The following is a 136,492-nucleotide window of genomic DNA, read 5'->3' on the forward strand; positions in this document are numbered from 1 at the left end:
TAATTGTATTTTTTTTAATGATTTAACCTTTAACTAGGCAAGTCAGTTAAGAACAAATTCTTATTTACAATGACCCTAACCCGGACGACGCTGGGCCAATTGTGCACCGCTCTATGGGATTCCCAATCACGGCCGGTTGTGATACAGCCTGGAATCTAACCAGAGATAACACCCTTGATAGGCGCCCTGCTTCGAAGATTCACACACAACAAATTCAATCCCACAACTTCTTGAAACAAAATAAACCCACTTCTCTTTACTCTCATCGACGCCACCTCATCCACAATTTTAATATATACTTCAAATGGATCTCCCAGGTATCATCATCGATTCAAAACCCTTATTCCAACCAAAAACGACTAGTTTCCACTACCATTTTACTTCTCTTATTTCCTTTTGCATTCGCCACAGTAATACAATTCTTCTCATCTCCACTCGACACGCCATCTGATTCAAACAAAACATCCGCTTCCGCCATTTTCCCTGGTCCCCAAGTTGGCAAATTTAGTGCCAAAGTGTCTTAAAAAGATTAAATGTGGGCCTCCCGAGTGGCGCAGCGGTTTAAGGCACTGCATCGTGGTCTAAGGCACTGCAGTGCTAGAGGCATCAATACAGACCCGGGTTCTATCATGGCCGATTCCCGTATGGCGGTGCACAATTGGCCCAGCATCGTCCGGGTTTGGGGAGGATTTGGCCATGGGGCTTTACTTGGCTCATTGTGCTCTAGCGACTCCTTGTGGTGACCAAGGTTGACCGAGGTAGTCAGTTGAACAGTGTTTCCTCCAACACAGTGGTGCGGCTGGCGGGCAGGTGTTAAAAAGGGCGGTGTGGCGGATCGTATTTCGGGGGACGCGTGACTCGACCTTCGCCTCCCTATCCTGTTGGGGAGTTGCAGTGATGGGACAAGATCAAAATTGGGGAGAAAAACCTGGATTATGGTTGGAGTTAGCCTGGAAACCTGAAGTTAAATTTGATTAAATTCTACGATGACAGGCACAAATGAGCGTTTGGATCAGGAAAGTTTCCTCTCACCACCTCCACAAGCCAGAATGTTGAATAAAATCATATTTTAACTTACTTTACCGGTTGTCCATGCGGTTGGTCCTTTTGCAGGTAGGAATGTGAAACAATATATCCACAGGAAAGTATAATTACATGAATTTTTCAAAGTGCTGGTACATTCAGATTTCTCTCCTGAAGCATCTAATGCAATTCAACGTTGGTCTTCAGGCTAGGTTGGGGTAAGGCCTGGGCCTCCTTCCTCAGAGCCTTCATAGTGGTAATATCATCATTAGAACCTTCTTACGATGGATCTAGTAGCCAAGGTGTTTCCCATAGCCTTCGTTAGTAAAGTTGCTCTTTTTTTGCCCTTCAGCTTCATTTTATTCATAGAAGATCTCTGCTCAACATGGAATCAAGATGTTTAGGCTATCTGTCTGACTGTGACTGCTGATTGCTTCAGAATGAAGTTGACTACAAATACAAAGTTGCCAAAGGATTTATTTGCAATTGCTACAAACAAGTGAAGGATAAAATGATGCTTCAAATGAAAACCAAGATGACTGCATTAGGCTACATTGGTCTATCAAATCCTTTTATTTGTCACATGCGCTGAATACAACTGGTGTAGAATTTACCATGCAGAGTCATTGTAACACGAGGACACGAGGAATAAAATGAAATACACAAAAATAGAGCTATATACTGTACAGGGAGTACCAGTACCAGACCAATGTGTAGGGGTACAAGGTATTTGAGGTAGATATGTAAATGAAAGCAGGGTAAAGTGACTAGACTTCAGGATAGATTATAATAAGAGTAAGAATAAAGAACAGTGTAGCAGCAACAAATTCTGAGTGTAAAAATGTGTGCGTGTAATGTGTATGTGTGTTTGTTGTTGGTATGAGTGTCTGTGTTATGTGTGTGCGTATGTGAATGTGTATGGGTTTTGTGTGGGAGTGTCAATGTAGTGTGTGTGTGAGTGTGTATATGGTGTGTAAATATTGTTTAGTGAGTGTGCGTATGGTCAGTGCAAGATAGAGTCAGTGCAGATAGTTCGGGTACCACTAATTGATTATTTAACAGTCTGGCTTTTTAGCAGTCTTATGGCTTGGGGGTAGAAGCTGTCTCGGAGCCTGTTGGTCCGAGAGCCGATGCTCTGGTACCGTTTGCCGAACAGTAGCAGAGTGAACAGTCTATGACTTGGGTGGCTGGAGTCTTTGACAATTCTTCGGGCCTTCCTCTGACATCGCCTGATATAGAGGTCTTGGATGGCAGGGATCACGGCCCCAGTGATGTACTGGGCGGTCTGTAACACCATCTGTAGCGCTTTGCGGTCAATGGCAATGCATTTGCCATACCAAGCGGTGATGAAGCCAGTCAAGATATAGATAGATGCAGTTGTGGGTTAACAGGGAGTACAGGAGGGGACTAAGCACACACCCCTGAGGGGCCCCGTGTTGAGGGTCAGTGTGGGGGAGGTATTGTTGCCTACCCTCACCACCTGGGGCTGGCCTGTCAGAAAGTCCAGAATCCAGTTGCAGAGGGAGGGGTTCAGTCCGAATTGGAGTGGATCTAGGGTGTCTGGGATGATATAGGCCTTTTCAATCATATTGAAATCAATTTCATGTTCAATTAATTGAGTTCTATTTTGCAAATAGGATACTGTCTGTAATTTTTTGCCTCAATGTGTTTCATGATGTATGACAACATGTGCGCAATGATAGGACCAATCTGGGATTTAGTGCATTATTATTATTATTGGGTAATCACAATAAGCCCCCTCAATAGCCTATTTGCAGCCATAGGTGGAAATATGTTGCTAGGATCTAATCCATCGTTAGTATTGTGGAAGAATTCTAATGTTAAGGTAAGATTTGAATGGAGAAAGCTGACCCGAGAGGGGCGCTGCTTTTCTTTCGATACTAGCAGTATCGACACATGGTCTAACGACGCACTTAGCGAACCTTCTTCTCACTATGTGCTTGTTTGGGAAACACTTTTAAAAAGTTGGTTCGTAAATAGCGACGCATCTGGTACGATCATCGTAATGCTTAAGTTAGTTACATGGCAAGTGGGAAACGAGGCCCTGGACATTTCTGGTGATGGCTGGCTCTATTTTCACAGTTCTCTATTCTTCTTTTTTAGTGAAGGTCTCTATATGTCTTGTGTTCTACGTGGTGTGTGATATCTATTTACGGGTGAGAAATGACAGATCTCTTAATGTTGCCAGGGTGACCAATGCCATGGCAACACAGATGATATCAAGTGTGTGTGTTTCAACCACCTACGTCTCTGCTGGCTGCAACGCCCTCTTTTATTCTCCCTCTTGCTCTCTCTCTCCCCCATATTGCCCCAGGGTATTGGGGATCACTCATCTCTGTTACAGAGATGAGTGACGCAACACTCGCCTTTGTCTAACCAAGACAGAAGTGTGTGTGTGTGCTGGATGGTTGATGTCTGTCTATCATCACTAGACAGCCCAACAGACAGACACACACACACACACACACATTGACCAGACCTTTTCAAACCGTTTCTATTTCAAACCTCTTCACACTGTGTGCACAACACTTCATTCACTTTCACTCACAGCTAAGTTGTATCTGTATGTAAGGGGATTCTCAAAGTGTACACCCTGAGAAAGGCAGATAACAAGCCGAAACATGTTTTAAAATACAGTATTTCTACCTAAATAAATAAATAAAGGCATTTTAAATCAATTCGTTCATCCTTTTGTTTTTCCTCCAGAGTGCCTTGAAGGGAAAAGGCCCACAACAAAATGTTCTACATTTGTTTTACTAAGTGGTGGCCATTATCCCCTTTGTTTTTCTGAATTATATTTAAGTCAACGTTAAAGAACAGTGTGATTGTGCAATGGCATAGTCGTCGTGCAGATAACCTTTTTTAAAAAAAAGGGGCACAGGAACATTGTGGTCTTAGCCTACATTTGATACTATCACTGTAATAAGCAAGCATTGCTTTATCAATGTTCTAGAACATTGTGTCTATTTCCATAGATAACAAATATTTTATGTGTCTTTATTGCTGAGGGGAAATACAGGCAACATCGTGCAACAAAAAATTGGTTGTCGAAATCATCCCACCAGTCGATGAACCACTTCCCTTCACTTTTTCAACGTCATTCATCATTCAAAATAGCAGTCAGTTACCATTTTGTCAATACGCACTATGTGAGTACACTGCTGTTACACCTAAGATAACCCTTCATACAACGCAAGTGCTTAAGTCATCAAACATGACTCCAGAGCCTGATGACTATTCTACGACAATACAGTATCCTGCTTTGTTACTTTTGTGGACCCTCACACTGAATTGCAATACAACATCATTTCCTTTACCAGATTAGTGGGAAACTAAGTTGAACTGCAACGCGCACGCCGATGCCGGAGTTCTGACAAATATGCCGGTTCTGCTGTTGGATAGATGCCTGAAACTCACATGACGACAGCAAATGTGTTGATTACAACATAGCAGTGATTCACCTGAGAGGCTCAGGGTTTTTATTTATTTATTTATTTTACCAGGTAAGTTGACTGAGAACACATTCTCATTTACAGCAACAACCTGGGGAATAGTTACAGGGGAGAGGAGGGGGATGAATGAGCCAATTGTAAGCTGGGGATGATTAGACAGCCGTGATGGTATGAGTGCCAGATTGGGAATTTAGCCAGGACACCGGGGTTAACACCCCTACTCTTACAATAAGTGCAATGGGCTCTTTAATGATCTCAGAGAGTCAGGACACCCGTTTAACGTCCCATCCAAAAGGCGGCACCCTACACAGGGCAGTGTCACCAATCACTGCCCTGGGGCATTGGGATATTTTTTAGACCAGAGGAAAGAGTGCCTCCTACTGGCCCTCCAATACCACTTCCAGCAGCATCTGGTCTCCCATCCAGGGACTGACCAGTACCAACCCTGCTTAGCATCAGAAGCAAGCCAGCAGTTGGATGCAGGGTGGTATGCTGCTGGCATATGCAGGGTGACAGACTACAGTAGATTACTACTGCAGCATCACACATAAACACATATACACAAGCTCACACACACACACACGCTGACACACACGCACACACACACACTCAGACCTAGGATAACTGTAGTTTTAACTATGCTTTGTGGAAACTAACTATTTTTAGGGGCGAACAAATAGTTACTTTGGAGCTGACTACAACTATTTGAATACAGATCCCCAAAAAGCACTACTTTTTAAAACTATTTGAATACAGATCTGAGAGTGCAACTACTTTATTTTTGAAATATTTCAATACAGATCTCAGGAAGTGACTACTTTTCAGAAACTATTGGATTGGATACCTTCAACTCATGCCAGGGCTGTATCTGGAACTGCATGTTGAAAACAGAAATAAAATGAATAGAGTACCCACGATGTCCTATGCTATTCTAATCTATTTCACAGTAAATTTGATCTACACAATACGTTTCTATCTAAACATTCTGTAAATGCCCATTCTCCTTAAAACCGCTACAGGATTGGTGGGTCCCCTGTGGGACGGTTGAGATAACGTAGGCTAATGCGATTAGCATGAGGTTGTAAGTAAGAAGAAAATTTGGGCAGAAAGCTTAAATTCTTGCACTGTCCAATTTACAGTAGCTATTGCAGTGAAAGAATAACATGCTATTGTTTGAGGAATGTGCACAGTTATGAACTTGAAAAGTTATTAATAAACCAGTTAGGCACATTTGGGCAGTCTTGATACAACATTTTGAACAGAAATGCAATGGTTCATTGGATCAGTCTAAAACTTTGCACATACACTGCTGCCATCTACTGGCCAACGTCTAAATTGCGCTTTGGCTGGAATAATACATTATGGCCTTTCTCTTGCATTTCAATGATGATGGGACAAAAAATACAAAAAAGGCCATGTTTTTTTCATTGTATTATCGTTTACCAGATCTAATGTGTTATATTCTCCTACATTCTTTTCACATTTCCACAAACTTCAAAGGGTTTCCTTTCAAAATGGTATCAAGAATATGCATATCCTTGCTTCAGGTCCTGAGCTACAGGCAGTTAGAGTTGGGTATGTCAGTTTTGGTGAAAATTGAAAAAAAGGGGCAGATCCTTAATGTCCATTTCCCCAGGTAATCAAGTCAAACCAATTAACCAATGGTATTTTGTACAGATAATAAGTATAAATAAGTTGTGATGCTCAACTAATGTATTACTTTTTCAACATGCCACCGAAAAGGTCAAAAGCTGCAATTAAATGTATTATACCTGAAAATACTGCAGAGAAATTCAAAGTCATTTGCAAACATTTCAAACGGCAATTTGTTCCTAGAAAGATCTCAATTGCATACTTCTCGCACCCCCAGGGGTATGTGCAATGCCGTTGGGGTATTCCAAATAAAAATTTGATAATTTTTTTACAGTCCATTTATGAGGTTTTTTTGTTGCCTGAGTAGCCTCGTTTCACTGCCAAAAATCGAATTAATCTATCTCCTGTTCAGCGAAATAACAACACAATGTCAAATACAGGTAGCCTAGTCAAATAATTAACATCCAATCCCATTAACCGTTACTCTCTCGTGGGAATTACACTAACGGTCCGTATGTAGCCAAACGCAGCTGTTGCTCATGTTGGTATCTGTACTGATGGCGCAAAAGCCATGACAGGGAGACATAGTGGAGTGGTAACGTGCATGCAAGCAGTTGCTCCTGACGCCACTTGGGTACACTGCAGCATCCACCGAGAGGCTCTTGCTGCCAAGGGAATGCCTGACAGCTTGAAAGACTTCTTGGACACTACAGTGAAAATGGTGAACTTTGTTAAAGCAAGGCCCCTGAACTCTCGTGTATTTTCTGCACTATGCAATGATATGGGCAGCGACCATGTAACGCTTTTACAACAGGTAAACTGGTTATTTTTTGAATGGAGAGCTTAAAGTTTTCTTTACTGACAATAATTTTCACTTGTCTGATGCTTGCATGATGGCGAGTTTCTCACATGACTGGCCTATCTGAGTGATTTTATTTCTTGCCTGAATGATCTGAATCTAGGATTACATCTCCGCAACTATATTTTATGATTAAGAAGTTGGAGCTCCTCTCTGTCTGCATTAACAAGGACAACACACAGGTCTTTCCATCATCGTATGATTTTATTGTGTGCAAATGAACTCAATCTTACAGACAATGTCAAATGTGATATAGCAAAGCACCTGAGGGAGTTGGGTGCACAGTTACGCAGGTACTTTCCTGAAACGGACAACACAAACAACTGGATTTGTTATCCCTTTCATACCCTGCCTCCAGTCCACTTACCGATATCTGAAGAAGTGGTTCTGTGAAAACTGAATTTTGTCAGAAACCACTGCCAGATTTCTGGATTGGGCTGCGCTCAGAGTATCCTGCCTTGGCAAATCGTGCTGTTAAGCCACTGATGCCCTTTGCAACCACATACCGATGTGAGAGTGGATTATTGACCCTCACTAGTATGAAACCTAAATACAGGCACAGACTGTGTGTGGAAAATGATTTAAGACTGAGACTCTCTCCAATACAACCCAACATTGCAGAGTTATGTGCATCCTTTCAAGCACACCCTTCTCATTAACCTGTGGTGAGTTATTCACCATTTTCGATGAATAAATAAGGTTTTATATGTAAGATGGTGAAATAAAGAGCAAAATTATTGATTATTATTATATTATTATTTATGCCCTGGTCCTATAAGAGCTCTTTGTCACTTCCCACGAGCCGGGTTGTGAATGTCCATTGCCCCGGTAATCAAGTCAAACCAATTATATTTTGTATAGATAATTATAAATAAGTTGTGATGCGCAACTACTATACACACACACACACACAAAATAATGGTTATATATAGTGTCAAATAAGGGTTATTTGGCTTGTAACCATAGCAGATCCCTTTTTGGTAATATAAAAAAAAAATGTATAACCTTGCTGTTAATAGATCGTAAAGCATAATACAACTGAGCTAACGTTTGGAAATGACAAGCTCACTTTCTCATCCATAGCCTAAAAATGCATATCAAGGGCGTTGTTGGGCTCACATCTGAAGACTAGGGGGCATTTAGGACGTCTTCTATTGTGGATCGCTAAAATATCCGAATGATCACAATTCCTCAATTCAAATATTATGGCGACACTATCTATACCAACGATTGTTTGGTATGGCTTATAAACAACAACAAAAAAATAAAGAATTACATGGGGCAGTTTGGAAAAAGACGAATCCCCTCCGAATCGTCATCTGGAATAACAGACATTCTGGGATAATATAGTTACATAACCAACGTTCTGTACTAATACTTGTTCCGTGCGAATATGGGCTTATTATCTATAATCGATAATGACCGATGATCAAGTCATGACAATCCTTTATTTAATTCAATCAAATATTACAAACAATCAAACATTCAGTTAAAGAATTGATAACAACATAACAGACAAGCAAGCTTTTCCAGTCGTGACAATTCATACAAACTAACCCTTGGAGCGCAGGATGGCGTCAGCCGATGTTTTTCATTAGCGTGACGAAATGGGGAGCGAGGTTTGGTTTGGCACGGTGCGCACGCGGCTGCTGCAGGTCAGGTATATAAACGGAGCGCAGGTCAGGGCCATGGACAATCTGCTGCTGGGGACTGCTTGGCGGACAACAAAACGACAACTAGCTTTTACAATCAGCAACTTCTTGAGTTTGAAAGGCTGTATATTGTTTCTCCCTCTGTCAGATCGAATACCAAAAACCAGCGGCGATGAACAGCCATTGTAACGGGACCGGGAAGCAGCTGGTGACAGATTTCTACTATAATAACGGTTTCAGTGAGCTGAGCCTCGAGACCAAGAAGACCACCGTACAGCAGCGGAAACAGCATGAGACGTCCGGTAAAGATGCCGAGGATGAGTCCCGGTTACCGGCACTCGAAGCAGCGTACAGCAGCATCTTGCGGGGGCTCGGGGAGGACACGGACCGGCAGGGGCTCCTGAGGACGCCTCTAAGAGCCGCCAAAGCAATGCAGTTCCTTACCAAGGGATACCACGAGGACGTGTACGGTAAGACTGGGGACTCGGTATTTGGTCGATTAATAGTTGGGGGGAATATGCTAAAAGAAAAGGGCACATCCAATTTGAATATCAGCACCCTGTTTTTGTCATCCATTTCAAAAGCCTATGCTTTTGATGCAGAAACAAAATAATAATACATTTATCAAAGATGAGCAGCAGGAGAGTGCAAAACGTAATATAGAGAGAGAATAGAGAACTAGGAACACAGTCCTTCCTACACTGTAAATTGTAAAAATAAAAAAAAATAAAAACATATGTTGAAACCAAAAATATGATTCGCTGCCAACTGTTATTTGATTATTAACAAACCTATAGTTCAGCTGCCTATTTCTTTAAACACTCAATTTACTTTCCCCCTTTGGTTAAACCTAATAAATACAAACTTTTTATATATATATATATATATATATATATATTACAGTTGAAGTCAGAAGTTTACATATACTTAGTTTGGAGACATTAAAACGTGTTTTTCAACCACTCCACACATTTCTTGTTAACAAACTATAGTTTTGGCAAGTCGGTTAGAACATCTACTTTGTGCATGTCACAATACATTTTTCCAACAATTGTTTACAGACAGATTATTTCACATTCAATTCCAGTGGGTCAGAAATTTACATACACTAAGTTGACTGTGCCTTTAAACAGCTTGGAAAAATCCATAAAATTATGTCATGGCTTCAGAAGCTTCTGATAGGCTAATTGACATCATTTGAGTCAATTGGAGGTGTACCTGTTGAGGTATTTCAAGGCCTACCTTCAAACTCTGTGCCTCTTTGCTTGACATCATGGGAAAATCAAAAGAAATGGGCCAAGACCTCAGAAAAAAAATTGGAGACCTCCACAAGTCTTGTTCATCCTTGGGAGCAATTTCAAAACACCTGAAGGTACCACGTTCATCTGTACAAAATAGTACGCAAGTATAAACACCATGGGACCACGCAGCCGTCTCCTAGAGATGAATGTACTTTGGTGCGAAAAGTGCAAATAAATCCCAGAACAACTACAAAGGACCTTGTGAAGATGCTGGAGGAAACAGGTACAAAAGTATCTATATCCACTGTAAAACAAGTCCTATATTGACATAACCTGAAAGGCCGCTCAGCAAGGAAGAAGCCACTGCTCCAAAACCGCCATAAAAATAGCCAGACTATTGTTTGCAACTGCATTTTGGAGAAATGTCCTATGGTCTGAGGAAACTAAAATAGAACTGTTTGGCCATGATGACCATCGTTATGTTTGGAGGGAAAGGGGGAGGTTTGCAAGCCGAAGAACACCATCCCAACCATGAAGCACGGGGGTGGCAGCATCATGTTGTGGGGGTGCTTTGCTGCAGAAGGGACTGGTGCACTTCACAAAATAGATGGCATCATGAGGTAGGAAAATTATGTTGATATGTTGAAGCAACATCTCAAGACATCAGTCAGGAAGTTAAAGCTTGGTCGCAAATGGGTCTTCCAAATGGACAATGACCCCCAAACGTACTTCTAATGTTGTGGCAAAATGGCGTAAGGACAACAATGTCAAGGTATTGGAGTGGCCGTCACAAAGCCCTGACCTCAATTCTTTAGAAAATGTGTGGGCAGAACTAAAAAAGTGTGTGTGAGCAAGCAGGCCTACAAACCTGACTCAGTTACACCAGCTCTGTCAGGAGGAATGGGCTAAAATTCACCCAACTTATTGTGGAAAGCTTGTGGAAGGCTACCTGAAACGTTTGACCCAAGTTAAACAATTTAAAGGCAATCCTACCAAATACTAATTGAGTGTATGTAAACTTCTGACCCACTGGGAATGTGATGAAAGAAATAAAAGCTGAAATAAATAATTCTCTCTACTATTATTTTGACATTTCACATTCTTAAAAAAGTGGTAATCCTAACTGACCTAAGACAGGGAATTTTTACTCGGATTGAATGTCAGGAATTGTGAAAAACTGTGTTTAAATGTATTTTGCTAAGGTGTATGTAAACTTCTGACTTCAACTGTATATACACAACCGTGGGTCTAATCCTGAATGCTGATTGGTTAAAACCACATTCCAGCCTGTGTCTATTCCACAAGTTAACACACACTGCCTATTTACTCTGACTGAGCAATCCACTGTCTCATCAACCCACTATAAAAAACATCTAGAAATGATCTCACATTTCTTTTAGACTTACATTTAGATTTCAACAGCGGAGATTTGTATAAACCTTGTTGTCTGTCTCTCCGACATTTGCAACATTGTTTCCAATATTCAAATTTGATCTCCAGCTGTCCCATAGTAATGAACGTGTCGGGAAGAGACAGACAAGCAGGTAGGCAGGCAGCATTCCTCAGCCAGTCGAAATCGTAAATCAGCTGGCATCATTTTTATGGATATATACATAGAAATGTAAATTGAAAAAAGGAAGTGCAGCTAGTTTGCTGTCTTTCCTGCTTCAGTTTGAAGTGGTCGTGTTGTTGGCTAGCTCCTCTGAACAACAGTATCCTGATGAGAAAGCACATTTTCAATGCCAGGTGAAATCATGCCTCATTAGCTCATTGTTATGGACGTTTCCAAATAAATGTCTCTAGAAAATAGCTTATGCAAATGCAGCTACTTTGCTGTTATTCTGGCTGCACTTTTTGACATGACTAAATTAGCCGTAATTGGCTAGCTAGCAAGCAAGGGATAAGAATGCTGCCAGCCAGTATGGTAATGGAATATTTAGAACAAACAACTGGGTCGTGTCCATGGATACAGAACAAAAAGAATGAACGCAGGGTTCAAACGCATTAAGAAGGAAAGAAATTCGACAAATTCACTTTTAACAAAGCACACCTGTTAATTGAAATGCATTCCAGGTGACTACCTCATGAAGCTGGTTGAGAGAATGCCAAGAGTGTGCAAAGCTGTCATCAAGGCAAAGGGTGGCTACTTTGAAGACTCTAAAATAGATTTTGTTTTGTTTAACAATTATTTTGGTTACTATGTGATTTCATATGTGTTATTTCATAGTTTTGATGTCTTCACTATTATTCTACAATGTAGAAAAGTAAAAATAAAGAAAAACCCTTGAATGAGTAGGCGTGTCCAAATTTTGACTGGTACTGTATATATACACACACCAAGAAATATCAATAGAAAACAGGTAAAACTAAATGAAATGCAGCTAGTTTGCAGTCTTTCCAGCTTGACTTTGAAGTGATTGTGTGAGCTGTGTTGTTAGCTACTCTGAACAACAATGTCTGGTCGAGAGAACACATGTTCTATGCCAGGCGAAATAGTGCATCATTAGCTTATTGTTATGGATGTATCCAAATAAATGTCACTAGAAAACAGCTTAAACAAACGCAAATGCAGCTACTTTTCTGTAATTTTGGCTGCACTGTTTGACGAGACTAAGTTAGCCATAGTTGGCTAGCTAGCAATTAAGGGATAAGAACATTGCCAGCCAGTATGGCAATGCAACATTTAGAACGAACGACTAGGTCGCGTCCATAGATGTAGAACAATATCTTGTGGAAGGATGTAATAGTATGAATAAACATTTTTTTTTTTTAAAAGGAATGAAAATATGTCAATAATTATTTGAATATGTTGTATAAAAGTGATAATGCCCTCAAGCCGGTGTTTGGAAGATATATTGGCTGGCCCTGGCACTCAACAACACCCGTGCCAATATATCCTCCAAACTCCGGTTTCTCCAGCATTATCACTTAAATATTCATACAAAGCATTTTTTAATGTTGTACCAAGTTGATTTTTCGCTTTGGAATCACCTATACAAGTTTATTTAATTGGGTAATAAGCAATTCAACAATTTCCTGTTAATCAAGATATTACGTTAGAAAAACACTTTCTTTACATAAGACATTCACATTAACAGGCTACAATATCGTAACCAAATGGTGACCACCTCATCAATGAGCGATAGCAGCACTTAGGCAGATATCAGTGCTGGTAGTGAACATACAAAGTAGTCAATTTAAAAAAAAAAGATTACCTTGAATGACATTTACTCTCACGGGTGGACTAAAATAACAAACCAAAAGCCAGTCCCACAGTAGGCCACGCCTTCAACTCTTCTGATAGGCTGCCATTGCTAGATTGCACCCACCATCATGCAATGCGAATGTGCATGAGTTGTTGAAAGCACATTGATCTGTCAAATTCGTTATTTGATTTCTGACAAATTGAATAGAATAGGTTTAATGAACCAAAGCATAATTTTGGATCGTACCAATCAGAAAAAGCACTTCAGCTGAACGAAAGTGCTATCCCACTTTTTACAGTGTTTATGTTTCTCTCAAATCTTGAACAAAATATTTTTGGATCCAAATTACATAATTTAATTGGACTCAACAGCTATATGCCTACTGTGTTTTTTTTTTAAATCTCTGGCGTTATCAGGCAGTTGCGTGGGTTAATCGAAACCCAACTTTTAGTTATGGGTTAACACGATTACCCAATTCTCATAAAGACAGATGTTACTGTTAGCGCTAAAGCCGGTGACTCGTGCTTGTCGGTCCTGGCTGTAGGAGCTCGCCAAGCCCGCGTGCGTCGTCTTTATCCGCGTGTGGTGCGGTTATATAATCTGACAATTTTTTCCAAACACCACTCTAACCTGTAATCTAAGAATGTGTGTGTGTGTTGTTGTTATGTCATTGATAAATATTTTCGTTCACTATGAGTTTTTTTGTAATTACAATAGAGCAGTCTCTTGTTTGTATGGTCTAACTCAGGGGTGTCAAACATCCTGCCTTTTTCAGTGCGGCCCTCCAGACCTCGTTGAAGACCAAATGCTGCCTCCGAGGCAAAATGAGTTTGACACCCCTGGTCTAAGTCTTTTCCCCATCTCCAACCGCCTGTTACTCAACCTCTGGTCAGAGGTTGAACAATACTGATAGACTTTTAGAACAATTTGATGAACTTTCTCTCTTTCTCGCTCTCTCTACAGACATCCTGAATGATGCCATATTTGACGAGGACCATGATGAGATAGTGATAGTAAAAGACATTGAAATGTTCTCTCTTTGTGAACACCACCTTGTACCCTTTTTTGGCAGGGTAAGACTGGGGCTCTAAAGACAGAAAGTGGGGTGGGGAGTGGCTGACAGAGAGTAGCAGAGCAAAGAATGGTAGAGAGAGAGAGAGTGTGTTCTGTTGGAAAGAGAGTATGGGGGGGGTTATTGGGTTCTTTGTCCTGCATAGGGAGGAATGGGACACACACACGAACACACACACACACACACACACACACACACACACACACACACACAGTGAGTTGGCTTAGCACACAGTAGCTTTGATGCCAGTCTGGTGTTGTGTGTAGAGTTTACAAAGAGTATGAAGATGCTGTATGTGTGTTGAGCAGGTCACATGTGAAACTCTGCTCTGGTTGTTTGAACTCTGACCTGTATTTCTACTCTGTTGCATTGACCCAGGTACATATCGGATACCTGCCAAATAAGAAGGTGGTCGGGCTTAGCAAGCTGGCTAGGTGAGTGTACAGTACAAACACACACACACAACTGACACACAGTCCATACGTTGTGTGTATTGGAGAAGCTGGTTGGCTCATGACAGGGGCAGGGAATGGTCGGGCTACCCGAGTGTGTGTGTGTTAGTGCTGGGGGGCTGAGTTCTTCTGTTATTTCAGTTCTTTGACCTGGAGGCTTAAACTGTAAGCCCTACTGCTAATATCCTGTCTCACCCCAGACACACACACACACACACACACACACACACACACACACACACACACACACACACACACACACACACACACACACACACACACACACACACACACACACACACACACACACACTGAGAGACAATACCCAGACCTAGCCGCTCCCAGACCATGTGAAAATCCCTCCAGACCAGTGGGAATCATTCTTCTATGATCACAGGCTCTCTCTGTCTCTCTGTCTATCCCTTGTCCTCCCTCCCTGTCTCCATTTCTCTCCTCATACTTTATAGCCCTTCAACCCTTTTGTATATTTCACTCCAAACATGCACATTGATCAGATCTTGCCTAACAATTTCAGATAATGTTTTGGCAGGCAGTGAATGATTGACAGGTTGATAGAGTGATCGACAGGTTGATAGAATGATTGACAGATTGTGTATCGGGTCATCTCTCTATTTATGAAGACATGAATCATTATCAAACCTGATCACCAATTAGCTATATGTTTGATGGTCTTCTACTGTATTATATTATTGTTCTGTGTGTGTATGTGTGCGCGCGTCAATGGAGGCTGGTGGGAGGGGGTATAGGAAAACAAGCTCTGTGTAATGGCTGGAATAGATTAAATGTAAACGGGATCAAACATATGGAAACCACGTTTGACTCCGTTCCATTTTTTTTCTTTCTCCCAGCCGTTACACAGAGCACGTCCTCATTCCACCAGCCTCCACTGGTGCGTGTGTGTTCTTACTGTGATAGTAACTGTTTGTTGTGTGTGTCTGTAGGATTGTTGAGATGTACAGTCGGAGGCTCCAAGGTAAGAATGGCAGAGGGCTTACTCAAATATACATACACAGTACGTATACTGTAGTTCAAAGGACATATTCGTAAACATACTACCTTGAAACATTACTGTAAGAAATATGCAACATTCTGTGCATGTTCCCCTCCCCAGTCCAGGAGCGTCTGACCAAGCAGATTGCCATGGCGATATCAGAAGCTCTACAGCCAGCCGGAGTGGCTGTGGTTATAGAGGCAGCGTGAGTACTACACACTCTCACCAACTCTGAATGTTTATTAGGTGCTTGAAGTTCCAGACTTATAAATCACATGTTAATCATGAGAGTAAAGCGGGGCATTCTTGCGTTGGCTTGTATATGATATGTTCCAGGCACATGTGTATGGTGATGCGTGGGGTTCAGAAGATGAACAGTCGAACGGTGACCAGCTGCATGTTGGGGGTGTTCAGAGAAGATCCAAAGACTCGGGAAGAGTTCCTACGACTCACCAAGACTGCTTAGCAACCACCTCGGATCCCTGACCTCTAACCCCTGCCCTGACCCTGTAAAGCACATGTTCTTGGGTAGAGTTCCTAAGACTACTCCACACACCTCACAGAAGCCTTATATACACACAAGGCAATGCAAGCTCTCAAACCTGTGTGTGTGTGTGTGTGTGTGAATTTCTGTCAGAGTGAGAGGCTATAATTATGGTGCCTTCAGCTCACCTCAGCTAGAAAACCTGACAGTCTTAAAACATGATCTCTACTGTATAGAAAGGTGTATATAAACACTAGTTATAAGCACTAGATATGACTAGTTAAGACTGAGATTTGTGGTGATACTGGGAGCAGGAAAATGCCCTACCTCTTACCTTTTTAAATGCAACTCATGAACCAGGTTTCCATTCAACCTTTTTATGTGAGTAAAGTACATGTCGGATAGAAAATGTCACAACAGACCTGATGGAAATAGCAAATTTGTCGGTAAACTTCCCAAATGTCGACAAAACAAAATACGCTAGACAAGGTGGGATCTTTTTGTGGCTGTAAAAATAGTTATGTGAGGAATTGCGGTGGGAAACGCCTTTATGCGCAAATATTGATATAATAACCATCTTATCGAAAGTAAATTTGGAGTCACGCAATATGTTGTGTGGTACTCCCACTACAACTCAGGAAATCATGCCGTTTAGTAGGCTACAGATAAAATAAGTAATGAAATCCACTCTTATTCTTGTGATATGATGATCAGTGCTTGGCTGTCAAGACCAGAGTGGGCACATACCGGATATAACCTATCAGTTTTGTGACAAAAGCATCAGTAGAGTTGAAAATGCAACGGAAACCCATTTAACTTGTATTTTTTTACTTGTATATTTAACCGCAAAAGTTATTTTTATGTGCACTACGTCATCATGCACAGCCTTTTAGCCGCAACAAGTCAATTTGATGGAAATACATCTCTGGTGGGGAAAATGTGCATATTGTTTATATGCAGATTTTTGAATATTCACATGAAACTCTGTCACCGATTGGGTGGAACCTAGTTACTGTCATCAAGTTGCACTTTTTTAGGACCTCTCTTCTTATTTTACCTACAGAATGTAGAAACGAAGAAACGAGCCGTTTTCACATATGGTGCTGGAGATTTGTATTTTTTATTTTACTTAACCTTTCTTTTGACAGGAAGTCAATGTTAAGACCGAGGTCTCTTTTCCAGATGAGCCCTGTTCAGCACAACAATACACATTAAAATACAATAAACACATTAAACTACACAATTAAATACATGTTATTATACACAACAACAAAAAAACACAATCATAAAAAAGACATTCTTCAGTAAAAAGGTTGCGGAACAACCATCTGAAATGCTCTAGAGGTATCAATTCCAAGTTTGAAGTGGATCGTATGTAGATCATTCCACACTTAAGGTGCAAGGAAATTAAAGGCAGATTTACCTAACTCTAAAAGCCAAAAGAATCGCCAGAGTTAACCAACCCTGTGACTGGGTTTGATAACCTTTCATTTATAGACAATGACAGGTTGAAAAGTGGTGGAATGTCCCTTTTTAAAGGGACAATCTGCAGTCACTACATACATTTTTGGATTTATAAATTAATTATTTATACTCATTGATTCTTGAGGAATATAACTTATATGCCTAATGAGCTTAGTTCAACTGTTACACCCAATCAGAACCCAACATATATGCTTGTTTTACTCCAATGTTTGTAAATATAAACGAACACTGTATAGCCTCAAAACAACCTCTTAAGGATCGGTCCCTTTTTTTCTAATTTTCACCTAAAATGACATACCCAAATCTAACCGCCTGTAGCAAGGATATGCATATTCTTGGTTCCATTTGAAAGGAAACACTTTGAAGTTTGTGGAAATGTGAAAGGAATGTAGGAAAATATAACACATTAGAAATGGTAAAAGATAATACAAAGAAAGAAAACTACCGTTTTTTTTGTACCATCTTTGAAATACAAGAGAAAGGCCATAGTGTATTATTCCAGCCCAGGTGCAATTTAGATTTTTGGCCAGTAGATGGCAGCAGTGTATGTGCAGTTTTAGACTGAGCCAATGAACCATTGCATTCCTGTTCAAAATGTTGTGTCAAGATTGCCCAAATGTGCCTAATTTGTTTATTAATAACTTTTCATGTTCAAAACTGTGCACTCTCCTCAAACAATAACATGGTATTCTTTCACTATAAGAGCTACTGTAAATTGGACAGTGCAGTTAGATTAACAAGAACTGAAGCTTTCTGCCAATATCAGATATGTCTATGTCCTGGGATATTTTCTTGTTACTTACAACCTCATGCTAATCGCAATAGCCTACGTTAGCTCAACCGTCCCGCAGGGGACCCACCAATCCTGAAGAACTATAATTGTGATATCGTGGATGGTCAGCCCTTGCATACATAGCTCGGTCTATACATTTTAGAGCGGTTTGATTTATCCAGCCCCATCCCATCTTTTTACCGAAAGTTATTTTTCCAACAGCAGATTAGCCTGTTAAGACTCCATAATGTTTCATCTGTATGTGGTACAAAGGAAAATATTTGTAACTAACATTTGTAAAAAAAATAATTAAAAAAAGTGTATTTCAGCACTGGTCAGCAAAAGCATCTCTACAGTTTATAAGCCAACACGTGTTCTATATCTATATTTCCTGGTATTTGTCTAACAATGTTTTCCTCTGTCTATGTTGCCATTTGTTTTCATGAATCATCATTATGTCGTGTTCCCTCAATTAAACTAGATCACCACAATGGAGTGGCTCTTTGCTTCTGTGTAATGGGCTGGGTGTGTGTTTGCTGGGGTAGAGCCTGAGGGGAGACGGTGCCTTTAAATGTCAGTGGGCAGCTGCAATGACTCAGCCAACCTCTGTTCTCCTGCCACGTTCACATGCTAGTCAGAACTCTGACATTTCAGACTTGCTAACTGGTTGTAGTTGTACACGTGCCACGTTCAACCAGTTAGCAAGTCGAACATTTCAGAGTTTCCAAGTTCTGACTAGCACGTGAACACGGCATCTAACCTGACCCTGGGTCACACAGGAAGTTACAGCATGCCGTGTCACATCATGATGATGTCAGAGGTTCTAAACCAATCACTGTAGCATGTACAGATGACCGAGCGACACAGAGAACAGGGTCGTGACTTGTGTTCAAGCCTATTGAATAGGACCCTGTACACCAAACAGACATTTGTTGGAATGTTTTGGTCTGAGACAAAACAAAGTCGATGAATAATCATTTAATTGCCATTACATATTTAATATTTTAATGCACTCAAAAACATGACACTTGATATAATTCCCAATGAATTGATAAAAGGAAACACCTGTATCAGAGCAGGTTTGACACAACCGGAGAGAAACCATCAGTCCAGGTATTAAAACTAAAAGTAGTCTCGGATTTGGTGTGTGGAACAGTACTGGCCACTTATTGCTGCTAAAAGCTGAGGGTTATAGGAGCTGTACAATAGGGAGGGAAACACGGCTCCATCTCTCTCTCTCACACACACACACACACACACACACACACACACACACACACACACACACGAGAGAGAGAGCTGGAAAGAGTAAGAACCCTTTGACTGAATCCCTGCTATGAGAGTTTTAGACGGGGTTAAAACAAGCCTGCTACACAATAAAGCGGTCATTTCTCGTGCCCACCTTCCTTCCCCTCCTTTTCTTTCTCACTCCTCCCCTTCTTTCTCTGGTTATACTGGTGGCCTGTCAGAAGCCTATCAGACGGAGGTCTGCTTGTAGTTCTTGGTGTCCAGAACCTTCTTCCCACACATGGCACAGATCCCTAAGAGAGAGTGAGAGAAAAAGGGGGAGAGAAGGGAGATTGTGAACATTATTACATCTTCACTGAATGACAATTTGCTTCTTAGAGAGTGTTGTGGAAATCAAATATTTCTCACATACCGGAACTTGTAAATTCAAATAGACTTTATTACAAAGTAACAGAAGCCGAGCAATTCCATGGAACAAGTGAATTTTCTTGTTACATTCAAGCTTTATAGGTTTCCACCTTCAAATAACACACATGGTCATTCCCCTCTATGTAGATGATTAACTCCCCTTGGCCTTGAGCCACCATTATCTTCCTGTCCCAATAATTGCTTGTTAAAGCCCACATCTGCTCAGTTTAGATTATATTATATTGGTGGCGGCGCCATAGTGTTAATACAAAAAAATACATTTATTGCATATATACTTTCCTAATATAATTGCTTTTCTAATAATACTTGATTAGTACAAACATATGTTCTTATTACAAATACATGGCTTTTGGTGCCTATATCAATTAAGGTACACATTTTCTGCTTCCGTTCTGTTTTTACATATCTAGTGATTAACTCCATGTTGACCCGTAATCCCATGTGGCTCAGTTGGTAGAGCATGGGGTTTGTGGGTTCGATTCCCATGGGGGACCAGTACGGAGAAAAAAATAGAGCGTCTGGATAGAGCGTCTACTAAATGACTAAAATGTAAATGTAATGACCCAGTCTGTACACTCCCATGGATTATGCTTCTGTTCTGTTTTTATATGTCCAATGGTTAACTCTTTGTTTATCCAGCTCTGTCCATTCACCTGAGCTCAGCCTTTATTCTGCTTACACATGTCTATTAATTAACCCTATGTTTTCTGTCTCAATACTTCTGGGAAAACAGTCTAGATACTGGAAAATCAAACATTGTCATGAATTTTCACCTACAAGAGCAACCAAAATGGCAGAAAAGATGGGGTGTGTAGTAGTGATGCGCAGGTCAGCTGTTTGTTCATCCACACCGCTCGACTATATGTGATAAAGGTAAAATCGCCCCCGTCCGCCCCCGACCCTAACCCGCAAATATAGAAAATGCGCTGTACAGTCAGAGATGCGCTAACTATTTTTTGACAGGGAGTGCAGGTGTTGTTTTTTTAAGCCCAATTTAAATTAGGCACGATTCTGCTTATAATTTCCTACATTTTGGTAGGCTATTTGTTAGTCAACTTGTTTAGATACATGCAGCATCTCATCTCATGTCATTCGAAAACGTAATGTTAAATTTCGCTGCTATGCGAATGACACACAGCTGTACATTTCAATGAAACATGGTGAAGCCCCAAAATTGCCCTCGCTGGAAGCCTGTGTTTCAGACATAAGGAAGTGGATGGCTGCAAACTTTCTACTTTTAAACTCGGAAAAAACAGAGATGCTTGTTCTAGGTCCCAAGAAACAAAGAGATCTTCTGTTAAATCTGACAATTAATCTTGATGGTTGTACAGTCGTCTCAAATAAAACTGTGAAGGACCTCGGCGTTACTCTGGACCCTGATCTCTCTTTTGAAGAACATATCAAGACTGTTTCAAGGGCAGCTTTTTTCCATCTACGTAACATTGCATAAATCAGAAACTTTCTGTCCACAAATGATGCATACAAATTAATCCATGCTTTTGTTACTTCTAGGTTGGACTACTGCAATGCTCTACTTTCCGGCTACCCGGATAAAGCACTAAATAAACTTTAGTTAGTGCTAAATACGGCTGCTAGAATCCTGACTAGAACCAAAAAATTTGATCATATTACTCCAGTGCTAGCCTCCCTACACTGGCTTCCTGTTAAGGCAAGGGCTGATTTCAAGGTTTTACTGCTAACCTACAAAGCATTACATGGGCTTGCTCCTACCCATCTTTCCGATTTGGTCCTGCCGTACATACCTACATGTACGCTATGGTCACAAGACGCAGGCCTCCTAATTGTCCCTAGAATTTCTAAGCAAACAGCTGGAGGCAGGGCTTTCTCCTATAGAGCTCAATTTTTATGGAATGGTCTGCCTACCCATGTGAGAGATGCAGACTCGGTCTCAGCCTTTAAGTCTTTACTGAAGACTCATCTCTTCAGTGGGTCCTATGATTGAGTGTAGTCTGGCCCAGGAGTGTGAAGGTGAACGGAAAGGCTCTGGAGCAACGAACCGCCCTTGCTGTCTCTGCCTGGCTGGTTCCCCTCTCTCCACTGGGATTCTCTGCCTCTAACCCTATTACAGGGGCTGAGTCACTGGCTTATTGGTGTTCTTCCATCCCTAGGAGGGGTGCGTCACTTGAGTGGGTTGAGTCACTGACGTGGTCTTCCTGTCTGGGTTGGCGCCCCCCCTTGGGTTGTGGCGTGGCGGAGATCTTTGTGGGCCTTGTCTCAGGATGGTAAGTTGGTGGTTGAAGATATCCCTCTGATATCCCTCACCACCCTAGCCCCCCAACCACCCTAGCCCCCCCCCCCCATCACCCTAGCCCCCCAACAGTGGTGTGGGGGCTGTGCTTTGGCAAAGTGGGTGGGGTTATATCCTTCCTGTTTGGCCCTGTCCGGTGGTATCATCGGATGGGGCCACAGTGTCTCCTGACCCCTCCTGTCTCAGCCTCCAGTATTTATGCTGCAGTAGTTTGTGTGTCGGGGGGCTAGGGTCAGTCTGTTATATCTGGAGTATTTCTCCTGTCTTATCCGGTGTCCTGTGTGAATTTAAGTATGCTCTCTCTAATTCTCTGTTTCTCTCTCTCGAAGGACCTGAGCCCTAGGACCATGCTTCAGGACTACCTGACATGATGACTCCTTGCTGTCCCCAGTCCACCTGGCTGTGCTGCTGCTGCTCCTGCGGCTATGGAACCCTGACCTGTTCACCGGACGTGCTACCTGTCCCAGACCTGCTGTTTTCAACTCTCTAGAGACAGCAGGAGCAGTAGAGATACTCTCAATGATCGGCTATGAAAAGCCAACTGATATTTACGCTTGAGTTGCTGACTTGTTGCACCCTCGACAACTACTGTGATTATTATTATTTGACCATGCTGGTCATTTATGAACATCTTGGCCATGTTCTGTTATAATCTCCACCCGGCACAGCCAGAAGAGGACTGGCCACCCCTCATAGCCTGGTTCCTCTCTTGGTTTCTTCCTAGGTTTTGGCCTTTCTAGGGAGTTTTTCCTAGCCACCGTGCTTCTACACCTGCATTGCTTGCTGTTTGGGGTTTTAGGCTGGGTTTCTGTACAGCACTTTGAGATATCAGCTGATGTAAGAAGGGATATATAAATACATTTGATTTGATCTGTAATTACTTGTTTCCCTAGAAGACTAAATAAACCCTTGCTCACCAGAAAATGTCATTCATCGATAGAATGAATGCGTCAATCTAGTTTGATTTTTAATGCATCTAGTTGACACTGGTAACATTCTCTTTCATCTCTGCTTCTCTCCTGCACCAAAGGCATTTAGGGAACAGGGAGAAAATGCAAAAACGGGAATGATTTTGTGTGTAAAATTGACAAATGACATCAGTTTGACTGGTTTTAATAGAATTAAAAGCTGTGAAAACAACCCAACATGTTTCTGATAAGATTTCCGTTCAGGTTGGATGCATATTGTATCAGCTTTTACGATGCTGATAAAGATAGCACCTTTACAGACGGTCCCTAATCGCGCATTCATTCTCCCAAGATGCTGTAAGAAATATATAATAATTCTGCAGGAGTTAATATTATATTAGGCTATGTGAGAGGTTATAGACCTACAGTCAGTGTCCAGATTTCAGTTAGAACTACTATTCCATTTAACCCATCTGAACAGTACAGTTATATTGATGTGCCATATTTGAAGTCCCTGTCGAATTTGTATAGCGCCTCACAATCAACATGTTTCCCAAACATTAGGCTACTGTTCTGGCCCTCCCTTCTCTTTATTTTCAACTCTCCATTTTGTAGCTTTTCTCTTATTCAATTAAACTCCGACATTGTCCTTTTTGCCTCAATGGATCAACATGAACCTTTTCTGCCCAAGTTCCCAAAAGCATTTGGCAGTTGGTGTGTATTTGGCAAGCGTACAGTTAATGCATAAGCCTAATTTAGGGCCTAACGCCTGATAAATATAATTAGAATAAAAACCTAAATGTAGCCTATAGATATGAATTGTACAAGAAGTATACATTTCTGGATTTTTAATGCATTGTTTTCTCTTTATACATCCCGCCCACCCTTCATCCATACAATATTTTATGACCCCAAACCCGCTCATATAACCCTGGGGCCTGCAGGTTATGAGTCAACCCACGCATCACTAGTGCGTAGGCAGATATAGTACCTTTCTTGTAGGCACAGCCCTGGCAGTAGTGAGATCCTGATTGGTGAACAGAGCTCTTGCAGATTCGGCAGATGCCAAAGCCCGACTTGCCTGATTTTCCTGGCTTCCCATAAGGATCAAACCTGTTGACAGAATCATATTATTGTAACATAACCATAATCTGACCATATACAACATCAACAACAACTGTCTTACCTAGCCTTCTTAGATGTCAGAGCCTTGTTCTCATTAAGCTTCCGCCCACCGCTCTCTAAAAACATAATACAGTATACTGTTGTGAATACATAGTTTTGAATAGTTTGATACTATGTGTAATACACAATTCTGTATCTATAATACGAGTCCTATATCTACCTGTAGTGTTCCTTGCTCCGTCCTTCCAGGTGTCTGGAGTTATCACCCTGCCCAGCTTCTTCTCACCTGAGATAGAAAGGGAAGCGATAGAGACCGGGAAGCGATAGAGACCGAGGGTGATGAAAGAGAGGAAGAAAAGTTCAGAAATGGGAGTAGATGTTGAAAGGAGATGGGGAGAGATGAGAGATAGGAATTCATTGTTAGCTACAGGACTCACACAAACACTTCTCGTTCGGGTCTGTGATACACAATAGGGCATGTTAACTAGGTAACGTTAGACTAAACAACAAAACAAGCCTTCTACAACACAACAGTTAGCTGAGATAAACAAAATTAGACAGCTAGCCAGTTAACGTTAGTTATCTTCTTATAACTTCTAATTATCCAGAACTTACTTACAATTGTCGCAAACCATAGTTTCTTCGTTTTGTACAACACTTTTTGCTAACACCACTAATAAACTGGACCTAAATGTGTAGCTAGTCAGTTATAAACATCCTGTTTCCGTTTTCAACGTCTGGGACCTCAGAACCTGATTGGTTGGTCTCGCAGGAGTGGTAACCCGTTATTGGTTGTCAAATATGTCAGTCAATGTAAGCGTCTGACCTTGCGCTGCTTCATGTTTACGGAAGGGAGTCTGATGAATGACCACGACAATATCGGTGTGAAATATTGAAAAACAGCCACGTAGGCCTATAGTTAATTTGTCTCATTTAGAATAGTAAACTACTGTATTATGTCGAAGGATACAGCTAGCTAGGCTACAAAGGCAGTAGCTAGCTAGACAGCAAAAAACGTCAACTTGACTCAACTTCATATCTCAGTACGAGGAAGGAGTTCTCAAGGTAGGCCATTCAGTCTGTCCACCCGACAGGAGCTGCAGTAGTTAGTTTTGTGCTAACATTAACTGATGGGTTATTGCTAGGGGTTTTAGTGGTTCAGACTATTATGATGATGATGATTAACAATGCATCCAGCCTGGTCTGGGATATTTGTATATTTTAGTCATTTAGCAGACGCTCTTATTCAGAGCGACTTACAGAAGCAATTAGGGTTAAGTGCCTTGCTCAAGGGCACATCAACATATTTTTCACCTAGTTGTCTCGATGATTTAAACGAGAAACCTTTCGGTTACTGGCCCAAAGTGCTTAAGCGCTAGACTACCTGAGTGTCTGTATCTGCTAACCATGCCTTTGTAGCACAGTCAGGTGGTAGTGCACTCGCCCTGTAACTGGGGTTGCTGGTTCAAACCCTGCTACGGCTTTTCCTCTCAATAACTGCAACATGATACCATATTTCCAATTTCAGTACAGGTAGTCCTGACCAGACCTCTCTCCAGCACCATGTGGGACGAGGAGATCAGACATATGGCGTCCAGCCACGCCATCATGGCATCGGGGGTGTTTATGGCGACAGTGGTGCCGGCGGTGCTAGTGCCGGGTTTCTCTGTGTATGGAACACACCTGCTGTGGCAGTACTCTGTTGCCGGGGTTGTCGCTGTGGTCAACATCTCCCTGTTCTGGCTGCTGGGGGTCAGCCCCCCTACCAAGAAACACACTATCACCTACAAGGTACACACACAGTCACCTAAAGAAACAGAAACACTCACCTACAAGGCATACTCACTATGAAGATATGATCAGTTTTATACGAGAACTGAATGGTATGAGGTGATCATCTCTTTCTCTCTCCCCCCCAGATGTCTAGGTTGGTGCATTCCTGTCTCTACTTGCTCCTCTCCTGTCTGTTCTTCCACACTGTAGTGGTCCTGTATGGAGCACCGCTACTGGAGTGAGTTCTGCCAAGACAGTGTGTTTCCACCTGTCAATATTGAGTGTGTCAGATTGTGTTGTTAGTCTTTGTGTTGAAAGTCTTTGGGAGTCTGAGTCTTTCACTGTGTTTGCGTGTTAGGTCTGCGCTGGAGACGTTCTCTCTGGCGGTGTTGTTGACCAGTCTAACCACTCTGAGGTGTGTGTGTGTCCTCGGGCCCAACGTCCAAGCCTGGATAAGAGTCTTCAGCCGACATGGGTACTACCTCCTATCTACGTCTACCTCTGACTCTCTTGGTCTCTCTCTTTCAGTGTCGCATTTCCGTATTCTCTTATTCTCTCTCACATTCTAGTCAAACTCTCTCTCCAACTACTTCTTTATCTTCTCTCTCTCTCTCTTTCTCTGACAGAGACAGTATGTCTGTACTGTATGTCCACTGGGAGACAGTCTACCACTACGTCACAAGCTTCACAATGTCGATGCTTTGTGTGTGTAAAATGTGTATATGTATACTTGTGTGATTTGTTTTAGGGCCATGTCGGTGTGGGACACCTCTCTACAGATGGTGGTCGGCTGCAGTGTTGTGGGAGCCTGGCTGGGAGCCTTCCCTATCCCTTTGGACTGGGACCGACCCTGGCAGGTCAGATCACACACAGAGAAAGGCCATGAGTAGAGCTGACACGATTCCTTACTTTGTATATCAGCAAGCCGTGTTTGTTCTACACAATATATTTATATCACAACGTTGTTCCCTGTAGGTGTGGCCTGTGTCCTGCAGTCTGGGTGGAGTGATTGGTTACCTGACTGGGCTAGTCGTCGCCCCCGCCTGGATACACTGGCACCGGAAACACCTCACCTACAAGAGCAAGTGATGGACAGGACAGGGAGGGAGGGTGTGAGAGTGTATGTATGTGTATTGTATTTTTTTTTAAATTTAACTAGGCAAGTCAGTTAAGAACAAATTCTTATTTACAATGACGGCCTACAAAAAGGCAAAAGGCCTCCTGCGGGGACGGGGCCTGGAATTAAAAAAATAAAAATAAATACAGTATAAATAATAAAATGTAATAATAAATATAAACACAACACTACATAAAGAGAGACCTAAGACAACAACATAGCAAAGCAGCAACACATGACAACACAACATGGTAGCAACATAACAACAACATGGTAGCAACACAACATGGTAGCAGCACAAAACATGGTACAAACATTATTGGGCACAGACAACAGCACAAAGGTCAAGAAGGTAGAGACAACAATACATCACACAAAGCAGCCACAACTGTCAGTAAGAGTGTCTATGATTGAGTCTTTGAAGGAAGAGATTGAGACAAAACTGTCCAGTTTGATTGTTTGGTGCAGCTCGTTCCAGTCGCTCGCTGCAGCGAACTGAAAAGAGGAGCGACCCAGGGATGTGTGTGCTTTGGGGACTTTTAACAGAATGTGACTGGCAGAACGGGTATTGTATGTGGAGGATGAGGGCTGCAGCAGGTATCTCAGATAGGAGGGAGTGAGGTCTAAGAGGGTTTTATAAATTAGCATCAACCAGTGGGTCTTGCGACGGGTATACAGAGATGACCAGTTTACAGAGGAGTATAGATTGCAGTGATGTGTCCTATAAGGAGCATTGGTGGCAAATCTGATGGCCGAATGGGAAAGAATGTCTAGCCGCTCGAGAGCACCCTTACCTGTCGATCTATAAATGATGTCTCCGTAATCTGAATCAGGGTTAGTTTGGCAGCTGGGGTGAAAGAGGAGCGATTACAATAGAGGAAACCAAGTCTAGATTTAACTTTAGCCTGCAGCTTTGATATGTGCTGAGAGATGGACAGTGCACCGTCTATCCATACTCCCAAGTACTATGTATGTGTATTGTATGTATGTGCATTGTATGTTGGGGTGAAAGAGGAGTGATATTGTATGTGTGTGTGTGTATTGTATATATGTGCATGCTTGTTATGTCATTCCTCCAGGCTGCTGTTAAATTATCCCAGTAGTAATCCTGCTGTATTCCTTTGTCATCTGAATATTTATTGGGCTATTGGTGGACAGGCCCTCTCCTGTAAAATATGATGTTGCCATGTAAAAATATTCCCGACTTCCTCTTTTTTTGACAAATAAAGTCTTAGTTTCTTTTTATTCCTGTGATTTGTTTTTCCCTATAGGCTTCTAACAGGGTTTTTACAGACAGAAACCACAGAGCTGTACTGCCACAGCTGTGCATTTCACACACACACTGCCACTATACCAGGAAGTCCAAGGAACTGGCTGTAGATCTCTGAGATAGAAATTGTTTTATACCCTTCCCCAGATATATGCCTCATCACAATTCTAGAGTGTTGAAAGTTTCCAAGAGCACAGTGTTCTACATCATTGGGAAATGGAATGGCCCAGCCAAAGTTCAGACTTGAATCGCATTGAAAATCTGTGGAAAGATTGCTGTTCACCACCACTCCCCAGCTAACTTAAGAGTTTGAGACATTCTGCCGATACAGACAAATTCTGCCGATACAGATTGCTGCCAAAGGTGCTTCTATGATTCGTTTAGCACAGCAATGTTGAATGAATGTAATTATTATAATTAAAGACAAACATGAGAAATTAACTAACGACCAGCCCGCTTGGGTAGCAACTTCAGAACGCAAAAATCAATTTACTAATTTAAAATGTTTGGAAAACAGGACCTCCGATTTGACACACTGAACTCTATCTGAGAAGTAGTTGGTGAACCAGGCGAGGTCGTCATTTAAAAAAATAATAATAATATATATATATATATATTTTTTTTTAGTTAATTTGTTTTGGTTTTTAACCTTATGGTCCACTTAGGAGCCTACAACATGTCACAGTAAAACATGAACATTTTTAACCATAACATTTTTTACATTTTTTTGTATACAATCTACATTAACAATCTAAATGGACCAAAAAGAGACAATAGAAAAAACTGTCAATGGCAATGTGAGAAAATTATTGTAACTAGTCTGTCCCTAATTCAGGTTATTTAAATTTGTTTATGTAAGCCAGGGCGGGATCAGCCAGCGGCGGCTTCCCGCATGCTCGATTCATTTGCAGTCTGGATGTGGAGGGGTGAACATCTGCTCTGACTGCAGCTGGGAGGGACTGCTGCGCGAGGACTGGGCCGCCTGTGAGTGCTTTGGGATGGGGGTGGGGCCCACGGCCGCACCCGCTGCTTGTTGAGAAGAGTAAGAACGATACGTGCTTTCACGTCAGAGTCTCCAATAACACCAGAAAAAGTCGCTAGATTTGTTGCTAGTCGCTTTTTTGAAGATGTGTTGCTATTTCTGGGCGTGGTAGAATAGATTCAGGGCATAATGAACAGACAAGGGTATGGTAGGATGTGAGTATAGTGGAGGTAAACCTAGGCATTGAGTGATGATGAGAGAGGTTGTGTCTCTGGAGGCGCCAGTTAAGCCAGGTGAGGTCTCCGCATGTGTGGGACAAAAGAGCTATCTAAGGCATGTTGAGTGGGACTGAAATAAAACAATAAGAACTAACCGAAACAGCAGTAGACAAGGCATATTGACATTAGAGAGAGGCATAAAGTAATCACAGGTGTTGATCGGGAGAGTTAAGACAACAACGGGTAAATGGCGATGAATGGGCAGAGAGGGTCAGTTAGGTACACAGTTAGGGACCTGAGTTCCGGGCTGGGGCCAACAGATAAACAAAGTGAGGTACCGTTTAAGTGAACAGTCCAACAGGCATCAGCTGTGTAGCTGAGTGATCATAGGGTCCAATGAGCAGCAATAGGTGAGTCAGGGAGCCGTTCAGTAGTCGCTACTACGCTAGGCAAGCGGAAGACATGGTGATTCAGACAGCTAGCAGGCCAGGGCTAGCAGATGGGTCTTTGGCGACAACGCGACGGAAACGCCTGTTGCAACCACATCGGACGATAACATCAGCAGACCAGTCGTGATGGATCGGCGGGGCTCCGTATCGACAATAAAGGGTCCAGGCCAAATTGGCAAAAGAGGTATTGTAGCCCAAGAATTAGCTGGTATGCCTTCGTCGCCTAGCCGGGAGATGGGCCTAGCTCGAGGCTAGCTGAAGGCTAACTGGTGCTTGCTTCGGGACAGAGGTGTTAGCCAACAGTAGCCACTCGGATTGCAACTAGCTAGCTGTGATGATCCAGTGTAATGGTTCAGAGCTTGCGGCAGGAATCCGGTGATGTGGTAGAGAAAAGCAGTCCGATATGCTCTGGGTTGATATCGCGCTGTGCAGACTGGCAGGTATTGACTGAGCTAAAGCTGGCTGGTGTCCGAGTTAAAGGTGAAGACTGCTAGCAGTGGCTAACAATGAATACTAGCTAGTAGCTAGTTACTTGGCTAGCTTCTGATGGAGGTTCCAGTTATAAAGTATAAAAATAGCAGATCCGTACCACATTGGGTGAGGCGGGTTGCAGGAAAGTATATTTAGTTCGCAGATGGAAAGTGACATTAAAATATATACAAACAAAAACGAGGAAACAGACTATTTACACTGGACAAGACAAACACACGTCCGACTGCTACGCCATCTTGGACATGATCGTTTAAACTCATCATCAAGATATCGGTGTATCATCATGTGTGTTGGTGCTGGCCTGTAGATCTGAATGTACTGGATATATTTCCACCCATTCTATCTGAGGACAAGATGAAGCAGTTTTCTGCTTACAAATCCAATACAATCATCTTACCTAATGATTAGCCTATCACATCATGGTTTTGTTACATCTGTCCAATCACACACTTATCAACAGAACATCCCTGGTCATCCCTACTGCCTCTGATCTCGCGGACTCACGAAACACACATGCTTCGTTTGTAAATTATGTCTGAATGTTGGATTGTGCCCCTGGCTATCAGAAATGTAAAAAACAAGAACTATGGTGCTGTTTGGTTTGCTTAATATAAGGAATTTGAAATGGTTTATACTTTTACTTTACATTTTTGACTGAAGTATATTTTAGCAATTACATTTACTTTTGATACTTAAGTACATTTTAAACAAATACTTTTAGACTTTTACTCAAGTAGCAGTTTACTGGTTGACTTTTACTTTTACTTGAGAGATTTTCTATTAAGGTAGCTTTACTTTTACTCAAGTATGACAATCGGGTACTTTTTCCACCACTGGTTGAAGCCCCACCTCTGCTTCTACCATCTGTCGCTACACTAGTGGTCAGTCCAGTTTGTAGTGGCTTGTTCACTCACCATCATTAACATGGATTAGTCTTTAGACCAGGGGTTCTCAAACATTTTTGGCCAGCAACCACTTTTTGATATCAAACATTTTTCACGACCCCACCAGGTAAAAAAAAGTGATGCTTTTTTAAAAAATTGGGGCTATGACAGTCTATTACAAATCAGTCAGACAACACTTTTGACCAAACTTTTGACCAAACTAAAACATATTCAAAGATGACAAAAAATGTAATGTGATACAATTTTGTATCACTTATTTTCAATTTAAATCCGTATAATAAAATGATAGCAATACCAATGCTAAAACTTTGGTTTTAGAGGTGGGGGGGGGGACATAATTATATATATATTAAAATGACATCAAATTGATCAGAAATACAGTATAGACATTGTTAATGTTGTAAATAACTATTGTAGCTGGAAACGGCTGATTTTTAATGGAATAACTAAAGAGGCCCATTATCAGCAACCATCACTCCTGTGTTCCAATGGCACGTTGTGTTTTTTGTGGGGGGGTTTTAAGGGGTGGATGAGCTTAATATTGCGTAAAGAATGTTGCTTCCATCAATGTAATTGTCTGCATCATTTCCAATCCCCCATATATTTTTGGGGTAAATATATATATCCATATACCGTAATTTCCGGACTATTAAGCGCACCTGAATATAAGCCGCACCCACTGAATTTAAACAAATATATTATTTTGAACATAAATAAGCTGCACATGTCTATAAGCCGCAGGTGCCTACCGGTACATTGAAACAAATTAACTTTACACAGGCTTTAACGCTGCTGTTTCCAACGTCTTATCATCGACTCATTAAGACCAAGCTCCCGTGCAGCAGCTCTATTTCCTTTTCCAACAGCCAGATCAATCGCCTTCAACTTGAAAGCTGCATCATATACATTTCTCCGTGTCTTTGCCATGATGAGGGTGACAAAATGACTACCGTAATCAGAATGATGGGAAGTTTGAGAGCGCTCGATTTAATCTAAACAGTAAACAAAAAAGTTGTTTGACCTTAACCCGTTCGGCAATTTCATTGGTCTAATGAAAGCTTCATGCCGCCAAAAAACTGAGCACGTCACAGAATGTGTTTTTTTGGAGAAAAAAAATTGAAAGCGGGAAAAATCCATATATTAGCCGCGTCATTGTTTAAGCCGCGAGGTTCAAAGCTTGGGAAAAAAGTTGCGGCTTATAGTCCGGAATTTACGGTAGTTATATTTTGTTTGTTTTTAGTCCTTCCTCTATTTCTGATGTCCATCCAGTTTGATTTGTATTTGTAACTGTGCTATTTCAAAGGTTCTGAACCTATATACATTTTACAGACCCCGTATGTTTTACATTGGTTATCTTGTTATTAGTCCCACCCTTCAACTCCATTCAACCCCTCCCATCTATCTCTCAACATCATCCATTTTGGATTTCTATTTGCCATATATTTTTCAACTGTGCAGTGATGCTTCACAAAAGTATTGAACCTTTCTATTCTCATAGCTTCTACAGATTGTAAATTAAAAATAAAATTTTTTGCTAAAATAATTGTTATATTATTGATTGATTGACTATGGCTTTTCAAATCACCCAGTATTGCTATCTGCAGCGTTAGTTCTTGCCAAATGTTGCAATTCTTCAGCCATTCCTGGACCTGTGACCAAAAACGAGCTACATATGGACAATACCAAAATAAATGATCTAATGACTCTGCCTCCTCACAGCAGACTCTGCAGAGCTGGGAAGATTGTATCCCCCATATATATATATATATAACATTCTATTGGTTGCAAGAATTTTGTATAGTCATTTAAATTGAAAAATTCGAAGTTTTGAATCCGGTGTTGTTTTGCGTATCAATTCATAAACCATATGCCATGGAATGGGTACATCGAAAATCTCTTCCCAACTATTTTGCAATTTATATGGCACAGCCGGCAGTTTTTTGGTCCTTAAATGAAATTGGTATATGTTTTTATTTATCACACTTTTCTTTAACCACTTATGTTCTTTAATACAGGGCCTTACTTTTTTCCCCTTCTACTTGCCTCTTCCATTTTGTGGTAATGCTGCAATTAATTGGTTGTATTTTGGGTAGAGCAGACATTTCCATATGTCTGTGTTAGCTTTATGTGTGACATAACTCCACCAGTCCTATTTATGATATCATTCACAAAAATTATACCTTTTTTTATTTCTTTGAAAAATATGTTTTTTTTAATGAATTAGTATATTTGAGTTTAACCACAATATTTGTTGTATTATTTGTTCTGTCTTTTCAGGTGGATTAAACTGAAATTGCAACCAACTTTCTAAGGCTTTGTAACGCCCTGGCCATAGAGAGGGGTTTTTGTTCTTTATTTTGGTTAGGCCAGGGTGTTACATTGGGTGGGCGTTCTATGTGCATTTTTCTATGTTGGTTTGATTCATTGATTTTGGCCGTGTGGCTTCCAATCAGGCACAGCTGTAGAGTGTTGTTGCTGATTGGGAGTCACACATAAGGAGCATGTTTTTCCTTTGGGTTTTGTGGGTAATTGTTTCTGTTTAGTGTTTGCACCTGACAGGACTGTTTGGCTGTCGGTTTTCTTGTTTTGTATAGTGTTCTTTCTGTTATTAAATTCAATGATGAGCACTAACTCCGCTGCGCCTTGGTCTACTCTCTCTCCCGACAGCCGTTACAGGCTTGTTTAAAAAATAACAATATTTTGGAGATGATTTCCTTTTCAAACAACCGAAAGTGAGCAGGTGTAATCTGAATAAAGGGGAAAAGGCCCTTCATCAACATAGGATTAGACATTCTTACCAATTTACTAGAGAACCAGATTGGGTTTAAGTATAACTTTTGTATGACCGATGCCTTTAGTGAGAGGTTTAATGCTTTAATATTTAATCATTTCTCCGAATTCATATTCGTTATATAAATAGGCCCTTTTAATTATGTCTGGCTTGCCATTCCAAATAAAATATATTTTTTGTTCATATAATTTAAAACTTCTTGCAGATCAGTGGGACGCTAACGTCCCATTTCGACAACTTCTGGTGAAATTGCAGAGAGCGAAATTCAAATTACGGAAATAGTCATATTTAACATTCATGAAAATACAAGTGTCATACATCAGAAAAAGCTTAACTTCTCGTTAATCCAGCAGCTGTGTCAGATTTCAAAAAGGCTTTACGGCGAAAGCACACCATGCGATTATCTGAGGACAGCGCCAGCACACAAAAGCATTAAAAACATTTTCCAACCAGGCATGTGTGCCACGAAGTCAGAAATAGCGATAAAATAAATGCCTTACCTTTGAAGATCTTCTGTTGGCACTCCAAAAGGTCCCAGCTACATCACAAATGGTCCTTTTGTTCGATAAAGTCCTTCTTTATATCCCCAAAAACACAGTTTAGCTGGTGCGCTTCATTCAATAATCCACCTGTTTCCCTCCTTCAAAATGCATACAAAATTAATCCCAAACGTTACCAATAAACTTCTCCTTAAAGTCAAACAACGTTTATAATCAAACCTCAGGTACCCTAATACGTAAATAAATGATCAAATTTAAGACGGAGAATCGTTATTGTCTTTACCGGAGATAAACAACAAAGTACGTGCTCTCATCCACGTGCGTGAAAATACTACAGCCAAAATGGGAGCCACTTAGAAAAACTACAAATTCTAGCAAATTTTTCCAAAAACAAGCCTGAAACTCTTTCTAAAGACTGTTGCCATCTAGTTGAAGCCCTAGGAACTGCAATCTGGGAGGTTTTCCCTTCATTTTAAAATCACAGCCATTGGAATCAGTGGTGGGCTGAATTTTCTTTTCTTCTGGATGGTTTGTCCTCGGGTTCTTGCCTGCCATATCAGTTCTGTTATACTCACAGACATTATTTTAACAGTTTTAGAAACTTTAGAGTGTTTTCTATCCAAATCTACCAATTATATGGATATCCTAGCTTCTGGACCTGAGTAACAGGCAGTTTACTTTGGGCACGCTTGTCATCCAGACGTGAAAATACTGCCCCCTAGCCCAAAGAGGTTAAAAAGCAGGTCACTAGGTGTAGGCAAAACCAAAAGTGAATAGATCAACTGTGATATGACAAAAGAGTTAATCAGGGTGATTTTTCCACAAATAGACAGGTATTTTCCTTTCCATGGTAGCGAGATCTTATCTATTTTTGCTAACTTTCTATAAAAATGTATTGGAGTGAGATCATTTCTTTCTTTTGGGATTTGTATACAGAGTATGTCCACATCTCCGTCATACCATTTAATTGCTAAACTACATGGTAATGTAAAATTAGAATTTTTTTGTGATCCAATATGTAATTTGGTTTTCTTATCATAATTTGGTTTTAATCCAGAGAGGATAGCAAAAGTATCTAGATCCTCTATGAGGCCGTGGAGAGATTCTAATTGTGGTTTTTAAAGAAAACATGAATCATTAGCGTACAATGACACCTTAGTTTTTAAGCCACGGATTTCTAATCCCTTAATATTATTGTTTAATCTAATTTTAACAGCTAACGTTTCTTGGCAATAATAAATAGATATGCCGATAGTAGACAACCTTGTTTTACTCCTCTAGATAGTTTAAAACTTTGAGATGTAGCCATTATTTACTATTTTACACCTAGGGTTACTATACATAATTTAACCCATTTTATAAGAGATTCCCCAATATTGAAATATTCTAGGCATTTATATATAAACTCCAGTCATACTTTATCAAAAGCCTTTTCAAAATCAGCTATGAAAACCAGGCCTGGTGTCCCCGATAATTCATAGTATTCTATTGTTTCCAGTACTTGTCTTATATTATCTCCAATGTATCGTCCATGTAAAAAACCTGTCTAATTAGGATGAATAATATCTGACAATACTTTCTTAATTCTATGCACCAAGCATTTTGCTAGGATTTTTGCATCACAACACTGAAGCACGTTGTGCTAGCTAATCCAAGTTTATCATTTTAAAAGGCTACTTGTTCATTAGAAAACCCAGGCAATTATGTTAGCACAGCTGAAAACTGTTGTTACGATTAAAGAAGCAATACAACTGGCCTTCTTTAGACTAGTTGAGTATCTGGAGAATCAGCATTTGTGGGTTCGATTACAGGCTCAAAATGGCTAGAAACAAAGACATTTCTTCTGAAACTCATCAGTATATTCTTCTTTTGAAAAATGAAGGCTATTCCATGTGAGAAACTGCCAAGAAACTGAAGATCTTGTACAACGCTGTGTACTACTCCCTTCACAGAACAGAGCAAACTGGCTATAACCAGAATAAAGAGGAGTGGGAGGCCCCGGTGCACAACTGAGCAAGAGGAAAAGTACATTAGAGTGTATAGTTTGAGAAACAGACGCCTCACAATTCCTCAACTGGCAGCTTCATTAAATAGTGCCCGCAAAACACCAGTCTCAACATCAACAGTGAAGAGGCGACTCCGGGATGCTAGCCCTAACGAATACAGTCATGTGCGGTAACTATGCAATTCATTCGAAAGACACTCTGGTAAATATGCAAATAAGGCTTTACACTAAGCAGAGTGTTAATTTAACACTGAAAAGCGTGGACCCATACAGATACTGGACTAGTGTTAAATGTAACACTCTGTGTGGATTTAACACTCAGAATTTGCTGTGTGGCTCCCTGATGAAAAAATAACATTCATTACTGTAGTTAGGCTTAAGCCAACCTGTACTCTATGATTTAGAGGTGTGTTGAATAGATTCCACGACCTGGACTTGAGCGAGCGCTTGGCTTGTTCTCGACACTGTGTGCACGATTAAATTTATGCCCACTGTGATGTATAGGCCAGGCCCACCATGCAAAATGGTGATACAGCTACGACTGGAAGTGACTTTTTCATAGCAGGTTTGGAGAACATACAGTGAGGGAAAAAATGTATTTGATCCCCTGCTGATTTTGTACGTTTGCCCACTGACAAAGAAATGATCAGTCTATCATTTTAATGGTAGGTTTATTTGAACAGTGAGAGACAGAATAACAACAAAAAATCCAGAAAAACGCATGTCAAAAATGTTATAAAATGATTTGCATTTTAATGAGGGAAATAAGTATTTAACCCTTCTGCAAAACATGACTTAGTACTTGGTGGCAAAACCCTTGTTGGCAATCACAGAGGTCAGACGTTTCTTGTAGTTGGCCACCAGGTTTGCACACATCTCAGGAGGGATTTTGTCCCACTCCTCTTTGCAGATCTTCTCCAAGTCATTAAGGTTTCGAGGCTGACGTTTGGCAACTCGAACCTTCAGCTCCCTCTACAGATTTTCTATGGGATTAAGGTCTGGAGACTGGCTAGGCCACTCCAGGACCTTAATGTGCTTCTTCTTGAGCCACTCCTTTGTTGCCTTGGCCATGTGTTTTGGGTCCTTGTCATGCTAGAATACCCATCCATGACCCATTTTCAATGCCCTGGCTGAAGGAAGGAGGTTCTCACCCAAGATTTGACGGTACTTGGCCCCGTCCATTGTCCCTTTGATGTGTTGAAGTTGTCCTGTCCCCTTAGCAGAAAAACACCCCCAAAGCATAATGTTTCCACTTCCATGTTTGACGGTGGGGATGGTATTCTTGGGGTCATAGACATTATTCCTCCTCCTCCAAACACGGCGAGTTGAGTTGATGCCAAAGAGCTCCATTTTGGTCTCATCTGACCACAACACTTTCACCCAGTTGTCCTCTGAATCATTCAGATGTTCATTGGCAAACTTCAGACGGGCATATATATGTGCTTTCTTGAGCAGTGGGACCTTGCGGGCGCTGCAGGATTTCAGTCCTTCACGGCGTAGTGTGTTACCAATTGTTTTCTTGGTGACTATGGTCCCAGCTGCCTTGAGATCATTGACAAGATCCTCCCGTGTAGTTCTGGGCTGATTCCTCACCGTTCTCATGATCATTGCAACTCCACGAGGTGAGATCTTGCATGGAGCCCCAGGCCGAGGAAGATTGACAGTTCTTTTGTGTTTCTTCCATTTGCGAATAATCGCACCAACTGTTGTCACCTTCTCACCAAGCTGCTTGGCGATGGTCTTGTAGCCCATTCCAGCCTTGTGTAGGTCTACAATCTTGTCCCTGACATCCTTGGAGAGCTCTTTGGTCTTGGTCATGGTGGAGAGTTTGGAATCTGATTGATTGATTGCTTCTGTGGACAGGTGTCTTTTATACAGGTAACAAACTGAGATTAGGAGCACTCCCTTTAAGAGTGTGCTCCTAATCTCAGCTCGTTACCTGTATAAAAGACACCTGGGAGCCAGAAATCTTTCTGATTGAGAGGGGGTCAAATACTTATTTCCCTCATTAAAATGCAAATCAATTTAACATTTTTGACATGCGTTTTTCTGGATTTTTTGTTGTTGTTATTCTGTCCCTCACTGTTCAAATAAACCTACCATTAAAATTATAGACTGATCATTTCTTTGTCAGTGGGCAAACGTACAAAATCAGCAGGGGATCAAATACTTTTTCCCCTCACTGTAGGTAGCAGGTTAGGAGAATTAGCAGGTAAGGTTAAGGTTAGGAAAAGGGTTAGGGTTAGCGAAAATGCTCTCCTAACTTACTACGAAAAGTAACTTCCGGTCATAGCTGTCCCGTTAGCCAAACCAGAAAGGATTGACATGAGGTGCCGGTCTGTTGTTGCTATATTTGATAAATTATAGTCCTCACATGATTACGTGACTGAGTATTATCATGTTGATATATTTGATCACTTTTAGTCTTCATATGATTACATGAGACAGAGAGATTATTCATAAGGAGGGAGTGAATAGTAATAGAGAGATATATGGGTGGTGCTAATTGTTACAGCAGCTCTTACCTCCCCTAGTATCTAAGCCTGCTTCAGACTGGATGGGGACAGCAGTCGTTGACAGTTTAAACAGCTCAGTCTTACTACCACAGAGGAAGATACCTGGTCCTGCTCTTCTACCATCTGGACTTGTAAGTCTATCACTGGCCTGCTGGTTTCAGCTCATCTCCTCGAGATGAAGTAAAGCCAGAGTCCCAGACAACATTTATGAAAGTTGAGGTGTAATGGTGCTTCGATAATTCCCTGTCTCTATACTCTTTTTCAATTGTTTTTATTGAATCATGTCAAAGGCAGTACAATTAATAAGAAGCAATCGTTTTTGTTGTTGTTATGTCTCTGTTTATAAATCGTTCGGTTCCATTTTGTATAATAAAGCGTTTGCCTTTTTTCATAAAGTACTAAGTTTTTTTTGTGTGTGATAACAGAATTAACTGCAGATGTAATTATCTTGTTTTAAAGCACACAAACGGACAGGCAGGGTTTTTGTATTCTGTTTATTGAGATGGATATGTGCATGTCCCACAGACTATTCTACTATAAATGCTAACGGTATTCATAGAATAAAAACAAACGGAACATTCCACAAGGTCTAATGATATTGCTTTGGAAATCATCTAGACAGTTACAAAGTGAGAAAAGACGTTCTGTAAGATCGCTTTAAAAGTTACTCCAAAAGCTCATGTGGTATCCCTAAAGAGTGAGGTAACAAAATGTAAATAAAAAATGAGTATCGGGAGCCTGGGCTGTAATCATTAGCGCACTGCACACACCGTAGCAAACTGTAGCAAAACATTTGCAACGGAAACTGTTTACTCCAAACGCTTTACAACATGACACAATTCCATTGAAAAACTTTTCACTAGTCTGCACTAATGAATATATCCCTGGAGTAGCAAGTTTGTTTACAGCTCATGGGGGTATTGGTAACAGACAAAACAAATGCAGTGGTAAAGTAACCTTAATAAACTTGGGCCCTGGTCAAAAGTAATACATTTTTAATAGAGAATAGGGTGCCATTTTGGATACAGCCATAGCTTCATTCTAAGTGGTATGATAGTGTGGATATTGGAGTAGAGCCGATATGTGCATAGATGAAGGAATGAGAGGTAGAATGCCAACTCTGGTTCCTTGGCAGTGTCACATTGCAATGGTTGAAAGATGATTAGCTGCGATGTAATGATGAGAACAAAGAACGAGGCCAGGAATCTTTCTGGTCAGGTCACATGGTCTGGAAATGCTCGTCACCCGTTAGCGTAAATGTCATTGCTGTTCATCATGTTAAGTTTGTACACCGCAAATTAAAATGTTCCTTGAATATTTATACATACTACATATTTTAACATAATATGAATAATATTAACATTGCTGATTATATACAGTAATAAAGTGGTAACTATTCCAACTTTGTGATTTGCATAGGCTCTTGTGGAACTCATACACCTCTGTTAGCCTCGTTGACGCTACAAAACTGTCCGTGTTCAACCTAGCGTGATGACAATACAAGAGAACAGATGCACAGGAATGACATTTACTTGGGTCAAAAGTAGTGAACTATGTAAGGAATATTTGGGTCTAATAGAATAGCACCCGCCTCCCAATTGTTTTTTATCATAAGCTGCCAAAACAGTTAATTAACTCTGCATACCCTGTTGAAATGACAGTAGTTTCATATAAAGTACTAAAATGGTCCATCATGCATATAATGACAAACTAAACTTTGGAACATAAAGGCATTTGTGATTGTATTTACATGTATATACTTGTTTATAGAGAGCTTTGCTTGGTCTATCCAGGGTGATGAGTTTTCCTGGTACCATCTGATTGGATCATGACTGGGTGTGATGTAGGTTCTGAATGGTCTGGTTGGATAATGATCGTGTTTTTGTTTTTTTGCGAGATGGTTGGCAGTTGGAGTGTTTCATAGATACCATCTTTACTGTTGAGTTTAAAAAAAGACAAGTTAGAAAAATCTAAGGCTACACGTTTAAAACAATAGATGTAAAATAACCGACCTTTTCCACTGCCTCCCAACCCTCGACCCTACTCTGGCTACATTCCAATTTTCTACCCTTCTCCCGAAGTGTGCACTCGTACAATCCCCCTAGTATATTTCAAATAAATGGACTGGGAATATGGTGGTAACTACCTTCAGCCATTCTTGCACCAATCCCATGCTTCCATTGTCTGTTTCAGCCATTTTGACAGGCTCTGTATCACAGCTAATGGGCACTTCCTATCCCTATACAGAAAATAGGGGCATATTCCAATGACCTACTATCCTTATCTCCTTTCCTTCACTAATACCCCATTTACACAGAGACAAAACCCCTTATTTTTACATTTTGTTACCTTTGTTTATGTGAAAGGGGTAGGGGGGGAAAAAAACAGTAAATAAAAACACAGCTCGAGACATAGTTATGTCAGCTGTTTTTTGTTATTGTTGTGAGAATGGAGCTCTGCATTTTCGTTGGTAAATTCATTAGCACTTCTCTTGTTTAACACCTCCCTAAATTGAATCGCAAACAGCCCCCATGGTTTATACCTCCCATTAATATCAGTGGTCACACAGGGAAAGCGACGAGGAAAGGAGACGAGGAAAGGAAGCAATTGAGACGTATTGGGACGAGCCCCCCATTACGTTGAAAAGGCCGCTCCTGATTGGGCCATTGGGTGGTGTTCTACAGGAAGTTGGTGGTGTTGGTGGTGGTGTTCTTTCCTGTGTCGATGTTAAACTGGTAGGCTCCGTCCGAGGAGTGGAGGACGTCAGAGGCAGGCACGGGGGCGGAGGGCGATGACGCCTAGGGAGTGAAAGTTGAAAACCATGTATCCGTAAAGTAAGCAAGTGTGTGTTTGTGAGACGGAGATGGAGAGAGCAAGCAAGAAAAGACAGAGAGAGATGACTGACCTGGGGGGGTTGTGGGGGGTGGGTGAGGAGGGGATCAGCAGGAGACATGTTCTCCATCTTTATCTCCTCCTTCACTGGCTCACCTGGAGGCATGGCACTGTACATCACCGGAGCATACCCCTGAAAAACACACAATGAGTCACACAAATACAGGTCATGTACACACACACACACACACACACACACACACACACACTACACACTGAGATGAGAAGGATCCAAACCGGAGCAGCGTATGACAGATACAGATGTCAGTTCTTAACTTGATCACTCTTTTGTGTTAGGCTATGTATAGTTAGGCTATGTATAATTTGTCAGTATAGTTCTGGTCTTTGGTGTGGATTGAAAGCCTGTATTGTGTGGCTTTAATATTTAGTTTCGTAAAGCTGTCAAGATGTTTACGCATTTGAGCCTATCCAAAGATGATTTCGTTGAGCTGAGACACTTTTCTACAATATGTAAATGATTAGACTATTTGTTTTACTTATTGAAATAAATGCAATTCACTTGTGGGCCTAATGTAGGCTCAGGCTGGTCACTATATCACCCAGCACTGGGCACGAACTCACGAGGTTCAGAGTTGGCGCATGCTGCTTAGACCACTGCACTATGACAGTTCACTGTACTTTCACAAGCACTAAGAATACTATAAATACTGATGAAACATAGGCGCGTAGTTTTCCATTTTTGTTGTTTTAAGCCTTTCCCCAACCATAGCCCTAACCTTAACCACTTAGAATGAATGCCTGAACTGTTAACCTTTGAATTGTTTCTGTTTTAACCTTGTAACCTTGCGGAGTTAATTGTGTCAAAAATAGACATTCATCCATATGCAGTGGGCCGGATTCAAACCCATGCCGACTCTGTCATATGTGTGCTATGGTCAGTGGCTGTAACTTCTGGACCCCACAGTCACTGAGGAAATGTATAATTTATTCTGCCTATTGCTTGCCTTCAACATATAATAAAACAATAGATCTGAAAAAATGATTTTCCCGAACTAAAAATACATCTACCCCCTACAAATATGTCAATTTATTATAATTCACATAACAATTCACACGAGATGCGCTGTAGCCTGTATGTAGCCTACATAAGGTACAATGTAGGTACGGTGTGCATTGTACACAAACACCGCTTCCAGCTGCCCCCTGGTGGCCATTCTAAATATTTATTCAGATATTCAAAACCGACTGCTGGATTATTTCCTCCAGCGACGAATGGAGTCAAATTAAGATTTGACATCTGTTGACACAGAGGACAAGGGTGATGGGGAGGACTGGGAAGAGACACTAGACTATGGTTAAGTAGAGTAGATATATACCATCGGAGCCACCGGATACTGATACTGGTTAGGCGGCCCACTCCACTTAGGGGTCAGAAGGAAGGCAGAGTGAGATAGATTGTAGAATAGAGGGAATAGGAGTAGAGGCTGAGTAGAGTTTTCAATAATATAACCAAATATGGTAGAATAGGGTAGAGTAGAAAGTAAAGTAGAATAGAATAGAACAGAGTAGAGTAGAAGAGTAGAATGGAATATAGTAGGGTAGAGTAGAAAAGATTAAAGTAGAACATAACAGAGTAGACTAGTAGAATAGAATAGAACTGGGTAGAGTAGAAAAGATTAGAGTAAAGTAGAATATAATATAGCACGGTAGAGTAGAATATAACAGAGTAGAAAAGATTAGAGTAATGTAGAATATAACAGAGTAGAGTAGAATATAATATAGCACGGTAGAGTAGAATATAACAGAGTAGAAATGATTAGAGCAAAGTAGAATATAACAGAGTAGAAAGGATTAGAGTAGAGTAGAATATAACAGAGTAGAATATAGTACAATAGAACAGAGTAGAGTAGAATACAACAGAGTAGAGTAGAACAGAGTAGCATATGGTAGAGTAGAGAGACATACCATAGGAGGGGCACCAGGGTTGTACTGTGGCTGGTTGGGCGGCGGGCCGTTCCACTGCAGGGGCTGGGCGGGGGGGTACATAGGGTCCTGTGGGTGGTAGCCTGGGTTGAACCCCTGAAACAAACCACAGCAAAACAACACCGTCTCACACACACACATACACAGGCATATTGCTTGTTGATGAAGATTGGCCTACTGAGAGTATTAATCAACTAGGACAGACAGAACCTTACTCCTGGAAGGTTAGTGTAGCGTCACAGCCCCTAACTCAGCCCCAATCCTCCTGTACAGAGAGGGGATGTGTCCCAAATGGCACCCTATGGGTCCTGGTCAAAAGTAGCACACTAAAAAGGGAATGAGGTGCCATGAGGCCAGACATTTTCTCCCCAGCTCCTTTGTTTTCTGTGCTTTCAGACCTTACAGTTGTGCTGCTAAGTGATCAAATGAACAGATGGAGAGAGAGAAGGCGTGAAGGAGAGAGCGGAGAGATGAATGGATTGACTCACTGGTTGGAATGGGGGTCCGGCCCACTGAGGCTGGCCAGGCATCCCAGGGTTGGGGGGAGAGTAGACCTGGGGGTAACCTCCCTGTACATGGAGGAGCACCACAGTTCCTACAGTTAGACAGAGGGACTGAAATATACTTTTATATAATCATATTCAGGGATGGAATTTAACGATTTGGGGTCCAAATCTGTGCCATGCTACTAGCCCAGTCTGAAAAGTACTAGACTCGGGCTAGCTTCATTTCCATCCCTGCTTAGACTATATATCCATGACAGTATATACTCATACTGAACATACACAGATAGTGTACATAGATACCCACACATAGACATAGGGACTTCTACTCAATACACACATGCTACACGCACAGTGCTCATGACATGACTAAGACGAAAATAAGAAAATGATATACATATGGAAGGCATTATTGCTTGTCGTTCAGATCAGTGACACAAAGCCATTCACCAACCAACCAACCAACCACACACACACACACACACACACACACACACACACACACACACACACACACACACACACACACACACACACACACACAGTGTAGTTAATTGAGTAATAATAAATGCATCATGTACCATGTTAGGATCTGGGCCTGGGCCATGATAAAATACCTGCAACAATCACAACAAAAACACAATTTATGGTATTATCGACCGTTCATTCACAAAAGCTCACTGCGATGTCACTATGATAGTACATCAAGGAGTGAGAGGGGAGACGTGAGGAACATAAATCCAACGTGTGGTAGACCGTGGTGCTTGCAACGCCAGGATAGTGGTTCTGATTCACGGCACCCCCCATACCTTAAAATGCTTTGGATAAAAGTGTCGGGAACACTTGACACCCAGTGTCATAACGGTCATAACCATGTCATAAAATGTCATAACAGATTACATAACCTGTCATAATATGGTCATAACTGTCATGACGCATATTTACCTGTTCTGACAAATATTTATTCAAATAATTTTTTCCCTCTGCCAATAAGTTTCCCTTCGTTTGAAAGCTTGTTCCTTAAATCATTTGTTGTTGTTGTAATGAATTCTTTACAGTCGTGGTTTTTTTCAACATATTTTATATAACTAGATAATACACTTTATGACGCTGTCAAAAAGCATTATGACCATCCTGTGTCACTTTACTTGGACTAAGAAAATACACTTTATGGCACTGTCAAGGAGCATTATGACCATCATAATCATGATTAACCAGAGAGGCCTATCACGTACATGCCCTTATATTCATTAGTATTCAGTCAAAAAGAGGGTGTCTTGTCCTGCTCCTGAAATCTGCATTCATCCCAGTCATCATTCATGTGTGCGCAACAACAATGATAATTTAATATGGTCAATTAAAACAATATATATATAACATAAACAAACTGTTGACAGGTAGGCTATGGTGTAATGGAATGTTTTGCTTGTGTGGTAGGTTTTGTGGGTTTTGACACTCTTATATAGGTGTTATAACCAGCCATAAAATAATGTAATATATGTCACAACAGGTCTAAATATATGTATCATGACATACAAACAGTGTTCCATACATGACAGTGTTATGAGCATATTATAATGTGTTATGACAAATTATGTCAGTTGTTATGACATATTATGACCATAAAGTGTGACCAAAGTGTTTACTAAATGGCATGTAGTATTATGTACAGTGCCTTCAGAAAGTATACACAGCCCTTGACTTTTTCCACATTTTGTTGTGTTACAGCCTGAATTTAAAATGGATTCAATTGAGATTTTGTGTCACTGGCCTACATGTCAAAGTGGAATTATGTTTTTACACATTTTTACAAATTAATAAAAAATGTATTCAACCGATTTGTTATGACAAGCCTAAATAAGTAAAAAAAATGTGCTTAACAAGTCAAATAATAAATTGCACGGACTCTCAATAATTGTGTTCAACATACTTTTTAAATGAGTACCTCATCTCTGTACCCCACACCTACAATTATCTGTTTAGGTTCCTCATTCAAGCAGTGAATTTCAAACTCATATTCAACTACAAAGACCAGGGAAGTTTTCCAATGCCTCGCAAAGAAGGGCACCTATTGGTAGATGGGTAAAAAAAAAGCATACATTGAATGTCCCGTTGAGCATGGTGAAGTTATTAATTAGACTTTGGATGGTGTATCAATACACCCATTCACTTCCAACGGAATGGAGCTAAGCACAGGCAAAATCCTAGAGGAAAACCTGGTTCAGTCTGCTTTCCAATAGACACTGGGAGATGAATTCACCTTTCAGCAGGACAATAACCTAAAACACAAGGCCAAATATACACTGGAGATGTTTACGAAGATGACATTGAATGTTCCTTAATGGCAGTTACAGTTTTGACTTAAATGGGCTTGAAAATCTATGGCAAGACTTGAAAATGGCTGTCTAGCAATGATCAACAACCAACTTGACAGAGCTTGAAGAATTTTAAAAAGAATAATATGGTAATATTGTACAATCCAGGTGTTTAAAGATCTTAGAGACTTACCCAGAAAGACTCACAGCTGTAATCACAACCAAAGGAGATTCGAACATGTATTGACACAGGGGTGTGAATACATATGTAAATTATATATTTTTGTATTTCATTTTCAATAAATATGGAAAAATGTCTAAAAACATGTTTTCACTTTGCCATTATGGGGTATTGTGTGTAGATGGGTGAGAGGAAAAAAATATTGAATCCATTTGGAATTCAGGCTGTAACACAACAAAAGTCAAGGGGTATGAATACTTTCTAAAGGGGTATATAACAAGGGTTGTGTCCCAAACGACGCCATATTCCCTATAAAGTGAACTACTTTTGACCAGAGCCCATCGATGCAGTACTTTTGACCAGAGCCCACTAAATAGGGAATAGGGTACCATCGGCCCTGGTCAAAAGTAGCGCACTACAGTATATAGGGAATAGGGTAACATTTGGCACTATTCCTTACATAGTGTACTACTTTAGGGCAGAGCCCTATGGGGTGCTTAGTCAAAAGTAGTGCACTAAATAGGGAATAGGATGCCATTTGGGATTTCGCCAAGCCACCATCAAACTACCCCTTACCGGGCCACCAGGTCCAGGGGACACCCCTCCGGGGATATTGTAGCCGGGAGGAGGGTGCAGAGTCTCGGGGGTCCCCTGGAGAACGGCTGTGGGGTGGGGGGATTTCTTCTTGAAGATCTTCTTCTGGCAACAGCAGCAGATACCTGCGGGTATCCCCAGTAGGAGGAGCAGGGCCATGAGGGGGTTAGCTGCTTCATAGTCATGGTGGTCTGGAGGGAGAGAGAGGGGAGGGAGGGGGGAGAGAGGAAGGTGGGAGGAAATGAGAGAAGGAAAGCAGGAGAGGGGGAGGAGGACAGAGAAAGAGTGTGACAGAATAAGAGAGAGTCGGTGTGAAAGAGACAGGGAGAGAAAGGGGAGAAATCGGGATAGCAAAAAGAGAGAAAGAGTGGTAAATTGGGATGAGAGGGAAAGAGATCAGAGAGTCAGTTACTGTAGCTGCCTATGAGGTCTTTCTCAAATAGCCCCAAAAGCATACAACTATAATTCAGACCGTGATAATTTAGCACAAAGGACCCGAAGAGCATGTTTATTAGAAGACTATGCTTAGTACATGCTTGGGGGAGGCAGGTATCCTAGTGGTTAGAGCGTTGGGCCAGTAACCTAAAGGTTGCTAGGTCAAATCCCTGAGCTGACAAGGTAAAAATCTGTTGTTCTGAACAAGGCAGTTAACCCACTGTTCCTAGGCCATCATTGTAAATAAGAATTTGTTCTTAACTGACTTGCCTTGTTAAATAAAAGTAAAGAAACACAGTAGAGACCAGTAGAACTGAGACTGGTGGCCATTCCCTGTGGCTCAGTTGGTAGAGCATAGTGTGTGCAACACCAGGGTTGTGGGTTCAATTCCCAAGGGGGGCCAGTACAAAAAAATATATATATATATGAAATGTATGCATTCACTACTGTAAGTTGCTCTGGATAAGAGCGTCTGCTAAATTATTTAAATGTAAGTGTGTGTAGGCGCCTATCGGAAACAACCACTCTGGTCTACAGGGGCCTCTTTCTTACACTCTTAGAAAAAAGGGTTCCAAAAGGCTACTTCAGCTGTCCTCATAGGAGAACCCTTTTTGGTTCCAGTTAGAACTCTTTTGGGCTCCATGTAGAATCCTCTGTGGAAAGGATTTTACATGGAACCCAAAAGGGTTCTACCTGCAAACAAAAAGGTTTTTAAAAAGGGTTCTCCTATGAGGACAGCCGAAGAACCGTTTTAGGTTCTAGATAGCATTTTTTTCTCAGAGTAGGGTTGTAGGGCAGTTAAAATAGGTTGGAATTCCATATGTCACTCATGGCATGTTTCTGGTGTATGCATGGTTTCTTACATGACCAGCAAAACATAGAGATTAAACTGAGCAATACATAAACACTTGACTCTTTATATGCACATTGTTGAAGAAAGGTTTCAAATTAAATCGCGCTCATTGGTCCTGCTTCGTAGTATACCCTTCAGGGCCCATAGGGACGCAGACGAAGTGAAAAGTGATGACAGAATGAACAAGCACAACAGGAGAATAGGAGTGCTCAGTCAGAATGAATTCAGCTCTTTGCTATCCTTTTTGTATGCAGAGCAGACCTACTATAATTAAGCAATAAGGCACAAGGAGGTGTGGTATAGGCCAATATACCACGGCTAAGGGCTGTTCTTACGCACAATGCAATGCGGAGTGCCTAGATACAGCCCTTAGCCGTGGTATATTGGCCTATACCACACCTCCTCGTGCCTTATTGCTTAATTATACCAGACCTTTCAGCCTATCCTGTACGGCTCAGTTGGTACAGCATTGCGCTTGCCACGTCAGGGTTGTGGGTTTGATTCCCATGGGGGACCAGTATGGAAAAGTATGAATATGTATGTATTCACTACTGTAAGTCGCTCTGGATAAGAGCGTCTGCTAACCGACTAAAATGTATTCAGGGCTCCAACTACCCAGTTCATAATAACAAATAAACCCCTGCCCTTTGGCCTATCCCTTCTCTGGAAGTCAGCAGATGGAATATTCAAAAACATTTGGAGGCCTGCTGGTGGGCAGAAGGAGTGAAGATGGCAATTCTATGGAATTCTGATTCCTGTGAATGGACACAGTAGTTGTGTCAATTCCAGAATGGATTCCTTGTCCCTCTATTTCAGTTTGTACACTCATGGTATGTGTCCCAAATGTAACACAATTACCTATGTAAGCACTACATTTGACCAGTAGTGCACTTAATAGGGAGCCATTTGGGACACATATTGCAGTCTTAGTGGTGAAGACCATTGACAGGGTAATGCCATCTGGATAGCCACTTACAACCAGCCAGTGTCTATGGAGACCAAATGGCACCCTTTTTCGTATTTAGTGCACTCCTTTTGATCAGGGCCCATAGGGCTCTTTAGAGGAAATAGGGAGCCATTTGGGACATATCCAGCATATATGCAGACCAAGGTTTAGAGCAACTAACAATGCCATTAATTCATTCAGAACTATCCGTAATCATGGTAGCATCCACATTAATGTAGAAGTTTCATCATTGTATCATTTCAAATGCAAAGTGCTGGAGTATAGAGCCAGAACAACAGAAAATGTGTCGCTATCCCAATACTTTTGGAGCTCACTGTAAATAGCATCATTTATATTCTAGAATAGAATCCATTCTGTGTCTATGATGAGAACCATATATACACACACTCTACTCTTGCTGTTCCCAAGCAGGGTTGAGGTTAGGTAAGTGGGGCTAGGCCATTTGGGAAGCAGCCAGCATATATGCCGACCAAGGTTTGGAGCAACTAACAACGCATGGTGACACAGCAAAAAAACACACACACACACACACGCACTCTCCTTACACACACTCCCCCCAGACACACCCCCACCTGTGAGTTCCATCCTGATGATGGAGACCACCCTGTCTCTCCTGTCCCTCAGCGTGTAGTAACCCACGTCCGTGGTGTTGACGTTCTCGATGGTGATCTTGGTGGAGTAGGTCTTGACCCGGTTCCAGTAGTCCGGGTGGTCCTGGGCGACCACGGCCCCATCATGCACCAGGGTGACATTGGCGTCGGCGCCAGAGAAGGAGAGTTGGGCGTCGGCTAGGTCGATGCCCTCCAATGAGATGTAGAGGTCCTCGCCCACCACGCACTTCGGGTACTCACGCCTGGCTGGTGGGGCGAGAAAAGGTGTGAGAACGTGTTACGGGCGAGAGAGTAGTTGGAAACAGAGATGGGGCAGGCACATGAAGAGGTGAGAGAGAGTTAGAGGAAACTTAGCATTAGAGGAAGAGAGTGAAAGAAAGAGAGGGGGATGACAAGAGAGACAAGAGAGTGGGGTGGGTGAGAGACAAGAGAGTGGGGTGGGTGAGAGAGAGTAGGTGGAAAGAGAGAGAGAGAGAGTGAAGGAGCAAGCAAGAGTGAGAGCGAGAGAAAGGGAGAGACAAAAAGGATCTGTACACCAACTGACAACAACAAAGGACGATATTTCAATAACATGCAAAACAACAGCTCTCCCCACCACCCCACCGTGTACCCCCTCCTGCACTCACTGTTCACGGCCACTTTGAGCGAGGAGATCTCCTTGTTCCAGTGGTCTCTCTGGACGTAGGTTCCCTGGTCCTCGTACGTCACCTTCAGAGGGTAAAGATCAAATCTAAGTGCATTTAAAATTGCTTCACAATAAAAACAATACAATTCAATGAAAGAGATAGATAGATAGAGGATGGTGGTCACATTAGCGGAGGTGGTGCAAATGTATTACTAATGGTCAAAATAAAGTGGTCTTTTTTTGTTAAGCGGAGGACACCATCCCCCAACACCCCCCCTCGATTGGACATCTGGTGGTATGATATGATATACTTTATTGTCTCCTAAGGAAAATTTGACTTGGACAATTGAAGAGTCAGTCAGTCACCTTGTCCAGATACCAGCGCCTGTCAGTTCCTGTCCCAGACACCCGTCCCTTGTTGGTCCGGGCGCCACGGTCCCAGTACAGGTAGGTCTTCATGGGCTCTGCAGCAGGGGTGAACTCCAGCTTCGAAGAGCTCTTCGGGAGGTAGATCTTCAGCTGACGCCCGTGGGACAGACGCTCGTGCAGGTCTTGCATCGCATAGCCATCTGAGAGACAGAGAGAGAGATGGGGGGGGAGATAGGGAGGCAGAGAGAGATGGAGTGAGAAAGACAGGATTAAAACACTGTAAATTGAAACCCTTTTAATGATGTATTTTCTCTACAAATCTCTACAGCTGTTCCCTATATGGACCCTGGACAAAAGTAGTGCATTTTACAGGCCCTACGATGCTGACTAATGCCGAATGGGAGGTGAAAGTTAACAGGTACAATAATGGTGTAGTGTAATACGGTGTAATAATGGCCTTATGCACACAGTAGTTTACCTTTTAACATTGCATCCTATTCATCTTGAAATGTCAACAGCCCTCCTCCTTGGCTATGTACCACCCCCACACCCCCCCCCTGGGCTTTATTGCTTAAGGAATTTGTTCATCAAGGTGTTTTCTGGATGACATTTCATTGGAAGGTTAAGAGCTAATACAGTAAGCTAAAACTCCCACGTACTTCTTCAGGTTCGAAACTTGTACCACATTTTGTACTTCAAAAGTAAAACATTTCAATTATGGAAAATAAATGACTCACCCACACTGAGTGTTCCCAACAGGATCCACAGACTCCACATCATCTGTGTGGGAAATAGAGATTTTTTTGTGAACAAATGGCCAGAAATATAATTATAGTGTGAACAGGTTGTTGTGGGGGGTATAAGACAGACAGATGACGAATAAATAAAGAATGACCAAATGAAGAAATCAGGGAAAAGAACACCCTCCCTACAATCAAACATGGGAACGTTTACTGATGCTCTGAGGCTGTTTGCTGCCTCTGGTACTGGGGACCTTGAACATGCGCAACATTCAGCCCTTAGCCGTGGTATATTGGCACTATACCACAAACCTCCGAGGTGGCTTATTGCTATTATAAACTGGTTATAAACGTAATTAAAATAATCAATCAGCATTCAGGGCTCATACCACCCAGTTTATACAATATTTTATAAACAACTTTATAAACTGGGTGGTTCGAGCCCTGAATGCTGATTGGCTGACTGCCGTGGTATAGCAGACCGGAAACCAAGGGTATGACAAAACATGTGTTTACTGCTCTAATTATGTTGGCAACCAGTTTATAATAGCAACAAGGCACCTCGGGGTTTGTGGTATATGGCCAATAAGTATACCACGGCTATGTCATCATGAATTCAGCAGATTATCAGGTGTTTAGGACTCCAATGTTCAACACAGTGTCCAAAAACTGGGCCTCCATTGAACATTGTGGGTCCAAACACCCCAAACACATGACAAAAAAGAGCAACCAGGAATGGTACAAGATGAAACACTGGACTGTTCTGGAGAGGCCAGCATCTAGTTCAGATCAGAATCACATCCAAAACCTATGGCAAGATCTGAAAACAGCAGTAGGTGGAGGGCAGCCCTCAAACATTGAAGAATTCAAGCAGTTTGCTGCTTAAGAGTGGGCCAAATTGCCAGTAGAAAGGTGCAGCAAGCTCATCGATGGCAGCAACAAGCATCGACTGCAGTTATCTTGGCCAAAGGCTGTGCAAACAAGTGCTCCGGGTGGCAATCATTTTGTCCATGTCATTTGTCTTTATTTTCTAAATTCAAACGGAAGTTTACAGTAGTATATAGTGCAGTGCACTACTTTTGACCAGGACCCATAGGTCCAGGAGTTAGGCTACCAGGTTGACGTTGGCCAGTCAAACAACTACCTCCCCTCCCGTCTCAAACCAGACTTTACAGCCATTCATGTTATTGTAATGTTTATGGTCCTTTCTCTCACAATTTGGAGCGCATCCGTCAAGTCAAGGGCGGTGTGGGGTCGTGCGCGTTTCATAAATGTGTGGGCCACAACAATCCTTTAATAATTGTCACACAAGGCCCGCAATTCAATATTAGATTTTTTATTTAACTAGGCAAGTCAGTTAAGAACAAATTCTTATTTACAATGACGGCCTAGGAACAGTGGGTTAACTGCCTTGTTCAGGGGCATAAGGGCAGATTTTTGCCTTGTCAGCTCGAGATTTCGATCCAGCAACCTTTCGGTCACTGGCCCAACGCTCTAACCACTAGGCTACCTGCCGCCCCGATTAGAGATAATGAAACACATAATTTCCATGATTACATCAAATTCTACAATAGGCCTACAGGGCCACAACAGCCCATGCAATTTATAACGTGATGTTTTTTTTGGGACAATTATTATTATGTATTCATTTTTATTATTATTTTAAAGCCATATACATATAGCTATTCTTTGGCATCTCTCACGCCTGATAAGCCTATATGAAACATAGGGCTTCAACCTGTTGAGGAGCCAAAGAACATTAGGCTACTACAGTGAGGAGCCTAATGGCTATCTCTCCAGAGAGCTAGCGGTTCACATGGGGCAGTCAAATCTACGGAGGGTGCCGCGCCTTTCATTTGGGAAGGGGAGAACGACGGCAATAATTCTCAGGAAAAAACCCCAATAACAAACAACAACAAAAAACAAGGATGAACCATATCAAGACGATTTCTAGAAAATAAGAGCATCTACTATACGATGATCTTTTCATTAAAGAAAAACCAAACGTTATGATAGGGATAGATAGAATACGATTAAATCACATTATTACACCTAGTGCGGATCGCTGTGTGACTCGAGGCAACGGGTAGAAAACAATCCCAACACAAAACAATATGCACACGCATACGGTCTATGGCACACACCCACAACCACCTCTTCTCATCTCCTTGCTCGACAGAGGCTCGCACGCAAGCGCCCAGACCATAGCACACCATGCGACAAAAATAACAAACAATCACTAACCGAGGCAATGCAACAACAACAAAAATGATACAAGGAGGAGAGTTTATTGTTCGCCTATGTTGCAAAATAAAATAGACCAAATAAAACTAAACGCCGCTACTGCTGCATGGAGAAAGCAGACAGCAGCAATGAAAAATCGAATTATGAGCCATGAACATGGCCATCGCACAAACATTCGTATTGTGCATGCAGACGAAATGTAGTAGGCCTATAGGCTACATACCTTGATAGGAAAAAATCTAGTTGATTATTTCCCTGTTTTTCTCCTCCTAACAATGTATCTATGACGGGAGAGCGTCACGCGGTGACTCGATAGGCGGCGGATAGTAGTAGGCCAAGCGTACGATTGATGCCGGAGCTCTGATGCTCCGAAGCGGTTTTCAAAAGACTTCTGATCCGACCAACGAAACTATAAACCCTAGATGACAATCCACTGTTTTGAAGCAACGGCGCTGTCAGTAGGTTATATAGTGGGGTAGAATCTCGTCTAGGCAGTATTATATATTACACTTTTTTTAAACCACACAGCTGCACATTGGTGTTCAATTAATTTGTTTTATGTGCTATAATGTTAAGTTATTAGTCTTTATCATTTAATAGATCCACAGAAGCAAGGTGGTAGTTTAACTAAATTCAAATCTCCATAGTCTTTTCATTAGCTAATTACGTTTTTGCCATGTAGCATTGTAGCTAACTACTTGAACTACCCACACAATTGTTCACCCCCTCAAAAGAAAAAAAATATATAATCATAATTTAGCAAAAAAACGATCCCCTATTTTTCTCTCTCTCCCTGACAACTGGGCTAAGCCAATGCACTCACTCTATGGCTGTCACTGATACCTCACTACACTGTTAACATCTGACTCCAGAGTGATGTGTTCGGTTACACTTTATTGTAGGGTACACATATTAGCCACTAATTTGTAGTTTATGCCATGACTTTACTTTCATTAATCTGATGACAGTTAGTTCATTAGATAAATAACAATGTTTAATTGCTACCCAGTTAAATTAATCATGTAACAATTAACCAGGGTTGGGTGGGTTAATTTGGAAATGTAATCCATTACAGTTACTAGTTACCTGTCCAAAATTGTAGTCAGTAAAGTAACTTTGGGATTACCCAATCTCAGTAACGTAACATTCAGTTACTTTTAGACAAAAATGTATGTCACCAATTGAACGACATCTATTGCAGGATAAATCAATGTTCAAGTTTACATAGCTGACCATATATGGATGTTAAATTTTACTTTATGGGTTGGTTATGTAGGTTTCTTCCAACCCATCGCTTTCTACTACATATAATAAAACGATTCAATTCTTTCTTTACTTTAAAAACCAAAGTCTATCAGAATTCCAATACATTTTATACCCCTTGATCTTCAAGAATAGGACGTGGAAATATGGAAGTATAGATTAGCCAAATTGTTTTACCTGAGCATAACCTCAAAACTAAGGACTTAGTAGCTAGCCCTACTCTATAGTTTATGGTTTTGTAGTCATGGAGGACTGATTGGGCTCGTTGATTCGAGTTGAAAAATAAATGCTGTGCTTATGGAATGGCATGCTTTGAGCACTACTGAAAAGTTCTATTTACAGAGGGAAAAAAGTATTTGATCCCCTGCTGATTTTGTACATTTGCCCACTGACAAAGAAATCATCAGTCTATAATTTTAATGGATAACAACTCTGACACTCGTCGGATGTGGCAGGGCATGCAAACTATTATGGACTACAAAGGGAAACCCAGCCACAAGCTGCCCAGTGACGCGAGCCTACCAGACGGGCTAAATTCCTTTCATGCTCAATTCGCGGCAAACAACACTGAAGCATGCATGAGAGCACCAGCTGTTCCGGACGATTGTGTGATCACACTCTCCGTAGCCGATGTGAGCAAGACCTTTAAACAGGTCAACATTCACAAGGCCGCGGGGCCGGATGAATTACCAGGATGTGTACTCAGAGCATGCGCGGACCAATTGGCAAGTGTCTTCACTGAACACCTATGTGAGAATGCTGTTCATTGACTACCGCTCAACGTTCACCACCATACTGCCCACAAAGCTCATCACTAAGCTAAGGAACCTGGGACTAAACACCTCCCTCTGCAACTGGATCATGGACTTCCTGATGGGCTGACCCTGGGTAGTAAGGGTAGGCAACAACACATCTGCCACGCTGATCCTCAACACGGGGGCCCCTCAGGGGTGCGTGCTTAGTCTCCTCCTGTACTCCCCGTTCACCCACGACTGCGTGGCCAAGCATGACTAACACCACCATTAAGTTTTCTGGCAACACAACTGTGGTAGACCTGATCACCGACAATGATGTGGGGCCAAGCTTCCTGCCATCCACGACCTATATACTAGGCGGTGGAAGGCCCAAAAAATTGTCAAAGACTCCAGTCACCCAAGTCACTGGCTGTTCTCTCTGCTACCACACGACAAGCGGTACCGGAGCGCCAAGTCTAGGTCCAAAACGCTCCTTAACAGCTTCTACCCCCAAGCCATAAGACTGCTGAATAATTCATCAAATGGTCACCCGGACAAATTACATCGACTAACCTGTACCCCCGCACATGGACTCGGTACCGGTACTCCCTGTATATAGCCTCGTTATTGTTATTTGATTTTTTTTATTTTTTACTTTCATTTATTTAGTAAATGTTTTCTTAACTCTACTTTCTTAAAACTGCATTGTTGTTTAAGGGCTTATAAGTAAGCATTTTATGGTAAGGTCTACACCTGTTGTATTCGGCGCATGTGACAAATACAATTTAATTTGGATCATATTTCAACACCGTGTGCTCAGGCAAATTTGCTGAACTGCTAAACTCGGAACCAGTCAGAACTCCCATACATACCCCTGGTGGTGAAGGAAGCTAATGGCCTGCTTCTATATAGGATCGAAACACAGCCTCAAATGAAAACTGGAGCTTGTTTTTGTATCATGTGTGATGAGCTCCCAAAGACTGAAATAAGATACCTGTTTTTGAGTGCACTTGAAATATGCAGCATGTATTACCAATTGTCTTGATCATATGAAGAGGTAACTCTGTTAACATGATCATATGTCTCATTTCAAGTAAATTGCAGCAGGCTTAAAGAAACATTCAATCATATACTTTGTATATAAAACCAAATAAAAGCATGTAGATAGAAAGATGTGTGTGTCATGTAGGCTGGAATGGAGGTTTAAAAACTACAGCTGCATATGCATATTAGCCAACACAGCATATCCTACACATATAGCATACCTTGCAATACAATCTACTCTAAAAACAGCTCAGCAAAAATTATACAATGTGCCCTGCAATACGATGACCAGTTTCCTTTCCCTTTTAGTTTCTAGACCAGATGAGTTCTCAAATGTCAGAAGCTGCCCAATAGCATGGTTGGCATGCACAATGTTGGATGCATTGGAATATAAGGTATGGAGAATGATAAAGAGTCTTCAGGATTATAGAAAAAGCAGCTGAAAAATGAATGTTTGCGTTCCAAAATACTAAATGTTCAGTGAATGTGAATATATTTAGGTGGTTTAAATGATTAGCCTAACTTTCCTACTAACCTTCTAAAAGTTGCCCGTGTCAAATTCTTGCCAATCCATTATTCGACTACCAAATATGACTGAGTGTGAGGCGTGTCTTCCATAATGTACATTTAATGTATATACCGTACATTCAAACAAAGAACACCATCACATTTAGTGTTTCACCATTTATTGAGCAAGGGGACAAATAGCAAAGGTGTCTCAGGCAGTGTTTGTGTCTAAATATAGTGTAACCTTCAGAAATGATTCATACCCCTTGACTTATTCCACATGTTGTTGTGTTACAGCCTGAATTCAAAATGGATTACTTTTTTCTTCTCACCCATCTATACACAATAACCCACAATGACAATGTGAATTTTAGCAAATTTATTGAAAATTAAATAAATAAATATCTCATTTACATATGCATTCACACCCCTGAGTCAATACTTTGTAGAAGCCTCTTTAGCAGTGATTACAGCTGTGAGTCTTTCTGGGTAAGTCACTGAGAGCCTGCCACACCTGGATTGTTCAACATTTGTCCGTTACACTTTTCATAATTCTTCAAGCTTTGTCAAATTAGTTGTTGATCATTTCTAGACAACCATTTTCAGGTCTCCCCATAGATTTTCAAGTAGATTTAAGTCAAAACTATAACTCAGCCACACAGGAACATTCACTTCTTCATAAGCAATTCCGTAGATTTGGCTTTGTGTTTTAAGTTATTGTCCTGCTGAAAGGTGAATTCATCTCCAAGTGTCTAGTGGAAAGAAGACTGAACCAACTTTTCTTCTAGGACGGGTGTCAAACTTATTCCACGGAGGGCCGAGTGTCTGCAGGTTTTTGGATTTTCCTTTCAATTAAGACCTAAACAACCAGGTGAGGACAGTTACTAATTACTGACCTTAAATCTTAGTTGAAGAATCTATGGCAGGGTTTTGTATAGGCAAACCTGTAACGTCCCGTAATGGATAACAACAATCTTTGGTTATATCACATTATCGGGTGTAGCTACAATCTGTAGCTAACTCCAACTAGGCCTATTGACAGGGATAATGTGGCATTTCTTATTTGTCAGCATAAATACAATTTGTGAGTCCTGTCTTGATGACTGTATGAGCTATACAATACCTTTCCTATAGATTTTTGCAGTCTTAAATTATTACTTGGAATAATGATAGCTAAAGCTCCCTGTCCTGGAATGACATGCTAATGATAAAGCCAGATAGAACAATGAGTAAGATCCGCTCGGTGTTTCTACTCACTACTAAATATGGTAGTGAGAGGAAGCCCAGTGGCCGGTAGTGGGAAAAGATTGAAGGAGATGGATTTTGGCCGTCATTCTGCAACTTCTCATCGATGAAACATTGGATCTCAATATAGTTTTCTGTTCCCAATAGTAGAATCTGTTATATAAACATAGTGGACTAAGTTTTGTAGACTTTACCTATTGCTCTATATCTTTAATGACGTTGTACTCTTTAAACTAATTTCCTGCATTCCCTTCTCCCTCATACTTGATGTCAGCCTCTCTCTTTCCCTCTGATACTGCCCACACTGTAGCAGTACATGCTCCACTGTCTCTGTTCCCTGGCAATAATCACACTTTCCTGTTGGATGCTTTCCTAACACATTTAAAGTATTACTCAAACGGCTGTGTCTCACCCTCAACTTTGTAAAAATAGCCTCCTCTCTTCTGTCCCTTCCTGCCGTACTCCCCTCCCCGACTTTCCTCTGTACTTGAAATAAATGCCTGCCCTTGGTATCTCTATTCCACTGCTCCTGTCATCTCTGCGCCATCATGGATCACGTCAGGTGCCTTGCTCATTGAAACTACAACATCAACATCCCCACTACTAAGTGCTTGTTGAGCCAGTATATCAACTGCCTTGTTCCCCTCCACCCCCACATGGCCTGGGATCAAAGTCAATCTTATCTGTGTACCCATCGGTCTAATCCTGTCATGGGTTTGTAGCACATCATAAAGGAAGTCTTGTCTGCTACTTGAGCTAAAGGACTGGAGACTCATCAACACTGCACATGAATCAGAGCAAATAACTACTCTCTCTGGCTTCCTTCACCCACTGCAAGGCCAACAGTGTGGCCAGCAGCTCTGCCGTATATACAGTCAGATAATGTGTAAAACGGTTCCTGACTGACACCCCACATTCCTGCACTACAAATTCTGACCCAGTACTTCCTGTCCTTGGATCTTTTGAACCATCTGTGTAAATGGCCACAACATCCTGATGCACAGTATCCAGACGTCTCTTAAACAAATCAGATGGATCAACACCCTCCCTGTCTTTCCGTCGTCCCTCCAACACTTCTAGATCAACTAGGGTATTACCCACCCACCCAAAGCTCGTGTTCTGTTCTCGCTCATGTACCCAGCATGCCTGTAAATTTTTTTTCGCAGGATGAGACACCCCATGTCCCTGTAGGTTGACCCAATAATTCTTTGCCAGCTGCTGTCTCCTAATGTGCAATGGCATATCCCCCATCTCCACCTGTAGTGCAGCCACTGGGGAGGGCCGAAACGCCTCACTACATATTCTGAGTCCTTGCCTCTGCATGACATCTAGCCGTTCCAATAAGGTTGGGGCTGCGGAACCATACGCTATACTGCCATAGTCCATTACAGATCAGATCAATGCAACATACATGGTCCTCAATGAGGAACGCCCAGCCCCCCACTCCTGCCCCGCCAGACAGCCCATCACATTTAGCAACTTCTTACACTTTCCCATCACTCTCTCAATGTGTTCTGCCCAGGTCAGTCTAGTGTCAAAGTATACCCTAAGGAACCTGAAGTCCCCCAGGTTTCTCCCATATAACCTCAAGCGTACCTCATCTCCTACCTTACTCCTGGTAAAGAACACTGTCTGAGTTCTCTACAGAGACCTGAATCCCCACCGCTCTACCTCATCAATTGCTTCCTGTACCTTCCTGACTATATATGGCACATTTCTTCCCCTTTTCCCCTCCATTAGGCCCCATCATCTGCAAATAACGACCTTCCAATATCCGGCCGGACCTGAGAGTAAACATCAATGATCATGATTGAGAACAACAGAGGACTAATCACGCTCCCCTGCAGTGTACCGTTATCCACCAGGTAGCTGCCTGATAGAGACTTCCCCACACTCACCTGGATAGACCTTCCAAACAGGAAATCCTTTATCCAGTTGTACGTTCTTATTCCAACCACCATAATATCAAGCTTCATTAACAACCCCTCCTTCCATATCATACGCCTTCTCCACATCAAAAAAGACAGCTACAACAGTCTCCTTCCTGACCTCTGCTTCTGAGCAGAGTGCTGGGTCCATAGTTCCCCTCCCCTTTCTGAACCCACTCTGATGTGGCGATACTAGCCCTCTGCTCTCCAGGAAGCAAGCTAGCGTTTCATAATCTTACATATATGTGATATTAAAGCTATTGGCCGATAGCTTGTTAGCCTCGTTGAGTCCTTCCCTGGCGTTCGGATTGGTACCACTACTGCCTCCTTCCAACTGCCTGGTACTTTCCCCTCTTCCCACACTCTGTTGTACAACACCAATTCCTTATCTAGTGCCTCATCATTAAGATGGGCCAACATAACATCGCACACTTCATCTTTCCCAGGTGAAGTTAACCCAGCGTTACCTATTGCCCTTATCATCTATGCCATGGTAAATGGTGCATTCAATGCATCATTTACATCCTCCCTCCTATCCAGCACTCCAGGGTGCTCCTCTCATTCTCTCTCTCCCCCTCTGACAAATTTGCTGAGCTATGCACTTGGACAAATGCCTTGGCCATCATCTCTGCCTTATCATCTGTCACTGCCACATCCTAACCCACTCGTCAACACTGGATATTCCCACTCCCTTCTGACCCCACTCATCCTCTTAATCATCCCCCACACTTCTCCCACAGGTGTCGCACTTCCAATGGTGTCACAGAACCGACGCCAACATGACCTCTTTGCCTGATGGATAGTTCTCCACACCAGGGCCTGCTTGAACTGAATGAGATGTTGGAAGTTGTAAATGCCCTGTCCGTACTCCTCACCGATGCCCTGCATGCCTCCATCCACCACCGGACTGCTTTCCTCCTTCTCCTCCCTGGACTTTTAGGTAAAGCCTCAGTAGCTGCCCCCACTAAAGCTGTTCTCACCCAGTTATTCATACCATCCGCATCACCTGTCATATCCACCAGAGCCATCCATCACCTGCTCACCCAGCTCCTGAAACTGATCGCTCTTTGCCTGTCCAAACACCCACCTGTTCGCATTCGAAAGTGTCACACAAACTTAAAAATGTAATGCTCATGGGGGGCCGTTCATGCAGGAACTAATTGGGTGCTGGGAGGGAGGAAGAAGGGGGATGTTCCTGCAGATAAAATAATGCCCACATGCAGGAACGCCCCTAATTGCGGGCTGCAGTTGCACACTATTGGTCCAGCTAGCGAACATAAATGTATTTTGAAAAATTGGCAAGAATTGACATTGCCAAGAAACGGAAATGTGTTGAGAAGAAATACATATACACAATATTTAAAAGCCAGCTCCTCCCTCGCCAGGGACCGATCATCTCGAAAACTAAAGCAAATACGATGCGTCGGCCCACAAACAATGTGGTTTCGGGTTGATCCAAGTCTTTTGGCTGTGTGTCAGGCTGTCTGCCTACTGTATTGTACTGTGAGAAGGCAGGCAGATAGGGGGCACCTCACCAAAATCTCCCGCTCAACTCCACATTCAATCCCCCCACCAACTTACCTTCTAACTTCAACGCGTTTTAAAACCGACCACGGGATTTAAACATCTGATTGCTTTATTTATTGATTCTATTTTCGGTTAGTTTATGGTTTGTGTTTTTACACTCCGGGAGGGCAGAAATGGCCGCCAACATGTACCGGGTCGGAGGTATGTCACATTGTTTTTTTTTTTGATGAAGTCGAAACATGCAGATTTTCTATCAATGCGGCAAATGTGTTATTTTATCTTAAATATATACCTGTGGTGTCATTTCTGATATTATACATGCAAACGTGTGCTGTCCTTTCCCGGAGAAACGCATGGATTTCCCAATATTTGCGATTCTAATGGGTCAGGCCTCGCGACTATCGTGGCCATACCAGTTAGCCGTTAGCTCGCATGCTACACCATAAACATTCACTATTTTATTCTTTAGCTTTATGCACGTATCTTCACTTCATATCCCATTTAATCCACACATGCACGGCCATGCATTGCATGATTTGCTGTGTGCGTGTTTGATTGACTTTGTTGTTTGGAATAGGTGCCTTTTGTATTTGGCTCCTTTTTGGCACGCATCCATGTATTACGGCTCCTTATTGCGTTAGCTAGGAACTAGCCAACTACCCCCCTGGCTAGCAGTGCAGGCTTTGTTGCCAATGCAATCAATTATCTTAACCGTTACAAATAACGCTCTATTGTTTGACAGTGTGAAGGAAATGTCCCGTACATCTTTATTTGGTCGTTTTACTGTCGGTCATATTCAGATGGCTACATAACTAGCTATGTGGTTAGCCACCTAACAGTTAGATAGCTGTTGATGGCATCCGACATTGTCTCATGATGGCGTCGCGTGAATGAGTCTTTCACGTTTGCGAGGATAGCCAGTAGCCAGCTTCTGTTTTATGATACTTATCCCACAACATCTGGGCAACAAAGTCGGCGGTAAAGGAAGTTGTATTTCATGTATGATAACGTTACATATATATATATATATATATATATATACACGCGCTGCCGGGTGAAAAGATTTACTGGCAACAATGTAACGATTTTTTTTCTCCTACGAGGCTACAGAATATTGGAATGGGTCACGTGATGTCTAATTTGTTGTCATCTTGAAGCTAGTTCTTGGTGATGTGCTTTCCACCGGATGTCACTTGCTGTGTATTTGCATTGCATCAATATGATATACTGTATGATATTATTGCTATGATATTTTAATCAACTCTGTTAAATCTGGCTTTGGGTTGAGAGTGGTTGTCTGTGTATGGTCTGTCTTTCTGAGTAGAGGTGTGAACTGTGTGCGTGCAGTATGGTAGCAAGCCATTTTGATGACTGTTGACAGGCATCTGTAGGTAGAGGTGCCACTCAGATCTGCTTGACTTGTTTATCTCTGACCTGAACCACCAACTCTCGGAAGGAATTTGTGTGTGTGTGACTGTGTACCCTGGCTCCCAGCATTTGACTACTGCAGCCTCTGCCAAGGGTTCTGGATCTTTATGGCACAGACAGGATACGGTGGCCTGGCCGCTTAACTGCAGGGTCACTGGTTTAAGCCCCATTAGGGTTGTTCCACCCTGTTGTTGAATTAGGTGTTAGAACAGGGCTGGAATAAAAGCCTGCACACCCAGTAGTTGTAATGGATATATGTACTGGTTATATGGCAGGCCGCGTGTTAACGTGATGTTATTCTGTTCTCTTCCAGACTATGTATTCTTTGAGAATTCCTCCAGCAACCCTTACCTGATCCGCCGGATAGAAGAACTCAACAAGGTACTGCCCGCCCTGGAGTGTTTGTGTAATTCAAGTACTCTGGCCGATGTGCCTGAGGAGGGAATAGGTGGAATGCCTGTCTGTTTTGTGACTTTCCCTCTCCTCCCCTGCGCTTGTGTGTGTGTGTGTGTGTGTGTGTGTGTGTGTGTGTGTGTGTGTGTGTGTGTGTGTGTGTGTGTGTGTGTGTGTGTGTGTGTGCGCGCATGCGCGCGCGAGATTGTGTGTGTAATATGACGCGTAGCAACAGATGTTACCTGCCTACAATTGTCATTTTCAACCGGCAGGTGAGAATGGGCACACTTCCTCCCTTCCCCCTCGCTCTCCATCAGTATTAGAGATGTGACCTTGGGAAACATTTTATTAACATTTAAACCTCCATTTTTCTATCGTTTTTTCCCGCTGAAACGATAAAAATTCATAAAATTCCACGTGAATTCACAATGTAGATGGTCTACATCACGCTTCCCTTAGAGAGAGACAAATTTATAATTTATGCTGCTAGGGGGCTCTTGCTTTTAATGATTGGCCTTGCAGCTTGTTTGTAATCACAAGTCATCAAACCGGCACTAGGCTACGGTCATAGAGCCTCCCTGTGGCAAGTTATTAGGAGATATCTAGGCTAATAAATGGAAGATGGAATTATAATGACAGAACTAAAAGTTAAATGAGAAGGACAAGCTACAACACCAAGAGCCAACAGGTATGCTGCTATTTAATAATCTGAACTGAGTTATTTACTGTAGGATTAGGAAGGGGAGAAAGTGCACAGTTCAAGTTACATTATGTTGTCTCAATTAACCTAGCTAACGCTAGCTAGCTTAACAAGCGCCACTCCATTTGATGCCGTCAAGACAGGTACTATGTATTGAGATGATAAATAACTAGCGATGAATTAGTCTACCAGCATGAGTCAACCTTGTTGCAATCTCTCTCTCCCCTTCCCCGCTCCCCTCGTCACTCACAATTGAGCTGCTCCTCTGCTTCAAGCCTCTCACTCTACCTTGTGCATTACAGCTCCGGTTAGTAAAGTAGCTAAAAAAATATTTGTTTTTTTCCCTCCTACTAACGTCACAGCATTATTGCATTAGGTATTTGTCAAATTTTTATGTTCCCTCTGATGATGATTGGGACCTGTTAGTGGTAGTTTTGAGAACTGCACTGTGATTTTAATTTGTGAAAGGGGAAAAAAGTTTTTCATGTTAGGGAATTTTTTATCATGTTAAGACTCCCAATTTCATTTAAAGTTCACACCCCTAATCCGTTCCTCCCTCCCCTCTCTCCTCCTCCATGCTTTTCCTCCAGTGTGTTTAATCTCAGAGGAGACAAAACATCTGTCTGACCAATCAGGCAATCAATCAATGTATAGTATCTTTTTTGTATATAATGTATGTAAACCTTGTGTAAATTCCTCAGTCTGTTTCTGTCTCTGTTGTTTTTTGCTAGTAACACCATGTTACCGAGTAACATTCTGGGGATGCGGAAATGTACTTTGCAAATAAATTATCTTTCAGTCGGTGTCGTGGCTATTGGGCCAGGGAGCAGCGTCTCAAACTTGTCACTTAGTCCCAGCCCCTCTCTCTCAGTTCAAATCAAGACAGTGTTTTTAAAGTGTTTATACTCTCTCTCCCCGTCCCATAGACAGCCAGTGGTAATGTGGAGGAGTATTATTTGTGATAAATCTGTGTTTTAAGAGTTCACTTTACGTCTCTCTCTCTCTCCCTTCAGACGGCCAGTGGCAATGTGGAGGCCAAGGTGGTGTGTTTCTACAGAAGGAGAGACATCTCACACAGCCTCATACAGTTGGCTGACAAACATGCAAGTAAGTGGCTCTGTGTGTGGGTCGGTCCGTCCGTCCACATGTGTGCTTTTGTGTATTAGTGTAACAATAGGCGGTAGCTGAATGTCTGGAGAGTTTCCTGATCCTTACAGCAGGGGTCCAGGCTCAGACGGTCGTGTTTAGTGTGTGTGTGTGTATATGTGTGTGCGCAGAGGACTTAGAGGAGGAGAAAGAGGAGGAGAAAGAGAGTCCGTTGGAGGCAGAGCTGACAGACAAACAGAAGCATCAGTTACGCCACAGAGAACTGTTCCTCTCCCGTCAGTATGAGAGTCTACCAGCCACACACATCAGGTACACACACACACCCTGCTGTAACAGGCAGTACCCCTGCATACCCACTCATCCAGCCATAAAACCATGTTAACACAGACAACGGTGCTCGTTTTCTCTCCTTTCACTCCCCCATCTCTTTGTCTCGCTCCTCTTTCTGTCTCTCTTTTTTTCAGGGGGAAGTGTAGTGTGGCATTATTGAATGAGACTGAAGCTGTCCTCTCCTACCTGGACAAAGAGGTAAGGGGGCATGTGTTTGTGCACCATGCATCCACATCTGCCATTTAAAATGCCTCCCATACCATTCTAGTGTGTGTGTGTGTGTGTGTGTGTGTATAATGTAAAACGTGTGTGTGTTTTACGTAGGATACGTTCTTCTACTCGCTGGTCTACGACCCTACCCAGAAGACACTGTTGGCTGATAAAGGAGAGATCAGAGTGGGACCACGCTTTCAGGCCGATGTACCTGACATGCTACAGGAGGGTAGGCAGACAGACAGACAGACAGACAGACAGACAGACATACCATACGTTCTTTACACACACTCACACCCTCTGACTGTATGCATCTCTTTGTAGGGGAATCAGATGAGTGGGACCAGTCAAAGTTAGAGGAGAAGCTGTGGGATCCTGACTGTCCTCTCTCCAGCAAACAGATTGACCAGTTCCTGGTGGTCGCACGGTACGACATTTAACCTCTAACCCCTGACCTCTCAGTTCCTTGATCTCTAGCCCCTGACCTCAAAACTGTGTTTGTAGGGCGGTGGGGACGTTTGCCAGAGCGCTGGACTGTAGCAGCTCGGTCAGACAGCCCAGTCTACATACGAGTGCAGCTGCCGCCTCCCGAGACATCACACTGGTGAGACACACACACACACCATTTTTAATTGTCCTGAGTTTAGCTGGTTCATCTGCGGCTGTAACCTTCTCTAACGTCCACGGATAAACTCTATAACGTTCGATCTGCCTGTGTGTGTGTGTCTAGTTCCATGCGATGGACACGCTGCATCGTCATGGTTACGACCTGTCCAGTGCGTTGAGTGTGTTGGTGCCGTCCGGTGGGCCGGTGCTGTGTCGGGATGAGATGGAGGAGTGGAGCGCCTCGGAGGCAGCCATGTTTGAGGAGGCTCTGGAGAAATACGGAAAGGACTTCAACGACATAAGACAAGACTTTGTAAGTCTCAGTGTGTGTGGAGGTCAGGTGCTCATGAATAGCCATACATGTGAGATTGCCTGTATATATAGTCAAGTGTGTTTGCGTTTGACATGTTGGGTTCAGAATAACCCTGGTTAGCCTGCTCTTCAATATTCTTGAGGGATCTGACCCACAGACATCAAAAACATGAATTATTAATACTTTTCCCTCACTTTAGCTACCGTGGAAGTCTTTGACCAGTATAATAGAGTATTATTACATGTGGAAGACAACAGACAGATACGTACAGCAGGTAAGTCTCAGTATCTCTACACCACTCCTGCTAACTAGCTAGCTTGCTTAGCTGTTAGCCACAGCGTAGCATCCAGTGCCAAGCTATTCTCTGGTCTTCCCTTGGCTTGCAGTCTAACTCTCCTCTCTGTTTCTCTCTGAGCAGAAGAGACTGAAGGCAGCAGAGGCAGAAAGCAAACTGAAGCAGGTTTACATCCCCACATAGTAAGTCAATGTTTTAGAGGTCGACCGATTATGATTTTTCAATGCTGATACCGATTTATTGGAGGACCAAAAAAAGCCGATATCAATTTTGAGATATATTTGTAATAATGACAATTACAACAATACTGAATGAACACTTTTATTTTTACTTAATATAATACATAAATAAAATCAATTTAGTCTCAAATAAATAATAAAACATGTTCAATTTGGTTTAAATAATGCAAAAACAAAGTGTTGGAGAAGAAAGTAAAAGTGCAATATGTGCCATGTAAAAAAGCTAACGTTTAAGTTCCTTGCTCAGAACATGAGAACATATGAAAGCTGGTGTTTCCTTTTAACATGAGTCTTCAATATTCCCAGGTAAGAAGTTTTAGTTTGTGTAGTTATTATAGGACTATTTCGCTCTATACCATTTATATTTCATATACATTTGACTATTGGATGTTCTTATAGGCACTTTAGTATTGCCAGCCTAATTTCAGGAGTTGATAGGCTTGAAGTCATAAACAGCGCTGTGCCTCAAGCATTGCTAAGAGCGGCTGGCAAACGGAGGAAAGTGCAGTTTGAATGAATGCTTACGAGCTTGCTGCTGCCTACCACAGCTCAGTCAGACTGCTCTATCAAACATACATTTACATTTAAGTCATTTAGCAGACGCTCTTATCCAGAGCGACTTACAAATTGGTGCATTCACCTATAATATCCAGTAGAACAAACACTTTACAATAGTGCATCTAAATCTTTTAAAGGGGGGGGGGGGGTTAGAAGGATTACTTTATCCTATCCCAGGTATTCCTTAAAGAGGTGGGGTTTCAGGTGTCTCCGGAAGGTGGTGATTGACTCCGAGTAGAAGAACATCAAATCATAGACTTAATTATAATATAATAAACACACAGAAATACGAGCCTTAGGTCATTAATATGGTCAAATCTGGAAACTATAATTTCGAAAACAAAACATTTATTTTTCCAGTGAAATACGGAACCGTTCCGTATTTTATCAAACGGATGGCATCCCTAAGTCTAAATATTCCTGTTACATTGCACAACCTTCAATGTCATGTCATAATTATGTACATTTCTGGCAAATTAATTACGGTCTTTGTTAGGAAGAAATGGTCTTCACACAGTTCACAACGAGCCAGGCGACCCACACTGCTGCATATACCCTGACTCTGCCTGCACTGAACGCAAGAGAAGTGACACAATTTCAGGCACCGCGTTGATTATATGCAACGCAGGACACGCTAGTTAAACTAGTAATATCATCAACCATGTGTAGTTAACTAGTGATTATGTTAAGATTGATTGTTTTTTATAAGATAAGTTTAATGCTAGCCATCAACTTACCATGGCTCCTTGCTGCCTGCGCTCACGTAACAGGTGGTCAGCCTGCCACGCAGTTTCCTCTTGGAATGCAATGTAATCGGCGTCCAAAAATGCCGATTTCCGATTTGTTATGAAAACTTGAAATCGGCCCTAATTAATCAGCCATTCCGATTAATCGGTCGACCTCTGGTATGTATGTATGTTTGATTGAGTGTGTGTGGGTGTATAATGTCCATATACACTACATCACCAAAAGTATGTGGACACCTGCTCGTCAAACATCTCATGGGTATTAATATGGAGTTGTTCCCCTCCTTTGCTGCTATAACAGCCTCCACTCTTCTGGGAAGGCTTTCCACTAGATGTCGGGACATTGCTGTGGGGACTTGTATCCGTTCAGCCACAAGAGCATTAGTGAGGTCGGGCACTGATGTTGAGCGATTAGGCCTGGCTCGCAGTCGGTGTTCCTTTCATCCCAAAGGTTTTGGATGGGGTTGTGTCATGAGAATTTTGAATCCCAATGGTAAAAACTAACAATCAATAAGCTTAGACTAATCCCCAAGGTTTGTAAGACACTGGGTTAATAATAATTAGTCAAAGACTCAGCTTCTGCCAAAGGTTCGTACAGTTTATTCAGAGAACGAAAGTCCATAATACAAAGACATCCATTTTATAGTTCACTCCTTACTTACGCACATATATCCACACAAACAGTAGATATCCTACGCACATACATACACACGAACAGTAGGTTGGTTGTATCCCTCCCCAGAGTTCTCACCACTGTTTATCACTACCCAGCGCTGTCCGTTCCATTCCCCCGAGAATAGAGGAACCCAGAAAATGACTCCCTGTCCTATCATAAGTTTCTCAGAGTTCTAGCCAGGTCGGGTCAAACACAGTTGAATTGTTCTCGGTATTTTCTTAGACACACACGCATTTCTATCCCTCACGCATTTCTATCCCTCACATCTCTACCAAACCTTATTGGACTTACATTTAGTACTTTAATCATTCATTATACATGCTACATAAACTAATAATCACCAATAGTTAGGTTTCAGGGTGGAATTCTTTAATCATTACCTTTAAGCATATAATTCCCTTATCAATCCACCCTTAATGACTAAATAATACACACTGATACATCAAACGCCATATGGAATCATCAATGTCATACAAGAATAAACAAAACCAATACATGTATTTACATCCGATACCCATCAATGACTGTTCTTGGCCTATATCCAATTATAACTCCGTTTCCACTGCTCCAGAGTACAATTGCGGCGAGCGTTACACCACTTCAGCCGACACTTGGCATTGTGATCTTAGGCTTGTGTGCGGCTGCTCGGCCATGGAAACCCATTTCATGAAGCTCCGAACGAACAGTTATTGTGCTGACGTTGCTTCCAGAGGCAGTTTGGAACTCTGTAGTGGGTGTTGCAACTGACAACAGGCGCTTAAGCACTCGGCGGTCCCGTTCTGTGAGATTGTGTTTCCTACCACTTTGCGGCTGAGCTGTTGTCCCTCCTAGACGTTTCCACTTCACAATAACACTTACAGTTGACCGGTGGCAGCTCTAGCAGGGCAGACATGTTTGTCTATGGAGATTGCATGGCTGTGTGCTCGATTTTATACACCTGTCAGCAACGGGTGTGGCTGAAATAGCCAAATCCACTAATTCCAAGGGGTGTCCACATACTTTTGTGGATGCATATCTTTAGTCGTTACATAGGATTGAGATTGTAAGCTTTGTTGTGTTTCCACCTCCTCTCGTTTCGCAGCAATAAGCCCAACCCTAACCAGATCTCAGTGACCAATGGGAAGATGGCGACGGTGAATGGGGCGGGTCCTGGAGCCTATCATGCAGCGGGGGGAGGACGGGCCTGCGAGAGCTGCTACTGTAAGTACACTTTCCTCCCTTCATCCATCCAGCTCTCCATCCCTCAGAGACTGATGAACATTGTTTAAGAGGAAACCATATTGATGGACTGTTAGATATTGATCATGTTTATTGATTATGCATTGATGAGGTGTATCAGTCCTTATATATATATATGTGTGTGTGTGTGTGTGTGTGTGTGTGTGTGTGTGTGTGTGTGTGTGTGTGTGTACAGCAATGCAATCAGCCCAGTGGTACTCGTGGGGGCCACCCAACATGCAATGTCGCCTGTGTGTGTCGTGCTGGATGTACTGGAAGAAGTACGGTGGACTTAAGATGCCAAGCAGAGCGGAGGCGCCCGAGGAGAAGACCCCACCCAGCCCTGTGCCCAACGTAAGACTTCACCTTTAACTACCCCCACACGTCCTCTTTAACGTTGTACACCACTCAACATAAAACCAAATTCTGCTTATACAATGTCACTGAAAGTTCAGAACAGTTGATCTTCTTGGTCATGGGGAGCCGGTATTCATGTGAGCCTTCTCTCCTTCTCCAGGAGCCTCGGTCGCGCGGCCACGGCCCCCGCCAGTCCAGTCACATGGTGCCGGTACGTAACAGCGGCAGCCCCAAGTCCTCCACGAAGACCAAGCAGGCATTCCTGCTGCAGGCCACCCGCCTCACCAAGCTGGCACGCCACATGTGCCGCGACATCATCAGACTGCGACGCGCTGCGCGGCGCCCCTTTGTGCCCATTAACTGTGGCGCCATAAAGGCAGAGTGTAAGAGCTCCTTCAATTCCTAACTTCTGCCTCATGACACACACACGGACACACGCACGAACACACACACTCGTGTACACACACACACACACACACACACACACACCGCCCCCCTCCTTCACCTTGACACCCCCCTTTTCACCCCACCTTGCTGCCTCCGCCCCGCCCCCCCCTCCCTGTCTGTCTCTCTCTCTGTTTTTGTTATATTGTATTATATTATTATTATTTTGGTTTTTGTATTCTCCCCGGTTTCAATAAAGACTGCCTGTCCTCATGACTTTTGGGTTTCATCATCTGTTCGTTTGTCTGTTTTGTTTTTTTTTTTTTTTTTTTTTTTAGTCACTGTATCAACCGAACAGCCTTTATAGCCGTTTGGAATCCATACAAGCACACAATCTTCTCCACGCCTTTCTCAGAAGTCATTTTCTATACATGCATGCCACACACTATACATGTCGACCCATAGACAAACATGGATGCATATAATTGATGCTCTTCCTATTTTCCAGGCCGGAGTACATGATGGTTGTAGAATGTACGCGTATATTTAAGGTTGGTTAGAAGTAGAGGAGACGTATTTTACTAAGAGAAGCTCTATTTTGCACAGTGCGTGTTACATTTAATGAGCCTTTTGTATGTGTGCTTTTCTCCGTGTGCCGGTGCTTTTTCGGCCAGTAATTGTGTGTATGAGTGATTGCTGTGATTGCTTGAGAGCAGTTTGATTAGACAGAGCTCAACTGACGACCAGGAGGGTGTTTTAAAGAGGAATGGACATAAAGAAGGGAGAGAGGAGGTAGAGGGAGGGGGATTTCAGGCAGTAGTGGCTTCTATGAAGATGGTGGTGGTAATCAGATCTCCATTCTCTGCTTTTCTTTCTGAGTTTGAAGCTTGTTTTATTATTTCCTATTTCTGTGTTGCTCTGTCAACCCACTCCCATTCCGTCCTGTAAGCAACTCTCACATGCCCATATCGGGACTTTCCTCTGTCCCAGTCATATGGACTCATCTCTATTTCTCCTACCTTGTCTTCCTCTCTCTTGCTCTTCATCTGTCTCTCTCTCTTCCTCTCCAGCTCTCTCTCTCTCTGTCTCTTCCTCTCTCCATCTCCCTCTGTGAATGTGACGGTGGTAACTAATAAAGTCACAGCTGAAACCATCCTCTCTGAGTCCTTGTGCTTCATGTGTCTGTGTACCTGTCCATCACTACACCAAACATACCGATTGGCCAGAGGACCAGACAAGGCCTGCCCCTACAGCATAGACTCAGCCTCTCTGCCTGCTTCCATCACACCCTCAACATGCTGTGTGTGTGTGCATGTATGTGTTTTTTTTTTAGGTGTTTACACTTCTATTCAGTTTGTGTGTGAGAGAAAGCTCTGCTACTACGTCTCCCCATAACCATCTTATTCAGAAAGTCGTCTATAAAACACGTGTTTGTCTCAAACTGACTGCTTTCAACTCAGACTGAAGCTAGATAGTTATGTTAGCAGATTAGTAGTTGCACAGCTGTTATTAGTGGGTTAGTTAGTTTCGAAGCCTTTAGATGAATTCCGCCTTAAGAGATTAAACAATACAAGGAAACTACACCGCATGCAACAGGCACCGGTAAATAAACCAATGTTCATACCTTTAGTCTCTGAACATGTGTCCATATGCCTGACTGAATGACAGTACAGCTGCTTGCTTTGTCACTGGCGGTGTGGTTAGTCAGTAGATTGGTCAGTAGATGAGCTGCTGTTTGGTGATTGGTCTAGATATGTTGCGGGTGTCGGAGGGGCAAGTCGGGCGACCACCTAGAATCCGGACTGCCCAGAGGAGCACCCTGACCAGCGTCCTGCTGTTTCTGGGTAACACACACACACACCGACACACAATACCTAAATGATGGAGCGAATATGTCCCACGGCATGTTTCTATGACATGAAGTAATCCGTAAGGAATAACATACTCCTATGATAACAAAAACCTAAAACAATTAGTGATATGGGTGTCAAATGTGTGATGTAATGTGTTCCAGAGTCCCGCCCCGCGATACACGCCCCCCGTTCACACCGAACCCTCGGCTTGCAAGCCCCTCCCCCACGTCGCCTCCTCTCTTCTCTCCCTTACGGTCCCCATGGCCTTCTGGGTAAACGCAGCTTCCACCACCACACCAGAGCCGAGCCGGAGAAACGCCCAGGTACACACACACTTACACGCACACAAACAATCACACACACACTCCTATTCATCTCTATGGTGTTGTCTCCTGTGTCCTTCTGTAGAAAACCCAGGGCAGACAACAGGACCAGTGGTGAGTAACAGTCTTTCTTTTACTTAACACTTTACATACTGTAGGTGGCGCTCCTACTTGACTTCGTTGTAGACGCATCCCAGATCTCAAAACACCTAGAAAGGTTTTTCATTTATCTGCTCATCACATCATATGACATACCAATCTGCCCAATTGCTGCCAAGTTGATGACGTAGCACACAACCGTTGGTTGATGATGCAATGCAACGTCTGCAATGTAGTCGGGCAGCAAATCAACCATAGACTTCAAATACAGACATTTAAGGTTGACTCCGCACTATTACATCATTTAACATGCCCGTTTTTTCTTGGATGATTATGAGGTGCGTGTATTTGATTGGCTCATTCTAATTGTTTATGATTGGCTCTTCCCAGCACAACGGCCGTAGCAGTGGTGGCGGAGGGACCAGGGGCAGTGCTAGGGGCGGAGTCATGATTAGGAAGCGACGGCCAAACTTGATCGATGCCCCTGACGACAGCTTTTTCGTCGTCTCCCGGGAGACCAGGTAGGCATGGCCTCTGATTGGCTGCTGGGCTAATGATGCGTTCGACTGTCTTATATGTGTTTGGAGCGTGACGGCTGATTATGCCTGGGACTGACAACTGATTGGGTTGAAGAAGCCATGTCCTGACAAGCTTCGACAACCATGACTCACCGAGCACAGAAATAGAATAAGTTGACTCTGAGTCAAACTGGGTCAAATTGGTCTGTAGATGCACACTAAGAAATTAGGGTTCCTTAAGGGTTCTTTGGGAAGGGCGATGGTTCAGTGTGGAACCATACTGACCCAAAGCACCCTTTGAGGCCTTCAATGGTTCTTTGCAGTTCAGAAAAGGGTTCTTTCCTCTTTTAGTGATAATTCAAATGTAGGGGTGGCGGCTTATTCAGATATTTTGGGGCGTGGTTTGCGCACACAGCTCTTTTTGTGCAACCGTGAGTGAGTGTCATTACAGTTTATCTAATCTGCTGTGTTATGCTATTTCATTTTTATTTATGACTATGGCCAATGATGGTGTCGTGTGAAAGACTGACGTAAGACTCACGGTTGACTAAATCAGTAGTTCTCAATTCTTTCCTCAGGGACGCCCCAGCCATTCCAGAGCTAGCTCACCTAATTCAACTTGTTCATAAACACAATAATAAAATGTAAGGAATTTGAACAATTTAATATGGCTAATAAACCAGAATTAAAAACCCTGCATGGTTCTACAAAAAACGTTTTTATTGAGAAAGGTTCTTTATAGAACCATTCTCCATAGAGGTTTTATAAAGAACCATAAAAAAGGGTTCTTTTTAGCCCCCAAAAGGATTCTACCCATAGCGGAACCCTTTTTTGGTGCTATATAGAACCTTTTTCAATTGTTCTTTATAGAACCTTAGGAAAGGGTTCTTTATAGCACCATACAGGTTCCATTTAGAACCTTATGAGCGTGGTTCTTTATAGAACCTTCAAAAACCTTCCTTCCGCTATGGTTACAAGCCAAAAAACCCTTAGTTGGGACTATATAGAACCATTTGTTTTTAGTGTGTGGTCTATGGATATTGTTTTGCTATGCATCAACTTGCTAGGTGAAGGGATAGTTAGTTGAACATATTTTATAGGGGATCATAACTGTAGGGTACACAGGGCTGAGACTGAGGCCACTGCCAAGCTGACGAATGGGACTCCACAGGTAACCAAATAGGCTCATCTCATACAAAACACACTCACATAATGTTATGTATCTTAATGTACACACACACACACGCACACACACACACACACACACACACACACCTGGGCCCGTATGCAAAAAGTGTCTCAGAATAGAAGTGCTGAGCCAGGATCAGTTCCATAAAAACGTTATTACGACCTCAAATGCAAAATCATACTCTCTTAAGAAGAAAAGGGTTCCAAAAGGGTTATTCGGCTGTCCCCATAGCATAACCCTTTGGATTTCATGTAGAACCATCTGTGGAAAGGGTTCTACATCGAACCAAAAAGAGTTCTACCTGAAACCAAAAAGGGATCTTCAAAGGGTTCTCCTATGGGGACAGCCAAAGAACCCGTTTAGGTTGTAGATAGCACCTTTTTTCCTAAGATTGTACATTAGCACTCCTGCTCTGAGACTCTTTGGGAATACAGGCCCTGACCTCTCGTGCCCTGTTGCATCGTGGGTCGCCGTGTGTTTCCCTTCGTGTCAGTGACTGGCTGCTTGTTTCATTTCAGTGCTGCAGCCGTTACACACCTGCTCACGGTAAGCCCCCCACCCCGCACACACACACATGCACACTCACGTGCACACGCACATGCAAGCACACACACACACGTGAACTGGGTTACCTGTGGAGTCTGTTTCTCACTTGTGGATAGTACAGTCCAGTCAACGGGATAATGCACTCACACACACACACAGACAGACAGACACACACAAACACACTCACTGTGTCCATGAAAAATTGCCACCCGCATCACCCCCCTTGTTCCCTGGATGAAGGGTTATTTTAGTCTAACTGTCTGAAATTGACCAGGCTTCAGTGGAAATATCATTACTGCACCACTGAAGCATCCACTTACATGCCACTGTGTGTGTGTGTGTGTGTGTGTGTGTGTGTGTGTGTGTATGTGTGTGTGTGCCAGAATAATTCCTCTTCCCAGAATCACAGCTGGAATATGCTATTGAGTCTCATCTGATTGGCTGACACTAACGACAGATGATGGAGATGCTCTATGCTTTATTAGAACCAATTAGAGCTCAGATAGAGGTCAGGCTGGTGGTGTGTGTGTGCATTTGTGTGTGTATGTGTGTGTGTGTGAGAGATTACATATGCCCAATATTTCTTAACAGGTAGAGATTAGTCTCCCAAGGGCTGGCAGACAGCTTGTCTCCCACAATGACAATGTTCCAACTTACAGGTGTGCCAAGGTTCATGCGTAGGTTGGGCAAGGCAGGAATGGACGTGCAGGAAGTCCGTTCTGAGCCTTATGCCTTAAACATCCCCACCGGACACAACATTTGTAACTAGCTAGATGGAGCTTGCAGACAATATTTGTATTTTCCAAGTAACTAGTTTGCATGCACTGTGACAGCTAACGTTAGCGTAACTAGCTTACAACCACTATAATAAGCCTAACTACTGTATGTGCATCCGCATTGTGTCTACCTCTGTCATGTTTCTCCGAGATGATTATTGTTCAAGAGCACAATTACCATTCACATTTTAAGCCCCACCTACCCAAACTCGTGATTTGTTGGTAGAGTTGTCTGTCTGATTATTTTTTTCTTCTCCCCTTTCGAAGTTACCTAGAAAATCCCCCATGTTCCCCAGACCTAATGCTGTTGCTCTAGGTCTGGGATTTTCGAGACTATGGAAGAATATACTCAGTAAAAGACTGTGTGTGGCACACATACATTTTCCATGACTCTGTGACTGGTCCTGCCTCACTTGATGGAGTGATCGATATTACCGATTATATCACAGAGAAATTCTCTAATAAACACTCATACATTCACCAGACAGCCCTGCCCTCGGGACCCATATCTCTCTTCATCTCTCTCTCTCTTTCCTTGATGCAGTAAAACACAATGGCCTAAACAACACAATATGCACGCACACACTCACACACAGTGTCTATATTAGCCTAATTAAATCCCAGCGTGCGTTGTACTAGGGGTAATTGCTACATTTTTCTGTTCAGAGAAATGATAAACAACCCTTAGAGACCGAGAGAGATAGAGAGAAATGCTGTAGTAATAGACTCCCTGCAACAACAGCCCTTTACTTCATGTATCTTTCTCTCAGTCTCTCCCAATGTTTTAGCAGAATAAAAGGTTAGAGTGAGACGTGTGTTCTAACGTTGTGTTGAGTTCCCCTCTGATGTCATATCCTGTCCTCTCTGATGTCCTGTCCCCTCTGATGTCATGTCCTGTCTCTCCAGGAGGGCCAGGCGGCTGCTGTCACGGTCCCAGCTGAGGCGCGCCTGTCGGCAGCCCTGTGAGCAGATCACCCTGCGCAAGGCCTCCCAGGCACTATTGCAGGGGCCGCTCCTCGCCCCTCCACACCCCCACCCCAGCCTCAGGATGAGGGGACCCATCGTTATCCACGACTGACCACTGACCTCTGACCCTATCTCTCTGCCATGTTTGTCCCCTGCCTGTGCTCTACATGCAAGACCCCAACCCTAGTTTCACCTGGCACCCGACCCCCACCCTCCCCATCGCCCACTTTAAAAAAATGTTGTGAACCTTCCCACCCTACGGAGTCTGACCCTTCACCTCCGGAGGAAGTGATGTGCTGTGTTGCCGTGGGGACAGACAGAAAGTGGTTCCCACCTGTACAGATTAAACTTCCCTGGGACAGAAACCAGTGTGTGCGTGTGAGAATTTATGTGTTTAAGCACGAGTGTGCACGCGCAAGAGTATGAGCGTGTGCACGAGTGTGTGAACTTGATGTTTTTTCTTCTTCTGTACCTGCTACATGCCAGTGAGTGGGGGTTGTGAGCTATATATATATATATATATATATATATATATATATATACAGTATATATATACAGTGCATTCGGAAAGTATTCAGACCCCTCGAGTTTTTCCACATTTTGTTACGTTACAGCCTTATTCTAAAATAGATAATATAAATAAAAATCCTCATCAATCTACACACAATACCCCATAATGACACAGTGAAAACCTTTTTTTTTTGCACATTTATTACAAATAAAAAACAGAAATACCTTATTTATATAAGTACTCAGACCCTTTGCTATGAGAAACGAAATTGAGCTCAGGTGCATCCTGTTTCCATTGATCATCCTTGAGATGTTTCTACAACGTGATTGGAGTCCACCTGTGGTAAATTCAATTGATTGGACACGATTTGGCAAGGCACACACCTGTCTATATAAGGTATTTATAGTTGACAGTGCATGTCAGAGAAAAAACCAAGACATGAGGTCGAAGGAATTGTCCGTAGAGCTCCGAGACAGGATTGTGTCGAGGCACAGATCTTGGGAAGGGTGCAAAAACATTTCTGCAGCACTGAATGTCCTCAAGCACACAGTGGCCTCCATCATTCTTAAATGGAAGATGTTTGGAACCACCAAGACTCTACCTAAAGCTGGCTGCACGGCCAAACTTAACAATCGGGGTAAAAGGGCCTTGGTCAGGGAGGTGACCAAGAACCCGATGGTCACTCTGACAGAGCTCCAGAGTTCCTCTGTGGAGATGGGACAACCTTCCAGAAGGACAACCATATTTGCAGCACTCTACCAATCAGGCAAATTCACGAATTTGGCATAAGCCATTTCTCAGTAAATGGCACATGACAGCCCGCTCGGAGTTTGCCAAAAGGCATCTAAAGGACTCTCAGACCATGAGAAACAAGATTCTCTGGTCTGATTAAACTAAGATTGAACTCTGGCCTGAACCAACAGGACAACAACCCTAAGCACATAGGCAACGCAGTAGTGGCTTCTGGACAAGTCTCTGAATGTCCTTGAGTGGCCCATCCAGAGCACCGACTTGAACCAGATTGAACATCTCTGGAGAGACCTGAAAATAGCTGTGCAGCGACGCTCCCCATCCAACCTGACAGAGCTTGAGAAGATCTGCAGAGAAGAATGGGAGAAACTCCCCAAATACAGGTGTGCCAAGCTTGTAACGTCATACCCAAGAAGACTTGAGTCTGCAATCGCTGCCAGAGGTGCTTCAACAAAGTACTGAGTAAAGGGCCTGAATACTTATGTAAATGTAATATTTGCTAAAATATCTAAAAACCTGCTTTTGCTTTGTCATTATGGGGTATTGTGTGTTAATTGATGAGGGGTAAAAAGTATTTAATCAATTTTAGAATAAGGCTGTAACGTAACAAAATGTGGAAATAGTCAAGGGGTCTGAATACTTTCCGAATGCATGTATATAAAACAGTGCCCCCCGTAATTATTGGGAAAGTAAAGCATTTTTTCTTCTTGAAATCAAACAATGACTATGAGGTTAAAGTGCAGACTGTCAGCTTTAATTAGAGGGTATTTTCATCCATATCGGATGTAAATACCCTCAAAGAATTACAGCACTTTTTGTACATCCCCCATTTTAGGGGAGCAAAAGTATTGGGACAAATTCACTTATATGTGTATTAAAATATTCAAAAGATAAGTATTTGGTCCTATATTCATAGCACGCAATGACTATATGAAGCTTGTGACTCTACACATTTGTTGGATGCATTTTCTGTGTTTCAGATGATTTTGTTCCCAATATAAATGAATGGTAAATAATGTATTGTGTCCTTTTGGAGTCACTTTTATTATAAATAAGACTAGAATATGTATCAAAACATTTCTACATGAATGTGGATGCTACCATAAACTGACTTTCTCACTCATCATTATTCACGAATGTGTAGAGTCACAAACTAGGTGTAGTGCTATGAATATGGGACCAAATACTTAACTTTTTACTATTTTAATACAATAATTTGTCCCAATACTTTTGGTCCCCTAAAATGGGGGGACTAAGTACAAAAACTGCTTTAATTTCTAAAAAAGCACAAATATCACACCCCCAAGACATGCTTACCTCTCACCATTACAATAACAGGGGAGGCATTTTTGGGGGGGGGAGGAGGGGTATGATATTTGTGCGTCTGTAACTTTCTCACTCATCATTATTCATGATTCATTCAGGATTAACCGTAATCATGGTAGCATCCACATTCATATAGAAGTTTTTAGAAACATATTAAATTCTTATTTACATTAAAAGTAACTCCAAAATGACGCAATACATTATTTACCATTGGGAGCAAAATAATCTATAACACAACCAAAACAAACAGCAAATGCATCCAACAAATTTGTAGTCACATCTTGATGTAGTCATTGTGTGCTATGAGTATGGGACCAAATATTTAACTTTTTACTATTTTAATACACATGTAAGTGAATTTGTCCCAATACTTTTGGTCCCCTAAAATGGGTGGACTATGTACAAGAAGTGTTGTCATTTCTAAATGGTTAACACGATATGGATGAAAATACCCTCTAATTAAAGCTGACAGTCTGCAGTTTAACCTCATGGTCATTGTTTGATTTTTGAGTATAGAGCCAAAATAAGAAAAAAAATTCACTGTCCCAATAATTACGGAGGTCACTGTATATACTGTGTAGCTCTCCTCAGTGTGTCAGAGAGATCTAACCAGATATCAACTAAACAAATCGGATCAACTAGATTTAAAGGGATGGTTTGATCACAAACTAAATGGTTAAAGGGATCGTTATCATTTAAAAGGATAGCTGCATCATTCTGTAGCCTACAGTTCCATGACACTGCGAACCTCTGAGGCAACAACATAGATATACGCTCCTTTCCCTCAGAGTCATTGTATATTACTATACCCATTGCAACACTGTACAGTCTAGCCATTCTATTTCTATGCTCTACCTAGCCCTGCTCTAGGCAGAACGCTTCCTCTTTGCTCAACAGAACCTGGGACTGTCATGCCAGATCTAATCTGATTTGGCACCCTATTCTACTTTTGGCCAGAGCCGTCTGGTGCACTCGGGAATAGGGTGACTTTTAGGACATGTCTCCTGCAGCAGCATGCCTCTTGAGGTCAAACCTCCTGATCAGCTGATCTTTGATTACTTCTCCACTATGTTTATGTTGGTGTTCCTGTACGTCACGTGTTCCTGTACGTCACGTGATTAAAAACAAAACACATTACAGATTTTTCTCTACTCGCCTCCTTTATGTTTCCTCGTCTCCTTTCCATGTCTCCTTGTGTCCGTTCCTTCAGAGGGTCTGACGGTTGAATTAATTCAACTGTTCTATTCCCAGGGGTCAGTGTGTGTGTGTGTGACTGTTTGTTAATGAAGAATGGGACGGGTTCTCTGGTTTGGGTATTTGATATCTGAATGATGCTGTAAATATCCCATGGAAACACAGTGCTCCGGAATAATAACCACATCCAGAGAAGATTGACGACTCTGCTCAGAACACCAATCACACTGATGTTTACAGCACACCACAGCTGACTGGTCTCATAGACTAGACGTAACATTGTAAATGTAAATCCGGGCCACTCAAATGAGTAACTTTGCAACTACTTACTACTTTTTAGCTTCTTTGCAACTACTTACTGTAGCATGTTAGCTAATCCTTCCGCTAACCCTAACCTTAACCCTTTTAGCTAACACTAACCCCTAGAGCTACCTAACGTTAGCATTAGCCACCTAGCTAACGTTAGCCACAACAAATTGTAATTGGTAACATATCATATGTTTTGCCAATTTCGAAACATATTGTACAAATTGTAATTCGTAACATATAAAAAAATGATGATAAATGAATACATACTATAAGAAACGTAACATATACTATATAGACTGTCTCGGATTTACTACACAATAATACGAAATGCTCTGAGACCACATTTGCCACAGGGATGTGTGTGTGTGAGTGTTGGTCTGTGTCTACATCTGTGTGCTTGTGTGTGTAAGAGAGAGAGGGAGAGAGAGGCTGAGAGAGAGAGAAATGGGGGGAAGGGGGTGGGGAGAGAGTGTTTGTGTCTGTATGTAAAGAGGATGATATAAAACAAATATTTCTGTGAGTTATGGTTATGCTTGGGTTGCTTTGGTGAGACTATTACATCAAATAAATACACCACCTTCCTTTCTCCCTCCCCTCCTATTGTTTTATGTGTGTTGTTTCATAGTGTGACTTCTCATATTCTGCCTCCCAGCCTTCAAAAACACAGAATTAATGACAGACTGTTCCAGTCTCTTAGTCACAGATAAACTAACTCCATTGTGACGGCCAGTGAAAGCTATAGACTACACAATGGGACACAGACAGTAGGCCTACAATACAATATCTATTTTTCACAGAGGAATTTCAATAAGAACCCCACAACCACAGATGAATAAGGGAAATACGGTGAGCTATGAGAATAATCTTTGCCCCAGGACACTTGCAAATAAACAATAGCCTAATACAATACACAGAATTCACTCTGTCTCTACAGTCTGTTTAGTGTGTGTTGGCCTTGTGGTGATGGTTGGTCTCAGGGAGGAAGACCCAAGGATGGGAGCAATGAGGCCTGATCCAAGTCTGCGCCTCAGGTGTCAAGTTGGTCCTTGTTATTCCACAGATACTGAGATATTTAGGAAGAATATTTAGAATATTATTAGCTAATTGTTCATGTTTGTCACTTTTATTTCCCATTAGCCTCTTATCTTATCTGACCCAGCATTCTCCTGTATCCTCCTCTTTTTTCTTTTTTCCTATCCTCCCTTGTTCCTCCCTTCCAGTGATTTCACTGCATAACGTCGCAATCGGTTATTGTCAGCGACACAATTAGCTGCAAGCTACTCGGTTGGATGGAGAAAAGGAAAAAAGAAAAGAAAAAAATCGTCTACCTAATAAACAAACATGACATTCTTCAACGGAATTCCTAGTCGGCAACATCGGGGCTCCAGTGGCGCAATCGGTTAGCGCGCGGTACTTATACAGCAGTATTTCAGTTGAGCTATGCCGAGGTTGTGAGTTCGAGCCTCACCTGGAGCAGAGAATTTTTAACTGATCCCGCTTATCCAACGGCGGAGAAGAAAAGCACAACCAATGATTTATATATACACAGGATCAATAACAAGGAGTGCTGTTTTGAAGTCACCGAGACTCCATCTTGGAACTCCCCCACCGTTGAGAAAAATATATTGGGAACTATAGAAATGCATTTATTAATGTCTACATTCATTTTCCTTCAATTATAATTGTTCTAATGTTATTGTGGCCACTACAACAAAATAATACTTAATAATACCTAAATACATGTAATTTTGTAATACATGTAATTGAATTGCATATTTCACTTATATTTCTTGCGCAATGCTGTAGATTTCCATTCATTCCTATGGAGACTGCTTCTTCCGAGCAGGGCTGTCTGATCCTGTTCCCGGGCAGCTAAACACCCTCCTATATGTTTTCGCTCCACCCTCACCTGTAACTAACCTGGTACATTTTATCAACCAGCTAATTATTAGAATCAGTTGCACTAGATACGTTTTGGAATTAAAATCTGTTGGTAGCTCTCCAGGAAACGGGTTGGAGAGCCTGAGAAGTGCTAATATGGCCGACCAAGTGGCTTCAAAGTCTCTCATTGGCCAATACATAGCATCAGAAATTCAGGGTTTATTGGCGCTTTCACGACAACTGGAAACTCGGGAAAAAATCAAATCATGATGTCAGTGATCTTGAGGTCGGAAAGTCGGATCTGAGAAAGATGTTGTTTCCGACTTGAAATTCCGAGTTGGGTGACCGTTCAAAAATATTTTTCCCAGTCAGAACTATTTTTTCCTCCAGTTGTTTTGAACGAGGCATAATACATAATTGATAACAATGGTGTCATCTCTGTATTTATGTTGTTTTCAATGCCGAGTTCAAAACAACTTGGAACTCGGAAATCTCTGACCCCCGACTTCAGTGCACTCAAGACAACTGTGAACAAGCTGCGACGGTGAAAAATAGTTTTGAACGGTCATCCAAGTCGGAATTCTAACTCGAGAACTCGGGCCTCTAGAGCTCCGACTTTCCGACCTGAGGATAACTGACGTCATGACTTGACCTCGTATTTTTCCGAGTTCCCAGTTGTCTTGAACGCACCACAAGACAGCTGAGAACTTCGTAAAAAACGAGGTCAAATCATTCCGTCAGTGATCTTCAGGTCGGAAAATCGAAGCTCTAGAAAGATGCCCGAAATGTTGCGTTGTACGTGTTCAAGTAGTGCTTTAATAGCTGCTCAAGAGTACACCCTACTGGTAAACAAGCAACTGACTAGCAGAGGGTCTCTCTACCCGTTGGAAATATGTTAAAAGGTTTACTTAAAAGGTTAAAAGGAAACATTGTTTTGCTGTTGCAGATGTTAGTGATTTTTTCCATTGTGCATTTGTCGTAATGAAAGTACTGTATGAAACGACTGTTTCATAATCATAACAACGCAAACTGCGTGTGATCTGTACTTCTCCACCAGAGGGAAGCATATATCACAACCAGCCCCAACCCAGTCTTCCCAAATCTTTGTCTTTGTCCTATTGCCGCAGTATAGTAGCCTACACATCTTATTTTAAATCAAATCAAATTTTATTGGTCACATACACGTGATTAGCAGATGTTATTGCGGGTGTAGCGAAATGCTTGTGCTTCTAGCTCCGACAATGCAGTAATATCTAACAAGTAATATCTAACAAATTACACAACATATACCCAATACACACAAATCTAAGTAGGAATGAATTAAGACTATATACATATATGGACGAGACTACTCATTCAAGGGGTTTTCTTTATTTTGACTATTTTATACATTGTAGAATAATAGTGAAGACATCAACACTATGAAATGACACATATGGAATCACGTAGTAACCAAAAAAGTGTTAAACAAATCAAAATATACTTTAGATTTTAGATTCTTCAAAATAGCCACCCTTTGCCTTGATGACAGTTTGGCACACTCTTGGCATTCTCTCAACCAGCTTCATGAGGTAGTCACCTGTAATGCATTTCAATTAACAGGTGTGCCTTGTTAAAAGTTCATTTGTGGGATTTCTTTCCTTCTTAATGCGTTTGAGCCATCAGTTGTGTTGCGACAAGGTAGGGGTGGTGTACAGAAGATAGGCCTATGTGGTAAAAGACCAAGTCCATATTATGGCAAGAACAGCTCAAATAAGCAAAGAGAAACATCAGTCCATCATTATTTTAACACATGAAGGTCAGTCAATGCGGAACATTTCAAGAACTTCGAAAGTTTCTTCAAGTGCAGTCTCAAAAACCATCAACTTCTATGATGAAACTGGCTCTCATGAGGACCACCACAGGAAAGGAAGACGCAGAGTTACCTCTGCGGCAGAGGATAAGTTCATTAGAGTTATCTGCACCTCAGATTGCAGGCAAAATAAATGCTTCAAAGACTTAAAGGAGCAGACACATCTCAACATCAACCTTTCAGATTAGACTGCGTAAACCAGGCCTTCATTGTTGAATTACTGCAAAGAAACCACTACTAAAGGACACCAATATTAAGAAGAGACTTGCATGGGCCAAGAAACACGAGCAATGGACATTAGACTGGTGGAAATCAGTCCTTTGGTCTGATGAGTCCAAATAGGAGATTTTTGGTTCCAATGGCTGTGTCTAGGTGAGATGCAGAGTAGGTGAATGGATGATCGCCACGTGTGGTTCCCACCGTGAAGCATGGAAGAGGAGGTGGGATGGTGTGGGGGTGCTTTGCTAGTGACACTGTCTGTGATTTATTTAGAATTCAAGGCCACTTAACCAGCATGACTACCACAGTATTCTTAAGCGATATGCCATCTCATCAGGTTTGCGCTTACTGGGACTATCATTTGTTTTTCAACAGGACAATGACCCAAAACACACCTCCAGGCCATGTAAGGGCTATTTGACCAAGAAGGAGAGTGATGGAGTGCTGCATCTGATGACCTGGCCTCCATAATCACCCGACCTAAACCCAATTGAGATGGTTTGGGATGAGTTGGACCACAGAGTGAAGGAAAAGCAGCCAACAAGTGTTCCGCATATGTGGGAATTCCTTCAAGACTGTTGGAAAAGCATCCCAGGTGAAACTGGTTGAGAGAATGCCAAGAGTGTGCAAAGCTGTCATCAAGGCAAAGGGTGGCTACTTTGAAGAATCTCAAATCTCAAATATATTTTGATTTGATTAACACTTTATTTGTTACTACATGAGTCCATATGTGTTATTTCATAGTTTTGATGTTTTCACTGTCGTTCTACAATGTAGAAAATAGTAAAAATAAAGAAAAACCCTTGAATGAGTAAGTGTGTCCAAACTTTTGACTGGTACTGTATATATATTTTTTGTTGTTGTTGTAATTTAATCCCCTTTTTCTCCCCAATTTCATGATATGGTGCTCCAGAATGGCACAGCGGTCTAAGGCACTGCATCTCAGTGCTTAAAGCATCACTCCAGGCACATTAGTTCAGATCCAGGCTGTCACAACCGGCCGTGATTGGGAGTCCCATAGGGTGGCGCACAATTGGCCCAGCATCGTCCGGGTTTGGCTGGTGTAGGCTGTCATTGTAGATAAGAATTTGTTCTTAACTGACTTGCCTAGTTAAATGGTTAAAACAAAAGAAATATCCAACTGTGATCCAATTACAAGCTTGTCTCATCGCTGCAACTCCTCAACGGGCTAGGGAGAGGCAAAGGTTGAGTCATGCGTCCTCCGAAACATTACCTGCCAAGCCACGCGGCTTCTTAACACTCACTCGCTTAACCCGGAAGCCAGCTGCACCAATGTGTCAGCGTTAACACTGTTCAACTGACAACCGGAGTCAGCTTGCAGGCGCCTGGCCCGCCACAAGGATTCTCTTGAGCGCAATGAGCCAAGTAAAGCCCTCTGGCCAAACCCTCCCCTAAGTAAAGCCCCCTGGCCAAACCATCCCCTAATCTGGACGACGCTGAGCCAATTGTGCGCCACCTAATGGGACTTTCGGCCACTGATCAAATCAAATCAAATTTATTTATAAAGCCCTTCTTACGTCAGCTGATATCTCAAAGTGCTGTACAGAAACCCAGCCTAAAACCCCAAACAGCAAGCAATGCAGGTGTAGAAGCACAGTGGCTAGGAAAAACTCCCTAGAAAGGCCAGAACCTAGGAAGAAACCTAGAGAGGAACCAGGCTATGAGGGGTGACCAGTCCTCTTCTGGCTGTGTCGGGTGGAGATTATAACAGAACATGTTCAAATGTTCATAGATGACCAGCAGGGTGAAATAATAATAATCACAGTGGTTGTCGAGGGTGCAACAGGTCATTACCTCAGGAGTAAATGTCAGTTGGCTTTTCATAGCTGATCATTCAGATTATCTCTACCACTCCTGCTGTCTCTAGAGAGTTGAGAACAGCAGGTCTGGGACAGGTAGCACGTCCGGTGAACAGGCCAGGGTTCCATAGCCGCAGGCAGAACAGTTGAAACTGGAGCAGCAGCACGGCCAGGTGGACTGTGGACAGTAAGGAGTCATCAGGCCAGGTAGTCCTGAGGCATGGTCCTAGGGCTCAGGTCCTCCGAGAGAGAGAAGGAAAGAAAGCAAGAAAAAGAGAAAGAAAGAGAGAATTAGAGTGAGCATACTTAAATTCACACAGGACACCGGATAAGACAGGACAAATACTCCAGATATAACAGACTGACCCTAGCCCCCCGACACATAAACTACTGCAGCATAAATACTGGAGGCTGAGACAGGAGGGGTTGTGAGACACTGTGGCCCCACCCAACGATACCCCCAGACAGGGCCAAACAGGCAGGATATAACCCCACCCACTTTGCCAAAGCACAGCCACCACACCACTAGAGGGATAACCACCAACTTACCATCCTGAGACATGGCCGGGTATAGCCCACAAAGATCTCCACCACGGCACAACCCAAGGGGGGCGCCAACCCAGACGGATGTTTTTTTAATTCAGGAAGTTATTTGAAATTCAATTGATGAAATGAAAACTGACCAGTAATTTCTATGAATACATTTAAATTAATGAATTAAAGACTGGCTGAGTCCAGGGCCACCAAAAAAATATTGGAGCCAGGTGGGGGCAGGTTGCAATGTAAAGCTTACAGAACATTGTTTAAAGGGGCTAGCCACCAAGCAAATGTTAGAACTTTTACATATTTGTGACATTTCTATTACCAGTGTTTCATTGTGCAATCAAATATGTGTGTAAGAGTGTGTGTGTGTGTGTGTGTGTGTGTGTGTGTGTGTGTGTGTGTGTGTGTGTGTGTGTGTGTGTGTGTGTGTGTGTGTGTGTGTGTGTGTGTGTGTGTGTGTGTGTGTGTGTGTGTGTGTGTGTGTGTAAACTCTGTAAAATGTGTTTGCTGCGAATGAACAAGAATAATATTGTAGTAATGATGTGACATAGATATCTGATTTCTGGACTGAAAATGAGAGTGTAAATCTGTGTCCCTTACCTACCCTTCATTCTTCCCTCCCTCCCTCTCTTCCTCTTTCTTTCATCCGGCCAAGGACACAATCACTGATCACAGTTTATCAGTGCTCAAATTTCAGTGTGTGTGTGTGTGTCACACTATTTTCTCCCTGCAGATTAGACAGGACAGTTTTTAATTTAGGATTCTGATCCGCTGCTATAAGACTCTAAATCCCCTGAAGGGGCCAGAGCAACACAGCCCCTGACCCCCTACCCCCGGTTTCTTTCACACACACACACACACACACACACACACACACACACACACACACACACACACACACACACACACACACACACACACACACACACACACACACACACAACCTCCAAGCTGACCAGACAGAGCCTGTTTGTGTTTGTTCAGGGGGGTAAACTGAGATTGAACATCCTGAGATCAGAGAAAAATGATAAAATTCTACCCACGCTAATCCTGCATTTTAGCAAATGAAAATACCCACTCTACTCACTCTACTCACTCACTCACTCACTCAGGCCTGTGACTGTGTGTCATAACACTTGTTGGCCTCAGGGAAAGCTGCTGTGATATCTGATGAGTTGGCCATTAATAAGACTGAGATTAATACTGCTGAAAAACACAAAGAAACACTACATGAAAACAAGCTCCCCTGGTCTTACAGGGAGGAGTAATTGCTGATATTCACACTAAAGACCCCAGACTGTTTGTCTGCACTATCTATTGTTGACCTCCCGCATCCTACTCCCTATAACTCTTCTCTCTCACTCTCCTTTCTCTTTCTTTGGGGCTCCTGAGTGGCGCAGTGGTCTAAGGCACTGCATTCTGGTGTTAGAGACATCACTACAGACACCCTGGTTCAAATCCAGGCTGTATTACAACTCACTGTGATTGGGAGTCCCATAGAGCAGTGCACAATTGGCCCAGTGCTGTCTGGGTTTGGCTGGTGTAGGCTGTCATTGTAAATAAGATCTTGTTTCTAAACTGACTTTCCAAGATAAATGAAATGTTCTATATTTCTTTACCGTCACTCCCTCTCCTATGTGTGTCTTAGGTGTTTTGAATCATCTAGTTGTAAATCTTTTGAAGTATGGGAAGATCACATCTAAAACTAAAAACTAATTTTTTTGTTGTAACTGACTTTCAAACCCTGAGCTCATCTGCTGATGTCGGGACATGCCATTGGGGAAAATGAGCGCACCTTTGAGAAACGTTAGACGGTTACACATCAACCAATGAAACGGCAGATTTCAACGGGGGCAGAGCTGATTGAAAGCAATTTCAACCAATCAATGTTAGCACCCTCGATAATTATTGACCAATCACCGAACAAGTACCAAAAATAGCACCTCCTCTTGTTCAGCACCCAAAGGACGAAAGTGCGAGAATCGCCTGTGTTGTCTATTATAACCAATTCTTACTGTCCATATTTGTGTAGAAACGTACTGAACAGTTTTTTTTTGTTGATGTGAGAAACCTATTTGGTGTCAAACATGCGTAAAAGCCTACGCCATCCAAGCAGGGAACCGCCGAGAAAGGAATTATCGCCGCTCATCTGAGGCCAAACTCGCATATTTTGTTTTGTCAAGTAAGGAAACAAAACAATATATCACCACGACGATACCCATTACTCAGGGACCTAAAAAAACATCTACATTCGTTTTACAGTTGGAAACGTAAGTATAAATGAAGAGGTTTAGCTAGGGGGCAGTCGTTGTGTTGGCTAGCTTGCTAACGTTAGCCTAGCATGGCCTATTCGCATTTAACTAGCTTACAACTGTAGCTGACGTTATCGTCACCAGTGATTGATTCTCGCATGAACATGAATTTGTGTGACGTTATTTTGAATAGCAGCTAACGTTTCACGTTAGTTATATGCTTTTGACTGTCAACGTCGTCTAAAAGGTACATCACTTGTTTTCAAATACTGTGCGTGGGCAGGGAAATGTCATTATTTTGCCAACTATTTAGCTAAATAGATATACGCTTATTTTTTTTTAGGTGACACCTTTCCAACGTCAGCTATCTAGCTAAATGTGGCATTTGGTTTGTTGTCAGTTTTAACGCAACCAACAAACATCCGCTCGTGCCAGAAATAATCTAATCTGATCAATCGTAATATTAGCACAGTTAATTATATAATCCAGTGGTTCCTAACCTTTTTCGGTTACTGTAAATTTGCCACCAACTGAATTCTGCGCTACCCGAAGTCATGTTATTTTTACCCGTAGTAAGCATATTGTCTTAAGTACTCCCTGTGGCTAGGCTAAGTACCCCCAGGGGTCCTAGTAGCCGGCAATATTGTGGTAGGGTTATTTTTCGTCGCCACACACCAGAACGATGCACAACGCAGGGAGTCAAACCAACAGACTCCCGATGTTGTCCCATTCACCTTGCCAGAAGATACTGACCCTACCGGTATACATACATGTTTACACTGAGCTGCACTGAGGTCGGACACAATCATGGTTACATGACGTGGAACACACACACACAGAGTAGTGACACTAGGTGCAATATTGTTAACTTAGACAGAACCTTGTCATTTACACTATCTGTATTACTACTAGAAGACTGATAGGTATATTTCTTATTTAGAATATTCATGTTTAATTTTGTCAATATTCATAATGTACATAATGTTTTTTTTTTAAATTAACATTGAAATACTACTCATACTACATAGCAAGCGGACAAGCTTAATATGACAGCAATTTCTGCTTTGTAGCATCTACAAATGAAACATGGAGTCTTAAAGGAGGCCTGGGTAAGGCCAACTTTGATTCATTTTTTCTCAATTATGCTTTTAGATACAGTGCTTATATTGGCACCCTTGGTAAATATGAGCAAAACAAGCTGCAATTTTTTTTTTTTTGCTGTTTATCCTCTTGGTCTTTCATTCAAAATCTTCACAAAAAAATCAAACCTTTTAATTTGAAGTAAAACGATTGAAAAAAAATAAATGTGAAATAAATATTTTTCTCAAACGTGTGCCACAATTACTAGCACCCCTAGAAATTCTTATGAGTAAAATCTAACTGAAGTATATTCCCATTCATATTTTACATTTTTAAGGTCACCTGAGGGATTAGGAATACTTAAGTGGTATGCCTTGACTTCCTGTTTCACTGGGGTATAAATATGAGGTGACATACAGGCCAAGTTCATCCATCACTATGGGAAAGACCCGAGCATACAGTAATGATGTGCGACCAAAAGGTTGTTGAGTTGCACAAATCAGGAAATGGCTATGAAAAAATAGCTCAACATTTGAAAATGCCCATTTCCACTATCAGGGCAATAATTAAGAAGTTTAAAGCACCTGGAGATGTTAACAATCAGTCTGGAAGAGGACGTGTGTCTATATTGACCCCACGCACAGTGAGGAGGATAGTTAGTGGGCAAAAAATCTCCAAGGAACACAGCTGGAGAATTGCAGACGTTAGTTGGGTCTTGGGGTCAGAAAGTCTCCAAAACTACGGTCAGACGCCACCTACGTAACAACAAGTTGTTTGGGAGGGTTGCCATAAAAAAGCCTTGGCTGTCATCAAACAACACTCAAGCACCTACAGTTTGCTAAACATTACTGGAACTTTCAATGGGACCGGGTTCTATGGTCAGATGAGACCAAAATTGAGCTTTTTGGAGACAAACACAGTAGTGGGTTTGGCATAGACAGAAAGATATCCATGCAGAAAAGTACCTCATCCCCACTGAAGTATGGTGGTTTATCTTTGCTGTGGGCCTGTTTTTCTTCCAAAGGACCTGGACAACTTGTTAGGATACATAATATCATGGACTCCCAAGTACCAGCAGATATAAAACCAAAACCTGACTGCCTCTGCTAGGAAGCTTTAACTGGGCTTTGGTTGGATCTTCCAGCAGGACAATGAACCAAAGCACACCTCAACATAAACACAAAAATGGTTCACTGACCACAGAATCAATGTTTTGCCATGGCCATCCCAGTCCCCTGATCTAAACCCCATAGAAAACCTGTGGGATGAGCTGAAGAGGAGAGTCCACAAGCGTGGACCTCAGAATCTGGAGAGATTCTGTATGGAGGAATAGTCTCATCATAGTCTAACCTCCTTACCCATTACAGGAGAAAACAGCTCTGAGTTATCTTGGCAAAGGCAGGTTGCACAAAGTATTGAATGAAGGGATGCCAATAATTGTGGTGCACATATATTTGTTTTATGTTAATTTATTTGTTTCAATTATTTTACTTTAAAAATATTCACAAAAATCTAACTTTGAATTAATGAAAGATCAAGAGGATGAACAAAGATTTGTATTTTTTTTTTACAGCCTGTTGTGCTCATACAGTTGAAGTCGGATGTTTACATACACTTAGGTTCGAGTCAATAAACACATTTTTTAACCACTCCACAAATTTCTTGTTAACAAACTATAGTTTTGGCAAGTCGGTTAGGACATCTACTTTGCATGTCACAATACATTTTTCCAACAATTGTTTACAGACAGATTATTTCACTTATAATTCACTGTATCACAATTCCAGTGGGTCAGAAGTTTACATACACTAAGTTGACTGTGCCTTTAAACAGCAATGAAAATTCCAGAAAATTATGTCATGGCTTTAGAAGCTTCTGATAGGCTAATTGACATCATTTGTGTCAATTGGAGGTTTACCTGTGGATGTATTTCAAGGCCTACCTTCAAACTCAGTGCCTCTTTGCTTGACATCATGGGAAAATCAAAAGAAATCAGCCAAGGCCACAGAATTTTTTGGAGACCTCCACAAGTCTGGTTCATCCTTGGGAGCAATTTCCAAATGGCCGAAGGTACCACGTTCATCTGTACAAACAATAGTACGCAAGTATAAACACCATGAGACCACGCAGCCGTCATACCGCTCAGGAAGGAGATGCGTTTTGTCTCCTAGAGATGAACGTGCTTTGGTGTGAAAGGTGCAAATCAATTCCAGAACAACAGCAAAGGACCTTGTGAAGACGCTGGAGGAAAATGGGTACAAACGTATCTATATCCACAGTAAAATGAGTCCTATATCGACATAACCTGAAAGGCTGCTTCACAAGGAAGAAGCCACTGCTCCAAAACCTCCATAAAAAAGCCAGACTACGGTTTGCAACTGCACACGGGGACAAAGATTGTACTTTTTTGAGAAATGTCCTATGGTCTGATGAAACAACAAAAATATAACTATTTGGCCATAATGACCATCGTTATGTTTGGAGGAAAAAGGGGGAAGCTTGCAAGCCGAAGAACACCATTCCAACCATGATGCACGCGGGTGGCAACATCATGTTGTAGGGGTGCTTTGCTGCAGGAGGGACTGGAAAATTAAGGAACATATCAAAACATCAGTCATGAAGTTAAAGCTTGGCCACAAATGGGTCTTCCAAATGGGCAATGACCCCAAGCATACTTCCAAAGTTGTGACAAAATGGCTTAAGGACAACAAAGTCAAGGTATTGGAGTGGCCACCACAAACCCCTGACCTCAATCCTATAGACAATTTGTGGGCAGAACTGAAAAAGCGTGTGTGAGCAAGGAGGCCTAGAACCTGACTCAGTTACACCAGCTCTGTCAGGAGGAATGGGCCAAAATTCACCCAACTTATTGTGGGAAGCTTGTGGAAGGCTGCCAGAATCGTTTGACCCAAGTTAAGCAATTTGAAAGGCAATGCTACCAAATACTAATTGCGTGTATGTAAACTTCTGACCCACTGGGAATGTGATGAAAGAAAGAAAGAAAAGCTGAAATAAATCACTCTACTATTATTTGGACATTTCACATTCTTAAAATAAAGTGGTGATCCTATCTGACCTAAAACAGGGCATTTTTACTAGGATTAGATGTCAGAAATTGTGAAACTGAGTTTAAATTTATTTGCTTAAGGTGTATGCAAACTTCTGACTTCAACTGTATTTACCAAGGGTGCAAATATTAGTGGAGAGCACTGTACAGATGTCAAAATATGTCAACAATCCTTCCTCCAAAGGACTATTGTATGGATTACATTTTGTGGAAGTCCCCTAAATCATGGTATTTTGTTGTCTGGGTTTCATGAGGAATCACTCGTAGGGAGAAGACGGACCGAGAGAGTAGGGCTGTGAATTGCCAGGGACCTCATGATATGATCATGATACTTTAGTGCATTTTTTATTATTATTTTTTACATCTATTGCGATTCTCACGATTTTACACTGAACAAAACTATAAATGCAACATTTCTAAAAGTTACAGTTCATATAAGGAAATCAGTCATTTTAAATTAATTCAATATGCCCAATCTATGGATTTCACATGACTGGGAATACAGATATGCATGTGTTGGTCATAGAATACCTCAAAGTATGGGTGTGGATCAGAAAACCAGTCAGTGTCTTGTGTGACCACTGTTTGCCTCATGCCACGTGACGCATCTCATTTGCATAGAGTTGATCAGGCTGTTGATTGTGGCCTGTAGAAAGTCGTCCCACTCTTCAATGGCTGTGCAAAGTTGCTGGATATTGGCGGGAACAGGGACATGCTGTCGTACATGCCAATCCAGAGCACCCCAAACATTCTCAATGGGTGACATGTCTGGTGAGTATGCAGGCCATGGAAGAACTGGGACATTTTCACATTCCAGGAGTTGTGTTCAGATCCTTGTGACATGGTTGTGCATTATCATGCTGAAACATGAGGAGATGGTGGTGGATGAATTGCACGACAATGGGCCTCAGGTTTTCGTCATGGCATCTCTGTGGCCATCGACGGTGAGCATTTTCCCACTGATCCCGCAGGGGAAGAAGCTGGATGCGTTTCGCTACACCCGCAGTAACATCTGCTAAATATGTGGCCAATAAAATTAGATTTGATGTGGAGGACCTGGGCTGGCGTGGTGACACGTGGTCTGCGGTTGTGAGGCCGGTTGGACGTACTGCCCAATTCTCTAAACCGCGTGATCATTACACAGGTGCGCCTTGTGCTGGTGACCATAAAAGGCCACCAAAATGTGCAGTTGTGTCACAACATAATGCCACAGATGTCTCAAGTTGAGGGAGAGGGCATTTGACTGCAGGAATGTCCACCAGAGGTGTTGCCTGAGAATTTTGTTAATTTCTGTACCATAAGCTTAATCAGTTTCTTGATATGCCACACCTGTCAGGTTATTGGATTATCTTGGCAGAGGAGAAATGCTCACAGAGATGTAAACGAATTTGAGCAAAATAAGCTTTTTGTGCGTATGGAACACTTCTGGATCTTTTGTTTCAGCTCATGGAACATGGGAACAACACTACATGTTGCGATTCGATGTTCCTAAGATATTTCTGCTGCTGATGGATGAGGGAGCCATGAGAAAAATAGTTTTGATCAGTCATGGAAAAAAGTGCTAAAAACAAATTGGCTCCCTATTTAAAAAGATGGAGAACAAGCTATGACATTTGATGCAGTTAACTAGATTTCTTTCTCCCATCACTACGAGGGAAGTGGAGTGCGAGGTTCAGTACAGGATCGTGTTCAGATGGTGTGACAGGCTTGCTTCTGTCCCTCTCCTTGCCCCAGTAGTCACCCACGAAGCATCGTTACCTATTGCTTCACAAAAGCCACGGCCCTTGCATAGCAAAGGAAATTACCTCAAGTTTTCAGAGCGGGTGATGTCACAGATTTAAATGCTACTCGCGCGCACTGCTTACTTGTCAGCCATTTTACACCGGTTACATCTGCACCAAAATATTTTGGAACAAGACTTTGTATTTCTTATTGGACAGGTAACAATACTTGTTTCCTCCCCTGGTCCTGGAGAGCTACAGTTTCAGCAGGCTTTAGTTCCAGCCCAGCACTAACAGGCGTGATGTTAAACTAATCAATTCATCAAGATCTCTGTTAGCTATATCAGGTGTGCTGGGATGTAGATCTGAATGGACTGGATAGGTTTCCACCCATTCTGAGGGCAAGCTGAAGCAATTGTCTTAATGCTTACAAATCCAACCATCCTACCTAATGATTATCATACGTTTTTGTTACATTTATCCAATCTTTTTTGTTTAGGGGCTAGGTACTACGGTTTGAGGAGTTGATTTGGGACAGCCACGTCCGCTACTCTCATAGGATGCCACCTTTCCAACAAGTTAGTTAATCAAATGTCTGCACTGCTAGAGCTGCCCCGGTCAACTGTAAGTGCTGTTATTGTGAAGTGGAAACGTCTAGAAGCAAAAACGTCTCAGCCACGAAGTGGTAGGCCGCACAAGCTCACAGAACGGGACCGGTGAGTGCTGAAGCGCCTAGCTCATAAAAATCTCCTGTCCTCGGTTATAACACTCACTACCAAGTTCCAAACTGCTTCTGGAAGCAACGTCAGCTTAAGAACTGCCAAAGAACACAAGCCTAAGATCACCGTGCGCAGTGCCAAGTGTCAGCTGGGGTGGTGTAAAGCTCACCGCCATTGAACTCTGGAGCAGCGGGAACGCTTTCTCTGAAGTGATGAATCACGCTTCACCATCAGGTGGGGCTACCTGCCCCAATGCATAGTGACAACTGTAAAGTTTGGTAGAGGAGGAATAATGATCTGGGGCTGTTTTCATGGTTCGGGCTAGGCCCCTTAGTTCCAGTGAAGGGTAATCTTAACGCTACAGCATACAAAGACATTCTAGATGAATCTGTGCTTCAAACTTTGTTGCAACAGTTTGGGTTTCAGCATGACAATGCCTCTGTGCACAAAGCAAGCTCCATACAGAAATGGTTTGTTGAGAATGGTGTGGAAGAACTTGACTGGCCTGCACAGAGCCCTGACCTCAACCCCATCGAACACCTTTGGGATGAATCAGAATGCCGACTGCGAGCCAGGCCTAATAGCCCAACATCAGCGCCCGACCTCACTAATGCTCTTGTGTTTGAATTGAAGCAGGTCCCCGCAACAATGTTCCAACATCTAGTGGAAAGCCTTCCCAGAAGAGTGGAGGTTGTTATAGCAACAAACGGGGGGACCAACTCCATATTAATACCAATCATTTTGGAGTGAGATGTTCGACGAGCCGGTGTCCACATACTTTTGGTCATGTAGTGTAATTAGCACATGTTATCGCAGGTGCAGCGAAATGCTTATGTTTCTAGCGCCAACAGTGCAGTATATACCTACCAATACACACAAATCCCCCAAAATGCTTTAAGAAATATCAGAAAGAGCAATCTCCAGAAATGATCAAATGACAACCCTGTTTGTAAACTTTTAAATATCAATCTCAACTGTTTTTAATCTTTTCCAGTGATGAAGACATGACTTTCTCATGGTGGGGTATGCAAAAAGTCACTTTCTGAGCACTTATACAATGGGGAAATATTTATGGAAGGTTTTGATCAAATCAAAAGGGGTTCTGTCAAAAAATGATTGAATTCAAATAGGTTGTAATGTCACGTGCACAAGTACAGAGAAATTCCTTTCTTGCAAGCCTAATGGAATACTCTAAATGGATCTGTGAACAGTTGGAAAAGTGACGTATGTGTGTGACCACAGAGCTGTACTCTGCGCTCATTAGAGTTATGTAATCACTGGTCTCCACTTCCCTCTGCTGAGCCAGTGGTTCTTGACAACCATGTGTGGCTGTGGGAGATCTGAGACCTGGTTTCGGCTTGTGGTTTTAAGTTGGGCGACATCAGTTTCGAGGGTTGAGTGGTCGAGAGTCTGTGGTTTCGTCCCTGAGCTGGTGTGTATGTGTCGCAATAACACCTTTTTGTGTGTGTGTGTGTGTGTGTGTGGCACTCCATCCAAATGCCACAGGAGAATAAAGGGGATACTAAGAAGGAAGCTGGAGCTTTGTGATTCCCTGCCGTTTCAGGCTGGGCAATGTAACTAGTTCCTCCTCTCTAACGCATGCGCGCGCACACACTGCTCCCATTTTTTTGAGTGCCTGTGTGAGGTAGCTGAATGAAGCCTAGACTGCATGTTTGGTTGCTAGGCAACAGAAGTGAGTTTGTTTTATTTTAGAGTTGTACTGCCTAACATGACAGACCTTCTGTACAAACACACACACACACACACACATTGATATAGACCCAGTCGGTATTAGATAGAATATCGCTGCCTGCCTGTGGGGAAAACAAATCTGTGGTTACCTAGGTTACCCCATTGACTAGCAGCCAATTGAGTGAATGCTAGCTAGCTACCAACACGAACAAACAGACTGTACAGCTACAAGAAGTGAGTGGAGTTACAAACGGAATGTACTAAACAAGCTAAATGTCTTGCATGTGATGAAATGTTTTCCACACACATAGCTACGTGTAGCCTACTTGGACACCGTGTTCCCACGTTCCCACGCCTAATAGCCTGAAGCCACAGGGCTCTTCTCACAGGCTCTGTTTCCCTACCTGGGAGCATTATGAAGCAGAAGTCAGGATTTTTCACCTGGCTACATGTACAGTACCAGTCAAAAGTTTGGACACGCCTACTCATTCAAGGGTTTTTCTTTATTTTTACTATTCATTGTAGAATAATAGTGCAGACATCAAAACTATGAAATAATAACCATGAATAAAAAATAAAAAGGCTTGAATGAGTATGTGTCAACTTTTGACTGGCACTGTTCATTGAACAACACAGCAGCTTTTCGGCATGTTTTGTTGTTTCTCTATAACAAAACATGGACGTCGCAGTTGGCTCCTTTTTAAATGGGGCTCAATTGGAAATAATGTTTGTTTTATCCAATTTGTGGGCGTAGTTGGGGAATTCTTTATTACGTGGATATCGACTCTGAGTATAGGGACGAAGGGGTAGCCTAGTCTTAGAAGAGAGGGAGTGATGGGGGTACAGTAACCAATGTAGTGTTAGGGGGATTGTAGAGGATGAGAGGGCGTGATAGGGGGCTAGTAGAGGGACAGGGGGATAGTTGAGGGAGTGATGGGGAATAGGGGGCTAGTAGCGGGACAGGGGGATAGTTGAGGGAGTGATGGGGAATAGGGGGCTAGTAGAGGGACAGGGGGATAGTTGAGGGAGTGATGGGGAATAGGGGGCTAGTAGAGGGACAGGGGGATAGTTGAGGGAGTGATGGGGAATAGGGGGCTAGTAGAGGGACAGGGGGATAGTTGAGGGAGTGATGGGGAATAGGGGGCTAGTAGAGGGACAGGGGGATAGTTGAGGGAGTGATGGGGAATAGGGGGATAGTTGAGGGATAGAGGGAGTGGTAGGGGGCTAGTAGAGGGATAGGGGGCTAGTAGAAGGAGGGATAGGGGATAGTTGAGGGATAGAGGGAGTGATAGGGGGCTAGTAGAATGAGGGATAGGGGATAGAAGGAGGGATAGAGGGAGTGATAGGGGGCCAGTAGGAGTGATAGGGGGCCAGTAGCAGTGATAGGGGGCTAGTAGAAGGAGGAATAGGGGGATAGTTGAGGGCTAGTAGGAGTGATAGGGGGCTAGTAGAAGGAGTGATAGTTGAGGGCTAGAGGAGTGATGGGGGCTAGTAGAAGGAGTGATAGGGGTCTAGTAGAGGTATGAATGGGGTGTCTTCCCCACCTTGAGCCTGAAACCCAAACCACACACTATTAATAGACTGTGTTTTTACAGAGCATCATGGCTTGTGTGTTCCCCACTGGCTCTCACCCACCCACACACACACTCTCATTCTTCCGAGGCCAGCTGGGGAGTCATTCTTTGTGCCTACCAACCTTTTTTGGGCACATGCCTGTCGTGCCGGGTGTATATGTGCGCGCTCACGCGATTTAGGGCTGGTTGATTTGGCATAAATCATTATTATTATTTAAACTTAATATCTGTTTTATTTTTCTCTAAGCTTTGTTGCACCATTTTTAAAGGTCAATAGACTGCATTTTCAAGCAGCCAGCAATAATCTAATGAATTCAGGGCTTGTGTAATTATACCTAGGCTACATATAGGCCTTCCACAACCATAAGACCCACTAATAATTCTATCAAAATGGGTTTACCTGCATTTTTGTAATCACTGATCTGGCTTTCAAGTCTCTATGAAAATGCCCTTTTTGTTACATATTTAACCAGAACCATGCATAATTCACTAATAATGACCAACTTCTTATAGCAGGCATTATAGAAAATTAACACACATCTCATAAACAATCTCAAGCCCATGTTCTAGTGAGTAGCCAGCTAATCTTTATTTCAAGTTGAGTCAACTTGGATCTATATGCTAGCTAACAAGGCAAAACAGTTGAACTTTTATGAGCACACCCTCCTGTCTGACTCATGCTGTTTGAAATTTGAACAGCATGCTAGCCTGTCCACTTTGCTTAGATGTTGAAATCAATAAATGCATATTTTTATGTTCATTGCAAATGTATAAAACACAAACTAGAAAGCTAGCAAATAATGGCTATAATCCTGCTGGCGATACGTGGCACTGCACTGCCGCGCTCGACAAACTTACAATACTTTTTCCAGAATCGATGTTCATGGATACTCCAGTGTTAGTAGGGTCTGCTCTGCGCTAACATTCTCATCTATTACAATAAAATATCTCTGTTTCATGGTCCATATGACCTATTCTGTTGGACCAAACCTCAAATGCAAATACCGAGATGAAACGGCTTTTCAGAGAAGAAGTAGTGATCTTTTATCTCTGGTATGTGTGTGTATGTGTGTATGTATGTATGTGTGTATGTGTGTGTGTGTGTGTGAGAGTGTGTGAGAGTGTGTGAGAGTGTGTGAGAGTGTGTGAGAGTGTGTGAGAGTGTGTGAGAGTGTGTGAGAGTGTGTGAGAGTGTGTGAGAGTGTGTGAGAGTGTGTGAGAGTGTGAGAGAGTGTGAGAGAGTGTGAGAGAGTGTGAGAGAGTGTGAGAGAGTGTGAGAGAGTGAGAGAGAGTGAGAGAGAGTGAGAGAGAGTGAGAGAGAGTGAGAGAGAGTGAGAGAGAGTGAGAGAGAGTGAGAGAGAGTGAGAGAGAGAAGGAACAAACACACAGCACAGGACGAGCGAATGAGACGAGTCAAAAAATACATAAGTGCTCCATGAAAAACATATTTTTTTCTTGTGATACAGGCATTTGGAATTAGGTGCTGGAACATAAATTAGATTTAATGAAATTAATTCGATACAGTGCCTTCAGAAAGTGTTCATATCCACACATTTTGTTGTTACAGCCTGAATTTAAAATTAATGAAGTAGATTTTTTTTCTCACCCATCTATATACAATACCCAATAATGACAGTGAAAACATGTATTTTGTATATTTTGAAAATAAAATACTGAAATATCTATCTAATTTACAAGTATGCACACCCCTGAGTCAATACTTTGTAGAAGCATCTTTGGCAGCGATTTAGAGCTGTGAGTCTTTCTTGGTAAGTCTGTAAGAGCTTTCCACACCATGGATTGTGCATCATTTGCCCATTTTTATTATTTTCTAAATTCTTCACGTTCTGTGAAATTGGTTGTTGATCATTGCTAGACAACCATTTTCAGGTATTGCTATAGACTTTCAAGTAGATTTAAGTCAAAACTGTAACTCGGCCACTCTGGAACATTCACTGTCTTCTTGGTAAGTAACTCCAGTGTTGACTAGCTAGCGCCACATCTTTTTCTGTTGGGTTTTCGGCAGTTGGCATCCAACTTTCTGCTGTGTTACTACTGTACTAGAGTGCCCCTGCCTCCCACCTGTGTACAGGAGTCCTAGCATAAAAATTGACCATTGACCAGTATAAAGAGGGGTTCCTGCAGATGCAGGAATGCTCCGAATTGCAGTTCTCAGTTGCACCTTTCTCAAGCAGATCATGCAGGCCCAGTAGTGTGTAATTTAGGCCCGCAATTCCAGGTATTCAAGGCGTGTGGGCATTCCTGCTAGTACCCAGTGTTTGCTAATGCCTGCCGAACACCTGCCCTGGCCGTCGTTAACAGTACTACGGAAAAACAGTGCCCGGCAGGCAGGGGCAAAGTGCACGGTCTACCGGTGTGCTAGCTAGCTACGTGTCTTGCCTCCCGCCTGCTGTGTACCGGAGTTCTTGCACAGCGTGTACAAATGCCGCTCCACAGCCAGTGCTCTTCTTCCTTCGCTTGTAGTTGAGGTTTTCACTCTTAATCACACGTTTGTTTAAAAAAAAAAAAATATGTAAAACTACAAACATTTTATGTTTTTAAGTCTACAGCAATGCATAAACCATATCAGAAGACCACTCTTGAGGTCTCGGAACAATCAAACACATTTTGGGGGGAGTGTGTAGTTGCCCTTTCTATTCAATTGTGCCCCTACCAGGAGAATGTTAGGCTAGAGGTATTTTTGTACGATGTAGGCAACATGTAATGGCAGAATTCCCTGTGATTTGATACAAATCATGATATCATTCTGGGGGATAAAATGGCACCGGAAGAAATGGCAGCAGTTTTACGGGCGTCCAACCAATTGTGCTATTGTGGGGTTTTTTTCGCGTTATTTGTAACTTATTTTGTACATAATGTTTCTGCAACCGTATCTTATGTCAAAAAAGAGCTTCCGGATATCAGCACAGCGATCACTCACCTCGGATTAGACAAAGATTTTTTCTACAACAAAGACGACGCACAAGACATTCTCCAAACACCCCACAGGACCGACATCCCCGTTATTTGTGTGCCCCCCCAACCCCCCAAACCCTCTTTTCACGCTGCTGCTACTCTCTGTTTATAATATATGCATAGTCACTTAACTATACATTCATGTACATACTACCTCAATTGGGCCGGCCAACCAGTGCTCCTGCACATTGGCTAACCGGGCTATCTGCATTGTGTCCCACCACCCGCCAACCCCTCTTTTACGCTACTGCTACTCTCTGTTCATCATACATGCATAGTCACTTTAACCATATCTACATGTACATACTACCTCAATCAGCCTGACTAACCGGTGTCTGTATGTAGCCAAACTACTGTTATAGCCTCGCTACTGTATATAGCCTGTCTTTTTACTGTTTTATTTCTTTACCTACCTATTGTTCACCAAATACCTTTTTTGCACTATTGGTTAGGGCCTGTATGTAAGCATTTCACTTGTGTTCGGCGCACGTGACAAATAACCTTTGATTTGCCAGGTAGGGCCTACTTTGCAGTCGACATCTTAATTGGGAAGGTTTTGGGAAAGCAATTAGAAATTGTTATTCAAACAGCGCATAACTGAATTGTGTATTGCGAAGATTCAACCAAGACTTCAAACCCATTGTTGCATACCCAAATCGTGATGCTGATAATAATACAATAGTGAACCAAAAACTAACATGACCAGCTGAAAAACATTTGTGGCACCCTAGCCACCAATAAAACATTTGGCTTCACACTGCCAAGTCAAAGGGTTGCAAATGCGAGTGTTTTGATCAGTTTTGAGCCTGTAATACTGCAGCTTGTGAATTGCTTTGCCTACAATTGCTACCTAATGGACATGGTTAAAAGAGAAGTGTCAGGACCTCTTGAAGGGAACATTGGCCTATTGAAATAGGACTGCGTTGATAATGTAGCTTAATGTATGTTCTCTCTGTACTCCCCCTCTGTCAGCAGTTTGTAGGTATGGGGGCGTTCCTGGACAAACCTAAGACAGAGAAGCATACAGCCCATGGTGAGGGCAATGGGCTGCATTACGGCCTGAGCTCCATGCAGGGCTGGCGGGTGGAGATGGAGGATGCCCACACCGCCATGGTGGGCCTGCCCCACGGCCTCACCGACTGGTCCTTCTTCGCCGTCTACGACGGGCATGCCGGCTCCCGCGTTGCCAACTACTGCTCCGCCCACCTACTGGAGCACATCCTATCAGGGGGGGCGGAGTTCACCCCGGGGACTGGCTCAGTGGAAGGTGTAAAGGATGGGATCCGCACGGGCTTCCTGAAGATCGATGAATACATGCGCAGCTTCACGGACCTGCGACAAGGGCTGGACCGCAGCGGCTCCACGGCAGTGGGTGTGCTGCTAAGCCCCTTCCACCTCTACTTCATAAACTGTGGCGACTCCCGGGCCGTGTTGAGCCGAGATGGACGAGTTGGATTCTCTACACAGGTACAATATAATACACTAGATTAGGGATGCAAGCTATGATCCCTTACTGATGTCAGTCAGTCTAGATGAAGGGGAGGAGACTGGTTAAAGAAGGGCTTTTTAGCCTTGAGACAATTGAGACATGGATTGTGTATGCGTGCTATTAATGGGGAATGGGCGAAACAAAAGATTTGTGTCTTTGAACGGGGTATGGTAGTAGGTGCCAGGCGCACCGGTTTGTGTGTGTCAAGAATTGCAATGCTGTTGGTTTTTCATGCTCAACAGTTTCCCGTGTGTATGAAGAATGGTCCACCACCCAAAGGACATCCAGTCAACTTGACACAACTGCGGGAAGCATTGGAGTCAACATGGGCCGGCATCACTGTGGAATGCTTTTGACATCTTTTATAGTCCATTCCCTGATGAATTGAGGCTGTTCTGAGGGCCAAAGGGGATATAACTCAATATTAGGAAGGTGTTCCTACTGTTTTGTACACTCGGTGTATACATTTCCACACTGAGGTTGGAATAATACTGTGAAATTGTTAAAATTAGGATAATGCCTTTAGTGTGAGAGCTGTTTGAAAATACTGCCTGAAATTTCAGCCTGTTTTGGTGAGATGGAATGTGGAGTTTTGGCCTGCCTGGTGACATCACCAGCTGGTAAATTAGTTAACCTCTCTGGGGTATGTGGGACGCTAGCGTCCCACCCGCGGGACACACTATTCAACAGCCAGTGAAATAGCAGGGCGCCAAATTCAAAACAACAAAAATCTCATAATTCAAATTTCTCAAACATACAACTATTATATCCCATTTTAAAGATACCACTTCTCGTTAATCCAACCACATTGTCCGATTTCAAAAAGGCTTTACGGCGAAAGCATAACATTAGATTATGTTAGGACAGCGCCTAGACAAGAAAAACCACACAGCCATTTTCCAAGCAAGGAGAGGCGTCACAAAAACCAGAAATGCAGCTACAATTAATCACTAACCTTTGATGATCTTCATCAGATGGCACTCATAGGACTTCATGTTACACAATACATGTATGTTTTGCTCGATAAAGTTCATATTTATATCCAAAAACCCCATTTTACATTGGCGTGTAATGTTCAGAAATGTTTTGCCTCCCAAAACTTCCAGTGAATGAGCACATCAATTTACAGAAATATTCATCATAAACGTTGATAAAATATTCAACTGTTATTCAAAGAATTTTTGATGAACTTCTCCTTAATGCAACCGCTGTGTCAGATTTAAAAAAAGCTTTACAGCAAAAGCACACTTTGCAATAATCTGAGTACGGCGCTCAGTCACAAAACCAAACCCGCCATTTTGTGGAGTCAACAAAACTCAGAAATAGCATTATAAATATTCACTTACCTTTGATGATCTTCATCGGAATGCAGTCCCAGGAATCCCAGTTCCACAATAAATGTTCATTTGTTTCGGTAAAGTCCATCCTTTATGTCAAAATACCTCCATTTTGTTTGCGCGTTCAGTCGAGTAATCCAAATCCACTGTGCTCGCGCAGTGAGTTCAGACAAAGTCAAAAAAGTTATATTACAGTTCGTAGAAACATGTCAAACGATGTATAGAATCAACCTTTAGGATGTTTTTATCATAAATCTTCCATAATATTCCAACCGGACGATTCCTTTGTCTTCAAAAATGAAAAGGAACACACCTAACTCTCACGGGAGCGCGCGAGATTGAGCTCATGTCATTTTCTCAGTCATCTGACTCCATATGCTCTTATTCTCTCCCCATTCACAGTAGAATGTTCTAAAGACTGTTGTTCTAAAGACTGTTGACATCTAGTGGAAGCCTTAGGAAGTGCAAAATGACCCCACAGACACTGTATATTGGATAGGGAATCGCTTGAAAAACTACAAACCTCAGATTTCCACACCTCCTGGTTGGATTTTTTCTCAGGTTTTTGCCTGCCATATGAGTTCTGTTATACTCACAGACATCATTCAAACAGTTTTAGAAACTTCAGAGTGTTTTCTATCCAACTCTACTAATAATATGCATATCTTAGCTTCTGGTACTGAGTAGCAGGCCGTTTACTCTGGGCACCTTCTTCATCCGGACGTCAAAATACTGCCCCCTACCCAAGAGAGGTTAATTGACCAATAAGATCCCCAAACCTCTTCCAATGAAAGGTCATTTTCAGTTTCCCCTACCCACTCAGACCACTCCCACACAGTCCTAGCTAAGTTCTTGCTTGAAAAATTGCTCATGGCTAATAAGATTTTAACAATTTTAAGTGGAAACAGTCACAGTAATGTACTTCATCTGGGATCTTGGGACTACATAAGGTTCTATTTGTATGTTGGTCAAAATGTAGTTATTGACAATGACAGCCTTGTTCTGTTCAATCAGGGCATAACATTAACTTTTTTGGTCCACCAGACAGACAGATTTTTTTACCAGCCAAAAGTATTTTTTGACTAAAATGACACTAACAAAAGAGAAAAAAAATGGATGAGCATGCTTTGTAATGTTTCTAAAATAATACATGTTTTACAATTTTATTTCATTTCATTTTTTGTGACCTGAGTCTTTTAATCAAAATATCACAGATTAGACAAACGTTTTCACCTGCCCCTTTAAGTGTGGGAGGTTACCGAGGTTTCGCAACTCGTCATGTTTGTGCCTGTGGAATTGAGAATCTGACTAGTATCCGCGTTGCTTCTCTTCCCTAGCAGTTGAAACTCAAACGTAGAAAGACAACCCAGCTTGTGAAAAAAACAATTTAAATAGCCAAGGAACACAAGGACAAAGCCTCACTTCAGTAGACTTTAGTTTCAAGTAAATTAGACCAACTTTTATTCCTGTGCACAGCACTTTTAAAAAAAAATATATCTTTCACCCAGCTCTTCACATGCACACAGCCCCCAGCCAGGCAGTGTTGCAGCGCGAGGTGGAATAGTCTACATAGGATTCGTAGTTCTTTGACTTTGTGAGATTAATTTACTAGCTTATGAATCTAAACAGCATGAATAAATGCTAATGCAGCATTTATTTTACTTTAAATGGGATCATACTTTTTTTATTCAGAAATGTGAGTGAAATGATTGTACTGTGGCAATAGACATCTTACCCGCTAATGCATGTGGTGGCGGGTGTTAGGCCCTAAAATTATGTTCAATGTTCTCTGCCTATATAGTACTCTAAATATCCCAATTCATGTTATGTTCAAAAGAATGCAAGATAAAAAAAAATTGCTGACTTCATTCAAACAAATGGGGGTTCTCAACTTTAAAGCCAATTATCTCTGGATCATAAGGTCCCAAACTCATTGTTATCCGGAAATTATTTTGATATTGAGGTAAAAACGTCTGCATTGGACCTTTTTTTTAAAGAGTTTAATTGTAACGTGACAAGCCTATCGTCTCACAGCCAAGAGGCTATACATTGCCTTCAGAAAGTATTCATACTCCTTACTTATTCCAAATGTTACAGCTTGAATAAAACAACACAATACCCCATAATGACAAAGTGAAAACATGATTGAATTTTTTGAAAATGTATTGATAATGAAATACAGAAATGATCTAATTTACTTAAGTATTCTCACCCCCGAGTCAAGACTTTGTATTGACCAGGTTTTCCTCTAGGTTTTTGCCGGTGCTTAGCTCCATTACATTTCTTGTTTATCCTGAAAAACTGCCCAGTCCTTAACAATTACAAGCAAACATTGGGTTGCTATTTTAACTTGAAATGCACAAAGTCCTGTACTCTGACACTTAATCCACAGATAAAAGGGTAAACCCAGTTTGTTTCTAGTAATCTATCCTCCTTCAGGATTCTTCTTTGGAGTTTATTTGGCGGTTGGCAACCAACTTTAATGTGCATTACCACCACCAACTGGACTAGAGTGTGGCCCTCAGTTCATCTTTCAATCACCCCCGTGGGAATATTCTCCTCAAAACCAATGAGATGGGATAGATGGGAATTGCAGCGCGTCAAGCGTCCCAAATAGAACCAAGTTTAATTTTAGCGCCTGACTACACAGACACGCGCGAGCAGTGTGGGAGAAATGATTGAATAACATGTATGTGTACATTTATTTTGCAACACAAGCGGTGTGGCCAGCATCTTACTTTAGAGCCTTATTGCAAACAGGATGGATGTTTGGAATGTATTATGTACAGGCTTCCTTGTTTTCACTCTGTCAGTTAGGTTAGTATTGTGGAGTAACTACCATGTTGTTGATCCATCCTCAGTTTTCTCCTATCATGATTTTCATTGCCCTCATGGTGAAGTCGCTGAGTGGTTTTCCTTCCTTTCTGACAACTCAGTTAGAAGGACCCCTGTATCATTGTCGTGACTGGGTGTATTGATACACCATACAAAGTGTAATTAATAACTTCACCATGCTCAGAGGAATATTCAGTGTCTCCTTTAAAAATGTAAAATGCATTGATCTAGCAATAGGTGCTCTTTGCGAGGCATTGGAAAACCTCCCTGGTATCTGTTTGAAATGCATTGCTGGACAGAGGGACCTTAACAGATAAATGTGTGTGTGGGCTACAGAGATGATGCAGTCATGGTAAACACTATTATTAACTCCCCAGAGTCGATTGACGCACCGGTGCGTTCATCTAAGTTACATGACCAAAAAATCCCCATCAAAATCAGTTTAAGCTAGAGATCTGTTTTTTTGCATTGGATGCATCTCTATCTACTGCATCCGCCAGTGTCGCACTTCCGCATTTACGGTGGAAGGTGACAGAGCTAGAGCGGTGTTTGTCACACCATGAGACATCTGAAAATCGGTCTCCTAACCAAATTGTTTGTAGCGTCCTAAGGGGGAGCCTCTCACAAACACGATGGTGTTCTGCGTTTTGCTCCATGACCCCCACAAGTGTCACGTGACTCGTCTGAAGGTAACCGATACCAGTAAAAAAAGGGTTAAATATGTATTATTGTTTTTTTTTTTTTTATATCTCCTAGATTTAGGACAGACAAGTGTCTGTCAAACATTCAAACATTTGGCCAAAAGCAATTGGCTGGAAAACACTGTTCTCAAAAGCGCACCTGATGTGACTGAGATTAAAATCTCTGTTAGAAATGTAGAAAGAGGTGAGATCTAAAGATGCAACAATTAAGATTGGTTGCTAATATGATTATTATTGTGCCTTTAGCTTCTGGAAGAGAATTGAAAACCAGTAGAACAAGAGATAAGTGCTGGTTTCAATGGCATATGAGGAAGTATTTATAAAATAATTCCCTCAAAGTTTATATGGTTGGCTTTTGGTAGATTTACTTTGAAGCAAGGTTCATAAGGTCAAATTTACAGTTTAAAAAAACCCCGAGTACAGTGCATTTGGAAAGTATTCAGACCCTTTAACTTTTTCCACATTACGTTACAGCTAAAATTGATTAAATCGTTTTTTCCCCCTCATCAAGCTACACACGTATTACGAATAAAAAAATATCATATTTACATAAGTATTCAGACCTTTTACTCAGTACTTTGTTTACGCTACAAGCTTGGCACACCTGTAATTGGGGAGTTTCTATCATTCTCTTAAGATCCTCTCAAGCTCTGTCAGGTTGGATGGGGAGCGTCGCTGCACAGCTATTTTCACATCTCTCCAGAGACTTGATTCCAAGTCTCTGAATATCAAGGATATTCAGAGACTTGTCCCGAAGTCACTACTGTGTTGCCTTGGCTATGTGCTTTAGGGTCATTGTCCTGTTGGAAGGGGAACCTTCGCCGCAGTCTCAGGTCCTGCGCGCTCTGGAGCATGTTTTTCTTCAAGGATCTCTCTGTACTCCGGTCATCTTTCCCTCGATCCTGTCTCCCAGTCCCTGCCGCTGAAAAACATCCCCACAGCATGATTCTGCCACCACCATGCTTCACAATAGGGATGATACCAGGTTTCCTCCAGGTGTGACACTTGGCATTCAGGCCAAAGAGTTCAATCTTGGTTTCATCAGACCAGAAATCTTGTTTCTCATAGTCTGTGAGTTTTTCAGGTGCCTTTTGGTGGAGTGCTGCAGAGATGGTTGACCTTCTGGAAGGCTCTCCCATCTCCACAGAGGAACTCTGGAGCTTTGTCAGAGTGACCATCGGGTTCTTGGTCACCTCCATGACCAAGGCCCTTCTCCCCCGATTGCTCAGTTTGGCCGAGCAGTCAGCTCTAGGAAGTGTGTTGGTAGTTCCAAACTTCTTCCATTTAAGAATGATGGAGGCCACTGTGTTCTTGGGGACCTTTTAATGCTGCATAAATGTTCTTGTACCCTTCCCAAGATCTGTGCCTTGACACAATCCTGTCTCGGATCTCTACGGACAATTCCTTCGATCTCATGGCTTGGCTTTTGCTCTGACATGCACTGTCAACTGTGGGACCTTATGTGCCTTTCCAAATCATGTCCAATCAATTGAATTTACCACAGGTGGACTCGAATCAAGTTATAGAAACATCAAGGATGATCAATGGAAACAGGATGCACCTGAGTTCAATTTCAAGTCTCATAGCAAAGGGTCTGAATACTGATGTAAATAAGCTTTTTCTGTTTTTGTATTTTTAAAAGTTGTAAAAAATTTTTTTTAAAGTCTATACCTTTTTTCGCTTTGTCACTATGGGGTATTGTGTAGAAATTAGGAAAAAAAATGTATTTAATCAATTTTAGAATAAGGCTGTAACGTAACAAAATGTAGAAATAGCCGAGAGGTCTGAATACTTTCCGAATGCACTGTAAACTGCCTCCAGCGCAGATTGAAAGGGAGTGGGTGACTCACTGATCCTACCGTATCACGCAGTGCGGACTCAAATAGCGAGTTGAGGATGTTTCCAACGGTCCCTTTTTAACCATGGGCCACTCCGCTTGTAAAACAGTGCAGTTGCTTTAATATAAGGAGGGAAGAAAAATACGTGTAGCAATAGAAAGCTGTTTTAATAGGCTGGTGGCCAACATTATTTTCACTCAAATTGCATTTAGAATCGTTGTGCAACGACTGGGTTTATGAGATTACATGTTTCACTTCAAGCAGCAACCAGCTTGCCCGACAGGTGATATTCCGCTCAAACTAAGCTCTGTATACGTTGCTTGTGTGATAAATAAGATATATTATTTTGTTAATACACACCGGCCAATTTCATTCCACGAAATTGTGCTTATTGGTCTATAGGTGAATTTGCATAATCGGTCAACTGTGTTTTGGCGGCTAACCGAATTTAACGATTAACGTCTCTGCACTGGATATACACTGGTCAATATGCAGTGCCTTGCAGAAGTATTCATCAAGGCACTTTGTTCACATTTTATTGTGTTACAAAGTAGGATTACAATGGGTTTGTTTTTGTCAACAATATACACAAAATACTCTTGTCCAAGTGGAAGATTTTTTTTTTTTTTTATGAATAAAAAATGTCAACTAAAATAGTCATTTCATAAGTGTTCGGCCCCTTTGTTTAGACAAACCTAAATTAGTTCAGGAGTCAAATGACCAAATCACAAAAGTTACGTGTACTCTGGCAACGCTCTAACCACTAGGCTACCTGCCGCCCCGTATGGAACGAGGCACTAAAGTAATAATGCAACAAAACATGGCAAAGGAATAAACTTTTTGGCCTAAATGCAAAGCCCTACGTTTGGGTCAAATCCAATACAATACATTACTAAGCAACTGCCTCCTTATTTTCAAGCATGATGGTGGCTGCATCATGGAATCGGTATGCTTGACATCAGTAAATACTGGGGAGTTTTTCAGGACAGAAAGAAAGAAATGGGATAGGGCTAAGCACAGGCAAAATCCAAGAGCATAACCTGCCTCAGTCTGCTTTACACCAGACACTGGGAGAGGAATTCACCTTTCAGCATTACAATAACCTTCACAAGGCCAAATCTACAATGAAGTTGCTTCCCAAGAAGACAGTGAATATTCCTAAGTGGCCAAGTTACAGTTTTGACTTAAATCTGCTTGAAATACTATGGGAAGACTTGGAAATTGCTGTCTAGCCATGATCCCCAACATCTTGGCAGAGTTTGAAGACAGCTGTAATTGCTGCCCACAGTGTTTCTAACATGTATGAACTCAGGGAGCTGAATACTTATGCAACAACTATTTTATTTATTACATTTTTATTAATAATTTTTTATATATATATATATATAATATATATGAGTCAATAAAACTCGTTTTTCAACCACTCCACAAATTTCTTGTTAACAAACTATAGTTTTGGCAAGTCGGTTAGGACATCTAGTTTGTGCATGACACAAGTAATTTATCCATCAATTGTTTACAGACAGATTATTTCACTTATAATTCACTATCAAAATTCCACTTGGTCAGAAGTTTACATACACTTTAAACAGCTTGGAAAATTCCAGAAAATGATGTCATGGCTTTAGAAGCTTCTGATAGGCTAATTTACATAATTTGAGCCAATTGGAGGTGTACCTGTGGATGTATTTCAAGGCCTACCTTCAGGAAGAGTGTTGGTAGTTCCAAACTTCTTCCATTTAAGAATGATGGAGGCCACTGTGTTCTTGGGGACCTTTTTAATGCTGCATAAATGTTTTTGTTCTGCTTGACATCATGGGAAAAAAATTTGGAAATCAGCCAAGACCTCAGAAAAAATAATTGACCTTGTGAAGATGCTGGAGGAAACCGGTACAAAAGTATCCATATCCACAGTAAAACGAGTCCTATATCGACATAACCTGAAAGGCTGCTCAGCAAGGAAGAAGCCACTGCTCCAAACCTTCATTAAAAAAGCCAGACAACGGTCTGCAACTGCACATGGGGATAAAGATTGTACTTTTTGGAGAAATGTCCTCTGGTCTGATGAAAGAAAAATATTATTGTTTGGCCATAATGACCATCGTTATGTTTGGAGGAAAAAGGGGGAGGCTTGCAAGCCGAAGAACACCATCCCAACTGTGAAGCACAGGGTGACAGCATCGTTGTGGGGGTGCTTTGCTGCCGGAGTGACTGGTGCACTTCACAAAATAGATGGCATCGTGAGCAAGGAAAATTATGTGGATATATTGAAGCAACATCTCAAGACATCAGTCAGGAAGTTAAAGCTTGGTCGCAAATGGGTCTTCCAAATGGACAATGACCCCAAGCATACTTCCAAAGTTGTGGCAAAATGGCTTAAGGACAACAAAGTCAAGGTATTGGAGTGGCCATCACAAAGCCCTGACCTCAAGCCTATAGAAAATCTGTGAGCAGAACTGGAAAGGTGTGTGTGAGCAAGGAGGCCTACAAACCTGACTCAGTTACTCCAGCTCAGTCAGGAGGAATAGGCCAAAATTTACCCAACTTATTCTGGGAAGCCTGTTTGAAGGCTACCTGAAATGTTTGACCCAAGTGAAACAATTTAAAGGCAATGCTACCAAATACTAATTGAGTGTATGTAAACTTCTGACCCACTGGGAATGTGATGAAAGAAATAAAAGCTGAAATAAATCATTCTCTCTACTATTATTCTGACATTTCACATTCTTCAAATAAAGTGGTGATCCTAACTGACCTAAGACAGGGACTTTTTACTAGGATTAAATGTCAGGAATTGTGAAAGACTGAGTTTAAATGTATTTGGCTAAGGTGTATGTAAACTTCCGAATTCAACTGTATTATTTATATATATATATATATATCTTGTGTAGATTGATAAATCCACATTTATCCCACTTTGTAACTCAAAATGTTAAGTCCAGGGGGTCTGAAATACGTTTGCAAGGTGTTATTTTTGAAAGGGGGGATGGGGAGAGAGAGAGGGAGGGAGGAAGGAAGGTTGGGAGACTGGTGCATTCTACTCAGGTACAATATACTGAGTGAGAGGGAGGGAGTGATGGAGAGAGACAGCAGGGGATCAGTTTGAGCTTGGCAAGATGCATGATCTCTGACCCTGATCATGTAATGAGTAGTTATTTAGAATGCAAGGTCATTTTGTAGATCAGCAGCCTGTATCTCAAACGCTTTCTATTTCTCACTGCAGGACCACAAGCCGTGCAACCCCAGAGAGAAGGAGCGTATCCAGAATGCAGGGGGGTCAGTGATGATCCAGAGGGTCAACGGTTCCCTGGCTGTGTCCAGAGCCCTGGGGGACTATGACTACAAGTGTGTGGATGGGAAGGGTCCCACAGAACAACTGGTCAGCCCAGAGCCAGAGGTTTGTTTGTGTATTTAAAATGCCTTTATTACTGTGCACAGCTTATAGTAAACTCTAGGTCTTTCTCCTACTTGAGGCGTGTGTGATCTCTCCAGCTGAGGTGTGTGTGTGTTCCTCCCACAGGTGTGTGTGTTGGAGCGTGCTGCGGAGGGGGATGAGTTTGTGGTGCTGGCGTGCGACGGCATCTGGGACGTGATGTCCAACGAGGAGCTGTGCGACTTCGTCAGGTCCCGACTACAAGTGTTTGACGACCTGGAAAGAGTCTGTACTGCCGTGGTGGACACCTGTCTGCACAAGGTACATACACACTCTAACTAACCCACACTCTAACTAACCCACACTCTAACTAACCCACACTCTAACTAACCCACACTCTAACTAACCCACACTCTAACTAACCCACACTCTAACTAACCCACACTCTAACTAACCCACACTCTAACTAACCCACACTCTAACTAACCCACACTCTAACTAACCCACACTCTAACTAACCCACACTCTAACTAACCCACACTCTAACTAACCCACACTCTAAGCCTCGGTCTCTGTATGTGTGTCTTTCCAGGGCAGCAGAGACAACATGAGTGTGGTGTTGGTGACTTTACCGGGAGCTCCCAAGGTGTCTGAGGAAGCCCTGAAGAGAGAGGAGGACCTGGACAAATACCTGGAGACGCGTGTAGAGGGTGAGAGCACACACACATACACCCCTATCCTTTCTAAGAGCTTGGACACACTACGCCGACGAACGGCTAATAGCAGCGAGAAGCTGTCGCCGCTGTGCGTTACAGTGACCACCTGCTGGGTGTCGACAAGCAGTGGCTCTTTCAACGTGGATATGACGGCCAATATTCTGGTCAGAGGCAGCTGTCCATCTTTTATTCTGTTGCGTTTCCACTCCAACCCTGTGTCTGTCTCTAGATTTGCTGGGTGGCTGTGGAGAGGAGGGGGTTCCTGACCTGGTGTCTGTTCTGAGGAACATCGCCTCTGAGAACATCCCCAACCTTCCGCCTGGAGGAGGCCTGGCCTGCAAGTAAATACTACACACACTGAAGACAACTGCTTTATTGCCCATTTTCTTTTCAGATCACTAAAATGTCTCCCCCTTTCTTTCTTCATGAAAGTATGAGAGACTGTAATGATTTATTGATCCAACTTCTCAATCAAGCTTCACACAAGCTCACAAATAAGAATGTCTAATTGTGTGTGTGGGGGGGGTCAGGCGCAGTGTGATCGAGGCGGTGTACAGCAGGCTGAACCCACAAAGAGAAGAGGAAGGGGTGAGTAACTCTTCTTTGACCGCTCACCCCTGACCTCCCACTTCCACAATGACCCCACTCCAGCCCAGTCACAACAGCAGCACTCTTCTGGCGTGTGAATGGGCTTCGAGGACCGTCAAAATACCAAACATGATCAAAATTGAATATTTCATCTAGAGTCAAGACTTGGTTTCACATCACATGAATACTGCTCCCTGATGTTCCTTCCTACCGTGTCCCAACCTTTTATCACACAAAAGTCCGGGACGTCTTTTGAACATGAACTATTTGGCCTAGTCTAGTCTGTGTTTATTGTGTTGTGTTTGGGGTGTTGGGAGTTGTAGTGGGGAACGGGAAGGCACTGTTGTATTCTCCTCTCCCTCACTGGACAAAGACAATGTCACTACGGGTAGCTGGCCACAGGGGTAGGGGTAGTATGGTGTGAGACAGTGTGTGTGCCTGTGTGTGTGTGTTTGACGCTGGTGTGTGTCTGACACTAGCTTGTGTGTGTGTGTGTGTGTGTGGCGTGGTGTTGCCCCGGCCAGGCCTGTGCTGGAGGTGGAGGAGAGGAGGAGAGTGAGGAGGGAGGAGGCAGCAGTACGGCGACCAACCTCTTGGAGGCGCTGCGTCAGTTCCGCCTGCACCACCGGGGACAGTATCGCTCGGTGCTGGAGGAAGCCCTGGCAGTCTACCGTCTGCCTGGGGAGAACACAGCCGACACGGGGGAGGAATCCTCCTCCTTTACCGCTGACGACCTCCCTGATTCCCCCCGGCCCTCACCCCCCTCTCCCCCTCCCTCACCCGTCGTCATCGAGACGCCCTCATCCCCGGAGGCAGAGAAAAGCAAAGACACGCCCTCTCCAGACATCAACCAACAACCACCTCCGGCTGCAGACATCAACCAATCAGAACCTCCAGCGGTAGACACTGACCACCAACCTGAACCTCCGGCGGCAGACCTCGTCCCACTATATCCTCCAGCTGCTGAGCTTCGCCAACCAGATCCTCCCCCCTCCTAATTCACCTCTGATCTCTGTTGTTGTTGTTGACCCATCCCCCCCCTCCCCAATCGAGTCTAGTCCATGCGTGCTCTCACAGCGTCTAGTCCATCCGTGCTCTCACAGACGCCATAATGGGTAGATATATAAAGATGAGTGGTCTAAGTCAATGGGCCGATCATGTCTGGACCTCTACCTGACTGAGAGAGAGAAGACCTACTGGACTGTCCATATAAAAACACAAGTTCCCATAAACCACCTATACCTGTTCTCACAGTACCCACACACGCACAACACACTCACTCTCTGTGTGTCGGTCTTTGCCTGTCTGTCTGCCTGTCTGTCTGTCTGCCTGTTTCTGTCTGCCTGCGTGTCTCTCTGTCCGTCCGAGAGAGAGACTGGTCTTAGCAGCCAGCTGAGGTGTGTGTGTGTTTGGTAGAATTTGTTATGGTGTGTGTCCACTACAGTACTGTAACTACTTCAAAATTCTGGAACAGTATACAAAGTTCTAAAAAGTTCTAAATACCAAAGTAAAAAAGTGTGTGTGTGTCGTTGTATTTCTAAAGACTGAGTTGTATTTCTCTCTGATGAATGGTGGCACTTACTGTATGCAACAAGACACAATATGATAAAGGTGTGTGTGTGTGTGTGTGTGTGTGTGGGCTGAATCTGTTCCATACAGCAATATGTGAATGAATAAAATAATCAATAAAAGTTATTTGAATGAGTAATAATACTAAGATCTGTCCATCTCTGATTTGGTTTGTCTCTTGACTGTCAGATTTGGTCAGTGTCTGACTGTTATGGGGTATGATCACTGTTTCCTGTGAACATTACATTGTGGGCCTGATTGCTCTTCATGTCCTGTCAGTGCACAGTGAATTCCTACTACATGGCACCATGGCATATATAGCATCATCTGCAAATGTTTAATTCTTGACAAAAAGCCTATTACATAGGCTGTAGGCTAGTGTAAGTATTGGGACACAGCCGGTCTTTCAGTAGGACACCATCAGGTGAGTCCAAGATCGACTCATCCCACAGATTGACCCACATACCAACCCCTCACATTCTCAGCTCCTGATCCACTTGCACACCCGCTTTTTAACATCAATACGTTAATAACGTCAGTTTTATATTGTATGTACTATGGCGCCTCAAACTTTTCTCTCTCTCGTTCTCTCTATCTCAGTGTGATCTGGAGGACCCCTGGTAGTCGTGGTAACTGCGACCCTGGTCTCCTCCTGTGATTGGTCTAGCCACCCAGAGGGAGAGTTGCCTCCTCCCACGTGCCCAGTGGACGACGTGTGTGTGTGTGCGTGTGAGGATGAACACACCCACACACACATTCTGCTTTTCCTCGGGAGGAGTGTGTTTTTGGAGGTGTGGCGGTTGTTTTAAGGACTGCTGAAGCGTCTGGATGGTAGAAGTTTTTTACCATCCAGGTTTTCTGGTGTTTTATTTTTGTTGTTGTTGTTGACATTGATCACCTGACTACACATGGACATGAGGACCTGGGGTAGATTTATATATATATATATATGTGTGTGTGTGAGAGAGAGAGAGAGAAAGGATGTTTGGAGGTGGGGATTGGGACCCAGACTGGTTCAATCTGGTACTTGTCTTGGACTCTGTGCTGCCTGAAAACCCCAACCGCCCGAACACACACACACACACACACACACACACACACCCTAAAACCTTACACGCATTTGCAGGGCGTGGTGTGTATCTCTCTCTCTCTCTCTCTCTCTCTCTCTCTCTCTCACACACAGAGGGTCCATGTGCTACATGTTGCCGGTTATACAACCCCCCCATCCCTCACAACCCTCTCTGCTCCATGCCACAGCTACTGAACAGGTATTGGTTAAAACTAATCCCACCTGACCCCCTATGTGCCACGCCACAGCTACAGGGTGGGTATTGGTTCAAACTGATCCCACCTGACCGCCTCTGATTGGTTCCTCCTGATGGATGGAGATTTCTGATCATTTTTATTTTCTGTTTGCTGTCGGATAAACGGAGAAGAGCGGTAAAAAGGAGTGGGAGAGGAGTGCTGAATCCCAAACCAGTCCCTTCCACTCGCTCCAATGCCCTCGATTTGGGCATTCATGTGAGCCCGCGTCCCATAGCTGAGGCAGTGAAAATATTGAGGGGTTTAGGTCTAATTAGTCTCTCCGATAGACACTTCAACCTGGCTTCACAGCAAAGGGGTGTGTGTTGGAATACTACGAAGTGCAATGTCATAAATAACATTGAAAAGTCGTGTTTAATGATAAGGCACTTGCATTTATTTTGTGGAGCAGTGAAATACATCCCAAATGAAATGTTTAGCTGTTAGTGTGGTTTAAATCTCGTTAAACAATGGGGAATTTCTCAATTTTAATTACATGTCCATTTTTATTTAATTTATGAACTTTAAATGAATCGTTCAAGTCAAGACTTTGTCCCGAAGTTGGTCGGGGTTATTGATTTGACATACTGTAAATCAGTTTTGTCAGGAAGTGTGACAAAGGAGTGAGTACCGAGAGAGTTGCTAGAGGCGAGGGACTGGTTTGGGATTTGGCAGAGGACTACAGCGTTTTCTGTTCTCTCTGGTAGGGGTGGGCTCACAATGGTGGACTCTGGGCGTGGTGGGGTTCTGTGTGATGTCGTCGTTCTGTGTCACCAGCTGGACTGAGGGAGGGATCAGGGGTTAGGGTAGAGTTTCTCAAACTCTGTCCTGGGGACCCCAAGGAGTGCAAGTTTAAATGTTTTGCCCTAACACTACACAGCTGATTCAAGCAATCAAAGCTTGATGATGAGTTCATTATATAAACCAGTGGTGTATGGGCAAAAAAACGAAACGTGGACCGAGTTTGGAAAACACTGGGTTAGGGTGTCACGGTTGGGCCTGCTGCATCAAAAACAGACCGTTCCTGGACCTCACCTACTCCCCTCCGCTCTCCTGATCAAAGAGGATCAATAGTTAACCTGATCACTTTGATCAGAAACAGACATCTGGACCCCACTGTCTCACCTATTCCACTCTGCTCTACCCACCTGAGTAAAGCAGGATCAATAGTTAACCTTGGCCTGGTTTCCCAAAAGCATCTTAAGGCTAAGCTCATTAGAAACGTCGTAGGGAGCGTTGGTAAATCCCTGAGCCGTGTCCCAAAACCATTGTTATTAACGTTGCACTTGAAGATGCTCGTAATCTAACACCTGCATTAGATCACCTCAGAACAGCTGAGTTAGATGGGTTTTTTCCCTCCCACGTCACTTTATACACAGATCTCCGCTAAACATAATCACATGGTTTATCAGTCTCTGCGACCACCGACAACTTCAGAACAAAGTTGACTACAAATACAAAGTTGCCAATGTCTTTGCCATTGAAACAGTGGGAAGCGCCATATAAAAATATGCTTCTACTGTACTGTAGGATGCTGTCTGTAATTTGTATCAGTATATTTCATGACGTGTAGCCTAACAAATCAGTGATATAGTGCATTTGTTATTGGGTAAGCATTCAAAAATAAGCCGCCTCAATATTTGCAGCTGTAGGTGGTAATATCTCTAGTAGCTGATCCGTCGTCAGTTTTGTGAAATAATGATAATGTAAAGGAAAGATCTGAATGGAGGAAGCTGATCCGAGAGCAGCACTCCCTTTCGATCCTATCAGTATCAACACATGCTCCAACGAGGCACTCAGTTCTCTACGCGTGGTGTTTTTTGGAAACGCGTGTTATATCTTCGGCGGTTGTAGGAAATATGCATCGTTAAAACACTTGTAAGCCTAAGGTCCATCGCTATCGTGAAACCGGGCCCAGATCACATTGAGCAACATTCACGCATAGCTGTTGATTTTTTACCGAGTATTACGAAAGCTAAAGTTGAATTCAAACCAGTCTCCGTAAACTAGGAAATATGGAGTTGTTTTAAGAATATTTAGGAGCTTTAGCTAAGTCTTTGATCCTGCTTTGTGACATCACCCCTGGTTGGCTGCCAGAAGCTCTACTCCATAATGTGGTGTCATCATAGACTGCAGGGCAACTTCCTGGCTACGGAAAGCACCATCACAATTCAAATTTGCCAAAACTGACACTTGACTCTTCCCAATGTGATCAGTCTTCTTGGCAGATAAAAATGTTGCGGTTGTCTGTAAAGCAGAGTGCCGCTCCATTTGTGTATGATGTCATATTGTGGAGTGTACCTTTTTTTTTAACCCAGGTAGAGCCCCAGTGTTAATCCTGTGTACCTGGTTCAGACTACATCGGTAATGTTTGTATTTGCTGTTGTTTGATTGCACTCACATTTGATTACAGAAAGCGTCTATATATGAAATAAAATACCTGCCAAGGACCAGTGGTCAGTGTCTGGATTGTGTATACATGTTTCTGTGTCTGCCTTAGCGTATGAAAGTGGGCACCCTCTTTGCTTATTTCAAACACAAGTCCATTCCATTTAAATCCACGAGGGACGGTGAATGAGTGTACACTTCAGGGAGAATCAGACTGCAGCCCCTCTCCCTCTTTCCCCTCATACCGTTGTCTAATCCCCCTCTATCGGTCTCTCATCACGTCATCATAATGTCCAATCACAATCATTTTCTCAATCTGAGCTTGATTAAGACGTGAGTGTTAGGGGTCATAGGTGTGTGTTTTAATTTGGTGATGGGTTACTTCTATTGATGACTGCTTTTATACATCCTCCTTTCAATGTATCTGCTTCTCATGAACACAGGTACAGTGCATTCGGAAAGTATTCAGACCACTTGACTATTTCCATATTTTTTTATGTTACATCCTTATTCTAAAATGGATTAAAACAATATATCCTCATCAGTCTACACACAATACCCCACAATGACAAAGCTAAAACAGGTTTTTAGAAATGTTAGCAAACTGAAATATCACATTTACATAAGTATTCAGACCCTTTACTCAATACTTTGTTGAAGCACCTTTGGCAGTGATTATAGCCTCGAGTCTTCTTGGATATGACGCTACAAGCTTGGCACACCTGTATTTGGGGAGTTTCTCCCATTCTTCTCTGCAGATCCTCTCAAGCTCTGTCAGGTTGGATGGGGAGCGTCACTGCACATACATTTTCAGGTCTCTCCAGAGATGTTCCAACGGGTTCAAGTCAGGGCTCTGGCTGGGCCACTCGACATTCAGAGACTTGTCCCAAAGCCACTCCTGTGTTGTCTTGGCTGTGTGCTTTAGGGTCATGCTTCACCGTAGGGTTGATGCCAGGTTTCCTCCAGATGTAACACGTAGCATTCAGGCCAAAGAGTTCCATCTTGGTTTCATCAGACCAGAGAATCTTGTTTCTCATGGTCAGAGTCCTTTAGGTGCCTTTTGGCAAACTCCAAGTGGGCTGTGATATGCCTTTTATTGAGGAGTGGTTTCCGTCTGGCCACTCTACCATAAAGGCCTGATTTGGTGGAGTGCAGCAGCGATTGTTGTCCTTCTGGAAGGTTCTCCCATATCTACAGTGGAACTCTGGAGCTCTGTCAGAGTGACCATCGGGTTCATGGTCACCTCCCTGACCAAGGCCCTTCTCCCCCGATTACTCCAGGCAACCAGCTCTAGGAAGAGTCTTGGTGGTTCTAAACTTCTTCCATTTCAGAATGATGGAGGCCACTGTGTTCTTGATGTCCTTCAATGCTATCATTTTTTTTTTGTACCCTTCCGTAGATCTGTGCCTCGACACAATCCTGCCTCGGAACTCTCCTGACAATTCCTTTGACCTCATGGCTTGGTTTTTCTCTGACATGTACTGTCAACGGTGGGATCTTATATAAACAGGTGTGTACCTTTCCAAATCATATCCAATCATTTGAATTTACCACTGTTGGCAGTGCATGTCAGAGCAAAAACCAAGCCATGAGGTCGAAGGAATTGTGAAGTTGTAGAAACATCTCAAGGATGATCAATGTAAACAGGCTGCACCTGAGCTCAATGTCGAGTCTCATGGCAAAGGGTCTGAATACTTATGTAAATAAGGTATTTACTGGTATTAACTGACTAGGCAAGTCAGTTTAATTAAGAACAAATTCTTATTTACAATGACGGCCTGTCCCGGCCAAACCCGGATGACGCTGGGCCAGTTGTGCGCTGCCCTATGGGACTCCCAATCACGGCCGGATGTGATTATTATAAAAAAAATATTTAGGGCCTGACTCCAGCCACCCTAGTCATAGACTGTTCTCTCTGCTACCGCACGGCAAGCGGTACCGGAGCACTAAGTCTAGGTCCAAAAGGCTTCTCAACAGCTTCTACCTCAAGCCGTAAGACTCCTTAACAGCTAACCAGACTGTTTTACGCTGCTACTATTCTCTGTTTATTATCTATTGTAATGGAAATTATATGATTTAAAGGTTTGACTAAATGATTTCACTCAGAAACCATATAACCTGTTGAAATGTATTAGGTAATTATAAGGCTATAATATGTTAAACTATAATCGAATACTGTGTGTGAGTAGATGGTTTAAGACAAAGACACTTATCACTTCAAAATGAACAGGGCAGAGTTGATAAGACGACCTTGGGAAAGGAACAGGAGAAGAGGCCTCCCTAAGTTGGGAAGAGAAACAACGGCCTGGGAACGGCTTAGTTGGCAGGAGATTAGAAGACAGGTGGCAAGGTTTATAAGGAATGTATGTGTACTGTGGAAAAATACAGCCGCCTAAAGCGGGGTGGAGTTCTCTACTGATGTAAGTTTATTTGTGTGTGTGTGTGTGTGGTAATATAAAAGGCTGTGTGCATTGTAAGGATTTCAGAGCTCTCACAAATAAACGTTTTGACCATTGTAGGCTGGTTCTCCGTCTGCTTCATTCAACCAGAATCTTACACACTCTGGGGGGGCAGACTGAGTAGTTTAATTGGTGTTCGGTTTAAGAACATTTAACTTAATTCCCGTAACAATTATGCATAGTCACTAACTCTACCTACGTGTACATTTTACCTCGACTAACCGGTGCCCCTGCACATTGACTCTGTATCGGTACCCCTGTATGTAGCCTCGCTATTGTTATTTTACTGCTACTCTTTAATTGTTACTTTTATTTCTTATTTTTTACTTAACACGTCTTAACTGCATTGTTGGTTAAGGGCTTGTAAGTAAGCATTTCACTGTAAGGTCTACACCTGTTGTATTTGGCGCATTTGATAAATACAATTTCATTGAGGGGAATAAACAATTTTAATCCGTTTTAGAAGGCTGTAATGTAACAAAATGTGGAATAAATCAAGGTCTGAATACTTTCCGAATGCACTGTATTAGGTGACATTGTCCTGCAGTTCTTTGTGTTCTGGAGGGTCCTTCTACGTATAGATGGTGTTTGTCACTGACAGCATGTGATTTCGAGTGGGGTCATTTAGGAGATGAGGGCAGGCCATTGTTAGAGGGATAATCTGCTCTGACTGCTCAGATGGGTTAACACGCTCCTGATTAGTGCAGATTATTATACACACACACACCCCATGCCCCCATCTGGCCTCTCTCCTCTCTCTAACCCTAGTCCCCTCCCTCCAAAGCTCCCTTTTCCTGTGCGTCTCTCGGTCCCTTCCTCCTCTTCCTGTCTCACTCCTTTTGTATAGGTCCTGTACTTTTCCCCCTGTACATTTCTCTCCTCTCTCTCTCCTTCCCTTTCTCCTTTCCTCTGTGGCAAAAGCAAGAGAAAATTTGTGAATACTGAAAACAGACAGCTGTAGACCGCTGTGTGTGTGTGTGTGTGTCCCTCCGACTGTTTGTGTTTTTGGCTGCTGGTGTCTTTGTCAGGGCAGTTGAATGTGTTTGTCTCCACATACACCTACACCCACTACACCTACACAAACAACCTGGTTAATGTGATGTCACCACATTCGCTGGATAACGATTTAAATACAGAGCCGACATCTGCCCAGCTCATCCTACCCTATCTCTCTCAGGCACAAACACTGAGTTTGGATCAGAGACGAGGGCTTGTTCGGGAGGAATTATTATCTTATAATAATCTTGTGATTTTGTTTATAGGTGAGTGTTTTGTGCTTTTGGGTGTGTGACGGGTGTTTGTGTGTAATTGAGTGGTAACACCTTTCCTCCGCTCTTTTTCCTCTTCATATTTATGTATTTTAACCCTTTAATTTACCAGGTAAGTTGACTGAGAACACGTTCTTATTTACAGCAATGACCCGGGGAATAGTTACAGGGAAGAAGAGACGGAGGGAAAGATAAGGTGACCATGATGGTATGAGGGCCCAGATTGGACATGTAGTCAGGACACCCGTTTAACGTCCCATCCGAAAGACGGCGCCTTACACAGGGCAATGTCTCCAATCACTGCCCCGGGGCATTGGGTGCTTTGTTTTTTTCACCAGAGGAAAGTGTGCCTCTTTTTGCACCTCCAACACCACTTCCAGCAGCATCTGGTCTCCCCTCTAGGGACTGACCCCGCTTAGCTTCTGAGGCAAGCCAGGAGTGGGATTCAGGGTGGTATGCTATATTGTTCTGTAATAATGTGCTGTATGTTGGATTTCCTGATAACCATGGAACAAATGCATACGAGTGTTTTTAAAAGATAACTTGCACCTTTGATATCTTTCTGGGCATCCGTGGCTTCACATACTAAGTAGGAGCCAAGTGCAATCCCAGAGTATATTGGGCTTAAAGAAGAGCACATGCCTTGACAGCTTTCTCCTCTGAAAGATGTTCCTGCCAAAGGTCCAATGGGAGACCTTGCACATCCTGTAACACTGGTGTTTCAAAATGGGGGCATATGACATAACAGGACAAGCATTTTACAAACAAGGAAATGGTTGAGCTGTTTTGCTATCAAAATGACGTGCAGTGAGCTGGTAGCTTACACTATCAAATAGTGTTCATTCTAATCAAGAATTTAATGAAACCATAATTGTACAAGAATGCCCAGTTTGTAAGAGATGCACAAAACACCAATCTAGCCAAGACTTAACATCTCAAACTTAAGGTTTTGTCATTTAGCACAGTGATTCACAAACTGCATGTGATCGGCATTACAACGTGTAGAATTGCAAGAAATTAGCTTTAAAATGGCAGGAAAAAGAGAGGCATGATTAAGAAAGTTTGGGAATCGGGGTGAGGGAGGGGGGGGGGGGGGGGGGGCTGTGGGATTACCTAATATACTCTTTGAAGAGGCAGGGTTTCACATGTTTTCAGAAGATGGGCATGGACTCTGCTGTCCTAGCTTCAGTGGGAAGCTGGTTCCACCATTGGGGTGCCAGGACAGAGAAGACCTTGGACTGGGCTGAGCATGCGCTGTGCCCTTCCGTAGGGGTGGGAGGGCCAAGAGACCAGACCTGGCAGAATGGAGTGCAAGGTTAGAGCATAGCCTGAAAGTAGGGAAGGGCAGTTCCTCATGATGCTCTGTAGGCAAGTACCATGGTATTGTAATGGAGGCGAGCTTCGACTGGAAGCCATTGGAGTTTGTGGAGGAGTGGCGTGACATGGGAGAACTTGGGAAGGTTGAACGCCAGGCGGTTTGCAGCGTTCTGGGTAAGTTGCAGAGGTTTGATGGCACAAAAGGGGAGCCCAGCACATTGCACTAGTCCAGATGGGAGATATGGGCCTGGATTTGGACCTGTGCCACTTCCTGTGTGAGGTAGGGTCGTACTCTACGGATGTTGTATAGCATGAACCTGCAGGAGTGAGTCACTGCTTTGATGTTTGCAGAGAACGACAGGATGTTGTCCAGGGTCACGCCAAGGTTCTTTGCGAACAGCATGCATACAGCACTACCCATTGTCTACACTGGCAAGGCAAGACAGTGAACTTGGGGCTTGTATTCCCTGAAACCTGAGAGACCCCGTCATGACCAAATATTATTATTCAGTATACCAATACCAGAGATTTGTCTCTACCATTCATTCTGACTGCTGTTTGGTTCTCCTGTGCTGGTGTTTTATATAAGGAGTTTGATAAAAGGTGAGGTTATAATGTTCTTTCAAGAATGTAATCGTCTAACAGTCAAGGATGAGGTCAGAGTATATTAGAATATATTATACTGCTCCGAATGGCATCTCCCGTAATAGCCTTCATAGTTGACGAGTTTCATGCGAAATGACTATTCAAGGCAGCTGCAGTGCAGAACCTTTGCTCTATAAACGTAATTCACCTATACTGAACAAAAATATAAACGCAACAGGTAAAGTGTTGGTCCCATGTTTCATGAGCTGAAATGAAAGATCCCAGAAATGTTCCATATGCACAAAAAGCTGAATTTTTCTCAAATGTTGTGCATAAGTATGTTTACATCCCTGTTAGTGAGCATTTCTCCTTTGCCAAGATAATCCATCCACCTGACAGGTGTGGCATATCAAGAAGCTGATTAAACAGCTGGAGACAATAAAAGGCCAGACTAAAATGTGCAGTTTTGTTACGCAACACAAAGCCACAGATGTCTCAAGTTTTGAGGAAGCGTGCAATTGGCATGCTGACTGCAGTAATGTCCACCAGAGCTTTTGCCATAGAATTTAATGTTCATTTCTTTACAATAAGAGAACATAGTTTTAGAGAATTTGGCAGTACATCCAACCGGCCTCCCAACCGCAGACCACGTGTATGGTGTAGTGTTAGTGGGCGGTTTGCTGATATCAACGTTGATGGCAAAAAATAAATATGTAATAAAAATGTTTTAAATGTTCTTTTTTTTACCCCTTTTTTCGTGATATCCAATTACAATCTTGTCTCATCCCTGCAACTCACCAACGGCCTCGGGAGAAGCAAAGGTCAAGTCATGCGTCCTCTGAAAAATGACCCGCCAAACCGACGCTCCTTAACACCCACCTGCTTAACCCAGAAGCCAGCTGCACCAATGTTTCAGAGAAAACATTGTTCAACTGACAACCAAAGTCAGCCTGCAGGCACCTAGCCCACCACAAGGAGTGGTAGAGAGCGCAATGAGCCAAGTAAAGTCCCCCCGGCCAAACCTTCCCTTAACCCGGATGACGCTGGGCCAATTGTGCACCGCCCTTTGGGACTCTCGGTCACAGCCGGTTGTGACACAGCCTGGGATAGAACCCAGGTCTGTAGTGACACCTCAAACACTGCAATGCAGTGCCTTAGACCGCTGCGCCACTTGGGAGGCCCTTATCGATGTCAATTTGAATGCACAGAGAAACCGTGACGAGATCCTGAGGCCCATTGTCGTGCCCTTCATCCGCCGCCGTCACCTCATGTTTCAGCATGGTAATGCACAGCCCCATGTTGCAAGGATCTGAAACACTCTTCCTGGAAGCTGAAAATGTCCCAGTTCTTCCATAGCCTACATACAAACCAGACATGTCACCCATTGAGCATGTTTGGGATGCTCTGGATCAATGTGTATGACAGCACATTCGCAAAGCAATTGAAGAGAAGTGGGACAACATTCCACCGGTCACAATCAACAGCCTGATCAACTCTATGCAAAGAAGATGTGTCGCGCTGCATGAGGCAAATGGTGGTCACACCAGATACTGACTGGTTTTCTGATCCATGCCCCTACTTTTTTTTTTAAAGGTATCTATATTCCCAGTCGTGAAATCCATAGATTAGGGCCTAATGAATTTATTTCAATTGACTGATTTCCTTATATGAACTGTAACGCAGTAAAATCTTTTAAATTGTTGCATGTTGTGTTTATATTTTTGATCTATGTACATTCCATGAACTGAGAACCACCTCTGCAGGTTACATGTTTACAGTGAAGTCATGAATAAGGCATGTTTGCACCTCTTTTCAAGTCCATGCATGCCCTTGTGCGTAGACCCATGTCTGTTCATTCACTTTGTATGATCAGTATGTTGTGTTCAACATAACATCAAGTAGAAGGAGGTGATAGTAGTTTCTAATAAATGGCAAAGGTGTGAAAGGTCAGTGGAGCATACATGTAAAGCTGGATACTACCCAGTGACAGCTAAAATGGATGACCCATACAGGCATTTCATTATTCAGTCCTTTGGAGTATTGCTCAGTACAGAAGTGGTTGGATGAAGCAGACACTAAGCCTCAACACTGCTTCGTAAGCACAAACTAGAATATGTTTAGGGATTCAGCCAATAACTTTGAGGTGTTTACCACCATAGTCCCCTCCATGCTCAGCACCAAACTCGGGACCCTGGGGCTGAACAACTCCCTCTGCAACTGGATCCTGGACTTTATGACAGAACGCCCCTAGGTGGTGAGGGTAGGTAGCAACACATCTGCCACGCTGACCCTCAATACGGGGGCCCCTCAGGGGTGTGTGCTTAGTCCCCTCCTGTACTCCCTGTTCACCCACGACTGTGTGGCCACGCACGACTCCAACACCATCATCAGGTTTGCTGACGACACGACGGCAGTAGACCTGGTCACCGACGACAATAATACAGCCTATTTATTGAAGATGTTAGAACTGTCACATTAACTTTTTGTCAGCCAACAAGATTAGTAACAAACAGCAAAAGCACTAGCCTATGTCATTCTACTATCCCCATAGTACAGAAGTTGACCTATTCTATTGGTCAGCTTGTTGTTCTGTGCGAGCAAGAAATATTCCTAACATACTCTGGGACAGTTGTGGGATATCGTGATAGATCCCAAATTAATACAACCACTGTATCAAAAAAACATTTTAAAAGGCAATGAGGCTGATGCAACAGATCAGAACCTTTAGATTAAAATGTTGATAAACTATTAGGCTATTTCTTTACATTAAGCACAGCATGCATAAATGGCAGTAGGCTATAACCCGAATGTTCAAAAAAGATATTAGTAGTAAACACGGATTCTCAAAAGTGAATCGCATGGGTTGTTAACCTGTTAGGGCTAGGGGGCAGTATTTACACGGCCGGATAAAAAACGTACCCGATTTAATCTGGTTATTACTACTGCCCAGAAACTAGAATATGAATATAATTATTGGCTTTGGATAGAAAACACCCTAAAGTTTCTAAAACTGTTTGAATGATGTCTGTGAGTATAACAGAACTCATATGGCAGGCAAAAACCTGAGAAGATTCTGTACAGGAAGTGCCCTCTCTGACCATTCCTTGGGCTTCTTGGCTCTGTTTATTGAAAACTTAGGATCTTTGCTGTAACGTGACACTTCCTACGGCTCCCATAGGCTCTCAGAACCCGGGAAAAAGCTGAATGATGTAATTCCAGCCCCTGGCTGAAAAACATTAGCGCCTTTGGTAAGTGGTCTATCAGAGGACAATCAGACTGAGGCGCGTGCATGAGGGGACACCATGTTTTTACTTTCTCTCTCTTTGTACTAAAACACAGATTCCCGGTCGGAATATTATCGCTTTTTAACGAGAAAAATGGCATAAAATTGATTTTAAATAGCGGTTGACATGCTTCGAAGTACGGTAATGGAATATTTCGAATTTTTTGGTCACAAAACGCGTCGGGCGCATCACGTTTATTTACCCTTCGGATAGTGTCTTGAACGCACGAACAAAACAGAGGATATTTGAACATAACTATGGATTATTTTGAACCAAACCAACATTTGTTATTGAAGTAGAAGTCCCGGGAGTGCATTCTGACGAAGAACAGCAAAGGTAATAACATTTTTCTTATAGTAAATCTGACTTTGGTGAGGGCTAAACTTGGTGGGTGTCTAAATAGCTAGCCCTGTGATGCCGGGCTAGCTACTTAGAATATTGCAAAATGTGCTTTCACCGAAAAGATATTTTAAAATCGGACATAGCGAGTGCATAGAGGAGTTCTGTATCTATAATTCTTAAAATAATTGTTATGTTTTTTGTGAACGTTTATCGTGAGTAATTTAGTAAATTCACCGGAAGTTTGCGGGGGGTATGCTAGTTCTGAACGTCACATGCTAATGTAAAAAGCTGGTTTTTGATATAAATATGAACTTGATTGAACAAAACATGCATGTATTGTATAACATAATGTCCTAGGGGTGTCATCTGATGAAGATCATCAAAGGTTAGTGCTGCATTTAGCTGTGGTTTTGTTTTTTGTGACATTATATGCTAGCTTGAAAAATGGGTGTCTGATTATTTCTGGCTGGGTACTCTGCTGACATAATCTAATGTTTTGCTTTCGTTGTAAAGCCTTTTTGAAATCGGACAGTGTGGTTAGATTAACGAGAGTCTTGTCTTTAAAATGGTGTAAAATAGTCATATGTTTGAGAAATTGAAGTAAAAGCATTTCTAAGGTATTTGAATAATGCGCCACAGGATTCCACTGGCTGTTACGTAGGTGGGACGATTTCGTCCCGCCGGTCCTAGAGAGATTTTAATATGACTATGATTTTGTCTTTGGCTGCTGGACACCGAAAGAAAGTTGAGAACATGAGAGAAATACTGGTTTCAATGGCATATGAGGAAGTGTTTATAAGAGAATCCCCTTAGCGTTCCTATGGTCAGAACTCGGTAAGACATGCCTCATAAAATGACACAAACGTCCAGGTTTTAAACAGTTACGTTTATGTTTAAATAGTTTCAGAATGTTGACTGCCTCGACTCAGATTGCAAGGTGGGTGGCCTTTCTTACTGGTCTTTCTCATTTTCAGGCTATCACCTATGCAAATAATTGATGTACATTTACATACACTTATGTTTTTCTCAACAGAATAGCTAGTGTTTTTTCGATTTTTAAATACATTTAATTGGCTATTTTGGTGTATGGCCTTGGTGCCCTAGCAGATGGCCTGGGTGCCCTGGTAGATTGGACACCTCTAACCGCTGAACAGTTAATCAAATGGCCACCCAGACTATTGCATTGACCTGTTTTTTGCACTGACTCTCTTTCACTGACTCTATGTATGCACACTCCCTGGACTCTATCCACACACTCACACATGCTTATACTCCAACACACACACAACATATGCTCACAAACACAAATCACACACACGGATATTGACCACACACACACACACTATCCACATAGCTGCTGCTACTCTGTTTACTATCTATAGTGATTGCCTAGTCACGTTTACCCCTACCTACATGTACATATTACTTCAAATACCTCGTACACCTGTTCATTGACTCGGTACTGGTACTCCTTGTATATAGCCTGTTTATTGTTATGTATTGTGTTCCTGTTTTCTATTCTAATGGGTAGGAGAGGGGAGGTAGGAGAGGAAAGGAGGTGGTCTGACGCCTGCTAAACTGTGATTGGCATCACTGTTTTTACAGCCCTGTCCCCTCCAGTAGGACACCCAATGGAGATGCAGACTAAGGGTCCCACCCTGCTCTTCAGGTGAGCTATAGAAAGACTCCAGACCAGCGAGCTCATAACAGAAAACTGTCTTTTTCTTCTCTTCTTCTTTTCTATTCTCTTCATTGAACCGATGGTGTTCAGGTGTTCAGGTCGCCGCTCAAGCTCTTTCACGCCCATCTCTTCCTGCCCCGTGTAACCGATGTGAAATGGCTATCAAGTTAGCGGGGGGCGCGCTAATAGCGTTTCAATCCGTGACGTCACTCGCTCTGAGACCTTGAAGTAGTTGTTCCCCAACTTTTGTGGAGCTTTTGTGTAGCGATGCTTCAAGGGTGACTGTTGTCTATGTGTGCAGAGGGTCCTGGTTCGAGCCCAGGTAGGGGTGAGGAGAGGGACAGAAGTTATACTGTTACATTGATCCTGTTGACCGGTTGTTGCGGAAAAGGAGGAGGTCAAAAGGAGGTCAAAAAGTCATTATTCTGCCAGGCGCACTTTCTCCTTGTGGCCACGAGATGGAGACAACAGACTGTAGAATGCACTGGGGATAAAACATATGTGGGATGCATGCCAGCAAAGACACTACACAACACTAAACAATACATTAATTGCACTATAACAGGGCCCACAAACTGTTAGGACCTACATAAAGCTGTCCCAACACCTTACCACTGCTACACCTGGCTATCAGCGGAGCCTTGTCTGGAAGTGAAACAGTTAATTCAGCCTCATTTACTGCCTTTAAAAAACATAGCTGGTATGGCTGACTTGTTTAAACAAATGTGGTTTCTGCTGACAATTGAGATGTACTAACTATGGCATAAGGGGAAGACAAGAGAATAAGAGGCAAACCATAATTTCGATTAAGAAATTAATGAGCGAGTTAGGACGGACGTCGTCAATATAAGTTTGTTCGGCACTTTTGAAATGTACAGCAACAGAATTCAGAACATGGGCCATTCTTACGGTGTTCTCCCTGTACACCAAGTCAGAACCGTATGATAAATAAAGGGGGCAAATAAGCAGCCAGTGAAAGCTCTTACAATATTCGATGACTACATTTCTAAAAAACAGGTTATAGGCTACATGTACACCACCAAGTCAGAACAGTAGGCAAAATTAAGAGGTGAAATAGACCAAATTATTAGGGTGAGGCACATGGGCTACTAACACCTTACTACACAACATACACTTAGTGTTACTTTCTTAGCTACAGTATACATATCTCCCTGGCATATTACATAATTTATGCAGCAGCATACAAGACATTTTTGGACTAACCTTGTTGTGCTGTGATCACTTGAAAGGAAGGTGGCGTGGCGGTCCTCCGTGGGCAAATTTTGTCATCAAACTTTGTAATCAAAGTCTGATGTTCTCTGGATTTATGGTGTTTTCAAGACAACTGGGAACTCAGGAAAAAAAGGTTGAATCATGATGATGTCAGTGATTTTCAGGTCGTAGCTTTAGAAAGAGGCCTGAGTTCTGAATTTACAATTCCGAGTTGGATGAAAGTTCAAAACGTATTTTCCCAGTCGTAGCTAATTTTTCCCGAGTTCCCAGTTGTTTTGAAAGGGGCAGTGAAAGGGAAAGGGGGATACCTAGTCAGTTGTCCAACTGAATGTATTCAACTGAAGTGCGTCTTCCGCATTTAACCCAACCCCTCTGAACTCACTAAAGTCAGATGTTTCAGTTCCGAGTTAACAGTTGTTTTGAGCGCGGCACAAATCATGCTTCATTGACAGCATGGCCAATGTTGAATGTTTATCATTTTAAAATAGGAAAATAGACCCTTAATCTTAGACTTGGGACCACACAGCCACTCCACTGAATAGCAGGCTAATGATTGCTTTGCAATGCTTGCAGTTAGCCACTGATTCCTTCCAAACCCCTCATTGTTGAATTTGCGATTTCCAACTTGTTGTGTAATGTTTATGTCCAATGGCCGATGAGCACTGATACGTTTAATCTATACTTTCTCTACATTATTTCTCTTCATATGATTAATAAGGATTTGCCAGTAGATTGTCGACTTGATTCATTATGATGACTGCTAGCTAAGATTTTGAAAGTATGATGTTGACAGTCCAATCAAAGCTACTGTAGATATAATGTGATTTGACATAATTTTATCTGTGGCCAATGACATTGAGCCTTCTTGGATGGGCACTTCTAATGCAACTCTATAGCAGCACCCAATCGGCTTGAATTTTCTAGCTCCACCCTTAGAATTGGCGGTGAAGTAGTGTCCCCATGAGTGACAGAACACTGGGCCAATCACGGCGCAACATTCCGTATTTTCTGCACCATCACCACAGAAAGCACTGAGCTAGGCTGAACACCTGCATTTTGGAGCTGTCTTACTCAAGAAAACAAAAAAGAGACCATGTTTGTATGCGGCTTTATTAACTCAATGATTTTTTTTTTTTACCTTGTTTGCAAACTGATATGTGACACATATTAACACCTCACAAGTCCTCAACTGGCAGCTTCATTAAATAGTACCCGCAAAACACCAGTCTCAACGTCAACAGTGAAGAGGCGACTCCGGGATGCTGGCCTTCTAGGCAGAGTTGAAAAGAAAAAGTAATATCTCAGACAAGCCAATAAAAATAAAAGATTAAAATGGGCAAAAGAACACAGACACCGACAGAGGAACTCTGCCTAGAAGACCAGCATCCCAGAGTCGCCTCTTCACTGTTGACGTTGAGACTGGTGTTTTGGGGGTACTATTTAATGAAGCTACCAGTTGAGGACTTGTGAGGCGTCTGTTTCTCAAACTAGACACTCTAATGTACTTCTCCTCTTGCTCAGTTGTGCATCGGGGCCTCCCACTCCTCTTTTTATTCTGTTTAGGGCCAGTTTGCGCTGTACTGTGAAGGGAGAAGTACACAGCGTTGTACAAGATCTTCAGTTTCTTGGTAATTTCTCGCATGGAATAGCCTTCATTTCTCAGAACAAGAATAGACTGACGAGTTTCAGAAGAAAGTACTTTGTTTCTGGCCATTTTGAGCCTGTAATCGAACCCACAAATTCCGATGCTCCAGATACTCAACTAGTCTAAAGAAGGCCAGTTTTATTGCTACTTTAATCAGAACAACAGTTTTCAGCTGTACTAACATAATTGCAAAAGGGTTTTGTAATGATCAATTAGCCTTTTAAAATGATAAACTTGGATTAGCTAACACAACGTGCCATTGGAACACAGGAGTGATGGTTGCTGATAATGGGCCTCTGTACGCCTATGTAGATATTCCATTAAGAATCTGGGGTTTCCAGCTACAATAGTCATTTACAACATGTCCACACTGTATTTCTG

The 136,492-nt window shown here is 42.5% G+C and overlaps 7 protein-coding genes and 1 non-coding gene across 15 annotated transcripts; 6 read left to right on the plus strand and 2 right to left on the minus strand.

Moving 5' to 3' along the window:
• Window positions 1-8,626: 8,626 nt before the first annotated feature.
• On the plus strand, window positions 8,627-17,284 carry gch2 (GTP cyclohydrolase 2). The gene is made up of 6 exons (XM_029764586.1): window positions 8,627-9,070; window positions 14,011-14,120; window positions 14,498-14,553; window positions 15,534-15,565; window positions 15,704-15,788; window positions 15,920-17,284. Exons 1-6 carry the CDS (start codon window positions 8,773-8,775, stop codon window positions 16,047-16,049), a joined length of 711 nt encoding a protein of 236 aa, XP_029620446.1. The 5' UTR covers window positions 8,627-8,772; the 3' UTR covers window positions 16,050-17,284.
• A 2,017-nt stretch (window positions 17,285-19,301) lies between these two features.
• Window positions 19,302-25,035, minus strand: LOC115201184 (cysteine-rich PDZ-binding protein). 2 transcript variants are annotated; one of them, XR_003879696.1, is made up of 6 exons: window positions 24,923-25,035; window positions 24,524-24,589; window positions 24,365-24,419; window positions 24,170-24,291; window positions 19,613-19,865; window positions 19,302-19,582 (listed from the first exon to the last, which is right to left on the minus strand). XR_003879696.1 is itself a non-coding variant. In XM_029764587.1 (5 exons), exons 1-5 carry the CDS (start codon window positions 24,936-24,938, stop codon window positions 19,801-19,803), a joined length of 324 nt encoding a protein of 107 aa, XP_029620447.1. In that variant the 5' UTR covers window positions 24,939-25,035; the 3' UTR covers window positions 19,302-19,800. The 2 variants fall into 2 exon arrangements, 1 of the variants encoding a protein (XP_029620447.1); XM_029764587.1 differs by having other exon boundaries at window positions 19,302-19,865.
• A 93-nt stretch (window positions 25,036-25,128) lies between these two features.
• Window positions 25,129-27,221, plus strand: LOC115201185 (phosphatidylinositol-glycan biosynthesis class F protein). 2 transcript variants are annotated; one of them, XM_029764589.1, is made up of 6 exons: window positions 25,129-25,368; window positions 25,832-26,094; window positions 26,223-26,314; window positions 26,435-26,551; window positions 26,825-26,933; window positions 27,052-27,221. In XM_029764589.1, the coding sequence occupies exons 2-6, from the start codon at window positions 25,867-25,869 to the stop codon at window positions 27,163-27,165; spliced, it is 660 nt and encodes a 219-aa protein (XP_029620449.1). In that variant the 5' UTR covers window positions 25,129-25,368; window positions 25,832-25,866; the 3' UTR covers window positions 27,166-27,221. The 2 variants fall into 2 exon arrangements, with proteins under 2 accessions (XP_029620449.1, XP_029620450.1); XM_029764590.1 differs by having other exon boundaries at window positions 25,837-26,094.
• A 12,579-nt stretch (window positions 27,222-39,800) lies between these two features.
• On the minus strand, window positions 39,801-55,046 carry LOC115201186 (uncharacterized). 2 transcript variants are annotated; one of them, XM_029764591.1, is made up of 12 exons: window positions 54,818-55,046; window positions 52,348-52,390; window positions 51,608-51,810; window positions 51,243-51,324; window positions 50,578-50,862; window positions 47,733-47,941; window positions 45,242-45,277; window positions 44,646-44,726; window positions 44,140-44,253; window positions 43,551-43,595; window positions 42,227-42,346; window positions 39,801-42,119 (listed from the first exon to the last, which is right to left on the minus strand). In XM_029764591.1, exons 2-12 carry the CDS (start codon window positions 52,388-52,390, stop codon window positions 42,000-42,002), a joined length of 1,338 nt encoding a protein of 445 aa, XP_029620451.1. In that variant the 5' UTR covers window positions 54,818-55,046; the 3' UTR covers window positions 39,801-41,999. The 2 variants fall into 2 exon arrangements, with proteins under 2 accessions (XP_029620451.1, XP_029620452.1); XM_029764592.1 differs by lacking the exon at window positions 43,551-43,595 and having other exon boundaries at window positions 54,818-55,045.
• A 7,690-nt stretch (window positions 55,047-62,736) lies between these two features.
• LOC115201187 (metastasis-associated protein MTA3) lies at window positions 62,737-72,679 on the plus strand. Its single transcript, XM_029764593.1, has 14 exons — window positions 62,737-63,043; window positions 64,584-64,651; window positions 66,377-66,470; window positions 66,641-66,779; window positions 66,935-66,998; window positions 67,125-67,242; window positions 67,338-67,440; window positions 67,518-67,617; window positions 67,744-67,932; window positions 68,132-68,206; window positions 68,351-68,409; window positions 71,528-71,646; window positions 71,861-72,018; window positions 72,182-72,679. Exons 1-14 carry the CDS (start codon window positions 63,016-63,018, stop codon window positions 72,425-72,427), a joined length of 1,560 nt encoding a protein of 519 aa, XP_029620453.1. The 5' UTR covers window positions 62,737-63,015; the 3' UTR covers window positions 72,428-72,679.
• A 90-nt stretch (window positions 72,680-72,769) lies between these two features.
• LOC115201188 (metastasis-associated protein MTA1) lies at window positions 72,770-79,040 on the plus strand. 2 transcript variants are annotated; one of them, XM_029764595.1, is made up of 6 exons: window positions 72,770-74,249; window positions 74,420-74,581; window positions 74,667-74,695; window positions 75,071-75,201; window positions 76,906-76,933; window positions 78,616-78,799. In XM_029764595.1, the coding sequence occupies exons 1-6, from the start codon at window positions 74,129-74,131 to the stop codon at window positions 78,673-78,675; spliced, it is 531 nt and encodes a 176-aa protein (XP_029620455.1). In that variant the 5' UTR covers window positions 72,770-74,128; the 3' UTR covers window positions 78,676-78,799. The 2 variants fall into 2 exon arrangements, with proteins under 2 accessions (XP_029620455.1, XP_029620454.1); XM_029764594.1 differs by lacking the exon at window positions 76,906-76,933 and having other exon boundaries at window positions 78,616-79,040.
• A 5,106-nt stretch (window positions 79,041-84,146) lies between these two features.
• On the plus strand, window positions 84,147-84,241 carry trnai-uau (transfer RNA isoleucine (anticodon UAU)). Its single transcript has 2 exons — window positions 84,147-84,184; window positions 84,206-84,241. It is a non-coding gene; the product is annotated as a tRNA-Ile (tRNA).
• Window positions 84,242-91,006: 6,765 nt separating this feature from the next.
• LOC115201189 (protein phosphatase 1B) lies at window positions 91,007-122,366 on the plus strand. Of its 4 annotated transcripts, none has more exons than XM_029764596.1 (9): window positions 91,007-91,350; window positions 105,134-105,628; window positions 115,585-115,758; window positions 115,882-116,055; window positions 116,327-116,444; window positions 116,680-116,791; window positions 116,981-117,038; window positions 117,563-118,445; window positions 118,650-118,752. In XM_029764596.1, the coding sequence occupies exons 2-8, from the start codon at window positions 105,146-105,148 to the stop codon at window positions 118,034-118,036; spliced, it is 1,593 nt and encodes a 530-aa protein (XP_029620456.1). In that variant the 5' UTR covers window positions 91,007-91,350; window positions 105,134-105,145; the 3' UTR covers window positions 118,037-118,445; window positions 118,650-118,752. The 4 variants fall into 4 exon arrangements, with proteins under 4 accessions (XP_029620456.1, XP_029620457.1, XP_029620458.1 ...); XM_029764597.1 differs by having other exon boundaries at window positions 105,137-105,628; XM_029764598.1 differs by lacking the exons at window positions 117,563-118,445; window positions 118,650-118,752 and adding an exon at window positions 119,208-122,366 and having other exon boundaries at window positions 91,008-91,350.
• The last annotated feature ends 14,126 nt before the right edge of the window (window positions 122,367-136,492 follow it).

The sequence above is a fragment of the Salmo trutta genome, chromosome 10 (assembly GCF_901001165.1).
Source record: "Salmo trutta chromosome 10, fSalTru1.1, whole genome shotgun sequence".
In the NCBI taxonomy this organism is placed as follows: Eukaryota; Metazoa; Chordata; class Actinopteri; order Salmoniformes; family Salmonidae; genus Salmo; species Salmo trutta.

Excerpts from the sequence above, each read along its gene's own strand:
- gch2 (XM_029764586.1), top strand. The coding sequence starts at position 8,773 with ATGAACAGCCATTGTAACGGGACCGGGAAGCAGCTGGTGACAGATTTC. Across the intron at positions 14,121-14,497 it reads TTGTACCCTTTTTTGGCAGG|GTACATATCGGATACCTGCC; the intron begins GTAAGACTGGGG and ends GCATTGACCCAG. Across the intron at positions 14,554-15,533 it reads GGGCTTAGCAAGCTGGCTAG|GATTGTTGAGATGTACAGTC; the intron begins GTGAGTGTACAG and ends GTGTGTCTGTAG.
- LOC115201184 (XM_029764587.1), bottom strand. Across the intron at positions 24,420-24,523 it reads CGGAGCAAGGAACACTACAG|AGAGCGGTGGGCGGAAGCTT; the intron begins GTAGATATAGGA and ends TTATGTTTTTAG. Across the intron at positions 24,292-24,364 it reads CTGACATCTAAGAAGGCTAG|GTTTGATCCTTATGGGAAGC; the intron begins GTAAGACAGTTG and ends TTCTGTCAACAG.
- LOC115201185 (XM_029764589.1), top strand. The coding sequence starts at position 25,867 with ATGTGGGACGAGGAGATCAGACATATGGCGTCCAGCCACGCCATCATG. Across the intron at positions 26,315-26,434 it reads TATGGAGCACCGCTACTGGA|GTCTGCGCTGGAGACGTTCT; the intron begins GTGAGTTCTGCC and ends TTTGCGTGTTAG. Across the intron at positions 26,552-26,824 it reads AGAGTCTTCAGCCGACATGG|GGCCATGTCGGTGTGGGACA; the intron begins GTACTACCTCCT and ends GATTTGTTTTAG.
- LOC115201186 (XM_029764591.1), bottom strand. The coding sequence starts at position 52,390 with ATGATGTGGAGTCTGTGGATCCTGTTGGGAACACTCAGTGTGG. Across the intron at positions 44,727-45,241 it reads CAGGCCCAGATCCTAACATG|GGAGGTTACCCCCAGGTCTA; the intron begins GTACATGATGCA and ends CTCCATGTACAG. Across the intron at positions 42,120-42,226 it reads ACCCCCCACAACCCCCCCAG|GCGTCATCGCCCTCCGCCCC; the intron begins GTCAGTCATCTC and ends TTCACTCCCTAG.
- LOC115201187 (XM_029764593.1), top strand. The coding sequence starts at position 63,016 with ATGGCCGCCAACATGTACCGGGTCGGAG. Across the intron at positions 64,652-66,376 it reads GGATAGAAGAACTCAACAAG|ACGGCCAGTGGCAATGTGGA; the intron begins GTACTGCCCGCC and ends CTCTCCCTTCAG. Across the intron at positions 66,999-67,124 it reads TCTCCTACCTGGACAAAGAG|GATACGTTCTTCTACTCGCT; the intron begins GTAAGGGGGCAT and ends TGTTTTACGTAG.
- LOC115201188 (XM_029764594.1), top strand. The coding sequence starts at position 74,129 with ATGAGCTGCTGTTTGGTGATTGGTCTAGATATGTTGCGGGTGTCGGAG. Across the intron at positions 74,250-74,419 it reads CAGCGTCCTGCTGTTTCTGG|AGTCCCGCCCCGCGATACAC; the intron begins GTAACACACACA and ends AATGTGTTCCAG. Across the intron at positions 74,696-75,070 it reads GGCAGACAACAGGACCAGTG|CACAACGGCCGTAGCAGTGG; the intron begins GTGAGTAACAGT and ends GGCTCTTCCCAG.
- LOC115201189 (XM_029764596.1), top strand. The coding sequence starts at position 105,146 with ATGGGGGCGTTCCTGGACAAACCTAAGACAGAGAAGCATACAGCCCAT. Across the intron at positions 116,056-116,326 it reads TGGACACCTGTCTGCACAAG|GGCAGCAGAGACAACATGAG; the intron begins GTACATACACAC and ends GTGTCTTTCCAG. Across the intron at positions 116,792-116,980 it reads GGAGGAGGCCTGGCCTGCAA|GCGCAGTGTGATCGAGGCGG; the intron begins GTAAATACTACA and ends GGGGGGGGTCAG.